The 121,896-nt window shown below is 44.9% G+C and overlaps 1 protein-coding gene across 2 annotated transcripts; it reads right to left on the bottom strand.

The window, feature by feature from the left end:
- Window positions 1-360: 360 nt before the first annotated feature.
- EXOSC9 (exosome component 9) lies at window positions 361-74,494 on the bottom strand. Of its 2 annotated transcripts, XM_073572005.1 has the most exons (12): window positions 74,230-74,494; window positions 59,789-59,883; window positions 58,940-59,059; window positions 32,235-32,337; window positions 25,168-25,305; window positions 23,864-23,946; window positions 23,267-23,399; window positions 20,175-20,263; window positions 19,931-20,077; window positions 19,622-19,800; window positions 6,960-7,029; window positions 361-550 (listed from the first exon to the last, which is right to left on the bottom strand). In XM_073572005.1, the coding sequence occupies exons 1-12, from the start codon at window positions 74,293-74,295 to the stop codon at window positions 472-474; spliced, it is 1,302 nt and encodes a 433-aa protein (XP_073428106.1). In that variant the 5' UTR covers window positions 74,296-74,494; the 3' UTR covers window positions 361-471. The 2 variants fall into 2 exon arrangements, with proteins under 2 accessions (XP_073428106.1, XP_073428107.1); XM_073572006.1 differs by lacking the exons at window positions 59,789-59,883; window positions 74,230-74,494 and adding an exon at window positions 39,188-39,368 and having other exon boundaries at window positions 58,940-59,060.
- Window positions 74,495-121,896: the final 47,402 nt, after the last annotated feature.

Genomic DNA, 121,896 nt, shown 5'->3' with positions numbered 1-121,896 from the left:
GTACCTGTCAGTGCTGCACTCACAGAGGCCTTTTACACCATGCTTTTGGCATGGTCTAACAGGCTTGCCATAGCTAGCTGACCTCGGGTTGCCATGGCAACGATCGGGCCCTGGTCATGAGGTAGTGGGAGCGCCAATCAAAAGGAGAGGGTTCCCCTCCCTCTCTTCTAAATGCTGCGATTGATATCGATCAAAGCATTTAGGGGGTTAAAATGGTCCTGTGCCTGCACGATAGCCATGATGTACACATGCGTCAAAGGTCGGGAACCCCTATCTAACGATGACCTCTGAGTACATCAAAGATCGTGAAGGGGATAGAGGTATCTCATTGTAATCCTGGGTGTGAGGAGAATTACTTAATTAAAAAATAATGTAAGTTTTATTTTCTAAAAAATGTTTACATTTACACATTTAAACCTTATTTGAACAAGAGGTCATTTTCTTCTGATCTATTCTCTTTAATGGTGAACCCTAAAGGGCAGATTTCTTTTTTTTCTTCTTACTGCTAGATTTTTTGCCTTGATCATTTTCTGATACTGTAGCTGGCAATCTAGAAGACAAAAACAAAACAAAAAAGTAATTACAATGCTAATTTTGTTTATATTTAATAATTTTAATGGATAAACTCAAGGACAGAAACACATGCACTTTATAATTCTGTAGCAAAATGGACACATATAAATGTATCCCAAAAGTGCTTGCACTGTCTCTGCAACATAACATATACCAATATGTGTACACACAATAAGTCCATAACCTCAAGCCTACATTCATGCAACATCCATGCAGTGTGATTCCCACGGACTTCTGCAATAGAGGAAATGAAGAAATTACTTTCTTCATCTCCTCTGTACCTGTGCTACGATTCTCTCATGCAAAAGGATCAGAGCACAGCACTGACATTCAGCTCATGATTGCAGCAGAGCTGGAGAAGTGTCATTATCAGATCACATCTGATGGCTCCTTATCTCCGTCCCATTATGCATGGTTCCTTATCCCCTATCCTTGTATGCACGGCTCCCCGTCCCTGTCATGGAATGCACGGCTCCCCGTCCCTGTCATGGTATGCACGGCTCCCCGTCCCTGTCATGGTATGCACGGCTCCCCGTCCCTGTCATGGTATGCACGGCTCCCCGTCCCTGTCATGGTATGCACGGCTCCCCGTCCCTGTCATGGTATGCACGGCTCCCCGTCCCTGTCATGGTATGCACGGCTCCCCGTCCCTGTCATGGTATGCACGGCTTCCAGTCTCAGCATGGCTTCTTATCCCCGTCCTTGTATGCATGGCTCCTTATCCCCTATCCTTGTATGCATGGCTTTCCATCCCTGTCCTTGTATGCAAAGGTCCTATAAAAAAAATTAACACATCCTCCTTGCCTTCCCTGAGCACCCTCGCTGCATCTCGTTTCGTGCCAGCAGCTCTTCCGGCCAAGCGATCACGTGTCCCGGCTCATTAAGGTAATGAATATTCACTCCACACCTATGGGAGTGGAGAGGTAAATATTTCATTACCTTAATGAGCGGGGGGACACGTGATTGCTCGGCCGGAAGAGCTGCTGGAACGGAACTAGATGCATGAAGAGCGCGCAGGGAAGGGAAGTAGGATGTGTGCTGGAAGCAGGCGGCTGCAGCTGTGACTCTGCGCGTTATAAGAGAAATGAACATTCACTGCCAGCGCAGTGAATATTCGTTTCTCTTTAGCAGCGGGCACAGGCTTTAGCTGCAGCTACTGTCTCCTGCCTCTGTGACCCGCTGCTCCACCGCTCCCGCCATCCTTCTGGGACAATGACTCGTGTATAAACCGAGGGTGGCCTTTTCAGTGCAAAAAATGTGCTAAAAAACTCAGCTTATACACAAGTATATACGGTAAATGAATAATCCCATATCCAACATCCTATCCCAAAATGTAGTAGGTGTAATAATAATATTAGCACATACCTCCAATTACAAATGTAGTTTCTGATTCGCTATGTCTTTTTCCTCATGTGCAGGCATTTCAGTACCTACGGTATACATGGTACGACCACTGATATAGTGACAGGCAGCTGATAGTGGTCATAACCATGGATATCTAAGTTCCTGCAATGCCTGCACATGAGGAAAGACATAGTGAATCAGAAAAACTATAGTACATTTCTAATTTGAGGTATTTGGTATTATTACACCTACTACATATTGGGATACAAATTTTGGAGACGCGAACACCCCTTTAAGGCCTGTTTCACACTTACGTTTTTCCTGTGCGTTGGCAGACGCTAAAATGGCGGATAACGGATCCGTGGGCGATGAAACACCAACGGGAGCCACCGGACCGTTGGTGCGCCGGGATCCGCCGAAATGTGAATTTTAAAGGAACCGCGCGTGGGAAAAAAAAAAAATGAATACAGGCGATGTAGCGGTATCCGGGAGCCGGCTTCTCGCGGGGATTAGAGGAGAGATCCCGCGGCGACTGGGCATTGGCACGGGAATTGGAGGAAGTCGCGGGGAGAGACCTGTCGCGGGAATTTGTGGAAGTCGAGGGGACAGATTGCGGGAATTGGAGGATGACGCGGGGAGAGAATATGTCGCGGGAAGAGATCCCGCGGGGACTGGGTGATGTCGCGAGGAGAGATGTCGTTGTCGGGTAATGTCACGGGAGATTTGTGGCCACGGTAAGGAGAGAGAGAGAGAGATTTTTTCCAGCAGCCGGACAGGATTTAGGGTTAAATATGTAGCAAAAGGCAAGACTGCGGATCCGGCAACAAAAAAAACGTTGCATTGTCCGTCCAGTGATGCCAGCGGACGCAACAATTTTGGTGGATCCGCAAAAATACGGATGCAACGGACGACCATCAGTCAAAATCCGACGATAATGCAAGTCAATGGGGAAAAAAACTGATCCGCCAAGAAAAATGGCGGATCCGTTTTTTTTTGCAAAACGGCGGATTTTGACTGATGGTGAAAAACGGATGTGTGAAACAGGCCTAAGCCTCAAGTTCAAACCGCAACATAAGAGTGTTGTCTGGCATTTTTTTTTTTTTAAAAACCATCAAGTTGGAAATGTGTGAGAATAATCAATACCCATCTAATCAATCCCTCACAGCAACAGCATTGTTACTGCAATGGTCTGAGATGGTTATGATGTTAAGTACGTTATTCACATGACCACAGCAGTCCATCATTGACCTCAGCAGTGATGCGTGAATTTATAGCAGATGACCAATGAGGGTAGAGATTGGCTGCAGTGGTCATGCAAATGATGGAAGGCATGTGAGCTCTGTAGGACCTGTGAAATGTACTATTTGAACAATGCGTGTATCGGTTGTTTCATTGGTCCTGTGAGCTCATCTAAGTAAATAAAGTTGGTGACGTATGAACTCGGCGAGTGGCCGGACACCTAAATGGAGGGGACCCGTACACAACTTATTACATTGAGACCTGAAACGCCACTGAGTGCAGCCAAAAGTGAAGGTGTTGGCAAAAGTCCAGTACAAAAGTATTTGCCCTTCATCCTCAGTTGAAACGAACAAGCAAAGAAAGAACTAATTTCCTTCACTCTAGTGTTGAACATAGACACCTCAGATGTCACTGTACTAATAAGCTGTGCGCGCAGTTTAGGTGTCCGGTCACTAAATTCATACTTCACTAGCTTGATTTATTTAGACAAGTTCACAACAGGTAGGGAAATGGAGTGACCTCACACAAAGAAGCAGCTGCATGAGTCTTTGCATGTGGAATCAGAATATTTGCTTGCCATAAGCGGTGTGTGTGTGAACATCAACTGCAGCATCTCTACATGGTTGGCCACAGCTAGTTACACAGTACACAAGCAGGGGCACATTTATAAGCTTTTTCTCAGCACGGCAGCATGTTTTTTGAAAACACAACAAATTGTGGAACTTTTTAATATTCTAAGATGTATTGATTAAAAATCATACCGTATAAACTCATCAGGAGGGCTTTAAACTAGAAGAGGGGATGGGAAGTAAAACAGCAGACAAGAACACGCAGCAGAAGGACAAACTAATCAAGGATACTAGATGTGGTAAAGAGGAACCAAGACAGGGTACTCAGAAGGAAGCTAAGAAAAATGAAGCAAAACTTCTTTCCTGCATGCTGACCAACGCAAGAAGCCTGACCAATAAGATCGAAGATCTGGAGTTGGTAATGTATGAGGAAAAATACGACATAGTAGGAATAACTGAGACATGGTTAGACGACAGCTATGACTGGGCGGCTAACTTGCAAGGATATGATTTGTTTAGGAGGGATCGTAAAAAAAGGAAAGGGGGTGGAGTCTGTCTATATATAAAGTCCACTTTAAAGCCCACACTAAGAGAAAATACACGAGAGGGAAATGAAGAGGTTACTAGTGCGGTACCACAGGGTTCTGTATTGGGTCCCCTACTATTTAATATATTTATTAATGATCTAGTGGATGGCTTGCACAGTAAAATATCAGTATTTGCAGATGATACAAAACTATGTAAGGTAGTTAACACAAAGGAGGACAGTTTCCAACTACAGACAGATTTGAGTAAATTGCAGAATTGGGATGAAAAATGGCAAATGAGGTTTAACACAGATAATGTAAGGTTATGTACATGGGAAGGAGAAACAGATGCTACAATTACTTACTAAATGGGAAACTGCTGGGGAAATCAGACATGGAAAAAGACTTAGGCATCTTAGTCAATAAGAAGCTAAATTGTAGTGCCCAGTGTCAGGCAGCTGCCACCAAAGCAAATAGGGTCATGGGATGCATTAGAAGAGGTCTGGGGACACGAGATGAAAACATAATTCTCCCTCTGTACAAATCACTCGTCAGACCACACTTGGAGTATTGTGTGCAATTTTGGACGCCGGTGCTCAAGAAAGACATTACTGAACTTGAAAGGGTTCAAAGGCGGGCTACTAAAATGATAAATGGAGTTGGTTCACTACAATACCCAGAAAGGTTATCAAAATTAGGTCTATTTACTCTAGAAAAGAGAAGACTTAGGGGAGACTTAATATATATATATATGTACAAGTATATCAGAGGGCAATACAGAGATCTTTCCAATGAACTGTTTGTACCAAGGACTGTGACAAGAACAAGGGGGCATTCTCTTCGTTTGGAGGAAAGACAATTTCTGCACCAGCATAGAAGAGGGTTCTTCACGGTAAGAGCAGTGAGGCTCTGGAATTCTCTTCCTGAAGAAGTGGTGATGGCCAACTCACTGAATGAATTTAAGAAAGAAATGGATGCTTTTCTTGTGAGTAACAGTATAGAAGGTTACGAATAACAAAATATTATAGGTAAATGGTTGACCCAGCTTAGGGGAAGGAATTTTTTTCCCTATGGAGAAAATTGGCTTCTACTCTGTGGGTTTTTTGCCTTCCCCAGGATCAACAATGCAGAACAGCTGCACTAAAAATAGGCTGAACTAGATGGATATAAGGTCTTCCTTCAGCCTTCAAAACTATGTTACAATGTGTATAAGCCGAGTTTTTCAGCCCTTTTTTGGCTGAAAATGACCCTCTCGGCTTATACACGAATCATACGCCAGAAAGCCGGTGGGGGAGGGGGTGCGGGGCAGCATAAGACATCATACTCACCCTCCTGGCGTCTGCATATCAGGCTCTGCTACATCTCGGTCCCGGTGTCTGCATCGCTCTTCCTGTGCGGTCACGTGACACCGCTCATTAAAGTCATGAATATGGACGCATCCCATAGGGGTGGAGAGCATATTCATTACTTAACCCCTTCACAACCCAGCCTATTTTGACCTTAATGACCTGGCCATTTTTTGCAATTCTGGCAAGTATCCCTTTATGAGGCGGCAGGAACCAGAGGGATGGCAGCCAGTGGACACCGCCCCTCCACATCTGATTGGAGGGATAGCGTCACATGGACGCTAGCTCCAATCAGATCTGGGAGCGGTGACACAGAGGTCACCTAGCTCTAGCCAATGGCCGATGATATTGCAGCATCGGCCATGGCTGGACTGTAATATTTCACCAAGTTTCATTGGTGAAATATTACAATTGCTCTGATTGGTTGTTGAAAGTGAAACAGCCAATCAGAGCGATCATAGCCCCGAGGGGGCAAAGCTACCCGCCGGAGTCCAGTACAGGTCCTTCTGTACCTGGGGGTCGGGTGACATTTCAGTGACCCCGGTCACCCGACCCGCAGGAACGCGATCTCGCCATGACGCCACATAGGCGTCACAGGTCGGATTGGCACAGACTTTCATGACACCCATGTAGCATCAGAGGTCGGGAAGGGGTTAATGAGTGGTGTACCATGTGACCACACAGGAAGACAAGAAGAGAGATGCAGAGGCCGGGACCGAGATGTAGCAGAGCCTGATATACAGACGGGTCCTCTGGCTGTGATGTTCAGGTGAGAGGGCGTGATGACATGATTAGTGCGCGCCCTCTGCCTGAACAGTCACTGCAGAGAGCCGGCGACGCTGAGGAGCAGCGGGCAGCGACGAGAGGTATGTAATTTATTTTTTTTAAATCGCAGCAGCAACATTATATGGGGCATAAATTAATATGGAGCATGCTATGGGGCCACCATTAACCTTTCTGCAGCATTATATGGGGCGTATTTTAATATGGAGCATCTTATGAGGCCACCATTAACCTTTCTGCAGCACTACATGGGGAATTTTACTTTTATTAGTATCTATTTTTATTTTTTACATTTTTCAGTAGCTGCTGCATTTCCCACTCTCCGCTTATACTCGAGTCAATACGTTTTCCCAATTTTTTGTGGCAAAATTAGGGGCCTCGGCTTATACTCGAGTGTATACAGTACTTTTTTTCCCCCCTCAAGGCACAACCCGTTTAATTTTAAAAGTAAAAAAAACAATTAGAAACCCCCCCCACACACAACTTTAGATTTTAATTATGACCAGCACTCAATTATTTTTTTCTCCTGAACTGCAAAAAAAAACAAAACATTTGTTGTGCAACACATAAAGCAGTACCTGGCTTTCACTTGAGACCCAGATTGTAGTATTATTACATCCTCTTCCTCACTGTCAGATAACATAATAGCTGGAATAAAGTATCAAACAAATTATAAATATATGTATATAGATAGTTTATATTTATAGAAACATACATGCAATATGTACACAATAAATGTATACAACTACAAACAATGTTGTCATCCATTGTCAAAGAGTGCTGGTTTCATCTCTCCATAGAACATTTTCTTACCATTCAGCATGGTTTATGTAACTTTAGGAAGTTCAGTCTTCACTCTTTAGAGGGTTTATCCACTACTCTTCTCAATCACTATGTTCCCCCAGCTATACTCACCTCCAGTACTGGTGACATTCCAATGGTGATGTCTCTAACTCTCCCAGGCTCGACTGACCTTGCCAAGTAACACAACCCCTGCAGCCAACCAGTAGCCACTTCACTTTCCCGTCCTTCGGAGAACTAAGACATCCAAAGAAAGTCAGATATGGCTGCTCTCTCACTTCCTCCAGATGTTTGAGAAGAGGAGAGTGAAGTGGTAGCTGAATTGCTGCAGGGCTTGCACAGAGGAGAATATAGCTGCTATTATTTTATAAGGGGGAACATACCGATTGAGAAGGGGTTATCAGAGTAGTGGAAAACCCCTTTCCTTCATTGGACGTAATATTCCGTCCATGTGCCCTGGGCCGTAATTGCCATGGACGGAATATTACGTCATAGCGATAAGTGGCGCCCACGTGGTGAGCGCCGCTTATCGCGGCCGGGTGTCAGCTAATTATCATAGCTGACACCCGGCACAATGTGTCAGGGGCGGTCACGGACCGCCCCCGACACGTTAACTCCTTGTACACCTTGTGTACCGGGGGTTAAAGGGAAGCATCGGCAGGGAGGGGGCTCCCTCCGTGCTTCCCTGAGCCCCCCACGGCAGCGCAATGTGCAGCGCTGCTGCAGGGGGCTCCTTTCCTGCAGGTCCCTGGATCCAATATGGCGGCGGGGACCTCCGGGGGCCTGCAGGAAGCTGGCTTCCTCACTGCCCGCAGAGCGCAGGCATGAGGAAGCCTGCAGCAGTGCCTGTGACAGTTCGCTGATCTGCGATCTGTCACGTGACAGTTATGTCCCCCCTGGGACATTGTAATAAAGAAAAAAAAAAAGTAAAACTAATTTTTTTTAAAAATCGCTAAATAAATTAAAAAAAAAAATATTCCCCAATAAATTCATTTTTTGGAAATAAAAAAAAAAAAAAAAAAAAAAAAAAACAACAATAAAGGTACACATATTTGGTATTGCCGCGTCCGTAACGACCCGCCCTATAAAACTGTCCCATTAGTTAACCCCTTAAGCGAACCCCTTAAAAAATAAAAATAAAAAACGAAGCAAAAAATAATGATTTATTATCATACCGCCGAACAAAAAGTGCAATAACACGCGATCAAAAAGATGCATAAAAATATCCATGGTACCGCTGAAAACGTCATCTTGTCCCGCAAAAAACGAGCCATCATACAGCATCATCAGCGAAAAAATAAAAAAGTTAAAGCTCGCAGAATAAAGCGATGTAAAAATATTTTTTATATAAAATTGTTTTCATTGCATAAAAGCACCAAAACACAAAAACGCGACATAAATGAGGTATCGCTGTAACCGTACCAACCAGAAGAATAAAGCCGCTTTATCAATTTTATCGCATGCGGAACGGCGTAAACGCACCACCCAAAAGAAATTCACGAAACGCTGGTTTTTGTAAATTCTGCGTCCCAAAAAACAAAATAAAAAGCGATCAAAAAATGTCACATGCCCGAACATGGTACCAATAAAAACGTCAACTCGTACCGCAAAAAATAAGACCTCACATGACTCGGTGGGTCCTTAGTTAGGGAAAAATAATAAAATTTAAAAAATCTATTTATTTCCATTTTCCCATTAGGGTTAGGGCTAGGGCTAGGGGTGATGGGGTTATGGTCGGAGTTAGAATTGGGGGTTTCCACTATTTGTGCACATCAGGTGCTCTCCAAACGCAACATGGCGTCTGATTTCAATTCCAGCCAATTCTGCGTTGAAAAAGTCAAATGGTGCTCCTTCCCTTCCAAGCTCTGCCATGCACCCAAACAGTGTTTTACCCCCTCATATGGGGTATCAGCCTACTCAGGACAATTTGCAAAACAATTTTTGGGGTCCTATATCTCCTGTTGCCCTTAGGAAAATAAAAAATTGGGGGCAAAAATATCATTTTTGTGGAAAAAAATGATTTTTTTATTTTCACGCCTGGGCATTATAAACTTTATAAATTTTTTAATTGTACCGCTGTACATTATAAACTTCTGTGAAACCCTTGTGGGTTCAAAGTTCTCACCACATATCTAGATAAGTTCCTTGGGGGGTATAGTTTCCAAAATGGGGTCACTTGTGGGGGGTTTCCACTGTTTAGGTACATCAGGGGCTCTCCAAACGTGACATGGTGTCCGATCTGAATTCCAGCCAATTTTGCATTGCAAAAGTCAAACGGCGCTCCTTCCCTTCTGACCTCTGCCATGCGCCGCAACAGTGGTTCCCCCCCACATATCAGGTATCAGCGTACTCAGGACAAATTGCACAATAATTTTTGCAGTCCTGTTACCCTTGGTAAAATAAAAAAAATTGAACCTGAAGTATTTTTTTTGTGAAAAAAAGTTAAATGTTCATTTTTTTTTTAAATATTCAAAAAATTCCTGTGAAGCACCTGAAGGGTTAATAAACTCCTTGAATGTGGTTTTGAGCACCTTAAGGGGTGCAGTTTTTAGAATGGTGTCACTTTTGGGTATTTTCTATCATATAGACCCTTCAAAGTGACTTCAAATGTGATGTGGTCCGTAAAAATGAAATGGTGTTGCAAAAATGAGAAATCGCTGGTCAACTTTTAACCCTTATAACTTCCTAACAAAAAAAAATTTTGGTTCCAAAATTTTGCTGATGTAAAGGAAACATGTGGGAAATGTTACCTATTAAGTTTTTTGTGTGCCATATCTCTGTGATTTAAGGGCATAAAAATTCAAAGTTGGAAAATTTCAAAATATTCAAAATTTTCGCCAAATTTCCATTTTTTTCACAAATAAACGCAAGGTATATGAATGAAATTTTACCACTAACATGAAGTACAATATGTCACAAGAAAACAATGTCAGAATCACCAGGATCCATGGAAGAGTTCCAGAGTTATGGCCTCATAAAAGGACAGTGGTCAGAATTGTAAAAATTGGCCCGGTCATGAACGTGCAAACCACCCTTGGGGGTGAAGGGGTTAAAAGAGGTCTAGATACACATGATGTCACAATCTATTTTTGGATCTGTGGCAGGTCTGGTTCTCAGATAAAAACTTTTTTCCTTGGCCCGGGAGTTAACGTGCAAACCACCCTTGTTAGTGAAAGGGGTTAAGCTGTGGGGTCCTCCTCAATCTTTGCTCACAGAGCTGTTTTGTTGAGCATATGCGATGTAAAGGGTTGAAACATCACTGTGGATGTCTCCACCTCAATCTGAAGTTCTTTGAATGCTGTACATGGCTTCTTTGTCATATTTCAAACTGATATTTGGGGGGGTTCTTGCTTTAATTTTCTTCTTTACAAAACATCCTATCTGGGCTGTGGAGTTGGAAAACAAAAAGTACTGAGTCTGACTCCTAAAATATATAATAAATTGGTACAGTAGTACAATGCAGTATGTGCTGAATATTTTTTTGTAAGAATTTGGGAAGGTTATGAAATGTCCTACAAATGTCTGTTCTGTTCCTGATCTAAGGATCTTAGCTTTTAGTCAAGAGGAATCTGTGCAGCATATATATATATATATATTTATAATATATATATAATTTTGCAGCATAATGTAGGGCCCAGTGTGAGAAAGCTGGGTCTCCCTCAGAGGTCATGGGTCTTCCAGCAGGACAGTGACCCAAAACACACTTCAAAAAGCACTAGAAAATGGTTTGAGAGAAAGCACTGGAGACTTCTAAGGTGGCCAGCAATGAGTCCAGACCTGAATCCCATAGAACACCTGTGGAGAGATCTAAAAATGGCAGTTTGGAGAAGGCACCCTTCAGCTTACTAGCGATCATTTAGTGACACACCAGCGATGCTTACCAGGTCGTATCGTTTTCGGGATCGCTGGTGCGTCGCTAAGTGTAACTGGACCCTTAGATTACACTCACCCAGGGGCGGTCGGGGTCCGATGGGTGTCGCGGTCCAATGCCTCCCATCTTCTAGCGATGACGTCTTCTTCTTTGCTTCCCGTTGCGGCTCCGACGCAGGCGTACTGCTCTGACCTGTTGAGGACAGAGCAGAGTACTGCAGTGCGCAGGCCCTCTCTGACCTGGTCCAGCGCATGCACACTGCAGTACTCTGCTCTGCCCTCAACAGGGCAGAGCAGTACACCTGTACCGGAGCTGCGACGGGAAGCAAAGAAGAGGACGTCACCACTAGAAGATGGGAAGCGCCGGACCCAGACCGCCCCTGGGTGAGTATAGTCTAGGGCCTGTCACACTAAGCGATATTGCTAGCAATATCGCTATAACGTCACTGGTTTTTGTGACGTTATAGCGATATTGCTAACGATATCGCTATGTCTGATACTTACCTCCGACCGCTACGCCGCTGGTTATCGTTGATCGCGCGAGAACGTCCTGGACCGTTTCTCGTCATGGGCTTCCTGCTGTGGAGACGAGCGACGCATGGACGCGGGCGGGTGGATGTCAGGATCGCCTCGTCTGACAGGTAATTAATGACCCCCAACCCCTGCGATGTCGCTGGTGAGATCTGCCTGTGTGGCAGCTCACTAGCAACCACTTAGCGATGCACCAGCGATCCTGACCGCGTCATATCGCTGGTGCATCGCTAAGTGTGACAGTACCTTTACTCGTTTTTCTTATCGTTCAGGTTTACATTGAGGGCTTATCTACAGCATTACAGAATGCTGTGACTAAGCCCCTGATGGCGGTGGCCGCACCTTATATGCAAAAAAAAAAATAGGTGACAGATTCCCTTTAAGACAAGTACTTCTTAAAGCACATCTAAACTTTCAATAAATTGTGCATATATCAATAGTCAAGTCTATGTTTTTTCTGTATGCTTCATGTTTTAGTTTGATTTTCTTTCCTCTGAGCTCATGTTTGGAGTGATTAGTTGATCTGATAGTCTTCATGTTATTAGCTCTGCTAGCAGTTTCAGTTTCTTTCTGGGGTATGATTCAGCACAAACTTGCTCCCTCCCTCCTCCCCTCTTCATAGACTGTGAAGAATTTTTCTCTTGAAGCTCATCAAGAGAATGCCAAGAGTGTGCAAAGCAGTAATCAAAGCAAAAGGTGGCTACTTTTGAAGAACCTAGAATATAAGACATATTTTCAGTTGTTTCACACTTTTTTGTTAATTATATAATTCCACATGTGTTAATTCATAGTTTTGATTCCTTCAGAGTGAATCTACAATTTTCATAGTCATGAAAATAAAATCTTTTTGAATGAGATGGTGTGTCCAAACTTTTGGTCTGTACTGTATTTTTTTATAGGACAAAACAATTTTGACAGCGAATTTATACAATTACAAAAAGCTTTAGAAGCTTCCTATGAAGTCAGCTGTATTTGAGCATTTCACATTAACTTAAGATAAAAAAAATATTGTGTGTGTCAGTGAATGACAGATTAAAACAAATGCTGTGTGCTCAAAATAAGTGCCTACTCAGGCAGTGATAAAAATCTTCCTATGAGAGCTTCCAATCTAAAAAGACATTTTCAACGCTTACACCCAGAAATTCTCAAAGCTGTGACTGAGAAACATCACGACACCAAGAAACCAGTGCCCAGCACTTCCCACCATGCAAAGGAGGAGGAAAGAGCATCTCAAGATATTTTGTGACAGTTACTGTAACAATGACAGCAGATACAGTTGTGGCCAAAAATATTGACACCCCTGCAATTCTGTCAGATAATACTCAGTTTCTTCGTGAAAATGATTGCAAACACAAATTCTTTGGTATTATTATCTTCAATTAATTTGTCTTAAATGAAAAAACACAAAAAAGAGAATGAAGCAAAACATTGCTCATTTCACACTAAACTCCAAAAATGGGCCAGACAAAAGTATTGGCACCCTCAGCCTAATACTTGGTTGCACAACCTTTAGCCAAAATAACTGCAACCAACCGCTTCCGGTAACCATCAATGAGTTTCTTACAATGCTCTGCTGGAATTTTAGACCATTCTTCTTTGGCAAACTGCTCCAGGTCCCTGATATTTGAAGGGTGCCTTCTCCAAACTGCCATTTTTAGATCTCTCCACAGGTGTTCTATGGGATTCAGGCTGGACTCATTGCTGGCCACCTTAGAAGTCTCCAGTGCTTTCTCTCAAACCATTTTCTAGTGCTTTTTGAAGTGTGTTTTGGGTCACTGTCCTGCTGGAAGACCCATGACCTCTGAGGGAGACCCAGCTTTCTCACACTGGGCCCTACATTATGCTGCAAAATTTGTTGGTAGTCTTCAGACTTCATATTGCCATGCACACGGTCAAGCAGTCCAGTGCCAGAGGCAGCAAAGCAACCCCAAAACATCAGGGAACCTCCGCCATGTTTGACTGTAGGGACCGTGTTCTTTTCTTTGAATGACTCTTTTTTTTCTCCTGTAAACTCTATGTTGATGCCTTTGCCCAAAAAGCTCTACTTTTGTCTCATCTGACCAGAGAACATTCTTCCAAAACCTTTTAGGCTTTTTCAGGTAAGTTTTGGCAAACTCCAACCTGGCTTTTTTATGTCTCGGGGTAAGAAGTGGGGTCTTCCTGGGTCTCCTACCATACAATCCCTTTTTATTCAGACGCCGACGGATAGTACGGGTTGACACTGTTGTACCCTTGGACTGCAGGGCAGCTTGAACTTGTCTGGATGTTAGTGGAGGTTCTTTATCCAACATCCGCACAATCTTGCGTTGAAATCTCTTGTCGATTTTTCTTTTCCGTCCACATCTAGGGAGGCTAGCCACAGTGCCATGGGCTTTAAACTTCTTGATGACACTGCGCACGGTAGACACAGGAACATTCAGGTCTTTGGAGATGGACTTGTAGCCTTGAGATTGATCATGCTTCCTCACAATTTGGTTTCTCAAGTCCTCTGACAGTTCTTTGGTCTTCTTTCTTTTCTCCATGCTCAATGTGGTACACACAAGGACACAGGACAGAGGTCGAGTCAACTTTAATCCATGTCAACTGGCTGCAAGCGTGATTTAGTTATTGCCAACACCTGTTAGGTGCCACAGGTAAGTTACAGGTGCTGTTAATTACACAAATTAGAGAAGCATCACATGATTTTTCAAACAGTGCCAATACTTTTGTCCACCCTCTTTTTTATGTTTGTTGTGGAATTATACCTAATTTGGCTTTAGGACAATTCTTTGTGTTTTTCATTTAAGACAAATTAAATGAAGATAATAATACCAAAGAATGTGTTTGCAATCATTTTCAGGAAGAAACTGAGTGTTATCTGACAGAATTGCAGGGGTGCCAATACTTTTGGCCACAACTGTACAGTAGGCTATAGAATTCTGAGGAGTGATACCTGTATGTCTCATATCAGATGCCGCCTTGCTGAGAAATCACCTTTTATCACTTTATATAAGATGACCTCTTCCAGGCTCTAGCAAGGATGGTGCCTGGAAGATAATCTCTGGAGGCAGAGTTATTTTACATGAAGAGGGAGTTACCAGTGTGATATGTCCTGGCTATTCTCCTGATCTCACTGCAGAGCGGTGTGTGATTATAACTGACACATTTGCAGGTTCCTCTGAGCTTCAGCTTCCAGCTCACAGGTAGACAGAGATGTAATATTGTTACAACACAGCAGATATGAGAGAGAAGCAAACAATGTGTTTCCAAGTAAACAAAGTTAATTTCTCCTGTTTTGTGTTGGTTACTTGTCTCACACCAATAACACCCATTTCATGCAAAATAATCTCTGGAGGCAGAGTTATCCAGGCAGCGTCCTCCCCATAGACTGGAAGAGGTCATTTATATCTATATACATAATTGCTTTAAATTGTCGGTCATCCACTTCCATCTGGATGTCCCCGAATCCCACAATCCACTGCACCGCAACGGAAGTACGCCGACCGCCATTTTGGTACACCCAAGTGATGCCGCTCAGATCCAGGACGCAGCTGCGATCCGGAACACAGCTGATATCCCGATGCCGCTCGGATCCAGGACGCAGCTGTGATCCCAGCTGGGGGGCCCCCCCCCGGCCGCCATATTGCCGGAGTCAATACAGAGGAAGCCGAGAGAGAGCCCAGGGGCTCTGGCCTGTCGCAAAATGTCGGCAGAGCCCCGGGATGGGAACCGGAGACACCGCTGGGCACGTGGAGACACGGCTAGGCACCCGGAGACACCCACAGCACCGCCTGACACCCGGAAACCCCTGCGGCCTACACCCGGTAAGGCATGTCCGCTTTGTAAGACGCACCCCCATTTTCCCCCCAAGATTGGGGGGAAAAAAGTGCGTCTTACAAAGCGGAAAATACGGTATTCTTTTGAAAACTGAAACCATCCGAAATGTGGTTTAGGTTAAGAAAATAAATTGGCATCAATGCAGAAATATTGATAATTTAATGGTCAGATTTTGGCAAAACAAAAGTTTTGTCGGCCACAGAAATTAATGTGATATTCAAACAAATAATTAACTTAAAATACAAATATACAGTATGTTACATAACATTGGTGAATGAAGTTGTGGTGCTATTAGAGTCATATTTAATATTTTTCCATGAGCTTGAAGGACTGCATCCATGCGGTTCAACAATGATTGATACAATTAATTAATGAAGTCATCAGGAATAGCAAAGAATGCAGTCTTACATGCCTCCTAGAGTTCATCTAGATTCTTTGGTTTTGTCTTCCAAGCTTCCTCTTTCATCCTACCCCAAACATGCTCAATGATGTTCATGTCTGGTGACTGGGCTGGCCAGTACTTGAGCACCTTGATCTTTTTTGCCTGGAGGAACTTTGTTGTAGAGATGGATGTGAGATGGAGCACCATCCTGCTGCAAAATTTGACCCCTTTTATGATTTGGAATAAAAGAGGTAGCTAATTCTTTGTGATATTTTAGGCTATTGATATTGCCTTCCACCTTGCAAATGTTTCGCACACCCCCATACTGAATGTAACCCCAGACCATGATCTTTCCACCACCAAATCTAACAGTTTTCTGGCTGTATTTTGGATCCATACAGGCTCCAGTAGGTCTCCTGCAGTATTTGCGATGGCTGTGGTGTAATTCTACTGAAGATTCATCAGAGAAATCCACCTTCTGCCACTTTTCCAGCGTCCATCTGTTTAGCAGGCTGTGGGACTTGCAAATGCCACACGGTTTTTTATTTGCCTTTTGTTTACTGCTGGCTTCTGGGCACTGATTCGACCATGGAGGCCATTTCGAGACAGAATCCTACAAACCTGTTCTAGTTGACACAGGGACTTGAGGTGGCCAGGCCTGTTGGAGCTCTGCTGCAGTGGAACAGGGGCTTGCTTTGGGTTTTCTAACCAACAAACGTTGCTCCTGAGCAGTTGTCTTGTGAGGTCTGCCGGACCTAGGCTTGTCAAACACATCTCCAGTCTCGTCGAAACTTTTTTTTTTTTTTTTAAATTCTTTGTACTTGACTCTGCAGTGGATCTGGTCTTCAGCCTCTTGATATTCCAGGCTTTGGTCAGAGGGTGGATTTTTGGCATGTTGTCAGAGCTCAAGTTGCAGCTCAAGTGAAGGTCTGGGGTGCTGGGTTTCTTTTTATACACACCCACTAATTAACCGATCATTTACTGAGCACAGGTGAGGATGTAAACTAGGATTGGGTGCATTATATGACCAGGCGACAAAACTTTTGTCTTGCCAAAATCTGACCATTCTGTTGTCCATTAAATGATCAGTATTTCTGCATTGATGCCAATTTATTTTCTTAACCTAAACCACATTTCGGAGGGTTCCAGCTTTCAAAAGAATAATTTATACAACCAATGGATGAATTTAATGTCAGGTTATAAGCTTTTATTTACATAACATGGATAAGCGACATAACTTATGTTCAGGGAGTGTATATCTCTGCTTAGTCGGAGATTTATGGTCCAGTGGGTGGGTCCTATCAGTGATTGACAGCCATCTCTATATGCACACTTATACAGAGATCGCTGTAAATCACTGATTGGACTGCCGTCTGGACCGAAAATCTCAGAAAACACAGAAGTATTAATGAATAAAACATAGATTAGACTGAATCTTTTCTCACAAAACAGTATCAATCTGCTCTGCTCCCCCTGCTCTGTAACATGGTGCTGGCAGATTGGATAGCATTGTCCTGGTGATAGGCTTGTCTATTATCAGAGCATGAAAAGTTAACATGTCATATTGGACGGTTTCTGACCTGCAGGCAGAACGTTACACAGCAGAAAGACGCTATACATTATTCTTCCTCTGCGATTTTCCATGCTTCCTACAGCTAGGACTACATGTATAACTTGGCAGGTTCCCTTTACTGGAGAGTGTATAATACTTATAAACATGCATATCAGTAATATGCAAATTCCCATCTGCTTGGTTTCCATCCATCTCCACCCTTACCTGGCCCTATGAAGCCAGAGATGTTAATCAAAGAAAAGAGTGGGTGAAGATGGATGGAAAACAAGCAGGTGGGAAGGTGTACTTAACCCCTTAGTGACAGAGCCATTTTGCAGCTTAATGACCAGGACAATTTTTAGAATTCTGACCACTGTCACTTTATGAGGCTATAACTCTGGAACGCTTTAATGGATCCCGCTGACTCGGACATTGTTTATTCCTGACATATTGTACTTCATGCTAGTGGTAAAATTTCTTCGATATAACTTGTGTTCATTTATGAAAAAAATGGAAATACGGCGAAAATTTTTAAAATTTTGTAATTTTCAAACTTTAACTTTTTATGCCCTTAAATCAGAAAGATAGGTCACACAAATTACTTAATAACATTTCCTACATGTCTACTTTACATTAGCACAATTTTGGAAACATTGTTTTTGTTACGAAGTTATTAGGATTAAAAGTTGACCAGCGATTTCTCATTTTTACAAAAAAAATTTACAAACTCATTTTTTTTTTTTTTTTTTTTTTAGGGACTACATCACATCTAAAGTCACTTTGAGCGGTGTACATGACAGAAAATACCCAAAAGTGACAACTTTCTCAAAGCTGGACCCCTCAAGGTCCTCAAAACCACATTCAAGAAGATAATTAACCCTTTACGTGTTTCATAGGAAAAAAAAGTTTTTTTGTTTTTTAACAAAAAATTTACTTCAGAACCTTTTTTTTTTATTTTCACAAGTGTTAAAAGAGAAATTGAACCACAAAATTTGTTGTGCAATTTCTCCTGAATACGTCGATACCTCAATATGTGGGGGTAAACCACTGTTTGGGCGCATGGCAGAACTCGGAAGGGAAGGAGCGCCGTTTGACTTTTTCAATGCAGAATTGGCTGGAATTGAGATCGGACACCATGTTGCGTTTGGAGAGCCCCTGATGTGCCTAAACAGTGGAACCCCCCCCAGAAGTGACACCATTTAGGAAACTAGACCCCTTAAGGAACTTATCTAGATGTGTGGTGTAGACCCCCAAAGTTGTTGTGCAATTTGCCCTGAGTACACTGATGCCCCATATGTGGGGGAAACCACTGTTTGGCCACACGGCACAGCTCAGAAGGGAGGGAGTACTGTTTGACTTTTTGAACGCAAAATTGGCAGGAATCAATGGTGGCGCCATGTCGCCCTTGGAGACCACCTGATGTGCCTAAACAATTGAAACCCCTCAATCCTAACTCCAACCCTAACCCCAACACACCCTTAACCCTAAATCCCAACCCTAAGGGTATGTTTCCACGCTGCATGCTGGCGGCGCTTTGGACGCAGAGGATACCCAGCTTCGCCCAAAGCGCTGCCGGCTTTTGTGCATGCGGCGATTCCAAATGTGTTTATTGAACCCATGTGGAATCACCGCATCCTATCCATAGACAGGGTTATTTATTTTGTGGAGATGGAGTGTCTCCGCAAGATAAATAGACATGCCACAGTCTAGAAAGATGCGCCGCATGTCCGTATTTTCGGGTGTGACACCCGCGTCCCTGCACGCATAGTGGAGACGGGATTTCATAAAATCCCCTCCACTATGCTATAACATCTGGATGCTGCGGATACCCTAACCATAACCCTAATCCCAACCCTAACCCTACTCCCAACCCTAACCGTAAGTCTAATCCCAACCGTAAGCCTAATCCTAACCCTAATCCCAACCGTAACTCTAACCCTAACTTTAGCCTAACTCACTTTTTCCCAATTGTAACCCTAATGGAAAAATGGAAATATATATTTTTTATTTTATTATTTTTCCCTAAAGTGGTGATAAAGCGGGGTTTTATTTATTTATTTTTATCACTGGGATAGGGTTTATCACAGTGATCAAAATGTACCTGAAATGAATGAATGGAATCAGCGTTGTGGTTTAAGTACCTTTAACTACCACCGTTAAAAAAGCATATAGGCGGTCGTTAAGGGGTTAAATAATTGGCCAGGCAGTTAAGCACAGAGCGGCGGGACGTAGTTTGAACTGTGTCCCTTTAAATGACTTTTCGCCCCTTTTCAATGACCCCACTTTACCTTCAGAGTTTTTCTTTGCAGGTTTTTCAATAATTTTATGGCTTTCTGGAAATTCTGAGGAAGTGTCAACATCATCTTCTTCCTCCTCATCTTCTGACTCCTCTATATCGCCCCATGCATTTCCAATGCCCTCTCCAATCTGGGCAGTACCAGCAGCCAACACCACAGGCTTTGTAACACTAATGAGAGCGGGTTAGGGAATTGTCACAGACTAAATGATTATTTTTGAAAAATTTGGTCCAAATCATTTGAATTTTTCTCGCAACTCATGTTTTCACTCATTTTAAAAACACACACAAAAAAGGATACACATCTGAAGGTGGCTCGGATCTAGAAATAATTTCCTCAGCTTTGCCTTCAACATCTGACGTATCCACTGGACTTTTTTCGATTTTTAAGGCAGTTATTTTTTGATTAGGCAAGGACTCTGCAAATCCAAATTTGCCTCCCTCCTTCCTATAAAAAAAAAAAAAAAAAAAAAAAAGTGTGGGGAGAACCATGATTTAAAACAAAGTTCACTTTCTCCATCAACTACATATTTAATATCACTGACCTGACTTTTTTGTCATTTTCCAGGGCTTTCTGGATTAGCTCGGTTATCTCAGCCACCTTTACACTTGCTACTTTACTGCACCTCAATACCTGGAGAGATAGTGGGGTACAGAACAATCACAAGCATTCAGCCATTTCTCATTAAAAAATTAAAAATCAATGTGAAGACTTACTCCTATTGGGAAGAAAAATACAGATGTTTGAGGACTGACAATGTAATGACTGATCCCCAAGCCAAAAACGGATAGAGAAAAGTGACCCTGCAAACTGCTAACATGTAAAGCACCTTATGTCTGCAACCCGCAGAGCAATATAATAACAGCATCAGTATCTGGCAGCAGAAAGAGTCAATCATTATCCAACTATTTCAGCTGTAGCTTAAAGGGAACCTGTCACCAGGATTGTGCACAGTATCCTACACACAGTGTCAGGTCGGCACCATTGTACTGAATAAAATGATACCTTTGTCATGAAATCCGTCTTGTGGTTGTTGTGTAATCTTTAGTTTCAGTTTTGTGTTAATGATAGGCTCGTGCCCCGGGACGGCCTGTAGGGGATTCTTCACGTGGTGCTTTGATTAGGTATTCATAATGTAGACTGCTGACAGGTAAGTCAACCCTCAGTGGGTAAAGCACCACTCACCCTCTCAAAATCCAAGTAGAAAGTAGAATAATACAAAGTATATCTATTATATAAAGCTCAGGTGTGTGTATGTCCGGGATTGGCATCTGCACCGTCGCAGCTACAGCCACAAAATTTGGCACAGTCACACGTCTGGACCCCGAGAGTGTCCTAAGCTATGTTGTGAGGCGAAATTTTAACCCTGCGCGTTCCAATTCACCAAACAATTTTGCCCCTATCTACATACTGGGGAAAAAGTGTGTGCGTATCAAGCCCCGACCCTCATTATGTCACAATGGTTGTCATGGCGAAGCTGATGTCATCATAGGTTGCAATCCCCGCCGCTCATTATGATGTCATAATGGTTGACTATGGGATGGAGGATGTGTGATGGGTATATGGGCACTGGACTATGGGTTGGAGGATATTTATGACGGGTATATGGGCACGGGACTATGGGATGGCGGATATGTATGATGGGTATATGGGCACGGGACTATGGGATGGAGGATATGTATGATGGGTATATGGGCATTGGACTATGAGATGAAGGATGTGTGATGGGTATATGGGCACTCGACTATGGGATGGCGAATATGTATGATGGGTATATGGGCATGGGACTATGGGATGGAGAATATGTATGATAGGTATATGGGCATGGGACTATGGAATGGAGGATATGTATGATGGGTATATGGGCATGGGCCTATGGGATCGTGGATATGTATGATGGGTATATGGGCATGGGACTATGGGATGGAGGATAATTATAATTTGCTATAACTAACCACAGTTAGTTACTATGCCCGGGCAGCGCCGGGCTCTTCAGCTAGTATTAAATAAAAATACACTAAAGAGACATCGAATGGAGAGTCCACATATGAGAGATGTACATCATAGGTAAAAAAAATTAGGTGTATATCACTTTAAGGGAACAAAAGGTACTGTATACCATGCTAACAACTGCTCTTACCCATTATCTCCACTTTAGGACACAGTGCATGCAGCCCCAACGCGCGTTTCACGTGGTTTCCTTGGGCATTTACCTCTTTAGCTTATTGTTTAATATATACTTTGTATTCTACTTTCTACTTGGATTTTGAAACAGTGAGTTGTGCTTTCTTCCTTTACATGGAGGCATGTACCCATAGGAAAACACTGATCTTACCTCTAGGTAACTCCCTGCTATATTCTGTTCCTCCCATCCACTAAAATAAAGGTGGACCCAGCATATTACAGCTGTGTATTCAACAAAAAAAGACTACTACTACTTTTTATCTTCTATGTTTAATATATTTTTGAATAAACTTTGATTTATTTTTTATGTTGGACTTTTTGTGCTCTATTTTTCGTGTTTTTTTTTATGGATTATGAGAGTGTCCCGAGCTATTATAGCTCCCTACAACACTAGGAATAAGGTGTAATGGACTAAAATTATGATACCTGTTCTAAAGATTGTGTCTATACATTTTCAGACTGCAGTGTTTAAACCTCTACCCCGTTGTGTGTGAAGTCACTTTCAGGCTGCATTTACATATTTGTGGCTACTTTATTTAACATGAGTATAAAACAGACCAGTTTTCTTCCATTTTCCCCTCTGTTTTTACGCTTATCCGTTTTAAAAACTGAAGCAGGTAGACCATCTTAACTTTAATGTGTCCTTTCACCCTTAACAATGGAACTGTGAAAACGGATTAAATACTGCAGTACACATTATGTCTTCATCTGTTTTTAACAAGTCACCATAGACTTTAATGGCAAAATCTAATCAATTTACACGATGGGCACTCTTTACATCTGTTTTGCCTCCTGATGAACCGCTGATGCGGGGAAATGCGTTGGGGTGACTCCACAAATGATAAGTGGCCACTTTTTTATCTTTTATATATGCCTCATCTCAAAGGCATTGCTTTCTAATATGGTGGACCTTGATGTCATGATGTGGTATTTCTTGTCTTATTTGTCTGGGATTTCTGCATAAGCTCTAGGGCACTCTTATTATTCATCTCTATACTATCAGCCATTGTTTTCATACCTGTGTTATCAGGGACTGACAGGGCAGCGAGGGACAGTCCTCGCTGAGTGGGGGCGCCAAAAAATCTGGATCCTTAGGGTGCCAACCTCCACGGATAGGAAAGTATCAGTTGAGTTTATTGTAGGGCCTTGCAGCATCTCAGATTAGGTCTATATTGTGGCATTTGCCATTTTTTCACTGGGAACGGGTGGTTTTTATTATTATATGAAATTAAAAGTTTTTTTTTATAGGGATTGTATGTTCACTTTCTGCTATTGATAATTCCTGGAATATTGAATTTTTGTGCAAAATCTAATCAGTGAAACAAATAGGACACATTGAGTAATTTTTAAAAAACGGATAAGTGAATTGATCCAGTGAAGCTCAACGTGTTCGCCGGACCACACAGGAACATGTATAGCCTTATAGTGGTGTATGAAAGAGACGGCAATCACCTGGTCTTTCAGCAGCATGATCCCTCCACTTGACTGTATAGTACAAATCTCTCTGTGCTTATTCATGGCAATAACCAGAAGACCATCCATGACACGCTCTTCACGTTCACTTGGGTCCACAAGCAAGAACGTTCTAAAAGGAAAGGTACAATACAATTACAGCAATATCAAACATACATAGGGTTGTTTTTTTCTCTTTTAATTCCAGAAGTTAAACAGGAGCTGGTATTCTTAGGCTCAGCAAGATACTGGGGTGCAATTGCAACTCACAGATAATGTACAGAATATTTTTTGAGGGGGATAATGATGTCACGATATTATGGTATGGATACACATATAAATGATTTGGTTGGTCTTTTCCACGGAACTAAAATAACTGGAATTCTGCATGTAAACTTTCCTTGAGGTATTCCACGAGTTTAGCCAAATTTGCGTAAAAAAACAAAAAAACAAACAAAAAACAAAACACAGAAAAAGCATACACATGATTTTCATTGTAAATTGAAAAAGAAGCACATGGTATTCTGACACTGTTGAGAAGAACCTATGGCATCAGGAAAAAACAGCATTAGACTATTCTAATAATATAATTCATACCCTTGCTGGAAGAAGGCAAAGCTGACACAAATAGGCATGTGGTGGATGCTAAGAGGAACAGGGTCTCTTTCTTCTGGAGAGTACTAATCAAAAGAAAGAATAAATAGGAATGATTAATACCAACAACAGATAGAAATAAACTAACCATTTGCAAATAAACTTTAACTGTTCTTCTAGTTACATAAAACTTAAAAAGGGAATTTGTCAGAAGGATCAACCCTCCTAAGCCATGGAAGCCGAATAAAATGATACCTTCATATCAGGGATCCGATGTCTTAGTCCAGAGAAATCCTATGTAAATGAGCTGTTCAGGGCTATGGACCGGACACTGATCTGCATGATTATCTGTCCCCAGAGATTATTTAAAACAAAAAAGAGGTCATCTCCAGTTTGAGGCATATAATTACTGACATGGATAGTCTGTTCTCCTAATCTCACTGCAAAGCTGTGTGTGATTATAATTAACACAGTAGAGCAGAGCTTAGCTGTTTCTCATTACAATCATCTGCAGCTCTCCTCTACTAGTGCTGTCAGTTCAGCTGTACTGCCCCCTCACTGGCTGTCTGTGAGATGGAAGCTGAAAAAATGTTAGTTATAATCAGATACATCACTGCAGAACAACTGACACCACTGTAAGAGGAGAAAAGCAGGTGTCTTTGTAATAAGGCAAAGCTCAGATCTGCTGTACTATGTTAGTTATAATCACATAGTTCTACAGTGAGATCAGGAGAGCAGACGGTTGGTCACTACATTTCTGACACTGGTATTGTCCCCTTTAATTTAAAATGAGCTCTGCAGGTAGACTCTCAGACAGATCGGTGTCCGGTCCATAGATCTCAACAGCTCATTTACACATTAACAAAAACAGGAATTTCTCTGGAATAAGACAACGGATCAAAGATATCAAGGCCTGCACGTCCATATAGATGTTTTATAGACTCAACTGACAGATTCCCGTTAACACAAACAATCAAGAAGGGAGAAACCTCCCTCAATCCATCGGCTCCTGTCAGATTATCCTCTCCGTGCTCAGTACTATGTGATCCAACAAGTGGATTTAGCACCTTTATTGGAGTCAGACCCCTATGCTCTGACCCCTAACTGATGAAAACTTCAGCAGTCAAGAACATTAAAAAAAAAACATTTCTGAAATAAATGACCAATATGAGCTATGTTTTGCTCTCTTGAAGTAGTAGAGCCTGTAGAATGCATTTTCTATTTTTATGTCTTCTGGTTCTCTATTTTATAGCAGCCAAACCACTTTGTAGTGTGCAGAAGAAATCAATACTGGGCAAAAGACATACCACTGTGACTTCTTCTCCTTGTACTGATACATCAGGCCTCCTGAAGTGACACAGAGCTGCCACTGCTGCGATACTCGCTGCATCCATTATGTTGCCTTCATGATTTAACAGATGCAGATCAACCCGAATCTGCCACACCTAATGTAAGAAATCATTAAACAGAATCTTAAATATATACATGCGGATAAGCTGCAGACATTTCTGCAACTCTCCAATTCTTCTGAATGTCACAGGATTTCATACTCTGCCAAAACAACCCCATTTAGATGAATGGAACAAATTTTCAGTTGCAGTAATTTGTGCAGAAAATCAGCCAAACAATAATATTCCATGCTCCTTAACCCCTTCACGACCCATGACGCCTACGTAGGAGTCATGAAAAGTCGTGCCCAAATGACCTATGACGCCAACGTAGGCGTCATGCTATAAATAGCCCCCCTGCGGGTCGGGTGACCGGGGTCACTGAAAGGTCACTCTACGGTTAATCCCAGGGGGCGTGGCTTAGCCCCCACGTGCCTACGATCGCTCTGATTGGCTGTTAAAAGTGAAACAGCCAATCAGAGCGATTTGTAATATTTCACCAATGAAGTTTGGTGATTATTACAATCCAGCCATGGCCGATGCTGCAATAGCATCGGACATGGCTGGACATCGACACCTGACCCCCCCCTCATTTTTCATTTTGATCACTGTGATATACTCTCACAGTGATCAAAATGAAAAAGAAAGTATATACACCCCCCTTTTATCATCCACATAGCCAGGCGCAAATAATAAAATAAAAAAATATATATATTTTTTCCATTTAGGGTTATAGATAGGGTTAGGGCTGGAATTAGGGTTAGGGCTGGAATTAGGGTTAGGCTTGTAGTTAGGGTTAGAGTTGGGATTAGGGGTGTGTTGGCGTTAGGGTTGTGGTTAGGGTTATTATTAGGGTTGGGTTAGGGGTGTGTTGGAGTTAGAATTGAGGGGTTTCCACTGTTTAGGCACATCACGGGGTCTCCGAACGCGACATGGCGCCACAATTTATTCCAGCCAATTTTGCGTTCAAAAATGTCAAACAGCACTCTCTCCATTTCGAGCCCCGACGTGTGCCCAAACAGTGGTTTACCCCCACATATGGAGTATCAGCGTACTCAGGAAAAATTGCACAACAACTTTGGGGGTCTAATTTCTCCTGTTACCCTTGGGAAAAAAAAAAATTGGTGGCTAAAAAAATGATTTTTGTGAAAAAAAATGATTTTTTTATTTTCATGGCTCTGAGTTATAAACTTCGGTGAAGCACTTGGGGGGTTCAAAGTGCTCATTACACATCTAGATAAGTTCCTTGGGGGGTCTAGTTTCCAAAATGGGGTCATTTGTGGGGGTTTCCACTGTTTAGGCACATCAGGGGCTCTGCAAACGTAACAGGATGCCCGCAGACCATTCGATCAAATCGGTATTTCAAAACGTCACTACTTCCCTTCCGAGCCCTGACGTGTGCCCAAACAGTGGTCCCTCCCCACATATTGGGTACCAGCGTACTCAGGACAAACTGGATAACAACTTTTGGGGTCTAATTTCTCCTGTTACTATTGTGAAAGTCAAAAATAGCGGGCTAAAAAATCATCAGCTCTGCGTTATACACTTCTGTAAAGCACCTGGGGGTTCAAAGTGCTCACTATGCATCTAGATAACTTCCTTAGGGGGTCTAGTTTCCAAAATGGGGTGATTTGTGGGGGAGCTCCAAAGTGTAGACAGACAGGGCCTCTCCAAACACGACATGGTGTCCGCTAACGATTGTAGCTAATTTTCCATTCAAAAAGTCAAGTGGCGCTCCTTCCCTTCTGAGCCCTGCGCCCAAACAGAGGTTCACCCCCACATATGGGGTGCCAGCGTACTTAGGACAAACTGAGCAGCAACTTTAGGGGTCCAATTTATCCTGTTAACCTTGTGAAAATAAAAAATAGTGGGCTAAAAAATCATTTTTGAGGAAAAAAAATGATTTTTTATTTTCATGGCTCTGTGTTTATAAACTTCTGTGAAGCACTTGGGGGTTCAAAGTGCTCACTACACATCTAGATAAGCTCCTTGGGGGGTCTAGTTTCCAAAATGGGGTCACTTGTGGGGGGTTTCTACTGTTTAGGCACATCAGGGGCTCTGCAAACGCAACATGATGCCCGCACAACATCCCATCAGTCTGCATTCCAAAATCGCGCTCTTTCCCTTCTGAGCTCTCCCATGCATCCAAACAGTGGTTTCCCTTGACATATGGGGTATCGGTGTACTCAGGACAAATTACACAACAACTTTTGTGGTCCAATTTCTCCTGTTAGCCTTGTGAAAATAAAAAATAGCAGGCTAAAAAAATCATTTTTGAGGAAAAATTATTTTTTTATTTTCACTGCTCTGCGTCAAACTTCTGTGAAGCACTTGGGGGTTCAAAGTGCTCACCACATATCTAGATAAGTTCCTTGGGTGGTCTAGTTTCCAAAATGGGGTCACTTGTGGGGGAGCTCCAATGTTTAGGTACACAGGGGCTCTCCAAACACGACATGGTGTCCACTAACGATTGGAGCTAATTTTCCATTCAAAAAGTCAAATGGTGCTCCTTCCCTTCGGGACCCTGCCGTGTGCCCAAACAGTGGTTTATGACCACATATGATGTATCGGTGCACTCAGGAGAAATTGCCCAACAAATTTTAGGATCCATTTTATCCCATTGCCCATGTGAAAATGAAAAAAACTGAGGCTAAAAAAAAATTTTTGTGAAAAAAAGTCCTTTTTTTTTTTTTTTTTTTTTTAACGGATCAATTTGTGAAGCACCTGGTGGTTCAAAGTGCTCACTATGCATCTAGATAAGTTCCTTGGAGGGTCTAGTTTCCAAAATAGGGTCACTTGTGGGGGAGCTCCAATGTTTAGGCGCACAGGGACTCTCCAAACGCGACATGGCAACCGCTAAATATTCCAGCATATTTTCCATTCAAAAAGTCAAATGGCGCTCCTTCCCTTCTGAGCCCTGCCGTGCGCCCAAACAGTGGTTTATGACCACATATGAGGTATCGGTGTACTCAGGAGAAATTGCCCAACAAATTTTAGGATCCATTTTATCCTGTTGCCCATGTGAAAATGAAAAAATTGATGCTAAAAGAAAATTTTTGTTGGAAAAATTAAAATGTTCATTTTTTTCTTCCACATTGCTTTAGTTGCTGTGAAGCACCTGAAGGGTTAATAATCTTCTTGAATGTAGTTTTGAGTAGCTTGAGGGGAGCAGTTTTTAGAATGGTGTCACTTTTGGGTATTTTCTGCCATATAGACCCCTCAAAGTGACTTCAAATGTGAGGTGGTCCCTAAAAAAATGGTTTTGTAAATTTTGTTGTAAAAATGAGAAATCGCTGGTCAACTTTTAACCCTTATAACTTCCCAACAAAAAAAATTTTTGTTTCCAAAATTGTGCTGATGTAGAGTAGACATGTGGAAAATGTTATTTATTAACTATTTTGTGTCACATAACTCTCTGGTTTAACGGAATAAAAATTCAAAATGTGAAGATTGCAAAATTTACAAAATTTTCGCCAAATTTCCATTTTTTTCACAAATAAATGCAAACATTATCGATTTAAGTTTACCACTAACATGAAGCCCAATATGTCAGGAAAAAATCTCAGAATCGCTAGGATCCGTTGAAGCGTTCCTGAGTTATTACCTCATAAAGGGACACTGGTCAATATTGCCAAAAATGGCCAGGTCATTAAGGTCAAAATAGGCTGGGTCATGAAGGGGTTAAAGAAGTCCTCCCATTACCTTTTAGTTTTTCTTTAGCTAAATCTGTGTATGTAGTGTACTGTCAATGTTTTATATACTCACATCCTGCAATCTTCTCAAGTATGTAGGGTCGCTCCACTCCTCTTCTGAGTGACAGCTCTTCTGGCTATCACTGCGCTCTGCGTGACCTGGAAGTAGCTTTTACAATGTAAGCCTATGGAGCGTCACAATGAGGCTACATAGATTTACATTGAAAAAGACTTCTGGCTTACACAGAGAGGTGGATACCGTAACTTTGAAGAGCGGTGACTTCACTCAAATGAGGAGCAGAATGGTGCTGAATACCATAGAAGATGGCTGTAGGCGAGTATATTATCACATACATACTACACTACACACACAGAAAATAAGTTACCGTAATTGGTATGCTTCTTTTAGTAGCAATGGAATAAGGGCGCATTACACTTTTAAAACCGCTTTTTTCTATCAAAGTTCTCCAAAATTGGAGATTTGTGCAAAGTTTCTGACAAATACAGAACTTTTTATGACACAGCACTGCTTGATCCACATGTTCCAAAATTTTCTTAACAACTCAGGTTAGTCTTTTGATGAGTAACCATCACTTTAATTTTTAGTTCATAAATCAATATAGTAAGCATGGAAATAAGAAACTTTGTAATATATCGTATCAGAGAGATTAACTTCATTCTCTGCCACAAATGATCAGTCATTATCAAAATTTTCAATTCTGAGGCTAAATCTGTAGTCATCGAGGACAGACTGTCCCATTACTGAGATAAGAGATGGCGGCTCCTACTGATAAGAGTCTATGTAGATGTGAGGAGCTGGAGGCAGAGAATGATGCAATTCAGATAAAACCTCTGAGGGATCCATTCTTTATAATGAGGCAGCAAAGTTACTCTGGACTCAGGGCCCCGTCACACATAGCGACTCACCAGCGATCCCGACAACGATATGAACTTGTCAGGATCGCTGGTGCATTGCTACATGATCGCTGCTGAGCTGCCAAACAGGCAGATCTCAGCAGCGATCAGGACAGCGACACGCGGGTAACAAGCGACGCACGTCGCTTAGAAACCCGATGTGTACGTTAGATACCAGCGGGTTGGTGCAGGTAGCTGGTAACCAAGGTACACATCAGGTTTCTAAGCGCTGCGCATCACTTAGAAACCCGATGTGAACCTTGGTTACCAGCTCCCTGCACCAGCGCGCTGGTATCTAACGTACACATCGGGTTTCTAAGTGCCGCGTGGCACTTAGAAACCCAATGTGTACCTTGGTTACCAGCCCCAGCTCGCTGGTCTCCCGCCTGTCACACGCAGCGATGCATGCTGGCCAGCGGGAGACCAGCAATCAAAAAAAAATGTCCAGGGCTTTCGGCAGCGATCAGCAATTCCTGGCAGGGGAGCCGGTCGCTGCTAAGTGTCACACACAGCGATCTCGCTGGTGAGATCGCTGTTGCGCCACAAAACTTGTGACTCAGCAGCAATCTCGCTAGCGAGATTGCTGTGTGTGACGGGGGCTTCAGCTTGGCCTCTGTTCAGGGGCGTCCTTTTCAGAAGTGCAGAAAACAGTGGCGGATCGTGCTTTTATGCACGCCTAAAAAGACAGTCACTGCTGGATCAAAGGCCATAGTGCCTCCATCTCCCTCATTATAAGGAATCTTCCGACGGGATTCGGTCTGAATCATTTTTTTCAGAGATTTACACGGAAACCACGGTGTAAGTGCTAAGCATAGAGCGCAGGATAAATGTGAGCTGATCCTTACTGTGTTCTTTGGGAGGCAAAATGAACATAAACATCAACCACAGGTCAAGAATTGGTTTTAATTTTTACGTCGTTCCTCGTGCGGTATTAGTGATTAGACAACTTTATTCTTCGGGTCGGTGTGATTACAGCGATACCAGATTTATATATTTTGTTAATGTTTGGCTCCTGTCACACACCAAGATGGGAGTTTGAGAGCTAGAATTTTCTCTATATTTCTGCCAAAAGCCATATGAAAGCTTGTTTTTTTGCAGGATAAGCTGACATTTCTATTGGCACCATTTTCAGGTACGTGACTTTTTATTTTGATTTTTAGGGAGGCAGAATTAACAAAAAACAGAAATTCAGGAATTTAATTTTAATTTTAGTTTCTATGCCTTCCGCGTGTGACATAACTGATAAGGCAGCTTTATTCCTCGGGTCAGGACGATTACAGCTATACCACATTTAATGTCTTATTTTTATGTTTTGCAGCTTTTACACAATAAAAACAATTTTATGAAAAAAAAAAATTATTTTTGCATCGCTTTATTCTGAGAGCTATAGCTTTTTTCTCCGCTGACGAAGCTGTATGGTGGCTTGTTTTTCGCGGGGCAAGATGAAGTTTTCAAAAATACCATTTTTATTTACATTCGAGTTTTTGGTAGAGTTTTATTCCACTTTTTGTTTGGAGGTATGATGAAAAAGCACCGTTGTTTTTAACACTTTTTTAAATTGAACAGCCTATACATTGGTATACACTGGCACAAATATATCTGCTGTAGGCTTACTAACTGAATCATTATACAATTATCCAAATTGAAAGCCAATTCAGTCTGCATCATTCCATAAAAATTAGGTCAGGTATTTTTAACTATACCATAGACTTCCAGCAATAAATCCAAGTTCAGACAAGCATATGCAAAATTGTCAGTATTTCATCCAGGAAAAAACAGACAATTTTTTTTTTTATATCTGTAATGTCATCTGTGTGCCATCAGTATGTTGGGTTTTTTACATTTTATATAACAATTTAAAACCTAATTATAGGCCAAACACAGTTTACCAAGGTAATAATTGCAATTGATCCTTGAAAAATGAGCAAGCTATGGTTAGTACACCATATGTGATCCTTAATTTGTGTACCCCTTCATTTATAATGTGCGACTCGAATCTGAAATACAAATCAAAGCAATGCAGGCTGCGATTCTTTTATAGGCAGACCATTCGTCAGCCTGTAGCAACATTCAACTACCACACTTACTTACATTGGACTGTGGGCTGTTGATTTGCTATCAATTTCTGCATACGGACACCGCACAAAACAATTACAAGTTCATACAAACAAGCCCTTATGGTGAGGCCCAGGCATCACCTTGGTCTGTCTAGTGAGGCCACAGAAGAAAAAGTTTGAGAAGCCCTACGTTTTACATTGGCTGCACTACCAAAGTACGAGCTTGCCAGGAAACTAGCACATAGAAAACAGATTTCCATTAACCAAAAAAAAAAGATCCAATACCAAGATTAACAAGTCGCTAGTTTATAAAGCCTCTCACCTTCTCTCCTGCTTGAACACAGAGAGATTCAGTGTCAATACATTTGGAATTCCTCAAGCACCTCTCCAGGAGTCTGTTCAGTTTAACCAGCAGCTCAGAGTGCCTACAATTCAGTAGACAAGCAGTCAGATAAAATACATATATGAAGGTTACATGGTTAATATGGTTGAAAAAATTATGCATCCATCATATTCAACTAAGGGATGGAGACTATAAGGGGAAGGGGTTTGGGGTATGGGCACAATTCATCAAGACAGGCATTATTCATGCCGTTCTTGATGAACAGACGAGCTGGATTCAGATGCTACTCTATGTGTTTCAGGAGCATAGGACGAGTGCCATACAACTGTGTGCCTTGCCACAAATCCCTACTGGAGTAGAATTTGTGGCATAGCAAGCGCCACTGCCGTTCGTCATGAAATTGTAGAGTGCTGGTCGCAACGCCTGATCCCAACTTTGCCTACTGTGTCAAAGCTGGGCAAAAATGGTGTGAAAACACCAAAAGTCGTATAATTTTTTAGTGAGCTTCTAGTTGTGCAAAAATGATGTGAATTTCCAAAGGTTTTTACGCCACAATTCTGTCGTAAAAGTTTTGATGAATCGAACTTTATGTACCACTATAGTGTGTGAGCCAGTCTGCCCTAACAGAGATTATCAGAAACTCTTTCCCTTCTGATCCCAATTGTCTTTCTACTGGACCAAACGTTCAGAAATAGGGATTTTTGTGTACTCACCGTAAAATCCTTTTCTCGGAGCCAATCATTGGGGGACACAGGACCATGGGGTGTTATGCTGCTTGCCACTAGGAGGACACTAAGTGAAACACAGAAAAGTTAACTCCTCCTCTGCAGTAGACACACGCCCACAGGCTGAGATTGAACCAGTTCGGTAACAAAGCAGTAGGAGTTCTTAAACAAATAACCATAAATTATGTCTAAACTAAGACGAAGCAATAAGCCAATAGGCTATCAGGGTGGGTGCTGTGTCCCCCAATGATTGGCTCGGAGAAAGGGATTTTACGGGGAGTACACAAAAATCCCTATTTCTCCAACGCCCCATTGGGGGACACAGGACCATGGAGCATCCTAAAGCAGTCCCTGGGTGGGGAGCAATACAACTGCTAATACCCCATCATGTACCACTGGCCTACAGATGTAGTCTTGCCGGTTGCAGCAAGCGCCTGCCAAGAGCTGCATCTGCTGTGACATGAAAACGTATGTGATAGAGTTTTCAAAAAGTATGCGAGATGGACCCAGTCGCAGTTTTGCAGCCTATTCTGCTGACGCCGATGTCGAATGGTCCAAGAGGTGTCTATTGACCGAGTAGAATACGCCGTAATCCCTACTGGGACAGGTGTGCCCTTGACACAGAAGGGGTCCTGAATAGCCGAGCGAATCCACTCGGCTAGTGTGGCGTCCTATGCCCTTCTGAAAACCCGAACAGACATCTGGCTTGCGCAGGGAAGATGTCCGCGAGATGTACCGTCTAAGAGCCCTAATCACATCCAGAGTGTGTAGAGCTCCCTCAATACGATGGACTGGTACTGGACAGAATGTAGGCAAAAACGATGTCCTCGTGAAGATGAAAAAGGAAACAACGTTGGCAGAAAAGATGGCGACGTCTTCAAAATTGTCTTGTCTTGCTGAAAAATCAGGAACGGATGTTGGCAGGATAGAACCGCCAACTCAGAGACTCGTCTGATTGAAGTAATTGCCACTAAGAGGAAACCACTTTCCAAAGGAATAAAAATTAGTGGCACATCCTGCAGTGGTTCGAAAGGGAGTTCCTATAGAACTCCGAGGACCAAGGTAAGGTCCTATAATTCCGACAGTCCTTTATAGGGAGGTGCCACATTGGAAACTAACTGAATGAATGGCTTCACCTGTAACCTGGTGGTAATCTTACATTGGAACAGAACTGACAAGGCTATAAATTGTCCTTTGAGCGAACTAAGTGCGAACAAACCGACTCCGATTCAAATTGCAGGAATTCCAAGATGGAAGGAATGGAGAACACCAGAGGAGATCATCTATGGGTGTTTGCTCCATGAAAAGGTGCAATGAGAACTGCGCATGGACGCGGGTCACCTAGGACTAAACATGGTGGAGATTTCTAAATGGGAGAACCCAGCTTGGGCTAAAAACTAGGATTCAATGGCCCCGCCAACAAAGACAGGGCCCCAGAGTTCAGGTGGTAACACTGCAAGAGTAGATCCATACGATTTAGAAGACACCAGGGAACATCGGCGACAAGTTGAAAAACTAGTTCAGCGTACCATGTCCAGCGTGGTTAGTCCAGCGCAACTAGGAACACTGGTATCTCCCTCTATTCCAATGGTCTTGATGACCTTTGGGAGTAAAGCAAGAGGGGAAAAAAAAGTACGGGAACCGAAACCACGGCAGAACCAGAGTGTCTGCTCCGATGGCGCATGGATCATGTGACAGGGCAATGCACTGGGGAACCTTGTTGTTTAGCCTTGAGGGCATGAGATCCCGAACCAGAGTCCTCCAGCGACGACAAATCTGCTGAAAGACTTCCGGATGAAGAGACCATCCTCCCAAGGCGAAGCCCTGGTGACTGAGAGGAAAAAAAAAGTTCAATTCACTACGCTCGGGATGTGAATCGCCAAGAATGGTTGGTGTCGGCCCAGCAGAGCACCTGACCCACTTCGTGTCTGGCCGACCAACTGCGGGTAACCTTTTGACGGATGATATACGCCATAGCTTTATCGGAGTGGATCCTGATGGGGTGACCTGCGAGGGGATGATGAAAGAACTCAGTAGGGGCTGATGGAGAGTCGCGACATTGGAAAGGACCAACGCCCTGTGTCGTGTGATGGCGAAAAAACTATACCCCTGTCAAGAGGACTGGCGTCTGTGGTCCCCTAACCACGCGCTGGGAGGAAGATTTTCCTGGGTTCAAAGAGGACCACAGCATCCACCACCTGAGGGTCTGCCTGACCCCCAGAGACAGAACCGATGGTCAAGATCGGGTTTCTGTCCCAGGCCAACCGTGGCGCATGCTGCAAAAGGCGGAAATGGAATTGTGCGAACGGGACCGCTTACATCGCCGCTACCGTTTACCCACGAATCCCCATGAAGAACCATATGGAGCGAGGAATCGGACGTAACAGAATAAGTGCTGCCTGTTGTAAGGCCAGGGCCTTTGCTGGAGGGAGAATAACCAATCCGCAGGAAGTGTCCTGGACTATTTCCAAGAAGGAAATCTGCTGAGTCGGTGACAGAGAAGACTTTTTAAGTCTATTTTTTCAGCCCAGGCGAGCGAGTGTATCCACCGTGGTACTTACGGACTCCTCACAGGCTGGAAGGGACGCCCCTTGATCAATAGGTCATCCGGATACAGAAGTACCACCACTCCCTGAGCGTGAGGAATGGCTGTGACAGCTGCCATGACCCTGGTGAGGAAGGGTAAAGCAACGAACAGGAAATGTTCCCCCGTGAACTACGAAGCGTAGGAAAACTGTTGATGGGGAGAAAAGATTGGGATGTGAAGATAAGCAGCCCTGTTGCCGATGGACGTTGGAAAACTCCCCTTTTTCCATGGAGGCGGCGGAGAAAATCCATTCTGAAGCGCCGTACCTTTGCAAAACATTTTAATAGCATTAGGCTTGGCAAACCGTGTTTAACAGCCTTAGGTCCATTATGGACCACTGTCGGGGAAGAGGAAGAAAACCTCTAGTTAGTATCCGGAGGACTCCAGCTCTCTGACCCACTCGTTGTGGGCGACCCAAGAGCCAGGCATGATGAAATGGATGTAAATGTCCGCCTAATTTGTCGGTGCCCCCGGATGTCGCAACAGGTCATTGTGTAGAGGATTTAAGGGCTCGGGCTCCCTTAAACCCAGACGTCCCTGGCTTCGATTTCTAGGCACGGCCAGGACTGTATGAGATCTGGGAACCTCTGTTCCCACGTGGGGACCGTCCTGTCCCAGAAAGGAAAGTTGCAGAAGACCAAAAAAAAAGGGGCTGTGCGGCCTTTGTTGAAAAAGGCATTTACTGTTCTCTCCGGTAGCGGCAGATATGCGACCCATCTGGTAAGGCAGAGAAGTTAACGATCACTTGGAAGCGGTATCTGCTTGCCAATCTTGGAGCCATACGGCTCACCCGATGGAGACTGCATTTGCAGCTACCTGTGGAGTGCAATTGGCCACCTCTAAAGAGGTGTTAACTACGAAGTCCCCGGCCTGATCTGACTAACGAGATTGGCTGCCTCTGGGGAAAGATCTGAGCAAGCAAGGTAGTCAATTTGACGGTGGATTTCTGACTGAGGAATCGTCAGATATGGGCATGGATGTAAGGTGAGGAGCACCGAAGGGGGCTGTAGCCAAATCATTCATTAGATCTTGACCAAAGGGCTATTTAGCCTCAATAGGCTTGTTAACCTGCGAATCTGGCCGGTCCCTAGTCTCTAGACAATGTCCTTAGACTCAGTATGAATGGCAACTACTTTGTGAACATGTGCCGTCTTGTTATAGGCCACTATGTGTTCCGGGACGGAAATATTTTTCCTCGTCCACCCTCAATGTGTTGTTGACCGACCCTATAAAAAGATCAAGTGTCTCGGGGTTGGTGGGATCTGAATCCCAGGACCCCAGTACTATAAGGCTGCAGTGCTAGCCACTGAGCCACCGTGCTGCCCCCTGGGTCAATGATATAGAAAGAACACCGTGAGCACAACTCAAGATGGTGCTAAGGTTAGGTTCCCAAACCGTTAAAGCAACAAATAAAAACCTAGCACTCAACTTAAAGGTATTTGTAAGGCGGTTTATTGTAGTACACGAAAAAAGACGTTTCGGTCAATGTGACCTTCTTCAGTTACGTGTGGTATATAGATTGTGTAGAGCTTATAGGCATCTATCAGAAAGGACGATGGTGCTTTAGGCATTGAGGAGAATGATCTCTCTAAGGTAATGAGCTTGTCAGTATATAGGAAAGGGGCAAACGTGCCTCAAGATGCGGTGTCCACCGGCCATCTCATCTTTAAGTTGAGTGCTAGGTTCATATTTGTTGCCCCCTGGGTCAATGACGTGTCAGCCTCGCATTCAGAGTCAGGAGAGGGAGAACGATGGATCTATCCATAGAACTTGCATACGCCGAAGCGTGAGCATGATCGGAGGACGCGTCATGTGTTTTTTTTTTGGAAAAAACCTGAGCGTCTCTTTACCGAGTACAATCCCTGCTGACGGACTGTCCCGACCGTTGGCAGAGCCCTCCACGGTTTCCTGACCTAAAAAGAATCCCCGGAGAAAGGGTATTGCTTCGGTCATGGAATCCATAGACCTTAACTGGTATGCAGACCACTTAGGGGGACTAGCCTCAGCGGAATCGGTGGCGGGCACCATTTGGCAGATTCTGTGTCACAATCCATGTATAATGCAATATTGTGAGCCCGGGACAAGGGTGTAGTAAAAAACAGTGTCTTTGTTAGCCTTTGTGGACCTGAGACATAATGTACCCATAGAGGCTGTAGGCAGAATGTTGCTACATATTGAAGAGGAAGTGTATAGCACTTGCCGAGAAGGGGTTAATGTCACCTGCTGAGGCGCAGTACAGGTTACCCAGGTCCTGTTCTTGTATCCCCAGGAGAGAAGGGTGCCTTCGCGATCCCTGCTCCAAACTTGCTGACTCCTTCCAGCGTTACTGCCAGTTAGTGCCATCTTCAGTCATCAGGGAGCAGACAGAGAAAAACATCATGGCCCCCCGAGAATAGGAGAGTGCTTCTCGTTCAGGACGAGAAGCGCCAGCAACGTGGGCCGGCACACTCGCAGTGAGCGGAGCAGAGTAACTGCGGCCTAGCCCGACTAGAAGCCGGGAGCTAAATTTCTGACGGCCGCCAGCGATGAGCGTCGGCTCAGGGGGGAACCGCGGCCGAACACCGGAACAAGCGCCGCTGGGCACCGGATCATCACTCCCTCTCCTCCCCAGGGACCAGGACCTAACTCTTGCACGGACATGTCGGCGCGGAGACCTGCCGTCTGCGATCAGCGCTCCCTGTAATACTCACGGAGGTGGTGCAGCACATCCGGAGCTGCGCTGTCCTTAAAGATATAGTCCTCAATCAATACTCCCTTTAGACAGGGGGATGGAGAGGTTGCCGACTGTACTGCATTCCACTCAGGGGGTCTGGTCCGTGAAGTAGTTGCAGCGCCATTACATGGGGCCTTGTTCGGTTATGTACTTGGCTCCGGGGACTTCTTGGAGATGTGGGGAAATCGGGACCAAGGAGGAACTGTTGCCCGTAAATGAGCCCAGGCATGACCCCTTCATCGCAGGAGAGGGTACGGGGAGGTATACTCTGCGTTTTCGCTTGTTGATGGTTCGGGGGAAATCGAACCCTAGAAAGGACCCGTTGCCCCCTTCACTCCGTTAGTTAAAAAATAAACAATTACAGAAAATTCAAAAGATAAAATAAAAACGTTGGGGTCTGAAGCCAGACCCAAGTGCCGCCTACAGACACTAAGCAAGAACTGGCTCAATCTCAGCCTGTGGGCGGGTGTATACTGCAGAGGAGGAGTTAACTTTTCTGTGTTTCACTTAGTGTCCTCCTAGTGGCAAGCAGCATAACACCCCATGGTCCTGTGTCCCCCAATGAGGCGTAGGAGAAAACAAATTAACACATGTATTATTTTCTTCTAACAAAAATTTTAGGTCTTTGTGAAACCATCAATGGTTCCCGATGTGACCAGCTCCTAAGGTAGACTACTATTAGTCATTATGGTAAACAAGGCCTGACTCCCCTGGATAATAAACCATTCTTTCTCCAAAAGAAGTGAGTGTGTCCCTGTTATACAAGGGCAAAACAGCTTTTGACCAAACTTTTTCTGTGGGCCATTTATGTACTTGTACAAATTAATCACGTCCTCCCTTAACATCTTTTCTCAAGGCTAAATAAATGTAATTCTTGTAAACTTCTCATAACAAAAATCCTACATGCCTCATATCGGTTCTGTGGCTCTTCTTTGTACCTTTTCCACCTCCATGACATCCTTTATATGAACTGGGCTCAGAACTGAAGAGCATATTCCAGATGAGATCACAATATTGCTTTGGAAAGTGGTAGTACATCCCTGTCCCGCGAGTTCATATCTCTTAGACCATGACAATATCCTGGGGACCTAAGAAGGCACTGCTTAACTTTGCATACTGTTACATAGTTCCTCATCAACAAGTACACCCAGTGAATTTCCTAGTTTTACACCCCCTAGAACATATGACGCACGGATTTTACACTTCTAAACAACTGAACCTCATGAGCCACTTGGATGCCCCAACACGCAGTCAGCTTGTATCTTATGAACGTATTCCATACACTGCATTTATCATTTGTATCACTAATCATTTCTGACATCAACGGCTCCCAGTCATTGTCCTAGTGTGCAACCTTCAACCTGGGAAAATTGGCCTTTTTAAAAATGTAATGGCCAATTAATTAAAACTGGAGTTACGCATGCCAGTCCTACGGGCTCGCTGGAGTACGATGCATCGAATTAAAAAAGTACAAATCACTCAATAAATTAGGCACTTATCTTAACTGTCCAAAAAAAGAAAAGAGAAGCCAGCGTTGCCAAGGTCAGAACGCATAACATAAAGTGCATTTGCACATAACATCTAACTGTATTCAAAATGAGATATTTAGCAAAAAAATTGATCAATTCAATTGAGCCACCCCGCCGTGCCAAGGCAATCTCATGTGGGGGGTCCTACTCTACGTTTTTAATAAACACTGTGCCATTACGGCCTCCTAGATACATTAAAAGCAAGACCACTTTGAATGCAATCCGTACCTGAGCATCTCTGGATCGCTCCCATGATGCCAGAAAAGGCAAGTGCGGATGAAGGCCAACCAGGTCTGAATACAGACGTGTCAGGTTTTAGCCTCCTTTTTTTGTACATTGGTATGTGGCTGACCACCACTGTTGCCGTGCGCGCTGGGTTGTGTTCGCCATTTTTTCTGTGTTCACTGTGATGGATCTAGGCTGCTGTGCACAAATACACAGCAGCCCCACCCTGCCCCAAGCTTTATATAATTGTGCACCTGTATCTGAACCTGCATTGCCCTTCATCTATGCTTGCTGGTTAGGCAATGTGTGGAGGCTAAAACCTGACACGTCTGTATTCAGACCTGGTTGGCCTTCATCCGCACTTGCCTTTTCTGGCATCATGGGAGCGATCCAGAAATGCTCAGGTACGGATTGCATTTAAAGTGGTCTTGCTTTTAATGTATCTAGGAGGCCGTAATGGCACAGTGTTTATTAAAAACGTAGAGTAGGACCCCCCACATGAGATTGCCTTGGCGCGGCGGGGTGGCTCAATTGAATTGATCAATTTTTTTGCTAAATATCTCATTTTGAATACAGTTAGATGTTATGTGCAAATGCACTTTATGTTATGCGTTCTGACCTTGGCAACGCTGTCTTCTCTTTTCTTTTTTTTATCTTAACTGTCGTGCGCCATAGCCAAAAATGTACTAAAGTGGAGTCAATTTTTGTCAATTTAAAGGGCGGCCATAACCTCACCTCGTCAATGCTATGCACATATTGGCGGAGATGACCGGGAATGCCGTGCAAATGTCAACAGTCGCAATATTTTTGGGCAATGTCCGAGTTACACAAATATACTGTGACTTAAGGTATTTTAGGACACAATTCTGATGTAAACACCTTCATGAATCAGCCGTTGAAAGGCTCAATTCAATTTGTTTATGCCATAAAAGTGGCATAAAAGCTTTGATAAATCGTCCCTCAAGTGTTTTTGCCCTTCCCACCTGAGGATGTTTTTCACAGTGTAAGCCAAAAAACATGTATATTTTGGTCACTGGTACAATGTTGTCCCAAACTCAAGCTGTGTATTGTTACAAATAACCAGATTAAAGCGCATCGTCATGTCGGGTCTGCCATCAACTGGCCCATAAAATTGCCTGGCAGAAAGCTGAGGAATTTTCTCCCCTTTGCAGTTGGAGCAGAACCATGACGGCAGTCACTATCTGGGCAGGTAAAATTCCCCATAATCACTAACGTAATATTGCGGGCAGCCAGCACCTTCTGATTATCCAATTCCTGTGATGTTGGGTGGAGAGAATGGGGTCTATACTTACACCAAAAAAAATTTTCTTTTTAGGTGTTACTGTCTCTTTGTAATTTAAACAGCATGCCATTTAAAGGGGTGGCAATTTTGTTTCTCTTTTCTAACAGGCAATGCAAAAAAGTCCAAAATAATATGAAAAAAATCTTTATTGGGGACACAACAGGTAAACAGCATGAACAAGCTAAAAAGTGACAAACAATGTCTGTAAAAATAGCGGTGGGGAATGACTCCAAAAATTATATTATAATCATATGTAGAAGCCTGTATACATGGCCAACACATGGATTATATAAAAGTACATACAGCAATGACCCAGATGCCCTGCACTAGGGTCCATACAGAACATAGCAAATGCATAGAGAAAATATAAGTAGATGATGACTAGCAGGCTGATACAGTTGTGGCCAAAAGTATTGACACCCCTGCAATTCTGTCAGATAATACTCAGTTTCTTCCTGAAAATGACTGCAATCACAAATTCTTTGGTATTATCATCTTCATTTAATTTGTCTTAAATGAAAAAACACAAAAGAGAATGAAGCAAAACGTTGATCATTTCACACAAAACTCCAAAAATAGGCCAGACAAAAGTATGGGCACCCTCAGCCTAGTACTTGGTTCCACAACCTTTAGCCAAAATAACTGCGACCAACCGCTTCCGGCAACCATAAATGTGCTTCTTACAATGCTCTGCTGGAATTTTAGACCATTCTTCTTTGGCAAACTGCTCCAGGTCCCTGATATTTGAAGGGTGCCTTCTCCAAACTGCCATTTTTAGATCTCTCCACAGGTGTTCTATGGGATTCAGGTCTGGACTCATTGCTGGCCACCTTAGAAGTCTCCAGTGCTTTCTCTCAAACCATTTTCTAGTGCTTTTTAAAGTGTTTTGGGTCATTGTCCTGCTGAAAGACCCATGACCTCTGAGGGAGACCCAGCTTTCTCACACTGGGCTCTACATTACGCTGCAAAATTTGTTGGTAGTCTTCAGACTTCATATTGCCATACACACGGTCAAGCAGTCCAGTGCCAGCAAAGCAACCCCAAAACATCAGGGAACCTCCGCCATGTTTGACTGTAGGGACCATGTTCTTTTCTTCGAATGCCTCTTTTTTTCTCCTGTAAACTCTATGTTGATGCCTTTGCCCAAAAAGCTCTACTTTTGTCTCATCTGACCAGAGAACATTCTTCCAAAACGTTTTAGGCTTTTCACGTAAGTTTCGGCAAACTCCAGCCTGGCTTTTTTATGTCTCGGGGTAAGAAGTGGGGTCTTCCTGGGTCTCCTACCATACAGTCCCTTTTCATTCAGACGCCGACGGATAGTACGGGTTGACACTGTTGTACCCTCGGACTGCAGGGCAGCTTGAACTTGTTTGGATGTTAGTCGAGGTTCTTTATCCAACATCCGCACAATCTTGCATTGAAATCTCTTGTCAATTTTTCTTTTCCGTCCACATCTAGGGAGGTTAGCCACAGTGCCATGGGCTTTAAACTTCTTGATGACACTGCGCACGGTAGACACAGGAACATTCAGGTCTTTGGAGATGGACTTGTAGCCTTGAGATTGCTCATGCTTCCTCACAATTTGGTTTCTCAAGTCCTCAGACAGTTCTTTGGTCATCTTTCTTTTCTCCATGCTCAATGTGGTACACACAAGGACACAGGACAGAGGTTGAGTCAACTTTAATCCTTGTCAACTGGCTGCAAGTGTGATTTAGTTATTGCTAACACCTGTTAGGTGCCACAGGTAAGTTACGGGTGCTGTTAATTACGCAAATTAGAGAAGCATCACATGATTTTTATCGAACAGTGCCAATACTTTTGTCCACCCTCTTTTTTGTGTTTGGTGTGGAATTATATCCAATTTGGCTTTAGGACAATTCTTTTTGTGTTTTTTCATTTAAGACAAATTAAATGAAGATAATACCAAAGAATTTGTGTTTGCAATCATTTTCAGGAAGAAACTGAGTATTATCTGACAGAATTGCAGGGGTGTCAATACTTTTGGCCACAACTGTATATAAATTGTGGTCTCATCTCAGCGTAAAGGACAAACAGACCTATTATCATAATAGATAAATGGACCCTATAGAAGCAGTGGCCAAGCAGGACCTGTACACATATTAGAAACAGGTGTTCAAAAGATGGCCATAGTTAATGCTGCAAAGGAGGGTCACATACCAGGATTGGAGGCTCCACACAGCCCACCGCTAACTCCAACGCGCGTTTCGGAACAATTCCTTCCTCAGGGGGCATCAGGTGTAAACCCCGTTATGACTATTTATAGCAGGCATGCAAAGAAATCATCCACTCAGCGCCGCGCCAAGGTCCTGGCCACCTATCAAATACCATCTCAGCAGCTGTTGCTGACACACAACGGGCCCCGTGAGGTAGTAGCGCAACAGCACGTAGCGGCCATATTGGATAAGGGTGAATGATAGAAACACATAGGAATTGTATGCCAATACACGATAAAAGAATCAAAAAAAATATAAGAAACAATGCCTGAGAGGTATCGCAGGATATAAACTGAATGCACTGCCAGAAATAGTCGGACGGGGGAACAAATGGCAAGATTTTTAAACTCTAAAATATATAGATTTAAAAAAAAAAAATCAAGATAGTAATTTAACCCCTTCACTACCGAGGGTGGTTTGCACGTTAACTCCCGGGCCAATTTTTACAATTCTGACCACTGTCCCTTTATGAGGTAATAACTCTGAAACGCTTCCATGGATCCCGGTGATTCTGACATTGTTTTCTCTTGACATATTGTACTTCATGTTAGTGGTAAAATTTAATTCATATAACTTGCGTTTATTTGTTAAAAAAACGGAAATTTGGCGGCAATTTTTAAAATTTCGCAATATTCAAAATTTGAATTTTTATGCCCTTAAATCACAGATATGGCACACAAAAAACTTGGTAAGTAACATTTCCCACATGTTTACTTTACATCAGCACAATTTTGGAACCAAAATTTTATTTTGTTAGGAAGTTATAAGGGTTAAAAATTGACCAGCGATTTCTCATTTTTGCAACACCATTTTATTTTTACGGACCACATCACATTTGAAGCCACTTTGCGGGGTGTATATGATAGAAAATACCCAAAAGTGACACCATTCTAAAAACTGCACCCCTTAAGGTGCTCAAAACCACATACAAGAAGTTTATTAACCCTTTAGGTGCGTCACAGGAATTTTTTTGAATATTTAAAAAAAAATGAACATCTAACTTTTTTTCATAAAAAAAATACTTCAGGTTCAATTTTTTTTATTTTACCAAGGGTAACAGGAGAAATTGAACTGCAAAAGTTATTGTGCAATTTGTCCTGAGTACGCAGATACCTAATATGTGGGGGGGAACGACTGTTTCGGCGCATGGCAGAGCTCAGAATGGAAGGAGCGCCGTTTGACTTTTTCAATGCAAAATTGGCTGGAATTCAGATTGGACGCCATGTCACGTTTGGAGAGTCCCTGATGTACCTAAACAGTGGAAACCCCCTACAAGTGACCCCATTTTGGAAACTAGACCCCCCAAGGAACTTATCTAGATATGTGGTCAGAACTTTGAACCCACAAGGGCTTTACAGAAGTTTATAACGTACAGCGGTACAATTAAAAAATCATATTTTTTCCACAAAAATGATCTTTTCACCCCAATTTTTATTTTCCCAAGGGTAACAGGACCCTAAAAGTTATTGTGCAATTTGTCCTGAGTACGCTGATACCCCACATGTGGGGGTAAACCACTATTTGGGCGCATGGCAGAGCTCGGAAGGGAAGCAGCGCCATTTGACGTTTTTGGCTGGAATTGAGATCGGACACGATGTCGCGTTTGGAAAACCCCTGATGTACCAAAACAGTGGAACCCCCCCACAAATGACACCATTTTGGAAACTAGACCCCCTAAGGAACTTATCTAGATGTGTGGGGAGCACTTTGACCCCCCCAGTGCTTCACAGAAGTTTATAACACCCGGGCGTGAAAATAAAAAATTCGTATTTTTTCCACAAACATGATCTTTTAATCACCATTTTTTTATTTTCCCAAGGGTACCAGGAGAAATTGGACCCCAAAAGTTGTTGTCCAATTTGTCCTGAGTATGCTGATATCCCATATGTGGGAGAAAACTACTGTATGGGCACACGTCGGGGCTCGGAAGGGAAGTAGTGACGTTTTGGAATGCAGACTTTGATGGAATGGTCTGCGGGTGTCATGTTGCCTTTGGAGAGCCCCTAATGTACCTAAACAGTGGAAACCCCCCACAAATGACACCATTTTGTATACTAGACCCCCCAAGGAACTTATCTAGATGTGTGGTGAGCACTTTGAACCCCCCAGTGCTTCACAGAAGTTTACAACGCCCGGGCGTGAAAATAAAAAAATTCGTATTTTTTCCACAAACATGATCTTTTAGTCACCATTTTTATATTTTCCCAAGGGTACCAGGAGAAATTGGACCCCAAAAGTTGTTGTCCAATTTGTCCTGAGTATGCTGATACCCCATATGTGGGAGAAAACTACTGCATGGGCACACGTTGGGGCTCGGAAGGGAAGTAGTGACGTTTTGGAATGCAGACTTTGATGGAATGGTCTGCGGGTGTCATGTTGCCTTTGGAGAGCCCCTAATGTACCTAAACAGTGGAAACCCCCCACAAATGACCCCATTTTGAAAACTAGACCCACTAAGGAACGTATCTAGATGTGAGGTGAGCACTTTGAACCCCCAAGGGCTTCACAGAAGTTTATAATGCCAGGGCATGAAAATAAAAAAATCGTATTTTTTCCACAAACATGATCAATTAGTCCCCAATTTTTTCATTTTCCCAAGGGTAACAGGAGAAATTGGACCCCAAAAGTTGTTGTCCAATTTGTCCTGAGTACGCTGACACCCTATATGTGGGAGAAAACTACTGTATGGACACACGTCGGGGCTCGGAAGGGAAGCAGTGACGTTTTGGAATGCAGACTTTGATGGAATGGTCTGCGGGTGTCATGTGCGTTTGGAGAGCCCCTGATGTACCTAAACTATTGAAACTCCCCACAAGTGACCCCATTTTGGACACTAGACCCCCCACGGAACTTATCTAGATGTGTGGTGAGCACTTTGAACCCCCAAGTGCTTCACAGAAGTTCATAACACTCGGACGTGAAAATAAAAAAATCATTTTTTTCCACAAAAATGATATTTTTGCCCCCAATTTTTTATTTTCCTAAGGGCAACAGGAGAAATTGGACCCCAAAAATTGTTTTGCAATTTGTCCTGAGTAGGCTGATACCCTACATGTGGGGGTAAAACACTGTTTGGGCGCATAGCAGAGCTTGGAAGGGAAGGAGCACCATTTGACTTTTTCAACTCAGAATTGGCTGGAATTGAGATCAGACGCCATGTTGCATTTGGAGAGCCCCCGATGTGCCCAAACAGTGGAAACCCCCAATGCTAACTCCAACCCGAACCCAAACACGCCCCTAACCCTACCCCAACACACCCCTAGCCCTAACCCTAATGGAAAAATGGAAATAAATACATTTTTTTAATTTTATTATTTTTCCCTAACTAAGGGGGTGATAACGGGGGGTTTGATTTACTATTTATGGCGGTTTTTATGTTTGGCGGCTGTCGCACGCTAAAAGACGCTTTTTATTGTAAAAAATAGTTTTTGCATCACCACATATTGAGAGCAATAATTTTTCCGTATTTTGACCCACCGAGTCATGTGAGGTCTTATTTTTTGCGGGACAAGTTGACGTTTTTATTGGTACCATTTTCGGGCACGTGAAATTTTTTGATCGCTTTTTATTCCGATTTTTGGGACGCAGAATGAACAAAAACCAGCGTTTCATGAATTTCTTTTGGGGGGGGGTGCGTTTACACCGTTCCGCGTGCGGTAAAATTGATAAAGCGGTTTTATTCTTCGGGTCAGTACGGTTACAGCGATACCTCATTTAGGTCGTTTTTTATGTTTTTGTCGGTTTTATGCAATGAAAACTACTTTATATAAAAAATAATTATTTTTGCATCGCTTTATTCAGCGAGCTATAACTTTTTTATTTTTTCGCTGATTATGCTGTGTGGCGGCTCGTTTTTTGCGGGACAAGATGACGTTTTCAGCGGTACCATGGCTATTTATATGTGTCTTTTTGATCGCGCGTTATTACACTTTTTGTTTGGCGGTATGATAAATCATTATTTTTTGCTTCGTTTTTTATTTTTTAAGGGGTTAGCTAAAGGGGTTAACTAATGGGACAGTTTTATAGGGCGGGTCGTTACGGACGCGGCGATACCTAATATGTGTACTTTTGTTTTTTATTTTATTATTATTTCCAAAAAATGGATTTATTGGGGGAATTTTTTTTTTTTTTTTCTAATTTATTTGGCCTTTTTCTTAAAATTATTTTTACACTTTTTTTTTTACTTTATTAAATAGTCCCAGGTGGGACATCACTGTCCTGTGACAGATCGCTGATCTGTCACATCACTGTGACAGATCAGCGATCTGACACAGGCACTGCAGAAGGCTTCCTCATGCCTGCGCTTTGCAGGCACTGAGGAAGCCAGCTTCCGCAGGCCCCCGAAGGCCCCCGTCGCCATCTTGGATTCGGGGGCCTGGAGGGAGTCCCCCGCAGCAGCGCTGCACATTGCGCTGCCGTGGGGGGCTCAGGGAAGCACGGAGGGAGCCCCCTCCCTGCCAATGCTTCCCTTTAACCCCCGGTACACCGCGATCGTGTTTGATCGCGGTGTGCAAGGGGTTAACGTGTCGGGGGCGGTCCGTGACCGCCCCTGACACATTGTGCCGGGTGTCAGCTGTGATAATCAGCTGACACCCGGCCGCGATCAGCGGCGCTCACCACGTGGGCGCCGCTGATCGCGCCGACGTACTATCCCGTCCCCGGTCATACGGGCCCGGGTACCGTGGATGGGATAGTACGTCGGATGGCAGGAAGGGGTTAAAAACGTAGAGTAGGACCCCCCACATGAGATTGCCTTGGCGCGGCGGGGTGGCTCAAATTGAATTGATCAATTTTTTTGCCAAATATCTCACTTTGAATACAGTTAGATATTATGTGCATATGCACTCTGTGCTGTGTGTTCTATCCTTAAGCGGCGCTGGCTCCTTTTTTTTATATATATATATATATATATATATATATATATATATATATATATATATGTGAATTTTTTACATCTTTGGTCAGTAATAAATCTCTTTTGCTTATATACAGTTATATATGACCTATATACATACACACATATATGTATGTATATTTAAATTACTATCTTGATTTTTTTTTTTTAAATATATATATTTTTGAGTTTTAAATGCAGTGCATTCAGTTTATATCCTGCGATACCTCTCAGGCATTGTTTCTTATATGCTTTGATTCTTTTATCATGTATTGGCATACAATTCCTAGGTGTTTCTATCATTCACCCTTATCCAATATGGCCGCTACGTGCTGTTGCGCTACTGCACATGCGCAGCTTCTGCCCTGCTTCCGCCTCTCACTTCCACCCGCAGTCTGTTGTCTGACCTCATGGGGCCCTGTTGTGTGTTAGCAACAGCTGCTGGGATGGTATTTGATAGGTGGGCGGGACTTTGGCGCAGCACTGAGTGGATGATTTCTTTGCATGCCTGCTATAGTCATAATGGGGTTTACACCTGACGCCCCCTGAGGAAGGAATTGTTCCGAAACGAACGTTGGGGTTAGCGGTGGGCTGTGTGGAGCCTTCAATCCTGGTATGTGACCCTCCTTTGCAGCATTAACTATGGCTATCTTTTGAACACTTGTTTGTAATATGTGTACAGGTCCTGCGTGGCCACTGCTTCTATAGGGTCCATTTACCTATTATGATAATACGTCTGTTTGTCCTTTATGCTGTGATGACTGGCGGTCTGGGTATTAGTTATACAGTCATCCGTTACCTAATGTTGGTTCATTTGACCACAATTTATATATCAGCCTGTTAGTCATCATCTACTTATATTTTCTCTATGCATTTGCTATGTTCTATATGGACCCTAGTGCAGGGGATCTGGGTCATTGCTGTATGTTCTTTATATAATCCATTTGTTGGCCATGTATACAGGCTTCTACATATGATTATGATATTGTAATTTTTGGAGTCATTCCCCGCCGCTATTTTTACAGACATTGTTTGTCACTTTTTAGCTTGTTCATGCTGTTTACCTGTTGTGTCCCCAATAAAGATTTTTTTCATATTATTTTGGACTTTTTTGCATTGCCTGTTGTTTGTGGTTGTTTTAGTTGATTTGCAGCGAGTCCTACACTGTCCTTAACCATAGCTGAACCAACAATGTATATTCATTATCCCGTATGATATAATTATGATTTTGTTTGGACTTCTCAACTTTTTGTGTTGTCAATTTGTTTCACAATTTGACTCTGCTGTGTCATGCACAGGTTCTTTGACCAACACCATGGACTTCCGAGCCAGGGAGAAATCCTGGCTCTCTCAAATGGACAAGGTTTTCGGCAATAACAAGGCTGATAAGCAGCAACCGAGTGATGTTGGATGGGATGAAAAATTCTCCACCATTAAACCCATGCTTGATAAACGTTCCAGATTGTGGTGGAATAGGGTGTTCCTTGAGAAGTATAAAAATAACAAAATGATACCCAGAGGACTCAGGGTAAGGTTATCCCATCTTTTCCGATTGATGATGTACTCTTCATTAATAAATGGGAAGAGGCGTGCAATGATTGTTCTTTCCTGTTGATGCAGCTCTTGATTGACTTTAATACTACTGCCATTAGTAATTTGGATGGTGTGATTGACACCGCACAGACAGAGTTACGCTTGGGCTGTCCAATAGACAAGATACAGAAATTTGAGTCTGATCTGGATAAGTCTACCGATATATTGGTAAAGAAAATTCAAGATACACAGGTCACTAAATATAACAGGGAAATAGGGACTATAAGTCCAAACGCGTCTATTTATGGAGAAAACATTCTCCCAATAATTCTAATCTTCGCAAGAACTCATCTACTTTTTCCATCTCATCTTTGAGTGGATGGTCTGATCTCTCCTTTGCATCTATAGCAACAACTGTGACGAATGAAAGCACAAGACATCGGGATCATTCCTACCATCCATACAAGCGTAATGCGGTATCTGCGACTGATAGCCGTGATAACAAGGTGATTAATTTAAGCCAATTTAGGCTCACTGATGTTGAGCTGCAGCTGCTCAGCAGGGGTCTCTCATTTTCACCTGCATCCAGTTTTAGGGCCCCGCTGTTGTGTTGTGACACAAGAGCGATCTCACCAGCGAGATCGCTGTGTGTGACAGCGATCAGCGACCGGCCCCCCTGCCGGTATCGCTGATCGCTGTAGGCAAGCCCAGGACTTTTCTTTGGTCGCTGGTCTCCCGCTGGCCACCACGCATCGCTGCGTGTGACAGGCGGGAGACCAGCGATCAGCTGGTAACTAACGTACACATCGGGTATCCAAGGGACGTGCGTCCCTTAGAAACCCGATGTGTACGCTAGTTACCAGCTCCCTGTATCAGCGCGCTGATAACTAACGAACACAGCGATGCCACGCGCTTGGCATCGCTGTGCTGATCACTGGTGAAGCTGTCTGTTTGACAGCTCACCAGCGATCACATAGCGACTTACCAGCGATCCTGACACGTTGATATCGTTGTCGGGATCGCTGGTGAGTCGTTATGTGTGACTGGGCCCTTAATCTATTTGATACTATTAAGGATTTGCACTTGTTTGCGAGGTCACTGTTGTTCAAAAGATACTTCTTTAATAATGACCTTCATTCTCTATTCCCTACAGAGAAAGAACAAGAGGCATTGAATGTCTTGGAGGAATTGGCATCTGAGAATATCTATGATGGAGGTAAGAGTCCTCCCTCGATCTGCCAGCGCTCTGGTAAGTTCCCTCCATTGTCATCCTGTGCCAATATAGACTTGTTCGTCCAGGTGGTTACAGAGGAATTGTATAAGATACCTAAATTCATCATCAATGATAATTTGACTAAGGATGAGAGATGCAGGTTGAGATTTCTTCAGGAGATGCTAGATATTATTATAAAACCAGCAGACAAGAGTGGTAACGTCGTCCTGTGGCCTGTCAATATGTATGAGAGAGAGGTGTTTCGACAACTTAACAATACTATTTGTTATAGGAAACTCAGTTATAACCCTCTCTCTGCATATTGTTCCCAATTGGATACCATTCTTAAAAGATCTCTACAGGATGGCGTTATCACCAAAGACTTGTCTAATGCTCTGGTAGTACCTGAACCAACAGTCTCAACCTTGTACCTCCTCCCCAAAATTCATAAGGATTCCTCTGTGCCACCTGGTAGACCAATTGTGTCTGGCAGAGGGAACTTCCTGGAAAACGTTAACAGGTGGATCAACTATCATTTACAACCCCTGGTGGCTAACCTCCCCTCTTTTCTTAGGGATACGAGTGATCTGCTGCGCAAGGTAGACAGGTTGTACCTCGAGGGGGATACTCTACTAGTTTCAGCAGATGTGGAGTCCCTCTAAACAAATTTAAGACACAGCGATGGTTTGAGAGCTGTGAGATACTTTCTTAATACATCTACATTGTTTATAGGTGTGAGGGACCTCCTGCTGGAACTACTGGAGTTCACCCTCGCACACAATTTTTTTGTGTTTAAGGGGTCCTTCTACCTACAGCTCCAGTGGACCGCAATGAGGGCGGCCTTTGCGGCCTCATATGCTAATCTCTTCCTGGGGCTGTGGAGAGGGACCTCTTTTTGTGAAATGAGGGGGTGTCGATGTGCCGTGTCCCCTTTTGGACGCGGTACATCGACGATATCTTCTTCGTCTGGCAGGGTAACCCTGTCGACCTTGAGCAGCTGATATCCTCGTTGAATAACAATGACCTCAACATCCATTTGACTTTTGTGCATGATATTAATTCCTTGGATTTCCTGGATGTTACCATCAGGAGGGACTCTGCTGGGTTGCTGCAGACTGACATCTTTAGGAAGTCAACTGCTACTAACTCGTTACTTCATGCATCATCTGGACATCCTGATCACATGATCAGAGCTGTCCCTGTGTGACAATTTTTACGGTTACGCCGTATTTGTTCCACGGACAGTGACCTATTTAGAGCAGCTGAATTTTGCCAGCATTTTCTGGCACGCGGCTACAGCCGTAGATCGATCAAGAGAGCATTCAACAGGGCTAAGCACGCATCTCGCCATGACCTCCTCTATAGTTCAAAAACCATCGGTTTCCAATAAAGATTCAACAGTGAGGTTTGTTACGACCTTTAACTCCAGGTCCAATAGGGTACGGGAGATCTTGCAAAAAGCATGGCCCATCCTTCGTGTTGATCCCATAATTGGGAAATTTATTACTGAGAGACCATCAACGTCTTTCAGACAAGCTAAAAATCTTAGGGACCATCTGGTCTTGAGCCACTTCTCTGGCCAGCAGCTATCCACATTCTTGGATAATTTCTCTGTTAGGTGTGGGTGCGTTCCGTGTGGCCACTGTGTCGCCTGCGCTAACGTGTTCCGCTGCGATATGTTTACGGATTCGGGTGGCAGCAAGACCTTTAAAATTAGACAACGTATCACCTGCACTACCAGATACATTGTCTATTATGCTACTTGGGTTAATTTATGTAGGTATGACTACACGTCAACTAGAAGTCAGAATAAGAGAACATGTTTTGGGTATTCAGGCGGCTGGCGACCAGACAGACGCAGCCACCCTTAAGACTATACCGCGCCATTTTAGAAATTTCCACAATAGTGATGCTACCCTTTGAAGGTGCGCGGCATCGATGCCTTGAAGATTAATATTTGTGGTGGCCAGCTGACCAAGAGATTGGCTAGACTCGAGGCCAGATGGATTTGGCAACTAAAGACTACACAACCGTATGGTCTCAATGAATGCCTCTCATTTGCTCCGTTTCTCTAACTTATCCACTGGTTGCTCTATATTGTGTGTGGCATCAATTCTGTTATTTTTTATCTTTTTTTACATTTTAATATTATGTACTTTATTCCAGTGACGACATTTTGAGTATTTTTGCCGATTACTGAATATGTGGTGAGATTCGTTAGTCCGGCATCTTCTTCTATCAAGAGTGGACGCACCAAGTGCCATTATTATAACTATACTGAAGCATCTACAAACCCCGTCTTTTTTGTGTGTGTGTATATATATATATATATATATATATATTTGCCTCTTACACAGTTATATATGACCTATCCACAGATTATATATATATATATATATATATATATATATATATATATATATATATATACACATACACTCACTGGCCCCTTTATTAGGTACACCATGCTAGTAAGGGGTTGGACCCCCTTTTGCCTTCAGAACTGCCTCAATTCTTCGTGGCAGAGATTCAACAAGGTGCTGGAAGCATTCCTCAGAGATTTTGGACCATATTGACATGATGGCATCACACAGTTGGCGCAGATTTGTCGGCTGCACATCCCTGATGCGAATCTCCCGTTCCACTACATCCCAAAGATGCTCTATTGGATTGAGATCTGGTGACTGAGGAGGCCATTTGAGTACAGTAAACTCATTGTCATGTTCAAGAAACCAATCTGAGATGATTCGAGCTTTATGACATGGTGCATTATCCTGCTGAAAGTAGCCATCAGATGTTGGGTACATTGTGGTCATAAAGGGATGGACATGGTCAGCAACAATACTCAGGTAGGCTGTGGCGTTGCAACGATGCTCAATTGGTACCAAGGGGCCCAAAGAGTGCCCAGAAAAAATTCCCCACACCATGACACCACCACCACCACCACCAGCCTGAACCGTTGATACAAGGCAGGATGGATCCATGCTTTCATGTTGTTTACGCCAAATTCTGACCCTACCATCCGAATGTCGCAGCAGAAATCGAGACTCATCAGACCAGGCAACGTTTTTCCAATCTTCTACTGTCCAATTTCGATGAGCTTGTGCAAATTGTAGCCTCAGTTTCCTGTTCTTAGCTGAGAGGAGTGGTACCCGGTGTGGTCTTCTGCTGCTGTAGCCCATCTGCCTCAAAGTTCGACGCACTGTGCGTTCAGAGATGCTCTTCTGCCTACCTTGGTTGTAACGGGTGGCAATTTGAGTCACTGTTGCCTTTCTATCAGCTCGAACCAGTCTGCCCATTCTCCTCTGACCTCTGGCATCAACATGGCATTTCCGGCCACAGAACTGCCGCTCACTGGATTTTTTTTCTTTTTCGGACCATTCTCTGTAAACCCTAGAGATGGTTGTGCGTGAAAATCCCAGTAGATCAGCAGTTTCTGAAATTCTCAGACCAGCCCTTCTGGCACCAACAATCATGCCACGTTCAAAGGCACTCAAATCACCTTTCTTCCCCATACTGATGCTCGGTTTGAACTGCAGGAGATTGTCTTGACCATGTCTACATGCCTAAATGCACTGAGTTGCCGCCATGTGATTGGCTGATTAGAAATTAAGTCTTAACACACAGTTGGACAGGTGTACCTAATAAAGTGGCCAGTGAGTGTATATATATATATATTCCAATCTTGATTTTTTTAAAATACATATATTTTTGGGTTTAAGAATCTTGCCATTTGTTCCCCCCGTCCGACTATTTCTGGCAGTCTCATTCAGTTTATACCCTGCGATACCCCTCAGGCCTTGTTTCTTATATGCTTTGATTCTTTTATCGTTATTGGTATACAATTCCTAGGTTTTTCTATCATTCACCCTTATCCAATATGGCCGCTACATGCTGTTGCGCTACTGCGCATGCGTGGCTTCTGCCCTGCTTACGCCTCCTTCACTTCCACCCGCAGTCTGTTGTCTGACCTCACGGGGGCCCGTTGTGTCAGCAACAGCTGCTGGGATGGTATTTGATAGGTGGGCGGGACCTTGGCACAGCACTGAGTGGATGATTTCTTTGCATGCCTGCTATAAATAGTCATAGTTACATAGTTATTAAGGTTGAAGGAAGACTTTAAGCCCATCTAGTTCAACCCATATTCTAACCTACATGCCCTAACATGTTGATCCAGAGGAAGGCAAAAAAAACCATGTGGCAAACAGTAAGCTTCACATTGGGGAAAAAAATTCCTTCCCGACTCCACATTCGGCAATCAGACTAGCTCCCTGGATCAACGCAATATTAAGGAAACTAGTGTATATACCCTGTAAGGCTGGTTTCACACTTGCGTTTTTTTCGCGGGATTTTAGCGCTAAAAAACGCATGCGTTTTTTTTTCCTATACTTTGCATGGGATGCGCTTATGTGCGCATACACACGCGTTTGTATGCGTTTTTGCGGTATGCGCTCGGGCGCACAAAATGCATCCTGTTGCATTTTTTGGGCGTCCGACTTGCCTCAAAAAAACGCATGCGCGCGCAATGCGTTTTTTTACAGCAAGACACCCATTATAAGTCTATGGGTGCGCATATGTGCGCATTGGCATGCTTATGTATGCGTTTTTTTGCACATGCGTTTTTTTTTTGTTAACCATGGAATTTAGGGGTTTGGGTTAGAGTTAGGGTTAGTTAAGGGGGTTTAGGGTCAGGGTTAGGGTTAGTTAGGGTTTAGGGTTTGGGTTAGGGTTAAGTATGTTTTGGTTAAGGGTTAGGGTCAGGGTTAGTAAAGTCATGGTTTGGTTTAGTGTGAGGGGCCACCTAATGTTTGGAAAAACGCAAATGCGGTAAAAACGCACTAAAAACGCATACAAACGCATAAAAACGCTGCGTTTTTTTCATGCATGCTCATAAAAATGCTTGAAAAAAACGCAGCAGTTGTATGCTTTTGTATGCGTTTTTTCAATGCTTTTTTTGCGGGAAAAACGCGCTGCAAAAAAAAGCAAGTGTGAAATTAGCCTAATATTATACTTTTCAAGAAAGGCATCCAGTCCCTTCTTAAATTTTAGTAGGGAATCACTCATTACAACAGCATATGGCAGAGAGTTCCATAGTCTCACTGCTCTTACAGTAAAGAATCTGTATCTGTGATTAGGCTTAAACCTTCTTTCCTCCAGACGTAGAGGATGCCCCCTTGTCCCCGTCACAGGTCTAAAGGTACTGTCACACTTAGCGATGCACCAGCGATCCCGACCAGCGATATGACGCGGTCAGGATCGCTGGTGCATCGCTAAGTGGTCGCTAGTGAGCTGCCACACAGGCAGATCTCACTAGCGACATCGCTGGGGACGGGGGTCGCTACTTACCTGTCACACCAGGCGATCCTGCGTCCTCCCGCCCGCATCCACACGTCGCTCGTCGTCACAGCAGGAAGCGCCGCAGGAAGCGCCCGACGAGAAACAGTCCAGCCTATTCTCGCGAGATCAGCGATAAGCTGCGGGGGAGCGGCTTGTAGGTAAGTATCACACAGCGATATCGCTAGCAATATCGCTATAACGTCACAAGTTATAGCGATATTGCTAGCGATATCTCTTAGTGTGACATGCCCTTAAGAGTAAAAAGATCATTAGAATGGTCTTTGTATTGTCCCCGCATATATTTATACATTGTAATAAGATCACCCCTAAGCCTTTGATTTTCCAAACTAAATAACCCCAAGTGTAATAACCTGTCTTGGTATTGCAGACCCCCCAGTTCCCTAATAACCTTGGTCGCTCTTCTCTGCACCCGCTCCAGTTCAGCTATGTCTTTCTTATACACCGGAGACCTGAACTGTACACAGTATTCTAAGTGTGATCGCACTAGTGACTTATATAGAGGTAAAATTATGTTCTCCTCATGAGCATTTATGCCTCTTTTAATGCATCCCATTATTTTATGTCTTTGCAGCAGCTGCCTGACACTGGCCACTAAATGTGAGTTTGTCGTCCACCCATACACCCAGGTCTTTTTCAGTGACAGTTTTGCCCAGTGTTTTACAATTAAGCACATAATTATACATCTTGTTCATTCTACCCAAGTGCATAACCTTACATTTATCCCCATTAAAGCTCATTTGCCATTTATCAGCCCAAGCTTCTAGTTTACATAAATCCTCCTGTAATATAAAATTGTCCTCCTCAGTATTGATTACCCATGCTATAAATAGTCATAACGGGGTTTACACCTGATGCCCCCTGAGGAAGGAATTGTTCCGAAACGCGCGTTGGGGCTAGCGGTGGGCTGTGTGGCGCCTCCAATCCTGGTATGTGACCCTCCTTTGCAGCATTAACTATGGCCATCTTTTGAACACTTGTTTGTAATATGTGTACATGTCCTGCGTGGCCACTGCTTCTATAGGGTCCATTTATCTATTATGATAATACGTCTGTTTGTCCTTTATGCTGTGATGACTGGCGGTCTGGGTATTAGTTATACAGTCATCCGTTACCTAATGTTGGTTCATTTGACCACAATTTATATATCAGCCTGTTAGTCATCATCTACTTATATTTTCTCTATGCATTTGCTATGTTCTATCTGGACCCTAGTGCAGGGGATCTGTGTCATTGCTGTATGTACTTTATATAATCCATTTGTTGGCCATGTATACAGGCTTCTACATATGATTATGATATTATAATTTTTGGAGTCATTCCCCACCGCTATTTTTACAGACATTGTTTGTCACTTTTTAGCTTGTTCATGCCGTTTACCTGTTGTGTCCCCAATAAAGATTTTTTCGTATTATTTTGGACTTTTTTGCATTGCCTGTTGTTTGTGGCTGTTTTACGCTTACTTGCTAGTGCAGCCTTCTTCACAGAGTGTAGCGCTCTCTGGGTCTCAAAATGGCTGATGATGAAGGTGGAAATAGCCAAACCTGTCCATCAGTCACCGCCAGGGTTTCACAGGAGGCTGAAGGACTGGTCTGGTCACATGCTCCTCCATCAGCAGCCATTCTTAGCACCAGAAACTGCGCAGTTTCAAAATGATGAAATTTAAAGGTCAAACCTTTTTTTTTTTTTTTTTTATTTGGGGGTGTCCGATCACTCCTCCAATATCAGAAAACATAGGAAAGAAAGATCGGAGTTTAACATTTTCTATTCTGACTGCAGACAAGCTGCCATCAGCGGTGTCTAGCAGCGTCTGTTTCTCTCTCCCCATCAACCACACATTTGCCTTACTGAACTGAGCACGTATGTGTTGGGGAGGGAATGACTATCCAATATTAAGACAACCAATTCATAGACCTGCTCCCAAAACTTCCTTTCCAAAGCTTTATCCTTCTTCAGGTACTTGTACAGAAAGCCCTACAGGGTGCCTTATGCCTATATCAGAGGGACACTCCAGGACTCTGGTGTCGATAGAGCGATCGTACACCGCATCCAGACCACTACAGGTGTCAGGTTCTAGCACTTTTCTGGAAACTGTACCCAGCATTTACACTGTCTACAAAGCACTAGCAGAAACAGTGTGATCAGGACAGTGTCGTGTGGCTGCATGTTTGCTGAATATTACGTCATGTACTGTCATTTTCCAAGCAATCTGCCTGTTGTGCACTGACAGAGGCGACCATCAACTAGAACTACAGAATGGAAATATATGGAACGCAACCAAAATGCTAGGCCAGGCAAGCGACTTTTGAAGACCAGGAAACATCATTCACTGCAATATTGAATGCAGCACAATAACATTTTACAATATTTTACCTTCCTGACTCAAATGCAGGTGAAGCCATAGATGAAAGCTCAAGATTGAAGAAAAGAATCCCTTCAGTAGGTCTGTTCATCTTAGGGGCAACAAGTTCACAAGACACTTGTCCAAGAACACTGAAAGAAAAGGACATATTCTATAATATAGAATACGATTAGTGATGAGCGAGTATACTCGTTGCTCGGGTTTTCCCAAGCATGCTGGGGTGACCTCCGAGTATTTTGGCGTGCTCGGAGATTTAGTTTCTGTCGACGCAGCTGCATCATTTACGGCTGCTTTACAGGCTGAATACATGTGAGAATTGCCTGTCTGTTAGGGAATCTCCACATGTATTCAGGCTGTCTAGCAGCCGCAAATCATGCAGCTGAGGTGACGAAAACTAAATCTCCGAGCATGCCAAAATACTCGGAAGACACCCGAGCATGCTAGGGAAACCGAGCAACGAGTACACTCGCTCATCACTAAATACGATGTATAATACGCCCACTCTGGACACATGCTGTCCATGTTAATATCAATAAATCCCAGAGACGCTCTTACATTTGTAAGGACATATAGAGATCTTCAGTTCTGCGTCAGAAGTGATTGGTGCCGATGACATATCGATCCCTCACGAGACATGGACACAATTAGCAAATGCATCATAATCGGATATGTGCACACTACCTGCCTATCACGTGCATGTCTCGGTAGGTATGTAGGGTTGTAAAGTGGTTGGAACCGCTCACTTCTGAGAGACATCAATGAATAATCCCAATAGTTGGACTAAGAATACTACACTGGTACAGCAAAGATTTTTTATTTTAATCCTAATCACATATAAACACGGTTTTAAGTGAATTTACCAGGTTTTTCCAAGCTCAACAATACAGCAGCCATATTCTGTTCCAAAAGTGATCTTAATATTTCTGTAATCGTAGGTTTGACGGCCATCAAGACGCTGCAGAAATTAAAAAAAAAATTAAAAATTAAAAAAGTGCTGCTGATCTAAAGAAAAAATATGCAGTGATCCATATAGTTACTTTACTATTGTTAATTTGGTTTATTTCAACATTTTCCTATGAAACTGCTTACACAGACGCACAAACCAAAGCAAAATCTGCACATGAGCCACACTGGCTTGTGAAAGTATTCACCCCCCTGGCATTTTTCAAGTTTTGCTACCTCATAATTCTCTGAGCTTTCCACACCTTGCCACTGGAAGTTTTGCCCATTCCTCAAGGCAAAACTACTCCAGCTCCTTCAGGTTAGAGGGTTTCCTCTAGTGAACAGCAATCTTCAAGACTGATCACAGATTCTCAGTTGGATTAAGGTCTGGATTTTGACTAGGCCACTCCAGATCATTTACACGTTTCCCATTACACCACTCGAGTGTTGCTTTAGCAGTATGCTTTTGGCCATTGTCTTGTTGGAAGGTGAACCTCCATCCCAGTCTCAAATCACTGACAGACTGAAACCGGTTTTGCTCATAAATATCCTTGTATTTCGCACCATCCATATACCCCTTGACTCAGACCATTTTCCCTGTCCCTGTGGCCGAAAAACATCCCCACAGCATGATGCAGACACCACCTTTCACAGTGGGGAGGGCATTCTTGCGGTGATGAGCTTTGTCGGTTCGTTGCCAGCCATAGGGTTTAGCTTAGTGGCCTAAAAGTTAAATTTTGGCCTCATCTGACCAGAGCACCTTGCTCCATACATTTGTTGAGTCTCCCACATGTCTTTTGGCAAACTCTAAACGTGCCTTACAACTTGTGTGTGTAAGTAAAGGCTTTTTCCTGCCCTCTCTTCTATAAAGATCACCTATATGGAGTGTGTGGCATATTGAGGTCGTATGGACAGATACTCTAATCTCTGGTTGGGAACTCTGCAGGGGGGTAAATACATTCTAAAGCCAATGTAATATTACGTGTCATAAGGTCAAGGACAAGCAGGTACATATTGCAACAAATGCTTGTTGGAGTTTTAACAAAGTCAGTGTCTTATCAGCAGGAGCTGTGTGTAACCACACCCCACCACTAATTGGGAGCTTTCTGCCTATGCACAGGGTACACAAAGCAGACAAGCAGTGTTGAGAGTAGGGTTATACACAGGGCTGTGGAGTCGGTAAGCCAAACCTGCGACTCCGACTCCTCAATTTCCCTTACACCGACTCCACGACTCCCACACACATTGCTTATATTTAAGTGAAAAATGTATTGTAGTACAATGTGAACATCAGACATTTAATCATTTCTATGATCCAATAATCAAGATATTTAGATAGAACATAATATCTATTTATTGGAATACAACTTTAGAACACAAAAAACTGTAATAAATTGTAAATATGTAATACGCTGTATAATATCGATTACATACATACGATACAGACCAAAGTTTGGACACCCCTTCTCATTCAAAGAGTTTTCTTTATTTTCATGACTATGAAAATTGTAGATTCACTCTAAAGGCATCAAAACTATGACTTAACACATGTGGAATTATATAATTAACAAAAAAGTGTGAAACAACTGAAAATATGTCTTATATTCTAGGTTCTTCAAAAGTAGCCACCTTTTGCTTTGATTACTGCTGTGCACACTCTTGGCATTCTCTTGATGAGCTTCAAGAGGTAGTCACTGGAAATGGTCTTCCAACAGTCTTGAAGGAGTTCCCAGAGATGCTTAGCACTTGTTGGCCCTTTTGCCTTCACTCTGCGGTCCAGCTCACCCCAAACCATCTCGATTGGGTTCAGGTCTGGTGACTGTGGAGGCCAGGTCATGTGGCGTAGCACCCCATCACTCTCATTCTTGGTCAAATAGCCCTTACACAGCCTGGAGGTGTGTTTGAGGTCATTGTCCTGTTGAAAAATAAATGATGGTCCAACTAAACGCAAACCGGATGGAATAGCATGCCGCTGCAAGATGCTGTGGTAGCCATGCTGGTTCAGTATGCCTTCAATTTTGAATAAATCCCCAACAGTGTCACCAGCAAAGCTTCCCCACACCATCACACCTCCTCCTCCATGCTTTACGGTGGGAACCAGGCATGTAGAATCCATCCGTTCACCTTTTCTGCGTCGCACAAAGACATGGTGGTTGGAACCAAAGATCTCAAATTTGGACTCATTAGACCAGTGGAAATCTGTGCTTTGGTCTGATGTCCATTCCTTGTGTTCTCTAGCCCAAACAAGTCTCTTCTGCTTGTTGCCTGTCCTTAGCAGTGGTTTCCTAGCAGCTATTTTACCATGAAGGCCTGCTGCACAAAGTCTCCTCTTAACAGTTGTTGTAGAGATGTGTCTGCTGCTAGAACTCTGTGTGGCATTGACCTGGTCTCTCATCTGAGCAGCTGTTAACCTGCGATTTCTGAGGCTGGAGACTCGGATGAACTTATCCTCCGCAGCAGAGGTGACTCTTGGGCTTCCTTTCCTGGGGTGGTCCTCATGTGAGCCAGTTTCTTTGTAGCGCTTGATGTTTTTTGCCACTGCACTTGGGGACACTTTCAAAGTTTTCCCAATTTTTCGAACTGACTGACCTTCATTTCTTAAAGTAATGATGGTCACTCGTTTTTCTTTACTCAGCTGCTTTTTTCTTGCCATAATACAAATTCTAACAGTCTATTCAGTAGGACTATCAGCTGTGTATCCACCAGACTTCTGCACAACACAACTGATGGTCCCAACCCCATTTATAAGGCAAGAAATCCCACTTATTAAACCTGACAGGCAGGGCTGTGGAGTCGGTAAGCCACAGTTGCGACTCCGACTCCTGGATTTTATCAGGCTCCGACTCCGACTCCTTCATAAATGGCCAATTCATAACAACAAATTTACTGTTGTAAAGTATTAAACATCGTGCTTATTCAGTTTCTCACCATCATATAAGTAATCAGACCACTTAGAGCAAAAACTACATTTATTAGAATACAATTAGAATATAGCAAATAACTTTTATAAACTTTTCTAAACTGTAAGTAAATATGCAATAAACACTTTTATGCAGTTAATAAGAAGAAATCTATAAATTTGTCCTCAGAAAAAGTATTGCCTCTGTCAGATCCTCCTTCATGGATGCCCTCAAATCTGATCTAATTATTTTGAGAGCAGAGAACAACCTCTCTACACTAACTTGTGTTGGTGGCAAAGCAGTAACCACTCGGGCAACATCTCTGACAATGTCAGGATACAGAGGAATCGCTTGTTGCACTGTTATTTTTGATGAACGGTCAAATTTCTCAATTTCTTTTAGTGCACATGAAAAATTCTGCTGAAATGTACTGGCTGTGTTCCTTGATGGGGATGACTCTTCTATGCGGGAACGCTTTGCACGGTCCTTGTGATCCAAATATTTTTCAAAATTAAATTCTTCATCAGTTGATGATGAGGGTGAAGATGTGGCAGGACGACCAAATTCTTCTTGTTCCTCCTGACTGTTCTGCAACCCTTTCATCCTTACTGCTATTTCAAACAGAGCTTCTTTTCCTTTACTTAGCTGTTGATCATCTAGAAGAATCCGATGCATCGGGTCTACATAAACAGCTGCCAAAAGAATGTTATTTTGTAATAGTAGCTCCTCTCTCCGTTTCATTGATGTAGCAATGCCACTTGCAATTAACCCTCCTCTTTGGGACAGGCGAAACATCAGGTTCTTCCACTCCTTTAAGAAAATACCTGGAGTTAAGTCCTCTGCTTGTAATTTTTTAGTCACTGTAAATGGGTGCTCTAGCAATTTTTCCAGCTCAGTCACCTGATTCCACTGACTTTCATTTAGCGTCAGTTGAGGGTTAGCCATGTCTACAAGAAAGGTTTTCAGTTCAACCAAGCGCTGAATCATTAAGTAAGTACTGCCCCATCGTGTGGCTTGATCAATAATTGCCCCTTTTCCAGCACGTCTCTTCAAAATTGAGTCAACTTTAGGGGTTCTGGCAACAGTAGCCAATTTTCTCACCTTGCCAATCAGTGCAGCAGCATGTCCTTCTTGCAGACTGTCTCTTATAGCCAGCTGTAGCGTATGCACAACACAGCGCATGTGATGAATGAAAGAACATATTGACACAGTTTCAACAAGATCATCTAAACTATCATGTTGCTGTTCATCTGAAGCAACTTCAGTTTGCTCCTCAGTTACAATACTGTGTTCCTCTATTTCAAACATTTCTGTGTCTGTGGACCCAGAATGTTCTTCTAGCTGCTGGTCACCATCATTACTCTCAATCATTAGCTTAATAGTACTTATCATATTTGAAGCATTGTCAGTTACGACAGAAAGAACTTGCTCTTTTTTAAGTTCATAGTCTTGCAGAACCTTTTCCACCAAGACCTGGAGAAACTCACTGGTGTGATGAGCTTTGGTGTCTTTTACTGCCAATGTCTTGGTAACTATTTCATTTTTGTCACAAACAAATCGGACATTGATGGCAAAATAGTTCACTCTGTGACGTGTGCAGGCATCCATTTTAAGAAACAGAAAGCGTCCCTTGAGAGTTTTTTTAAGTTCTTCCTTTTGTTTAAAAGCTTCTTTGATTACTAATTTTCTAATACTCTCTCTCTCCAGAGAAACACCAAGCTTGCGGGCCATTTCCCCATTCAGACACATAAAAGCTGGTCGTGAAAATAATGAAATAGGCACACTATCCTTTACAACAAGCTCTATGATCTGTTTTTTAAATGTATCTACTGTCATTGTCACAGTAACTTTGTCACTGACAAAATATCTTGCAACTGATGGCTGCAAAGTTCTCTGCTCCTTTGTTTGGCTGGAAGAGCTGGGCACTGGTTCATTGGTTTGGATGTAGTCTTTCTCATCCACTGCTTTCAGTACTTCTGGATGAAAGCGCTGTAAATGTCTCTTTAGATTAGAAGCTCTGGTAGGAGCATTTTTATCTTTGCCTGAATATGCACTCATCTTGGCTTCACAGCATTTGTTTTCGTCTGGATCATTTGTCATACACTGACAGACATAATGTTTTCTATCTTGAGTGATGGTGAAATGTTCAAATACAGCTGATTTAATGTGATGCTTCTTTGACATTCTCAGGTTTTTAATTCTGCATTCACAATCCAAATGACAATTGTTTTTCCTAAAAACAATTGTACAAAATTATTGCCAGGTCGTACAACTGATATAGTGGTCAGTAATACTGTTATTATTCCTCATGTACTCACAGTTAACTGATGCAAAGTTTGTTGAAAGGATAATACTTCTTACAGTCTTCCTCTTCTGAGTAGCAGGCAGCTGTGAGATGCTTGGAAGACGCACACCTAGTATGATCTAGTCTAGAGGAGGAGCTTTACTACTAAGAATTTGCAACACATTTTCACTTTCAGTTTCATACATTGTAAGTAGGGGGGTTGGGGCAGCATGAGGTTAACCAAGTATAAGATTAGATAAGGGCAGTGGAGAACAGTGACACACAAGAAGTAAGAAATGTCTATCTCCAGCAGAACTGCTTATCACTGTTGTTCATAGTTTGATAGAACATATATATTTGAGTAACATTTATAAAATTCATATGAAAGTTCAATTATGAAATATTAATACATTTTTTTTTTTAAAGCTGGAGTCGGAACATTTCTACCGACTCCAACCAAAACTAACTCCGACTCCACGACTCCGACTCCACAGCCCTGCTGACAGGGCACACCTGTGAAGTGAAAACCATTTCCGGTGACTACCTCTTGAAGCTCATCAAGAGAATGCCAAGAGTTCGCAAAGCAGAAATCAAAGCAAAAGGTGGCTACTTTGAAGAACCTAGAATATAAGACATACAGTATTTTCCGTTGTTTCACACTTTTTTGTTAATTATATAATTCCACATGTGTTAATTCATAGTTTTGATGCCTTCAGAGTGAATCTACAATTTTCATAGTCATGAAAATAAAGAAAACGCTTTGATCGAGGTGTGTCCAAGCTTTTGGTCTGTACTGTGTGTATATATATATATATATATATATATATATATATATACACATACACACACACATACACACACACACTATAACTTATCCCGGCTAAGATAAAGCCTAGATCCCCAGGCGACATTCACACTATGGGCGTAGCCAGGATCAAACCTGGGGGGGGGGGGCGCAGAATCTCATACTGTTCTGCAGAATTTCATACTGCACACCTCAGCTGCTGCAGAACCTCATACTTCACACCCCTACACTTGAAAATAAAGCCTGCACCTTAAGAAGATGTGGTGATAAATGCAGTCTATTTATTCCAACTATCAATTGATGTTGATGTGTTACTGAAGACGAGCAATGCCTGTCCTGGGCGTTCTTTTGGGCAGCTATGAGGTGTACCTGACTGGTGCTAAAAAAAAGGAGTGTTAGTCTGTGTGCTATCCGGCTTTCATTCTTTTTGGTACAGATATGATATGGATAGATAGCAAAAGCAGATTAGAAATCTGCTCTATTGAAAACATTAGCTATGAGCTCAAAAACCTTTCAGGTGATGCCGTTTTTTAAAAAGCTGATCTGCTTTTGCAACTGAAAAACGTATACTCAAAAAATGCAGGAAAAACGCTGTCTGTGAATGTAGCCTTAGATCAGGAATAGAACAGTCATTTATAGGACATTTCATAACTTTCCCAAATTCCTATGAAAAAATATTCAGCACATTCTGCATTGAACTACTGTACCCAATTTATTATATATTTTAGGAGTCGGAATCGGTCCATTCTATACCGACTCCAACTCCACCAAAATGAGCACCGACTCCACAGCCCTGGTTATACAGAGATCAGTATTCAGAGAACTGCTAGATTTGCAGCAAAGATGGATTTTTGGTTCTTACCATAAAATCTCTTTCTTGGAGCCTTCATTGGGGGACACAGAATACCATGGGTGTATGCTGCTGCTGCTGCTAGGAGGCTGACACTATGCAAAAACAAGAAAATTAGCTCCTCCCCGGCAGTATACACCCACCGACAGGCACCAAGCACCTCAGTTGGTGAAAAAGCAGTAGGAGAAGCAACGAGAAAAACTCGAACCATATGTACCAACCCAACAAGGGACTCTAAGACCCAACACGGTACAACTTAAACAGGGAGGGTGCTGTGTCCCCCAATGAAGGCTCCAAGAAAGATTTTACGGTAAGAACCAAAAATCCATCTTTCTTTATCGCCTTATTGGGGGACACAGAATACCATGGGACGTCCCAAAGCAGTCCCAAGGGTGGGAACAGCAAAAAGGAACGAAAGTAACTGAAAGGCTCAGGTCGGCCGGTGAGCCACCGCCGCCTGCAGAACCTTCCTACCAACCACAGCATCAGACGAGACCTGGGTATGAACCCTGTACAACCTCGTGAAGGTGTGCAAAGATGACCAGGTTGCAGCCTTGCAAATTTGCATGGCCGAGGCCTGGTGACGAGCAGCCCACGAAGCCGCCACAGCCCGGGTGGAATGAGCTCTTACTCCCGGAGGGGGCCGCTTTTCCTGAAGACGATACGCTTCCAGAATGGTAGAACGAATCCAGCGAGCGATCGTGGATTTGGAAGCCGGAAGGCCCTTCTGGCGACCTTCAGAGATGATCAGCAAGGAATCGGACAGACGAAAGGAAGAGGTCCTGGCAAGATAGACACGCAGGGCTCTAACTACGTCCAGTTTGTGGAGAGACTTCTCAAGAGGATGAGATGGAGCCGGACAAAAAGAAGGAAGGACGATATCCTCATTGATATGGAAAGCGGAAACCACCTTTGGAAGAAAAGAAGGAACGGGCCTGAGGACGGTTTTGTCCTGATGGAGAACGAGGTAAGGGGAACGACATGACAAGGCCGCCAATTCAGAAACTCTTCTGATGGAGGAAATGGCGATCAAAAAGGTGACCTTCCAAGAGAGAAGGGACAAAGGAATGTCCTGGAGAGGCTCGAACGGCGCCTTCTGGAGCGCGCTAAGGACGAGGTTGAGATCCCACGGGTCTATTGGCGAATGATGAGGGGGAGCCACGTGGGAAACCCCTTGTAGAAAGGTCTTGACCTGTGGTAGAGAAGCTAGCTCTCTTTGGAAGAGGATAGAGAGAGCGGAAACCTGGCCCTTGAGCGTACTGAGGGACAGACCCGCGTCTAACCCAGCTTGAAGAAACCCTAGGATAGACGGGATAGAAAAAGACATTGGGAAGACTCTTATCATCGCACCAACGAAAAAAGCCTTCCAGTACCTATAGTAAATGAGGGAAGAGGCTGGTTTCCTGGCTCTGATCATAGTTTGAATAACCTGACTGGACAGACCTGATTCCTTTAGAATTGCGGTCTCAATGGCCATGCCGTCAAACTCAGAGACTGAGAATTCTCGTGGTAAAGGGGGCCTTGCGAGAGAAGGTCTGGACGGTCCGGAAGCCTCCAGGGAACGTCCGCGAGCATGTTGACCAGTTCCGCGTACCAAGGCCGTCTTGGCCAATCTGGAGCGACTAGAATCACTGGTACGCCTTCCGATTTTATCTTTTTGACCACCCGAGGGATCAATGCCAGAGGCGGGAACAGATACGGAAGTTGAAACTGGGACCACGGAGTCACCAGTGCATCGCATGCGACGGCTAGAGGGTCCCTGGACCTGGCTACGAACTGCAGCACCTTGTGGTTCATCCGAGATGCCATGAGATCGACATCCGGGGTGCCCCAACGGTCGCATATCTGAGAGAAAACCGCAGGGTGCAGGGACCATTCGCCGGACGCTAGGCCCTGGCGACTCAGAAAGTCGGCTGCCCAATTTTCCACCCCTGGAATATGGACGGCGGAGATTGTCGGAACGTAACGTTCTGCCCAGCGGAATATCTTGGCCACTTCTGACATTACCTGTTTGCTGCGCGTGCCCCCCTGATGGTTTATGTACGCCACGGCCGTGGCATTGTCCGACTGAATACGGACCGGCTTGCCGGAGAGAAGGGGCTGCCAGTGAAGAAGGGCCAGGAAAATCGCCCTGATCTCCAAAAGATTGATTGGAATGAGAGACTCCTGTGGCTTCCAGCGGCCCTGGGCCGCTTTCTGATGGAACACGGCTCCCCATCCTAGAAGGCTCGCATCGGTAGTGATGATTTGCCATTGAGGCGGAAGGAAGGACCTCCCTTGGAGAACTGACGCTGGCCGTAGCCACCAAGTGAGAGACTGCCTCACTCTGAGAGGAAGCCGAATAGGACGGTCCAAGGACATCGTGGTCTTGTCCCAGGCTGAAAGCAGAGACAGCTGGAGAGGGCGAAGGTGATACTGCGCAAAGGGCACTGCCTCCATGGAGGCCACCATCTTCCCCAGGACCTTCATGCCGAACCGAATGGGAATGGGAGCAGGCCTCTTGAGAGTTCTGATGCCCTTGGACAGAGTTGTAAATTTTTCCTGTGGAAGAAAAACACGGGCTAGCTCCGTGTCGAATTCCATACCCAGAAAGGTCAGACGCTGGGTGGGGACCAGAATGGACTTCTCCTTGTTGACCAGCCAACCTAGGCGGCTGATAGTGTCCAGGGTTATCTGAAGGCTCCGGAGACAGTCCTGGCGAGACGAACCCTTGATCAAAAGATCGTCCAGATAAGGGATGATGAGGATCCCTCTGGAGCGAAGGATGGCCATGACAGTCGCCATCACCTTCGTGAAAACCCGGGGCGCTGAAGCCAGGCCGAAAGGAAGAGCTGTGAACTGAAAGTGGTCTCCCTGAAACGCAAATCGAAGGTACTTCTGATGTTGCACACATATTGGAATGTGCAGATAGGCATCCCGAATGTCCACCGAGCAGAGAAATTCCCCGGGCTCCATGGAAGCAATCACCGACCGAAGAGACTCCATCCTGAAATGAAGAATCTTCACGTGGCGATTGAGCAATTTGAGGTCCAGAATAGGACGAAGAGAGCCGTCTTTCTTCGGGACTACAAAGAGATTGGAGTAGAACCCGGAAAACCGTTCCTCTGAGGGAACGGGAACAATGACTCTGGCGGAAAGAAGGGAGGAAATGGCCTGCAGAAAACCCGGAATCTGGGCCCGCTGTCGCGGAGGCCGAGACCGGAAAAACCGTCTGTTCGGGAGTGAAGCAAATTCGATTTTGTAACCGGATGCGACGAGTTCTCTGACCCAAGCGTCGTCTACAACGGACAGCCAAGCATTCGCGAAAACGGAAAGTCTGCCGCCCACCCTGGAAGAAATTCCAGGTGGGGGTGATCCGTCACTTAGATGAAAATCTGCCGGAATTGGCTCCTGCAGATCTGGAATATTGTCCTCTAGATCTCCAGCGAGGAGCGGGTTTGTAGGAAGGTTTCCTCTGATCCCGCTCCCTGGTGGCAGGCGGCCGATCCTGTTGAGTGGCTCTCTCCGTGGCAGAGAAGGGACGAAAGGGCCTGAATGGTCGAAACCCCCTTCTGTTGAAGGGACGTTTTGGTCGAGACTGGGGGAGCGAAGTACTTTTACCTCCAGTGGCATCGGAAATTATCTGATCCAGCTTTGCTCCAAATAGCCTAGAGCCATGGAATGGCAGATTGGTAAGCGACTTTTTCGAAGTAGTGTCCGCATTCCATGACTTTAGCCAAAGGACTCGGCGTACAGCTACTATGTTGCTGTTAGCCCTTGCTACGCAGCCGGCCGCGTCCAAGGAGGCGGCCAAAAGGTATTTTCCCGCCTGGTTAATCTGATCTGCAAGATCTGCCAACTCGTCTTGAGGAGCTGACGCTAAGATGCCTCTGCGAAGAATTTTTGCCCTAGCGGAAATGACCTTCGCCACCCAGGCGGATGCGAAAATAGGGCAGAGAGAGGCGCCAGATGCCTCAAAGATAGACTTAGCCAGAGATTCAATCTGCCTGTCAGTAGGATCTTTGAGCGATGCCCAGTCTGGCAGAGAGAGCACCGTTTTAGAGGCTATCCGGGATACTGGAGGATCTACCTCTGGAGCCTTGGACCACTTTGAGAGCAGTTCTGCGTCAAAGGTGTACAGAACGTCCAAATACTTGCGGACTGAGAAACGTTGCTCAGGACGCTCCCAGTGTTTGGCTAAGGTAGTATCGAAATCGTTGTGATTGGGAAAGGTTCGGGACGGAGGTCTGGCTCGTCTAAGGAGAACCGAGCTTTCCTGAGCTGGAGCCTCATCCTGTTTAAGTTTTAGTGTTTGGAAGATAGCTGCAATAAGACTATCGACCATGTCCCGCGTTTTAGAAACGCTGTTCCCCTCTGAGCTAGCTTCCGAATGAGAATCATCGCCTGACTGAAGGCTGTCATCCGAGGAAGGAGAAGGAGGCCTGGGAGCGGAAGGGCCCTGCGAGCATGAGGACGAAGTGGACAGAGCCCGCTTCCTAGAAGTCCTTCCCTGTCTGTCTCTCTGAAGGTCGCGGTCAGGTGCGGACGACTCACCCCGAGAGGTGGTCGGGGCAGAGGTGGCTGAGGATAGCTGAGGTAATCGTTCTAAAACCTGGACCAGCGACTGTGATACTTTTGTCAAGTCAGAAACAGACTGTGACATTGTAACGGCCCACTCCGGGGGGGAGAGAGGAGGGAAGAGCGCCCTCCGCCCGGGACTCTGTGCGTTCCTGAGATGCTGACATATTGGAAGGACTGCAGGGGGGGCAGAATGGGGACGACTGACCCGATGCCCACTTCTTTTTACAGCGCGCACAGGCGTAATAGGTAGCGGTGGGCCTAAAGCAGAGATCCCCTGAAGGGTTGGGCATAAGTGAACTGCACTGAATGGCCGCAGAAAATAGGGAATAACTGCCGAGGAGAGCTAATCCCTGTCCCAGAGCCGAGCCTACCGAGATTCTGTGCGAGCAGCAGAAGAAACGCCAAAGTGTCCCCCAAGCAGCGCAGGAAGGAGTGATTCAGGCATCAGGAAATCCTTGTGCTGGGAGATGGGTGCGGAGCTTAGCGGCCGCGCCGCGATTGGTTAATAGCGACGGAGGGGGCATGGCCGAAGGGGGAGGCTGGCATATCAAAGAGAAAGAAGCCCTGAGATGGGCTAGAAAGGGCGCGCTGAAAAGAGCGCGCTCAGGAAGGGAGGAGGGAGAGCAGAGGAATTCCCCGCGCTGAGGGGGAAAGTGAAAGTGCCTCCTACCCTGACGGCGCCGCAGCCCCATGCCCGACATACCGCGCTAAGGATGCGATCTCCAGGTCCTGCTGCTAGTGACGCTGCGGTGAGTGAGGGGAACCCTGTAGAGTCCCTGGCTAGAGCAGGGAAAGTGAATGAGGGAAAGCTGCTGAGCGCGCGACAGGCTGAAAAGGGCGGGAGATTCAAATTTGTGGAACTGCCAACAAGGTTCCTTCTTCTCCCATGTCAATGGAGCTTATGCGGGGCTGGAGGGAACGTACAGGCACTTACCTGACGTCCCAGAAGAGGATGACCACAGGGGCCCACGGAGAAACGGCAGGCCGCTGGGAGGGGAAGAAGTCCTCTGTACCCGCATCCTGCAGAAGACGGCTTGAAACACCTGCGATCGCCGTCTTCCTCTCAGCCCTGTCCCGAGAGAGCGGTGAGGAGGGGGATTCAACAAGGACCAGCCACCTGTCCACAACCCTTATCACCGGAAGGTGATAGGGAAAAGTCCTACCTGCGGTACTGAGAGTTGCGATGTGGGTAACACCACACTGCTCGCTCAGCCGCATGATATGAGAAATCAGGGTGACAACTACACCCTGTTTCCCGATGGAAAATAACCTAAAAGACAAAAGAGGGAAAAATTAAAAAGTTCAAACTAAACCTGAAAGGAAAAATGCGGATCTGGGGAGATCCCGGTCCGCCTCCTACAGACACTAAGCACAAACTGAGGTGCTTGGTGCCTGTCGGTGGGTGTATACTGCCGGGGAGGAGCTAATTTTCTTGTTTTTGCATAGTGTCAGCCTCCTAGCAGCAGCAGCATACACCCATGGTATTCTGTGTCCCCCAATAAGGCGATAAAGAAAACTGATTTTACCAAAAATGCAATAAGTGACATCACAGAAATCAGGCTCTCAGCTCCTACATTATGCTGCTCTCATATTACATTGCCAAAACCTGGTGACAGATACCATTTAACAATTCATAAAGATTTTCTGGGTTACCCCCTTTCTCTAATACTTTAAGGCATTGTCTACTGTTGGACAACACCTTACTATTGGCTACAAAGTGCTGTGTAAAATAAACTATACTTCCTTTCCATAGTGCTGCCCACCTGTTCTCTCAGCCTGGAGTCCCTCACCAGGGTAGTGACATAATGTCATGTGACCACTGCAGGCTTCCTAATTCCATCCAAGGGGAAATACAGTGTTTCTCCAGCAGAAATGTGAAGCCTGCAGCCAATCAGTAGCCGCTGATTGGCTGCAGCAGTAAAATGACATTGCTTATCTCAATAGACTGGTGAGGGTTATATAATGCTAAGAGTGGGGATCTGTTTTTGCTTGGGAAGTAACAAGCAACCCACAAAGTGAAACACTGCTGGAGTCAGAGTCTCGGTCCGTGAATCATGCTGCTCTCAGATTAAATTGCAAAAAATGTGATGACAAATTCCCTGTAAGACGTTCCTCCATAATCCCAACAACAGAAGATGCTGATTTCTGACAACTGGAGTGGCTCATCTATGCCAGCAGCAGGAGTGACTTAGGCGTTATTGGATGATGTAGAACTGTGACAGTTTATTGATAGCGAAAGGTCAAAACAGGCCACATGTCAGCACCCGAGTCATGGACGAGGTAGACTGCAAGCTTTTTAGGAGTCATCTGGTACGGTTAGGAACAAATAAGGGCGAGATCAAACAGAGGGTCCAAACACCAAAGCACTGGGTTTTTATTAGGTGAATGATTCTGCAGCCACAAAGCCGACTGTAAGTGTGCTGTCATCGCTCCATGAAAACAAGGCGCTTTAGAGCTCCGCTCTCAGGACTAGGCGGTCTTACATGGGTGACGGGTCCCCTAACAATCGGCAAGTTACCCCTAAAAGTAAAACATAACGCCGGCATAGCAGCGATAGGCCTGTCAGCCTGGAATATTAGAGTAACATGCCTCCTAGTCCACAGCGCCAGGATACCGTTCTGTGCCGCGGCACACGGAGCGGCCCTGTGCTGTAACACGCTCAGGAACAGAAGGGGCTTCAGAACTCCCAGAGGCCATGACCCTGAGACTAAACCACATTCACTCTCACACAGCTGCTCTGTGATGGAAAGTAAGCAGAAGTCACATTTTCTGGAGAATGGAGGGGAATTATTCCCGCCTTTGTGCGAAAGATTTTCTTTGCAAAAAAAATAAAACCGTCTGCCCTGTGACCCGTATTCTCCTGAGTATGAGGAGATGATATATACACACACATGTATACACATATAAATGCACGGGCATATACAGTGTGTGCAGCGCCTTCTCTCCCTACAGACACGCACCTTCCTGTCCGTGATCGCCCGCAGCAGGAAGCTCCTCTCACAGTTGGACAGCGGGGTCTCCCTCATTGTCGCCTTCTGTCCCCGCAGTCACTAACCACACACGTGATAAATGCAGGCCCCAACTTCAACTCCAGCGTCCAAAACACACGTGAGGGGCAACTACGTCATCAGACCGCGCAGCCTCTGACTCTCTTCGCCGCATCTAATGACGTCAGACGTTAGCCGTCAACGTGAGGGGAATCAGCAGCTAGTGTATGCGCATGCGCTGTTAGGCTGATCGCTGGATGATGTGACAGTGCGGACTACGTAGCCATTTTGTTGTGGTCCTGGCGGAGGAGAGCTGTTCTGTGTAACGTGGGGTCGCGTTCTCGAGTTGTCTGCAGCCTTTTCATGGAGAAAGAGGTCTTCCCGAATGCTCAGTCCCTCCCTCTGTGGCTCCTGTGCCCTCTCTTCACTCAGTATTGCTCCTCGCCCTCCAAGAACTATGTGTCCTATTTGTCTTGTTGGTTACAATGCTGGAGTTTTTCATGTTTACATATTTGGGCCCATGTGACTTTCTCCCATTTTTTTACATTTCTAAAGCTAACTGAGCAAAAAACAGCAATTCTGCTATTTTTGTTATGTTATGTATCCCAAGGTGGGTGGCCTTGGGATGAAGGCTTGATTATGTGCTGATCAGCAGAGCTGATCTTTCGTGCCAGTGTATTAGGTAGAAGTCTTCAGGTAACTGGTGAACCAGCTACCTACAAATCCACCCAGGGGTGGGTTTAAGGACGCCATAGTAAAGTGTGTGTGAAGGACCTGTGATGAGGTCATAGCCATGTGACCCGGTGGGTGTGGCTACGGACCAGGTGGCCAGGGTATGTCACATAGAGTGAATGCTGGGACCCGGTTGGTCCGTTTGGAAGGTCTCGCTGGAGGATGTGTAAGCCTGCCTGTGTGCATAATGTCTGCACGTGTCTGAGAGTTCCCAGGGAGAGGGAATGGACGCCTGCAGCGTGGTGAAGCAACTATGAGGTAACCCGGACATGGGAGTGTTACTAAGAGACTGTATAGCCTGTTGGCTGGATGAAGCAAAGCCTGTGTGACCACAGGGATTACAGAGCAGTACTCTGTCATGGACGCTATGCTGTTTATATGAACTTTATGCTGCTGTGGGTTTATGATGCCTGAATAAACCGCATGGATTGTTATTGTTATATGGAAAACCCGTGCCGGACGTGATTATTTGGCTGCCAAGCAAGTTGTTCCCAACCTTGAATGACAGCGCTACCTTACAGCAATTAACTATTGATGTCTTTCTGGTAACTAAGACTGGTGGAAGTTCGGCTTCCGGTATCTGACCTGAACTTTTTAATAAGTTTGAGTACCAGAACGTCACCTGAACCCCAATGAAAATAATGGATTCCCGAACTGCAATGAAAAGAAAAAAAAAAGTGTACGAACGCCAACCATTTCTAGACGAGTTCGCCCAGCTTGACTGTTAACATAGCTGGATAATACATGAAAATATTCTCCAGTATCTGCTATATGCATATATGCCTTTGCTTTATGGTGAGACATGCCTCATCTTGATAAACATATAATTATATGTTATAATTATATTCTTTTTGTATGAACTTATCATTGCATCTTGGCAGCATTTGTGGCCCTATTTTCCTGGGATCTTTTCACTGAAGTAGCTGTTGTGCCCACTTGCTTTTGTTACCATTGATACATGTTCTCTCTTGATCTACCTTTTAATTGCAAAATATGTAAAAGTTGATATTTTATTAGTAGCATGGACTCTTGTTCTCTATTTTATATCTTATTGAGTTGCTACAAATACCGTATTTTTCGCTTTATAAGATGCACTTTTATGATTCCCACAATTAGGGGGAAAATGGGGGTGCATCTTATATACCAAAAAGGGTTCATACCAATGCTGCGGGCCTGGAGCTGGGGGTGTTGCAGTGGTGGTGCGGAGGTCCTGCGGTGTGCGGTGGTGATACGGCGGCGAGTGGTGGTCCTGCGTTGGTGGTATGGTGGCGAGCAGTGGTACGGCAGCGAGCGGTGGTCTTGCGGCGGTAGCATATGGTGGCCAGTATTCTTTGTTCAGCTTCTCACTCGGTGCAGGCGCAGATAGAGGAAAGCCAAGATCTCCATCCGTGCCTGCCTCTATGCGATATCTCCAGGAAAATGGCCTTAGATGCAGCGCAGGCGCAGATGCAGCTCTTGGCCCAGCCTTGATAATGTCACTGCTGGTCACTGATGCTGCGCTTGCAGCTGTTCAGTCATCAGTGGTTCTCATCTTGGCACCGTCCAGGTTGAAAACTGTTTCTCCCCCAGACATGGATTATGGCGTGGGACAGAACAAAGGACAGCTATGGTATTTTTTTTTTTTTTTTTGGTTTATTACAGGAGAATGAGGGCTTCGGTGGAATTAGGTGTTTAAATAAAAATGGAAAACTGTGTTTAGTCTTATTTCAAATAAAGGACTTTATTCTGGCTGTGCCTTTATTTATAGTGTCTTTTAGACATCTCTACATTTATAGGCTGTGGGCTTCATGTCACCTGACAATACAAAGGTGACATCAACCGCACAAATATGAACACCACTTATCACCGCTACAGGGCAAGTGGTAAGAGCCAGGCAAAGCACCAGAATTGGCGCATCTAATAGATGTGCCTTTTCTGGGCAGCTGCGGGCTGCTATTTTTAGGCTGGGGGGGCCTATATCAATGGCCCCTTACCACTCTGAGAATACCAGCCCCCAGCTGTGAGCTTTAGCATGGCTGGTTGTCAAAAATGGGGGAGGTCCCCATGCTGTTTATTAATTATGTAAATAATTAAAAATAAGGCGTGGGGACCCCTCTATTCTTGATAACCAACATTATTGAAGCTGACAGCTGAGGTTTGCAGCCCCCGGCTGTGAGTTTTGCCAGGCTGGTTATAGAAAATACGGGGGAACTCACACCGTGTTTTTCATTCATTTAGTTATATTGCTGGCGGCTGGTGAGGAATACTCCCATCATGCGCTCCTGCTGACACTGTTATTAGCGGCAACAGGTGTAGGTTGATGGGAGTAATAGTCTAAAAAGCCCCCACCTGCTGTAATTGTTCTGACTTGAATATAACTCTCATCATTCTCCTCTGCTTGCGCCTATCACTAGCAGAGCAGGGGAGAATGATGAGAGCCATCTTCAGCACCCGGCGCCGGGGAACAGCGCTTACTGTAGCACTTATTCCCCAGCGCGTCACATGGATGACATCCATATGTGTTCTCCGTGTGCTGGACGTTTTGCCTCCCATGCTGACGGTAAAAAACAGACATGTCTGTGTGAGGCACAATATCCATGGAAACACACTAACATGTGCACAGACTCATTCATTTGAATGGATCTATGTTTGTCAGTGTCTCCGGTACATGTGAAAACTGCCACCGCACGTACAGGAGACACGGATGTGTGAAAGAGGCCTAAAGCTGAGGAGGGAGAGAAGATTGATTCTCCTCTGCAGGAATGGATAGTGATTGGTGGAGGGAAGTGTTGCTGAGCTGCCTCCACCATTCACATATCTGTCCCTGCACACTATTTAATGTTGGAACTACAATACTCACAAGTCCGGAATCCTTTTAGGAAAGTTGAGCAAAAAACCCCGTCATCCTTCAGAATATACTGTATCAATGGGTATATTCTGAAGGATGATGGGGGTTCTAGCCATATTTAGTGGACACTGTAATGTAGTGTCCAAAGTGTTTATTGCAAATGTGATTACCACCTCCCTCATCTTTCAGAATACATCCATGTGTACAGTAAGTGGGTGTATTCCTTAGGATAAGGGTGTGGTAGTCACAATATACGGTACTGCAGGCACTCTACTGTAATTCACAGATCCCCCATAACAGCGTCATCCACAGATAATATTTTTGCATTTTATTAAAGGTTTTTGCACACTATTTGATTCAAAATATTTTTTTACTTGTTTTCCTCTCTAAAAAATAGGTGCGTCTTATAATCAGGTGCGCCTTATAAAGCAAAAAATACGGTATATGGGTACTATAAATTATTGATCAATATGTTAAACTGGAATATTTTAGAAGTTCTATATTAGGTGAATATAGCCCTATAGTGTAGATACATTTTATACACGGGCGTAACTATCGTGGTTGCAGGAGGGTGCGACCGGGCCCATGCTGTGGGGGTGCCAACCAATGCCAATTGGATGTGCTTTACACCTGCAGATTTTCTGAGTAATGCAATTCTATGGGAAAAATCCACACATAAAACTCAGCGTACCTACAAGAGAAATTGATGTTGCAGATTTCCAACATGCACCATAGGTCAGTTTATGCAGAGTAAAAAAAAAAAAGCATAGTGAGCATGACATTTCTAAAAATCCCATCCACTTTGCAGGAATTGTAAGACGCAAGATTTTTTTGTGAAAATACACAACATTGAAAGTTCACTAAAACTTAGCCATGAATTCCTCTGTAGTAATGATGCTGAGACAGTGCAGATTTCACCCCATGCATTGCAAACAGAGACGTTCAAGAGGAAAAACTAAGAGGCTGTGAAATTCGGATCTGTAACTTCGCTCAACTTCAACGTCAGGGGTGGATGAGAGTTCATAATGTGGTACTTTAATGTGCATCCAATTTTTATGTTTTGAAAATGCATGCGTATCTCACAATTTGGACATACCTTTAGGCCACATGCACAGTGTACACATTCAGTATTTGTAAACCAAAACCAGGAGTGGAACAGTCAGAGGAAAAGTAGAATAGAAAAACGTCACCCCACTTCTGGATTTATCACCCACTCCTGGTTTTGGCTTACAAATACTGATGTAAAAAACTCACCAAATACTGAACATGTGCACATGGTCTTATGCCTCATTCAGTTTTCCAAGCGTCTTCAGTATTTTTGGTCTGACTTTTATCAGTCTTTGGTCAGGTTTTTACTATCATTGCTATATCAGTGATTTTCACTGATGAAAAAATAAATTCCCAAGCTTCTCCTATGCATTACAATGTTAATCATAGACCTCACACGGATAACAATGTGCACTATCAGTCATTTTCACAGATCCTTAGACTTGAATGGTTAATTTTGATCGATGACTCGGATCAAAAACAGACATGTCTCGGGTTTTTTTGCGGCCTATTTGGTCTACAAAAAAACATTATGAACGTGTGAACATAGAATATAATGGGCATGCGCACTACTCATGAAAAATGGAGAGAACAAGTATAAGGCCGGGGTCACACTGTCGAGGAATACGGCCGAGTGAGAGGCGCTAAAAGCACGCATTACACACGGACCAATGATTCTCTATGGGGTCCCTCGCACCAGCCGTATATTTCTCATCCGTATTCTACGGTCCGTTCCAATCGCAGCATGCTGCGATTGTCAGCGTACTACGTCCGTAGTACGCCAATGCAAGTCTATGGGTGCGCAAAAAATACGGATTACACACGGACCACACATGTGACTTGCGAGAAATACGCACCAGGTGTCTTTTAGCAAAGCCGGCAATTCAGTGCGCTATACAGTAAACTCACACTGACAGCTTTAATAAAGAAACGAATGAATAGATATATACACATAGAATACACATATATATATATGCATTCTATGTGTCTATATCTATTATTTCGTTTCTGTTATAAACCCTGTCATAGGGCTCCATTATATGTCCATTTTGCAAGCCTGCGAGAAAATCTCGCCATACGGATGGCATACGGATGCAGACATGCGCAAAATACGTGACCACACCTTGCGGAATCGCTTCGCGGTAAAAACCGCAGCATGCTCATTAATTTTGCGGAATCGCGGCGATCCCGCACCCATAGGAATGCATTGTTACGCTTACTTCCCACATGTGGCTGTGCACACGATGCGGAAAGTAAGCAGAACATTTGCGGATGGTACCCATGGTCCGGAGGAGAGGAGACTGTCCTCCGGGCTTTGGGTACCATATCCCTGTAAAAAATAGAATTTAAAATAAAAAATATTGTTATTCTCACCTTCCGGCGTCCCGCGCAGCCTTCCCGCCTCTCTCCACGCTCTCGTTCCCAGTAATCCTTTGCGAAAATGCCCGCGATGGCGTCCGTTCTCGCGGGATCGCGAAGTCTCGCGGTCATTCGCGCGACATCATCGCGAATTACCGCGAGACATCGCGAACCCGCGAGAACGGACGTCATCGCGGGTATTTTCGCAAAGGATTACTGGGAACGGCTGCGCAGGACATCGGAAGGTAAGAATAACACCATTTTTTTTTTTTTTTTTACATTTTATCTTTTACTACTGATGCTGCATAGGCGGCCTCAGTAGTAAAAAGTTGGTCATACTGGTCAAACACTATGTTTGACCAGTGTGACCAACCTGTCAATCAGTTCTCCAAGCGATGCTACAGATCGCTTGGAAAACGCTAGCATTTTGCAAGCTAAATACGCTTGCAAAATGCTAGTTTTTCCGCGGGAAAATCGCGGGAATTTAAAATGCGATTTTCCTGCGGAATGGAATTCCGGAATTCTCGCGGTAATTTCCGCGAGAGTTCCGGTACGTGTGCACTTAGCCTTAAAGTTCAAAACAAGTTTCAATGTACAATGTAATAGAAATTTCATTACCAAAATTTAACTTTCAATAAGTTTAAAAATAATGCAACAATTTGTGAGATTGTTGTAACCTATTAATTATAATTTTAGGGTTTTACGTAAGATCATTGATTGATCCCACCACAATATGAGACAGTCTGAGAAAAATGTTGTATTAGATATGGAAATAAACTTTCCCCCAGCCGTCTTCTTACACGGCTGTGGTCATGTGCCAATAGAGGAAATGTTCTCCCATGTCGAGTGCAGGACTGAAAACGAATCTGCTAGGAGCTGGGATGGAGAGAATATACATGGCCTAACTGAACTGTAATAATAAGCTATATTATGCTACACACCAATTTTTATTGCAACACAAAAATTATTCTGTGTGGTTCTACAACAAGCACGTCATAAAAAATTAGAATCATAGAATCGTAGAGTTGGAAGGGACCTCCTGGGCCATCTGGTCCAACCCCCTGCTCAAAGCAGGATTCGCTAAATCATCCCAGTTAGATGTCTGTCCAGCCTCTGTTTGAAGACTTCCATTGAAGGAGAACTCACCACTTCTCGTGGCAGCCTGTTCCACTCATTGATTTTCTCTGGAATCATCTGGATGATTGAAGAAAAAAATGGAGTAATCGAGAGCAGCAGGAAATAATGAGTTATAAAACTGACCACTTTTGATTTGATGACAAATTATGGTCTTCTTTAATGTAATTATGGTTAGTTTATGTCCAGGTTTTATGTCCTAATATAGGCATTTTTGATTGGAATGGAATGATTTCAAGATATTAGACTACGTACAAACTTAAACTATGAATATTACTTTTCATCATATGTTATCAGTTCCAAGTATCTTCAGGCTACTTGGAAGTGATACACTAAGTGAATTGCAGTCTTTGTTGTTCACTTTCTGGGTGCATCTGTACTGGTCATGTTATGATCACGTTGCGCTAGGGCTTATTGTAGACACAGTACAGTTATCAGCGTGCAGGACATCATTCTATCCATTAGTAAGAACAATGAAGACTCCATTCAATGACTCAAGGCACTAAAGTCTTTATGAATTGATACATAAAGTATTTGTAAACATTGTAAAACTAATACATAAATAGTGTATATACACTCACTGGCCACTTTATTAGGTACACCATGCTAGTAAGGGGTTGGACCCCCTTTTGCCTTCAGAACTGCCTCAATTCTTCGTGGCAGAGATTCAACAAGGTGCTGGAAGCATTCCTCAGAGATTTTTGACCATATTGACATGATGGCATCACACAGTTGGCGCAGATTTGTCGGCTGCACATCCCTGATGCGAATCTCCCGTTCCACCACATCCCAAAGATGCTCTATTGGATTGAGATCTGGTGACTGAGGAGGCCATTTGAGTACAGTAAACTCATTGTCATGTTCAAGAAACCAATCTGAGATGATTCGAGCTTTATGACATGGCGCATTATCCTGCTGAAAGTAGCCATCAGATGTTGGGTACATTGTGGTCATAAAGGGATGGACATGGTCAGCAACAATACTCAGGTAGGCTGTGGCGTTGCAACGATGCTCAATTGGTACCAAGGGGCCCAAAGAGTGCCCAGAAAAAATTCCCCACACCATGACACCACCACCACCAGCCTGAACCGTTGATACAAGGCAGGATGGATCCATGCTTTCATGTTGTTTACGCCAAATTCTGACCCTACCATCCGAATGTCACAGCAGAAATCGAGACTCATCAGACCAGGCAACGTTTTTCCAATCTTCTACTGTCCAATTTCGATGAGCTTGTGCAAATTGTAGCCTCAGTTTCCTGTTCTTAGCTGAGAGGAGTGGTACCCAGTGTGGTCTTCTGCTGCTGTAGCCCATCTGCCTCAAAGTTCGACGCACTGTGCATTCAGAGATGCTCTTCTGCCTACCTTGGTTGTAACGGGTGGCAATTTGAGTCACTGTTGCCTTTCTATCAGCTCGAACCAGTCTGCCCATTCTCCTCTGACCTCTGGCATCAACATGGCATTTCCGGCCACAGAACTGCCGCTCACTGGATTTTTTTTCTTTTTCGGACCATTCTCTGTAAACCCTAGAGATGGTTGTGCGTGAAAATCCCAATAGATCAGCAGTTTCTGAAATTCTCAGACCAGCCCTTCTGGCACCAACAATCATGCCACGTTCAAAGGCACTCAAATCACCTTTCTTCCCCATACTGATGCTCGGTTTGAACTGCAGGAGATTGTCTTGACCATGTCTACATGCCTAAATGCACTGAGTTGCCGCCATGTGATTGGCTGATTAGAAATTAAGTCTTAACACACAGTTGGACAGGTGTACCTAATAAAGTGGCCAGTGAGTGTACATGCTTAAAGAGTTATCAACTTTCTCAAAACTGAAAAACTATGAGAACACAAATGGCACAGGCATGTCAAAGAGAACGGACATGTGAATGAGGCCTTAGACCTGGTTCAAAGGAGCAGATTCAAAATCATCCGTTCAGAAAAAAACTGACAATTTTTCATCCATATTGTCACACATATTCAATTCTAAATGTCAATATAGACCCTTTTAAGAGATTTATGGCAAGACTTGTTATAGGGTCAATATTGACTTTAGGATTGCTACATTCAATAGGTAGTGCTAGAGTTCTAGTCTTCCTCTCTTGAGCGGCTAATTGTGAAGCAGTATGAAATAGTATTTCTTGCAATCTTCTGGATCATTCTAGATACAGTTGTGCTCAAAAGTTTACCTACCCCGGCAGAATTTTTGCTTTCTTGGCCTTTTTTCAGAGAATATGAATGATAATACGAAAACTTTTTCTCCACTCATGGTTAATGGTTGATAGGAACACCATTCCTACTGTAAAGCACGGAGGTGGATCGCTGATGTTTTGGGGACGTGTGAGCTACAAAGACACAGGAAACTTGGTCAAAGTTGAAGGAAAGATGAATGCAGCACATTATCAGCAATACTGGAGGCAAATTTGCAATCATCAGCCTGGAAGCTGCACATGGGACGTACTTGGACATTCCAACATGACAACGATCTAAAACACAAGGCCATGTCGACCTGTCATTGGCTACAGCAGAACAAAGTGAAGGTTCTGGAATGGCCATCTCAGTCTCCTGACCTCAATATCATTGAGCCACTCTGGGGAGATCTCAAGCGCACAGTTCATGCTAGGCAGCCCAGGAATTTACAGGAACTGGATGCTTTTTGCCAAGAAGAGTGGGCAGCTATAGCATTGAGAAAATAAAGAACCTCACCCACAACTACCACAATAGACTTGAAGCTGTCATTGATGTTAGAGGGGGTAATACACGGTATTAAGAAATGGGGTATGTGAACTTTTGATCTGGGTCATTTGGATATTTTGGGTTGTCATTATGATTTTAAAAGAGAAAACACAGTAGTTTGACAATAAATGGCTTCACCCAACCACTAACCATGAGTGTAGAAAAAGTTTTGAAGTTATCATTCATATTCTCTGAAAAAAGCTAAGAAAGCAAAAATTCTGCCGGTGTATGTAAACTTTTGAGCACAACTGTAAGTCACTTACGAGTATAAACACACTCCTGTTCTTCATTATTATAAGTAGTAAATGGCATGTTCTGTGTAAAAGTTCATACAGAAGATTCTTTACATATTTCCTGCATTCAAGAGCTGATGGGATTCTTACACCTTATCTGTCATGCTCACCATGTCTGTCATGTCTGCCTTGTCTGTTTTGTCTCAAGAACCCCTGGAGCGGTGTGCACGCGCATCTCGTGTCTGCTATCTTGCATGTTCCCTAGAGCAGTGTGCACACTCACCTCATGTCTGTTGAGCTGCAGGATGCCTGCATTTCTGCTCTGCCTTCTGTGATGAACTCATCATGTCTAGAACCCCTGATCATGTGTCCTTCCTATACTCCAGCATAGGCTGGTTCTGCAATCATCTCTGCATATCTGGAACTCTGATCATGTGACCTGCCAAGGTTTCAGCACTGGTTCTGCAATCATCCCTGCATGTCTGGAATCCTGATCATGTGACTGCTCCCTGTGATCCTGGAGGATCTGAACTGGAAGTTCTCCGCTGGTCCTGACCCGGAAGTGGAGGTGCTATGCCCTATATCAGACCGCCCCTTCCTTTGCTCAGGGCCTGAGTATTGTGTTGCTTCCCTGCATGGCTGCTTGGTCTGCTGGGTCGCTCCCTCTATTCTGTGCCCTTGCGCTTTGCTCTCTCGTGCATCTCTGCACACGCTCCGTGCTCGTATTCCGTCTCTTTCTCATGCTTTGCCTCGTGTTGTCCTTCGTGCTTTGTTTGTCCTCGCTATGCTTCCTTGTTATGCTATGTTCTGTACCCTGTCCCTGACGTGTCTTTCTACACGTGCAGGCCACCGCTCTGTACCCTGTCCCTGACGTGTCTCTCTACACGTGCAGGCCTCCGCTCTGTACCCTGTCCCTGACGTGTCTCTCTACACGTGCAGGCCTCCGCTCTGTACCCTGTCCCTGACATGTCTCTCTACACGTGCAGGCCTCCGCTCTGTACTCTGTCTAGTCCCAAGGCTCTCCCTTGGCCCGGCTCTGGGCTTCGGCCTACGCTCTGCTGCTAGACTCTTTCCCTGTCCCTGGCATGTCTCTCCACATGCGCAGACCTCGTCTTGTACTTTGCCCCTGGCATGCCCTCTGCATGCGCAGGACTCTGTCTCTTACCCTATGCCTTGTTTCTGATGTTTCGTGCACCCTTGCACTTTTCGTACTAGGCTTTGCCGTGCTGTTTCGCACTTGTCTCTGACCTGTACCTTTGCCTAGCCCTGCCTTGTGGCTCCGTGCCCTCGTGCACGCGCCTGGTCACCCTGTGCCTGCCTGTTGTGCCTCAGCCTTGCCGCCTCTAGCCGTGCTCGCCTGTGTGCCTCAGCCGTGCCCGCCGTCCAGTGCTATAGTGGTTACCGGCTGTGTGAGCCGCAGCTGTGCCGCCTCTAAGTTGTGCCTGCCTGCCACCGTCGGTACCACCTGCCGGTGCCCCAGCCGTGGTTTCCGTGCTCCCTTGCACGCACGCTGGTTTTCGCACTGTGCCTTTTCGTGCTACTCTTGCACAAAGTCTTTTGCTTACTTTGCTCTGCTCTGAACCCTGTCTTGCCTGCCGGATTCCGTAACCTGCCGACCGCTGCCAGAGGTCCGGACCTAGATGACTGCGGCCTGATGTCCGGAGCTGATTTCCGCAGTCTGATTCCTGGACCCTGTCGGTCGATGCCAGCACCCGGATTCCGATGCCACCGTACCCTATCTTGGTCCCTGGCTTGTCCTCTGCACGCACAGGCCTCCGTCCTGTATCTCTCCCTGGCGTGTCTCTTCGCACGCGCAGGCCACCGTCCCTGTACCTGTCCCTGGCATGCCCCTTGGCATGCGCAGGCCTCCGTCCTGTGAACCTGACCCGGGCGTGTTCGTTGACACGCATCCTGTTTCTAACTTTGTCTTGTCTCCTTGCATGGAACCCTGGTTTGCTTACCGGATGTCCGGAACCTGCCGATTACCTTCAGAGCTACAGAACCTGATGTCCCGGTTGATCGTTGCCTGCTGTCCGGAGTCCGATGTCCTCGTGCCTCTGTCTACCATCTCCACGTACCATGCTTTGGACCTCGGCGTGCCCTTGCACGCACCTTGCTCTATGTACTCTGTGGGTTCACGTTTTGCACCTGTTATACCCTGAAGTGTTCCTCATGCCTTGGACCTCGACATGCCCTTGCACGCATCTTGCTTTATGTACTTTGTGTGTTCACGTTTTGCACCTGTTGTACCCAGAAGTGTTCCTTAATGAAGTTTCCTTGAACTAACGTCTTGTCTCGCCTTGTCTTGTTTCCCTGAGCCGGCCGTCTGGTCCAACTGCCGTGGTGGCTTACCCCCTTGGTCTTGCCCCTGACACTCCCTGTACTGTATAGGGGGTGGTTCCTCACTAGGTCAGCTCGCCCTAGGTGGGTGGGTGCCACGGCCCAGAGGGTCCACTCATTCAAGAACAACGACTCAGCGTAAGCTGACGCTCATCTCATTATCTACATTCCTCATCTTTGCCTCCTACTTGTTTCTTTCTCAAACTGCTAGATTTCATATATTTCGATTAAACTTTTTAATTTACCTGTTTTGAGTCCATTGTTTGCAGACTGATTATTTTGTTTACTTACCTGCAACAAATATTTATTACAAAAAAAATTGGCACATGCGAGCATAGAACAATTACTTATATCTCAAAAAGGAAGGCCAAAATTTGTGACACACCAGTAGAGTGCTAGAAACAGCCTAAATGTGAGTCAAAAACTTAACTTTTACTTATAAAAACAGTCGTACACATAGACAAAATGTATATAATAATCCTATAAGAGTAGTATTCCCAAGTATCGTAAATTCCCAGCAAAATTTTGTAGGCTTATTATAGAGAAGGATCAATCAATCATACTACATGGAGTGTTCTCACCCATTGATGTAAGTATAATACTCCATCATTCAGTGGTGAAAGACCTTAAAATTGTCCCCATTGGTCCTCTTGTGGTGCAAGAAAATTCTATGTTTGGGAAAGTGGAGAGACTTTCCTCCATAATGAACCAATATCTCACTAAAACTCTCATCGATCCACCTTAGTATATGAGGAAATTTCCATTTCCAAATTTCTCACAGATGGGTGAGAAGTTTCCATTTGGTATGTGTGACAGAGTCACTGACATAGTATGTGAAGGGAGACACGTGTCACTGCACATACTGCGGTCAGTGATATAAAACCAGAGTGTTTTTGCCTCCAGCACACTAAATACTGAGAGGGTTAATAGGAACCTATGGTATGGGCTGGTTTTAGAGTACCTTCATAAAGTGGGTGGGCGTATCTCCATATGCAGAGTCCTGTTTGATGTCATGGTCATGTGATCATCACATGAGTGTTAAATACCTGGCCTTGAGAATCAGTGGGTTTTTGTGTATTGGGAGAGCAAGAACTCCCACATAGCTCCTGGAGGAGCTTAAAGACTGTGTAGGGATAACTGCAGGTGAACCCTGCAGGGAAAGGACTCATAAGGACTGTGTTTTTTTGTTTGTTTTACCATTATGCCAGCAAGGCTCTGTTTTTTTTGCTGAACCCTGCAAAGGTTTATGTCATCCCCAATAAACCATCAGGTGATTCTCTACAGAACGGTTAAGGAGTCCTGTGTCTACCTGAGGAAGCAGCTAAGTGGATCAACCCCTTACACCTGGTGTTTTGGATGCGGGCAGCATTCCAGGAACACATACAGAGGCTGTAGACAACTGCATGTCCTGGGTGAAACCAGCTTTTCAGTAAGAGGTGTCCGGCAGCATGGAGGAACTTGTTAAACATCTCGTCCAAGTACAGCAGCAACATCAGCTCACTAGTCAACAGCAGCGAGCGGCACAGCAGGAGACGAATAAGCTGTTAGCACAGCAGCTTCAACACAGGCTGCAGCAGCAATAACGGCAGCAGCAGGAGGCGCTAACAAGGCAAATGGAGCTGTCATGGTTTGTCTGGCTCGGTTATTCTATGGTTAATTCCTGCAGCCTCACTCTGACCCTGGGTGGACTTTTTATAGCCTACATTTGGGAATTTCCCTTGTCAGTGATACTTTCGCTCTTGGCTGAGTGTTTGACTCCTGAGTGTGCTTGGTGTCGTGTGCTGGTTTGCTTGGTACCTTGGTTTTTTACTAGGTCTGATCTCTGGATACTGCTTGTTGGATTCTGTTTCTGTACCTTCTCTGTCCGTTTGGTATTGACCTCTGCCTGGCCCCAACTATCCATTCTGTCTAATCCCTTGGTACTGTCGTGCTGTCCCATGCTCTGACCCCGGCCTGATCTGGTTTACATCTATGCGCCTTGGTAGCTCTGTTCTGTAGTTACCTTTCTAGGAGTTTTCCTTGAGCTCCTAGCTCTCTGGGGCTTAGGCCACGCCCCCTGCAGTCAGGTGCTTCAGGTCCTATCTGACCTGAAGCAATCTCTCTTCAAGTCCTGTTCACTCCACGTTCCTGGGAGCCTGAGGCTGTCTTCAGTACCTGAAAACACATCAGGAGTAGGGATTTTTGGTTCTACAGCAGATGATTGAGCGAGATAGGCAGAAATTCCCCACACTTCAGCAGCGAGCTGCTCAACACGATCGGACAATTTCTTAGTCTCCATTAAAGAAAAAAATCCTCCTACGGCCCCCCCCCCAGAGAAAAAGAGGAAAAAATATATAAAGAAATTCTGACATTTTTTTTTTTTTTTTTACAATTCTTTCCTTCTTTTAGTACCCTAGAGTCTGCGGTTTGGCTGGTGATTCTGTTATGATTGGGTCATCGAGGAGGATGGCAGGAACAGGCTAAGCCACCAGAAAACCAGAGAGGTTGGTAACTAAGTGGATTGCAGACCCCTGATCTTATCCACGCAACTCTCAGTAGCCGTGGAGCGTTCCTACGATGGCCTAGACGCTTCGTCACAGCCGGAGTACTAAGTAAGCCTAAAGACAGAAAGATGAAATCTAAACTGCCTCGGAGCAGATCCCCAAAGGAATAGACAGCCCCCAAACATGTATTGTCGGTGAGAAAAGATGAGATACAAACACAGGCAGAGAACAGACTGAGCAAACGGTGGGGCTCAAGCTGTCTAGACAGGACAGGACAGAAAAGATACTGTCTGCAATCATGCACAAAACAGATTACATGCAAAGTATTAGCAAAAGAATTACTTAGCTGAACCATGCAGATCAGGCAGGGGACAAAAGAACTCCAAAAGCACACAGAGTAAATCACCAGCAACCTCCAAGAGCAGCCAGCTCAATTATATGCTCCCAGCCAACAATCCCAGGTTAGAAATTATTGTCGTCAGGTGGAGAACTTCCATCCACCTGTCCAGCTCCACTACTCTTAGTAACCACCAGAGGGAGCTTCGGCTCAGAACTTTGAGCAAGGGAATTCACAACAGACCCATCATCCCGGGAGATTGCATCGGCGAGTTTCACTTGCAACCCTTCCCGTGATATTATCACTGACCGCTAAGCTATTTCTGCTTCACGGCTGAGTTTGGGGCGTGGTTTGTGCAGAGGGTTATGGATCCCATACAGTCTTTGTCCGAACAGATGAAAAACTGAGTCAGATGTTTCAGGGTTTAACTGTAGAGCAGCAAACCCTTGCTCATTCACAGCGGCAGGGGGCTATGGCGAGTGATGTTGCGCTGGTGTCCCCAGAACCACCTGTTAAACTCCCTGACTAATTTTCTGGGAACAAAAAGGAGTTTAAGATTTTCAAGGAGGGTTGCAAACTCTTCTTCAGTTTGAGACCACGGGCCTCTGGGGATGAAAGTGGGTAGGGGTCATCATGTCCCTATTAAGGGGGAACCCAGCAGGATTGGGCATTTTCCCTTCCTCCCACTGCCCCTGAGAGAGTGTCCGTGAATGCATTCTTTGAGGCCCTCGGGCACATATACGATGAGCCTGACCGAGTGCGATTGGCAGAGGACATGGTGATGAGCATCTGTCAGGGGAAGCACTCAGCCGAGTGGTTTTGTACTGAGTTGCACCGCTGGGCCGCGGAGGTTTCTTGGGACAATGACGCCCTCCAAGGACTCTTTTGCAGAGCGGCTGCAGGATGTCCTGGCGTTACACCCCCCCACCAGACTCTCTCGAGTACGCTGTGACTCAGGCTGTCTGGATGGACCACTGGTTGCGGGCCAGGGGGGTGAAGCAGGTGGAGACTCCATTGTTCCCCAGTGGAAAAAAGACTTTCTGAGCCCATGGAAGTAGGTGCTCTCACCTTGAAGGAAAAGGAGAGAAAAAAACGGCGGGAAAAGCAGTTGTGCTTCTACTGTGTGAAGCTGGACATTGGAAGAAGGAGTGTCCTTCCTGCCTGTCCTCGACCCGGTTGGCGGGAAATGACTAGGTCTGGGTAGTTATCGGGGATACTACTCAGACCCTCAGGTACACTTTTCCTCGTTTTCTAAGGTGTTTCTTCACGTGGAACTGTTAGTGGATAGATATTCTTTTTTCTCTACAGCCTTTATGGACTGCGGGTCATCCATCAATCTGATTGACTCTCAATTGGTCACACGCTGCAAGATAGGGACAGCTAGGCTTAAGACTCTGGTCAAGGTGATGGCCATTGACTCCCCCCCCCTCACGAAAGAGGGTATGTCTGATTTGTTTTTGCTCAGAGTGGGCGCTGCTCACGAAGAAAAATTAAGTTGTTTAATTCTGGACAATCTGCCAGCAGGGTTGGTGTTGGGCATGCCCTGGTTACAACGCCATAACCCAGTTATTAATTGGAAAACGGGGGAAATTGTTCAATGGGGGTCTAATTGTTCTAAGTTATGTTATAAATCTTCACTGTTGGTTGAACCTGTCAAATCTGTGTCTGTGTCATCTGTCGAGTTGGAAGGTATTCCGGAGTACCTGAAAGACTTTGAAGATGTGTTCTCAAAAGCGAGGCAGAGCCGTTGCCGCCACATAGACCTTTTGACTGCGCCATCGAGTTAGTCCCGGGGGCTAAACTACCTAAAGCCCGTCTGTTTAATTTGTCTGGCCCTGAGCGCTTAGCTATGAAAGATTATATTGCGGAAAGTCTTTGCAAGGGACATATACGTCCCTCAGTCTCACCTGTGGTGGCGGGGTTCTTTTTTATGAAGAAAATAGATGGCGGTTTTTCGTTCCTGTCTTGACTTTCGTGAACTTAATAAGATAACAGTACGGAATACGTATCCCCTTCCATTGATTCCTGATTTATGTAACCAACCATCAGGGGCAAAATGGTTCTTCAAACTGGATCTTCGGGGGGCATATAATTTGATGAGTCCGGGAGGGGGACGAATGGAAAACTTGTCTGAGTTACAACGGGAGATTGAAGGGTCCCAGTCTCTGGCTCCTGCTGCCAAGCCAGGGGGTAAGTTGTTTGTCCCAGAGCAGATTTGGCTTAAACTCCTGCAGGAGTTCCATGAATCCAAGCTTAGGGCTCACCCTGGTATCTCAGCCACGCGCCTGGCGGTGGCTAAGATCTTTTGGTGGCCAACTCTAAGTTCTGGCATTAAAAGATTCATTTCTGGTTGTGGGGTCTGCGCTCGTTCTAAAAACTCACATAGCCGTCCAGCTGGGGAACTGACGCCATTAGCAGTTCCCGAAAGGCCATGGACTCACTTGTCTAGGGACAATACGGTGGTATGGGTAGTAGTGGACAGGTTTTCGAACCAGACTCATTTTGTACCCTTGTCCGCACTACCCTCAGCTGAGACTTTGTCCAGATTGTTTGTGCAGCATGTGATCCAGTTGCATGGGGTACCCCTGAATGTGGTGTCTGATCGTGGAGTGCAGTTTGCAGCAAAGTTTTGGCATGCTTTCTGTATGAAATTGGGGATTTCTCTGTCCTTTTTGTCTGCATACCATCCAGAGAGCAATGGTAAGAAGGAACGCACTAAGCAGTCTCTGGAACAGATCCTCAGATGTCTGACTTCTGTGAGACAGAATGACTGGTGTGATGTACTGTCATTGGCGGAATTCATCTTCAATAGTCGGGTGAGCCAAGCTGCCGGTATGTCTCCTTTCATGATCAATTATGGATTTATTCCACATTTCGGCGAGTTTTCTCGTTTGGATTCTGAGTGTCCCGGGGCGGAGGGGTCTGTTCAGCGATTAAAGAATACGTGGGCGGAGGTCCAGCAGAATATCTCCAAGTCTCAAGGGAGGTACAAGTTTTTCGCTGACAGGAAAAGAACCCCAGGTCCTATGTTTCGGGTTGGGGAGAAAGTTTGGCTCTCCATGCGAAACATTAAGTTGAAGGTCCAGTCAGCCAAGTTGGGCCCCAAGTTCATTGGCCCATACAAGATTGTGGAAAAGATCAATCCAGTGGCATATAGGTTGTCTTCCAGCCTCATTCAAAATCCCTAACGTCTTCCATAAATCCTTACTGAAACCTTTGAGGCAGTCCGGAGGGATTCCGAGTCCGCTGCTCCTCCTGTTTTGGTTGTGGGACACATGGAATATGAGATTGATCATATTGTGGATTCCAGGTTGGTGCGGCAGTCGGTACAGTACCTGGATCATTGGAAAGGGTATGGGCCGGAGGACAGGTCTGGGTGCTGGCCCGTTTAGTGCATGCAGATCACTTAGTTTGTGCATTTCATTCTAGGTATCCTGGTAAGCCTGCCAATGGACCCCGTTGAGAGGGGGGTACTGTCATGGTTTACCTGGCTCAGTCATTCTAGGGTTAATTCCTGTAGCCTCACTCTGACCCAGGGTGGACTTTTTATAGCCTCCATTTGGGAATTTCCCTTGTCAGTGATACTTTCGTCCTTGGCTGAGTGTTTGACCCCTGAGTGTGTTTGGTGCCATGTGCTGGTTTGCTTAGTACCTTCGTTTTTGACTCAGTCTGATCTCTGGATACTGCTTGTTGGATTCTGTTTCTGTACCTTCTCTGTCCGTTTGGTATTGACCTCTGCCTGGCCCCGACTATCCGTTCTGTCTAATCCCATGGTACTGTCATGCTATCCCGTGCTCTGACCCCAGCCTGATCTGGTTTACATCCCTGTCTATGCCCCTTGATAGCTCTGTTCTGTAGTTACCTTTCTAGGAGTTTTCCTTCAGCTCCTAGCTCTCTGGAGCTTAGGCCACACCCCCTGCAGTCAGGTGCTTCAGGTCCTATCTGGCCTGAAGCAATCTCTCTTCAAGTCTCGTTCACTCCGCGTTCCTGGGAGCCTGAGGCTGTCTTCAGGACCCGTCTTCCCGGGAGATTGCATCAGTGAGTTTCACTTGCAACCCTTCCCATGACAGGAGCTCCTCGCAGAGGCGATTAGTGTAAGGCCAGCAGTCTCCTCTGTCTCCAGGTGATGATGTACACGTCTGGAAAGCGGTAAGACGAGCCATACAGAAAATGACCCTGAGGGATGATCTTGAAGCCTTTTTGACTGTGTTCGAGCAGGTAGCGGAATGTGAGAGGCTACCACCAGAGCAGTGGGCAGAGGTGCTGGCCCCCTATTTGACTGGTGAACCCCAAAAGGTGTATTACCACCTAGCCCTCCATGATGCCAAAGAGTATGGCAAATTAAAAAACTAAATTCTGGCACGCTATGAGCTTGGGGTGGTAAAAGACTTGATTCATTCTGTCATACTGTCATACTGGGGCGGGATTTTCCTCTGTTTTGGAATTTGTGGCAAAAGGGGGCTTTACAGAGTGTCCTGGTAAAAAGCCAGGCCCCTCTGAAGACGTCTCCATCAAAATTAAAGATGGAGGGGTTTCCCCTATGTGTCCTTGCTGGGGATGAGGATGAGACGGTAACGGAGGAGCCTAGCTTTCCTGGTTTAGGAGTGCATGAAGAGAACTTTGGGACTGCACAACTTCGGGACCTCACATTAAGGGGGGATTTGAGAATGTGACTGTATGTAATGGGGTTGCTCAAGAACCGGGGGCGGACACCAGGTTTCCTCATTTTGCAGTACATGGGAGTTATTGTATCGGGTGATTAAACTGAGGGGAGATGAGATAGTGGAGCAGCTGTTAGTTCCAGGACCCTACCGGAGGCCCATTCACATGTTTTAGGTGGACATCTGGGGTGGAGAAAACTCAGGAGAGACTCTTACAGAGGTTCTATTGGCCAGGGCGTTACTGAGAGATCCTGAATTATTGTAAGTCCTGCCTCACCTATCAGATAAAAGCACCTCTCACTTCCAAGGCCCCTTAGTGCCCTTACTTGTGATAGAAATCCCCTTTGAGAGGATTGCTATAGATCTGGTAGGTCCCCTCATTAAATTAGCACACGGCCATTGGTACATCTTGCCCAGTAGTAGTGCCACTGAGGAACTACTCAGCAAAGAGTATAGCCCGAGAGCTTGTCCATATCCTTGCCAGGACCGGTTTGCCCAAAGAGATTTTGACTGACCAGGGGACCCGTTTATGAGCAAAGTGATTGCTGGAGCTGTGTATAGTGCTCCAGATCGCCCAGCTATGAACTTCCGCTTACCATCCGCAGACCGATGGGCTGGTGGAGGGCTTCAACAAGACCTTGAAGGCCATGCTCAAGAAGGTCATTGTGTGGCGCCCCTGAGGCTCAGTCACCACAGAGGTACTGCACCTTCTCCTAAGGTGTAGTGCCCCACCATCCAGGTAAGGTGGGAACTCCTTGCCACACTCCAACACCTGCATCCCACACACAGGATAGTTCAGCAGGGCCACATTGCAGCTTTAGGCTCGGGGTGTAGCAGAGCACCTTTCGTGAAACCCTGCTTCGTAACACGAGACGTGCTGGGAGGTGGGTGGAGTTAGTATAAAAAGAAGGGGAAAGATAGAATTAGAGTCAGTCCCTTAGGGGGACAGTCGGACAGTCTGAGGTCAGTCCCTTAGGGGTGAGTCTGACAGAAGGTCAGTCTGGGTTGAGTCCCAGAGGTCCCTGGAAGAAGGGATGGAGGAAGGAGTGCTGCAGCTGCCTCAGTGACCTGAGCCAGCTGGCACGGGAAAGGAAAGAGAAGGAGAGACGTAGAACTGTAACCTGCATTTCCATAAGAGAGAGGAAGACAAGCACGGAATGAAGTGGAGAGAGAACAGAGAGGAGGAGTGGGTTGGATAGGAACCCTGCCTATAGGTTCTCAGCGCAAGGCCGGGGCCCGGTCCCGAGGTTGTATGGACACTTATGGTTCTGCAGCAGACACTGGTGGAGTAGTTGGCTGTAAATGCACTACTCCCATCAAAGACTTGGGACACAACAGCAAACTGATAGAGAGCCGGGATTCAGGAGAAGGGAGTCCCCGAAGCAGGCTACAGCTGTCTGTCATAAAAGTGAGAGTTGTAAGGAACATCTGACAGGAGGAACTTCAGAGAACCACGGTACTGGAGCTCTTCATACTAAGAGGCGCAATAGAGGAGTCGTTCAGGAAGGCACATGTTGGCGGGGTGCTGGCGGGGAGAGTCCTATTTTGCCTGGAGGTTGGCTGGGCCTCTGTCCCGGAGGACATGGTACTGAAGCAGGCACCTGTGTGCACTACGAACTGTGAGTAAAGCTTTGAAACTGCAAGCTCTGGTGTCCTCCATTCATTCCTGCATCAGCACCGCTACATTTGGGTATCAACATCTACACCATCTGGTGCCCCTACTCCTCCATCGCACCTACACTGCCCTGGGGCTACAGCTCTACCTGTGGGGAGCTATACCATCTTTGCTGCATCACACCATCAGTCCCAGTGGATCTGCACGCAGCGTTGGCTTACCATCTTACTTGCCAAACACCACGGGTGGCGTCACAAACTTTTCATATAAACTACACTACAAACATCACCGCCATTGTTATTGGGCGCCCAGGGCCATGGACTGGGTCACCGCTGCTGTGACACATCCTCCTGACACCGGCCCGGTACCGACTACCCCACAGCCCTGGGAGAAGCCAGCGAGGGCGACCCAATTTTGGCATCACGAACAGGATGACGTGACCCGACACCATCGGGTTCTGTGTGCCTGATATTTGTTGAACTTTGACTTTTTGAAAATGTGCAGAAGACCTGATTTGATAGACTGTAAAATGGACATTAGAAATGGCCGCTGGCGCGGAGAATAAGGGCGTGAAGAGATAGGAGATCCTAAGAAAAGACCGCGAAGAGTATTGGGCCTGCCCTGCCTGAATTACTATGTGACAGATACATGGCCCACCCCCCCGAGGGGTTCGTATACTGGCTTGGTATGGAGGCGCTGGAAGAAGACGCCGCCCCCGGAAGGAGGGGCAGAAGAAGCAAGTGGCGGGAAAGGGGCCGAGGCAGGAAGAGGAACGCCAGAACGCCATCTTGGAGAGCAAGGGAAGGAGGCCTGCGGAGCGCGGGGAAGTGCGTACCCCCGGTGCCATGGCTGAAGGCTCCAGCCCTGACTCTGGAATGGACTGCCGGCAATTAGCCGAAGAAATTATTGAACAGACTACCCGTCTGCAGCTGAGGCAGGAGGCCTTGAAGAGGCTGAGACGGCAGCGCGCCCCGGAAGGGCCTACACCTGCGGTACCCCCTCCACCGGTATCCGCCGCAGTGGCACCGGACCTTTTCTGGGCAGACCTTGCGGAGCTTGGTGCCGCTGCCATGCCATCAGCGGCGCACTCTGTCCCGTCTTTACCGCTAATACCGGAGGAGTTGTGCACAGCCCAGGGAGCTGAAGCGGAGGGAGAGGAGCCCCCGTCTGTACCTGGCGCGGCTGCACAGGTCCCGCCAGCGACCCCTGCGGAACCGCAACCACCGTTGGCTCCACCGCCATCCCCGGTATCTCACCGGGCGGCGCTCGCTACCACCACCCCTGCAACGGAGCAGAGGCCGCGCCGCCGGGAACCCCCAGGTATATATCCCAGCCTTCCTAATGGGTTGATGGGGAGGAGGACCCTGCTTCTGGGGGTACGGTTGGAACCAGCGCGCCCGATCCAACATCTACAGGTCAGAGGGGAATCTGGATCGTTTTGGGACGGTGATTTTGGGATCTCTTCCCTGCCAAGTCCCCAGGCAGTTGCCTGTCAGCCGACAAACTGCAGAGACCCTAGGAGCTAGACCGCGCACCTGAGCAGCGGGACTATCCATCCCTGAGGAACAGTGGGTGGGGATAGACATGCATCATGGATTCCCTTCGCCCCAACTTCAAGGTCCTTTAACCGGAACCCGAAAACAGGACAAGGGTATCCCGTATGGTGGCAGTTCTAGTACCACGTCTGAAGATAGTTCCAGAACCCCAGGAGGGGACCACCATTAAAAGATTTTTCATTTTCAATCTTGTTGCCCAGGAGGGTTTGTTGCACCAGTTGTGCCTTTTTGCTCATTATGTTGCCTAGTTTTGATTGGCAGCGTTATTTTTGAAATGGAACTGAGGAGATCATAGACGCTGATTGATCCAAAACTTTATTGTAAATAGTTTGCACCTCTTTAGGTGCCCTTTCTTGGTTTTACATATAGAGACACTTTGCGAAGATGATGTTTTTGCATGGACACTTTTCGAAGAATGATGTCTACCTCAAAGGACACTGCAAGAGATCCCGGCTGGGAGCGGTGTCCAGCACTTACAAGAATCTTTAAAATGTTTTACTGAAAAAGTATTTGATAATGTGTTTTATGAGAATGTTGATAGTTGAGAAATAGCTTTTATATAGTGAGAATTAGGAATGTCAGATATGGAAGTGAGCAATGTGAATAAAGAATTGATAGAGACAGGTGACAGACCAGGTATTAGAGGTCAGTGTCTTGCGTCTAGTAGAATGAGAGAAAGGGGAGAGTAAATTGACAGAATAAGAGAAAAGTAATAAAGAAATGTGTTACAGAGAATTGCAATTTGAAAGTAAGAATTGCACTTAGAATTGAGAACTTGCACTGTTTAACATAGAATTTTAGATAGGATTGTTAGTAACGTTCAAGAAGAGTACCTCCTATATTAGGAAGCTTAGAATAAGAAAAGTTTATTATGCATTATAAAAATTTTGTATGTTTCTTTGCTGTATGCTTTGTTTTCTTGCAGCCCGTGGACATGCTGTGTTTAACCCCCCGTTGGGGGAGGTACTGCACCTTCTCCTAAGGTGTAGTGCCCCACCATCCAGGTAAGGTGGGAACTCCTTGCCACACTCCAACACCTGCATCCCACACACAGGATAGTTCTGCAGGGCCACATTGCAGCTTTAGGCTCGGGGCGTAGCAGAGCACCTTTCGTGGAACCCTGCTTCGTAACACGAGATGTGCTGGGAGGTGGGTGGAGTTAGTATAAAAAGAAGGGGAAAGATAGAATTAGAGTCAGTCCCTTAGGGGGACAGTCGGACAGTCTGAGGTCAGTCCCTTAGGGGTGAGTCTGACAGAAGGTCAGTCTGGGTTGAGTCCCAGAGGTCCCTGGAAGAAGGGATGGAGGAAGGAGTGCTGCAGCTGCCTCAGTGACCTGAGCCAGCTGGCACGGGAAAGGAAAGAGAAGGAGAGACGTAGAACTGTAACCTGCATTTCCATAAGAGAGAGGAAGACAAGCACGGAACGAAGTGGAGAGAGAACAGAGAGGAGGAGTGGGTTGGATAGGAACCCTGCCTATAGGTACTCAGCGCAAGGCCAGGGCCTCGTCCCAGAGGTTGTATGGACACTTATGGTTCTGCAGCAGACACCGGTGGAGTAGTTGGCTGTAAATGCACTACTCCCACCAAAGACTTGGGACACAACAGCAAACTGATAGAGAGCCGGGATTCAGGAGAAGGGAGTCCCTGAAGCAGGCTACAACTGTCTGTCATACAAGTGAGAGTTGTTAGGAACATCTGACAGGAGGAACTTCAGAGAACCACGGTACTGGAGCTCTTCATACTAAGAGGCGCAATAGAGGAGTCGTTCAGGAAGGCACATGTTGGCGGGGTGCAGGCGGGGAGAGTCCTATTTTGCCTGGAGGTTGGCTGGGCCTCTGCCCCGGAGGACACGGTACTGAAGCAGGCACCTGTGTGCACTACGAACTGTGAGTAAAGCTTTGAAACTGCAAGCTGTGGTGTCCTCCATTCATTCCCGCATCAGCACCGCTACATTTGGGTATCAACATCTACACCATCCGGTGCCCCTACTCCTCCATCGCACCTACACTGCCCTGGGGCTACAGCTCTACCTGTGGGGAGCTATACCATCTTTGCTGCATCACACCATCAGTCCCAGTGGATCTGCATGCAGTGTTGGCTTACCATCTTACTTGCCAAACACCACAGGTGGCGTCACAAACTTTTCATATAAACTACACTACAAACATCACCGCCATTGATATTGGGCGCCCAGAGCCACGGACCGGGTCACCGCTGCTGTGACACATCATCCCCCTGACACCGGCCCGGTACAGAGAACCCCACAGCCCTAGGTGAAGCCAGCGAGGGGGACCCAATTGAGAAGGAGAGTTGGAACTGGGACTATCTGCTCCCGTTCTTGCTTTTTTCTATCAGAGAAGTCCCACAGGCCTCCACTGGCTTCTCACAGTTTGAGCTTCGGTACGGCCGACATCCAAGAGAGCTAATGGACATCGCCAAGGAAATTTGGGAAGCCGAGGTCACATTGCACCGGAATGTCATTGAGTATGTCATCCAGCTGCAAGAAAGGATAACACATGTAATGCCTATCTTAAGGGAACATCTTCTCCAGGTACAGGAGGCCCAAGTGAGCATATACACCCAATCAGCGAGGCTAAAGCAATTCCAGCCTGGGCACTGCATGCTAGTACTTATCCCTATGGTGGAGAGCAAATTCATGGCAAAGTGGCAAGGCCCTTATGAGATAGTGGAAAAACTAGGGGACGTGAATTACAAGGTACAACAGCCCGGTCACAGGAAACCGCACCAGCTATACCATGTGAACCTACTCAAGCCTTGACAGGACTGTGAACCGCTGGAAGCTCCTTTCCTGGAGACCCGTTCCAAAGCCAAGATCGAGGAGGTTGTGATTGCTGAGAAGCTAACGCCGGCCTAGAAGTAACAATGTTGAAAACTGCTGCAGTGGAACGTGACCTGTTCTCGGAGTTGCCAGGGCACACACAGGTCATGGAACATGATGTGTTAACGGAACCGCATGTAACCATAATCCTAAAAAACTACAGAATCTTGAAGCACGCCGGGAGATAATCTATAAGGAGGTGAAGAGAATGCTGGACCTCAGGGTGATAGAGAAATCAAGATGTGGCTGGTCAAGTCCCATCGTCCTCGTACCGAAGCCCAATAGATATGACGGTTTTGTAACGACTAATGCAAGCTCAATGAGGTGTCGCGTTTTGACGCGTACCCGATGCCCCGCGTGGATGAACTAATTGAGTGACTGAGACCCGCAAGGTACATCACAACCCTTGACCTGACGAAGGAGTACTGGCAAATGACAGAAAAAACTGACGGCACATCTAGAACTGTTAGGAATCTGGGTTCTATGCTGCCTATGCGGGAATCCAGATTCTCACATTTGTCTCCAGAGGCTAAGTCCTTTTTTCCAACTTCTGAGCATGCCCACGGGACGAGCTCCCATTGGAGTTCAGGAGTCAGGTGTTCAGGTCCTGCTCCTGATTCCATTGGCTCAGCTCAGGGCTCTGGAGATTTCTGGCAGGTCCCGTACGCTATAAAAAGTGCGCATGGCCGCTATGCCATGCGCTAGTATTGTCATGCTGCTGCTGTATCTTTGGTATTGGATGCTTGGACTGGTGGATGACTTATTATGAAACCCTTTCCCTCTGATATTACGATTGTGTGAGTGATTGGGCAGCCTCCGAAGGCACTTTAATTATTTATTTTTTTTAGTGCCTTCCGCCACTCCTAACAAGAACTAGTCTGAATAGGTGCATACCAAAAAACAGCTTACATATCAAATAAGGATATGGTTGCACTCACTTGCATTAAAGCATATCAAATATGAAATATGTGAAATACGAATAGCATAATGGCTTTTGTAATCTAGAGAAAACATATGAGATAGTTAGCACAAAATTTGGCCAAAAGATGTGAGCCCATTCACCAATGTCATGGTGACCTCATTGAACGGGTCCCTATTCTAACTGCCTAGTGTGAACTAACCTCTGGCTAATAACATGGTAAAGCCTGTATTTATAGGAATATAGGAACCAAAATGTGATTGGATCTGGATGTAATTAAAATCACAGCTTGATGAAGGGCGGAGTGCTCAGTCAGAAAGTCCTATAAATACATAACTTTACTTATAATTTAGATTTCTCAAAATTTTTGCTTCAAATAAAAAAATGGTTGATTTTAAAACGGTATTCCAAAGTTAAATATTCATGTTATGCACCAGTTAGTGCAAGCACATATTCATACAGAGGAATATTGCTTCTACAGCTTAGAAGCTTGTTATAAATGTGATATTCAGACAATATGCAGTCCAATAATGGTTGCTGATTCGCTGCAGGACTCACGTGGCATAACAATGCTATGCAAACTGTGCTGAAAACATTGGAACGGCGCCAATGCGGAAGATCAGTATATGTTGATTTCACTGCATTCAAACAAGGAACGCTTGTTTACAAATCTGCCCTCACCTCTGCTAAATTGGTCTACTTCACAACCGTTGTATCTTCCTAATCTACAACCCCAAACAGTTATTCAACACTTTTAACACCCTCTTCCGCCCACCACTGCCCCATCCAACCTCCCTCATCTCTGCTGAGGACTTTGTCACATACTGTACTTCAAAAATAAGATTGACCAAACAAGGCAAGTTTTTATTGTTCAACCGCCACAACCCCTTTGTATACCAGGCCAATACCCTTCCCCCCATAACCTCCCTCTCCAACATCACTGAAGGGGAGTTTAATGGTCTCCTCTCCAAATCACACCTCACCACTTGTGCGCTTGATCCTATTCCATCTCCTCCCCAACCTCACCACCACACTTATCCCATCCCAAACCCATCTCTTCAATCACAAACTTCGCCTCCAAGACTTCCCCCGAATATCCCCCATACTCTAGAATTCTGTGCTCCAATACGTCCGATTATCCACCACATTCAGATCCTTCAGATGGAACTTGAAAACCTCTCTCTTCAATGACCCCACTGCCTCCTCAACCTCTACCGGAGCGTCGCCTCACCAACTCCGGAGCTGCCACAACCCCCCAACCTACTGTCTCCTTCCCACCTTCCTGTAGAATGTAAGCCCGCAAGGGAAGGGTCCTCTTTCTTCTGTTCCAGTCTACCATTGTTAGCTTGTTTACTGTTAGTTATATCTGTATTTTGTATGTAGGCTCTTATCATGTAAAGCACCATGGAATCAATGGTGCTATATAAATAAATAATAATAATAAATTCTAATGCTTACTAAAAGAAAATTTGTACTTTAATAGTGGTTGTGCAGTTAAAAGGGTTGTCCTAAGATAGTAAGTTATCCCCTACCCACGGGCAAGGGATAGCTTAGGAACCCCACTGATGACAAGAAAAGCCCCATCTTGATGGAGCAGAGGTTGAGCATGTGCACTTCCCTCCATCCGTAGCCTATGGGACAGCCGAAGGTATGCAAGTACAGTCCTCAAATATCTCTGGTTAATCTATAAAGCAGGAAAGGAGCAGAGGAGCACATGCTTGAACAATTGCAATTTATTGCTTCAATTACAGCAATACCACAGCAAAAAGATTTTTGGGTAAGTTCGTGGCAAGCGCACAGCATTGTGTCGTGATTTCAGGATATGCGTAGCAACAAACCAGTTGTTCATTGCGCTATGTGAATAGCCTCTGATGTAACATGTCCTTTATATTAATGGCCAGCATAGAACAGACATGCTTCATGGCATTACCCTCCTACACTAGTCACTTTTTCTTGCATTGTGCATATTGTATGCCCAAGGAGGTAGTTGTAATGTGTACAGCTTCATATCAAATTTACATTATTAGGGCACAGTCAGACGGCCGTATTACTCTCGTGAGGATCACATCACACTCTTTAGACTGGTCGTCACCTCTCCTGACCTGTAGGTGAACGCTGCATAGAGATGCATGCTGTCATGCTCAGGTTAGGAGAGCCAACAGACAGTCCGAGGATTTTGATGCAATCTTGGCGCAGTCTGGCTGTGCCCTTAATTTGTATTCATAGACATGTAAAGTGCTGCACAGCGGTAGTCGTGACTGAACTTCTGTCCTGTTTCGCTCCCAGTGTGCTGTACGGTGTGGGGTGCATCACACTCACTTGTAAGCTGCAGGCCTCCACTGCCTCCATCCCCAGGAGTCACCACCACACACAATTCAGGGGACAGTAAGTTCTTTGTAACCGTCAAACGTTTACTGTTCAAGTTCATCAGGTATACAGGTGGGATGGGGAAAATACAGAGGATGGGGCAATTGGAGATAAAAGGGATCTGATAGACAAACAAGCTATCCGGGACACTGAGAAATAGGATAAATCCACAAAACATCCCCAACCCACTAGACCCACACAGGTCATAATCTTATTTTCTAGGCAATTGACTGAACTGGACATGGGGGTATTGCGTAAGGGACTCTCATTTGCTCCAACTACAGACTTGGATCTTTTTGAAACTATTAAGGCCTTCAATTATTTGCTTGTAAATTAAAATGACAAAAATATCACATACGAGCAGATAAAAAAATGAGTTAGAGTAAGTCCATATCACCTCCACAAGGAGATTTGTCTTCTATTTACATCTTTATCCGTCTGGTAACAGAGGATCTTGAAAAATTGTCAGATGAAAAATAGGACAAAACAATCTAACTCATGAGGAGATGCTCAGTCTCTGTGGTTTGAAAAAGGACCACCACATTACAATTAAACCATCTGATAAAGGTGGAAATGTGGAGGTCCTAGATGCAGCAAACTGCCGTCTGATGTGTTTGAAGATTCTGAGTAACTCGGACTGCTACAAGGTCCTACATGGTAACCCGAAAGAGAAATATCTGGGAGAATTAAGTGCAATCTTGAAGGGTGAGCTTCAAGCTGGAATTCTGGACAAAAAGAAACACCCAGCCACTGCAACTATTTATTGCTTGCCCAAAATTCATAAAGACCTGACTCCTTTAAAAGGTAGAGACCCATTGTGTCAGGCATCAGCAACCTGACAGAGAGCTTAGGAATTTACCTTGACAGGGTGTTAAAACCCTTTGTCATAGCCCCGAATTCTTACACTCGTGACACAACAGACCTTCTCGCCAAGATCGAAGGGTTGGTTTTGGAACAGGATATGATTCTAGCAAGTATTGACGTAGAGGCACTTTATTCATCATACCAAGGGTCTTGAAACAGTAGATTTTTTCTAAGTAGTAGAGGTCGTCAGTGTCGAAGACACAATGAGTTCATCCTAGAGAGTCTGAACTTTCTATTGACAAAAAATGTTTTCTTGTTTGACACCAAGTACTTCCACCAGCTCAGGGGAACAGCAATGGGGAGCCCCTGTGTCCCTTCATATGCTAATTGGCTCCTGGGTTGGTGGGAGGAAATGGTGGTCTTTGATGAGGGAACCATCTAGGGAAGTGATGTCGTTGTGATATAGCTTAGATACATTGACAAAGTGTTCATCATCTGGTGTGGCTCTGAGGATAGGTCTTACCTTACCTTGACTGGGTCTTACCTTCACCATTGAGACCAGCAGCACTCATTTGTCCTTTTTAGACATTTTGACTGAAGAACACCATCCCCACTGTCAAGCATGGAGGTGGAAACATTATATTTTAGAGGTGTTTCTTTGCTAAGGGCACATGACTACTTCACCGCATCAATAGGAGAATGGATAAAGCCATGTACTGTAAAATCCTGAGTGACAACCTCCTTCCCTCTGCCAGGACATTAAAAATGGGTCGTGGCTGGCTCTTACAGGAAGACAGTGACCCATACAGCCAAGGCAACAAAGGAGTGGCTCAAAAAGAAGCACATTAAGGTCATGGAGTGGTCTAGCCAGTCTCCACACCTTAATCCCATAGAAAACTTAAGGAGGGAGTTAAAGCTCCGAGTTGTCAAGCAACAGCCTCAAAATATTAATGATTTAGATATGATCTGGAAAGAGGAGTGGACCAAAATTCCTCCTGACATGTGCATAAACCTCATCATCAACTACAAAAAACGTCTGACTGCTGTGCTTGCCAGCAAGGGTTTTGCCACCAAGTATGAAGTCTTTTTTTGTAAGAGGGGTCAAATACTTATTTCTCACTGCAAATGCAAATACATTTATATAATTTATACAATATGATTTCCTGGATTTTAATTTTTTAATCCAATAAATTTTTATTGAAATTTTCAAAGACAGAAATGATCTTACAGAAAAAAAAACAAAGATCATAATATAGACAGACAAAAATGCAAACAACAATAACAGACAATGAGACCGTAGGAAAAGGAAGGGGGGGGGGGTCCGGTAAGACTCAAGAAATCCTAATCCGATCCGATGTATAGACTAAGTACTAAACTTTATGGGAGATGCCAAGGGGTGGGAAACCCAACCCGCCCAGTTCTTCATTACCCTGTCTCTGACCCCTGCATCTAGTGAAAGAAAGTACTCATGATGAAATGTTGAGTTAAGTCTGACCACCAACTCCGCGAGGGTAGGCGGGAACGGGGCCTTCCATTTAGCAGCGAGGCTAATCATAGCAGCCATCAATATATTCGAGACCAAGGGTACGAATTCTAGGGGAAGTGTTTCGATCCCAATGTTTAGAACTGCCAGTTGAGGAGATAGAGGGAAATCAATACCCGTCACAGATTTAAGTAAGTTTGAGATAACTAACCAAAAGGGAGTCAAACTAGGACATTTCCACCACATGTCAGCTAAAGTACCTCTTCCTCCACACTGTCTCCAGCACAAAGGGGAGAAATTCTTTTCAAATTTAGATAAAGTAATCGGGGGATAGTACCATCTAAGATGAATCTTTTTTAGTGTCTCAAGGTGGTTGATACATTTAGATGCCCGCTGTATTGCTTTTATTCCCGCTCTCCACTCTTCATCCGAGGCATGAAAAGATAAATCCTCCTCCCAACGCGACATATAAGTTGGTCTTATAGGAAATAAAAGGTTATTACAAGCTTTATATATAGCAGATAAGCCCTTGTACTGATGAGGGTTGGATAGGAGAAATTTTTGAAAAGAAGAGGGGCATACAGGTAATAAGGGGAAGGAGAGGCGGTGTATTGATGATAATAAATGTTTCACTTGGAAGTGTTGGAAAACCGTTTTCTCTATACCAGAGAAGTTCGAGCATAATTTGGAAAAGGACGAGAAGGTACCCTCCCACAACATATCTCCCAGTGAGTGGATACCAGCCTTCATCCAGGGAAGGAGATCGATATAGGGTATGTGAAAGGACAGGGCCTTGATATTTATCAGGCTCGGCGGCAGTGAGATCCAATCCCCCACCACTCGCCTCCAACCTACAAGGGTGGCCTGCATTGTAATTAGCGGAGGGGAATAAGGCGTCGGCCGGAGCGATTCTGTCTCTAGTAGGCACCGTAATGAGGACCCTTCGACAACGCTCGATTCTATCTGTATCCAGCCCAAATTCTCAAGCGGGGTTGACCACCACTTTTTCACCGCTTCTAAAACAGCAGCCTTATAAAACCCGGCTATGTAAGGAACTCCCATGCCACCTTCCGTATATGGAAGATACATAATTTTACCCGCTACTCTAGGTTTTTTATTAGCCCAGATATATCGGTTAGTAATATTTTGGAGTTTAGTGAGGAATTTGGAAGGAATTACAATAGGGAGGGAACTAAAATAATAAAGAATTTTAGGGAGAAGAAACATTTTAAAGGCTTGGACGCGGGCTATCCACGAAAAACCCTGTAAAGGGTGTCTAGAAATTTCGGAATTTAGAGCTGAGACCAAGTTTCCCATGTTAGTTGAGGCGATATATTTTGAGCGGGTAAGGGTTATTCCTAAGTATGGAATTCCGTCATCCCGCCATGTAAAGGGGAGTTCTGTTTTCAGTCTCTCTTGAAGCGGCGAAGGGACTGCTATGGGAAAAATAAGAGACTTAGTCGCATTAAGTTTATAAAAGGAAATTGCTGAGAATAAGGACAGAGAAGTCATAACAGCCGGTAAAGATTTATGCAAGTCAGTACAAGTGATAATAATGTCATCTGCATATAAGCCAATCAAATGGTGGTGTGAACCTATATGATAACCTGAAATATTTTTGTTAGATCTTATGGACTCAGCCAGGGGTTCTATAGCCAAAGAAAATATAATCGGTGACAGGGGGCAACCCTGACGGGTTCCGTTAGTGATCTGGAAGGGGGAGGACAAAAAACCTGAAGATAGCACCCTAGCATTAGGGTTAGAGTATAACGACAGAATAGCCGACAATATTGGGCCATCAAATCCGAACTTTTTAAGGACAGAGCTAAGGTATCCCCAATGTACCCTGTCAAAAGCCTTCTCTGCGTCCAATGAGAGAAGCACACCGGGGACACCCATCTTTTCAGCCACGTCAATAACGTCAATCATACGTCTAGTGCCATCTCCAGCCCTCCTACCGGCCACAAAACCCACCTGGTCTGGATGAACCAGGGACGGGGTAATTACATTCAATCTAGATGCCAATAATTTAGAACAAATTTTTACATCACAGTTCAGTAATAATAATAATAATTTTTATTTACATAGCGCCAACATATTCCGCAGCACTTTACAATTAAGCGGGGACATGTACAGACAATAAATTCAATACAAGTTAAGACAATTCAAACAGTGACATTAGGAGTGAGGTCCCTGCTCGCAAGCTTACAATCTACAAGGAAATGGGGGGACACAGTAGGTGAGAAATGCTTGTTAATTCAGGTCTGGCAATTATAATAGGGATTTTCATATAAAGCTGCATGATCCGGTCATCAGCCCGTGTGTTTAAGTGCAATAGTCAAGTATCAAGTGCAGTTATCGTGCATGAAGGGTGTGGAGACAGATGAATAGTAGGGTGCAGATTCAGAATAATATTTGGAAGGAGGGAACAGGGCAAAGTTAGCTTGCTGAGTAGTTGATGTGGTAGGCTTGTTTGAAGAGATGGGTTTTCAAAGCGCGCTTGAATAGGTCAGGGCTAGGTATCAGTCTGATCGTCTGGGGAAGTGCATTCCAGAGAGCTGGAGCAGCACGAGAGAAGTCTTGGAGACGGAGGTGCGAGGTTCGGATTACGGGGGATGTTAGTCTTAGGTCATTTGTAGAACGGAGGGCATGTGTAGGGCGATAGACAGAGATGAGAGAGGAGATATAAGGCGGTGCAGAACAGTGGAGAGCTTTGTGGGTGAGAGAGATGAGTTTATACTGGACCCTGTAGCGAATAGGTAGCCAGTGTAATGACTGGCACAAGATGGAGGCATCGGTGAAGCGGCTGGACAGAAATATGACCCTGGCTGCCGCATTCAAGATGGATTGGAGAGGAGAAAGTTTGGTAAGAGGGAGACCGATCAGAAGAGAGTTGCAGTAGTCCAGACGAGAATGAATAAGAGCGACAGTAAGAGTCTTAGCAGTTTCAAAGGTGAGAAAAGGTCGGATTCTGGAGATGTTTTTAAGATGCAGGTGACAAGAGCGACTGAGTGATCGGATGTACGGAGTAAAGGAAAGTTCAGTGTCGAATATGACCCCAAGACAGCGGGCATGCTGCTTGGGAGTTATGGCTGAACCCTCCAGGGTTATTTCGATGTTAGGTAGAGTGAGGTTAGTAGAGGGGAGAAACACAAGAAGTTCAGTTTTAGAGAGATTTAGTTTCAGATAGAGGGAGGACATGATGCTAGAGACAGCAGACAGATAATCCTTGGTATTTTGAATTAGGGTAGGGGTGATGTCAGGGGAAGAAGTGTATAATTGGGTGTCATCAGCATAGAGATGATACTGGAACCCAAATCTGCTGATTGTTTGTCCAATAGGGGCAGTGTATAAAGAGAAGAGGAGGGGGCCTAGGACTGAGCCCTGCGGGACCCCCATAGTAAGGGGATGAGAAGAGGAAGAGGAGCCGGAAAAAGATACAGTGAAGGAGCGGTCAGAGAGGTAGGAGGAGAACCAGGAGAGGGCTGTGTCCTTGAGGCCTATAGAGCGGAGCATAGTGAGGAGGAGCTGGTGATCCACAGTGTCAAATGCGGCAGAGAGATCCAGGAGAATCAGCAGGGAGCAATGACCTTTCGATTTAGCTGTTATTAAATCATTAGAGACTTTAGTGAGGGCAGTTTCAGTAGAGTGTAAAGAGCGGAAACCAGATTGTAAGGGGTCGAGAAGAGAGTTATCCGAGAGATAGCGGATTAGACGGGAGTGGACCAGGCGTTCCAGGAGTTTAGAGATGAAGGGAAGGTTAGAGACAGGTCTGTAGTTAGCAGTGCAGTTCTGGTCCAGGGATGGCTTTTTAAGTAAAGGGGTTATGATGGCATGTTTAAATGAGGAGGGAAATATACCTGAAGAAAGAGAGAGGTTAAATATTTTAGTCAGGTGAGTGGTGACCTCTGGTGAGAGAGACTGCAGGAGCTGTGAAGGAATAGGGTCACTGTTGCAGGTTGTAGGCTGAGCAGAAGCGAGGAGCTTGGAAACTTCTCCTTCTGAAACAGGCTCAAAGATGTCTAGTGAGCTTGAGGTGCAGCAGGGAAGGGGATCCAGGCACTGAGGAGATAGGGCTGAGATATCCTGATGGATGTGGTTGATTTTTTCTAGGAAATAAGTGGAGATGGGACGATAATTTCCAGGGTCCTCTGTAGATTTACCTGGCTTGGGTATAGTGACAATGGTAGCCTGAAGGGAGATAGCAGAGACCGACCCAGACAGCGTCGGACTGGAACACCTTGGGCCCACCAGAGAAAATCATTCTTGGGGCCCACTATGTAGCTGCATAGAGTTAAATACCAGACCACCAATTATGCGGTAAAACACGCTAATATCCGGGTATAAGGTTGTACATGTCTTAATTATGTAGCAGGAGTTGGGGTAGCCCCCTCATAGAATATAAAGCAGCCCCCTCACATAGTATAATGCAGCCATCTCATAGAATATAATACTGCCCCCCTCATAGGGTATAATACTGCCCCCCTCATAGGGAATAATGCACCCCCTCATAGGGTATAATACTGCCCCCCTCATAGGGTATAATACTGCCCCCCTCATAGGGTATAATACTGCCCCCCTCATAGGGTATAATGCTGCCCCCTCATAGGGTATAATACTGCCCCCCTCATAGGGTATAATACTGCCCCCCTCATAGGGTATAATACTGCCCCCCTCATAGGGTATAATACTGCCCCCCTCATAGGGTATAATGCTGCCCCCTCATAGGGTATAATACTGCCCCCCTCATAGGGTATAATACTGCCCCCCTCATAGGGTATAATGCACCCCCTCATAGGGTATAATACTGCCCCCCTCATAGGGTTTAATACTGCCCCCCTCATAGGGAATAATGCTGCCCTCCTCATAGGGTATAATGCTGCCTCCTCATAGGGTATAATGCTGCCTCCTCATAGGGTATAATGCTGCCCCCTCATAGGGTATAATACTGCCCCCCCTCATAGGGAATAATGCACCCCCTCATAGGGTATAATGCTATATAGATATATAGATATAGAGTTAGATAGATATAGATAGAAAGATAGATGTAGAAATAGATAGATATAGAGATAGATAGTAGATAATGGATAGAAAATAGATAATGGATAGATATAGATAGAAAGATTCATAGAGATAGATAGAGATAGAGATAGATATAAAGATAGATATAGATAGATCGATAGGTAGATAGATATAGAGATAGATAGAAAATAGATAATGGATAGATAGATATAGAGATAGATAGAAAGATATAGAGATAGATAGATATATAGATAGAGATAGATAATAGATAGAGATATACAGATATAATAATAATAATAATAATAATATAGACATATATAGATAGATATATAGATAAATATATATAGATAGATGGCTATAAATAAAAATAGATATAGAGATATATATAGAGATAGATAGATAGATATAGAGATAATAGATATAGAGATAGATAGATATAGAGACAGATAGATATAGAAAGATAGATATAGAGATAGATATAGAGATAATAGCTAGATATAGAGATATGTATAGAGATAGATTGATATAGAGTTAGAAAGATAGAAAGATATAGAGAGAGATATAGAGATAGATAGATAGATGGATAGATAGATATAGATAATAGATAGATATAATAGATAGATATAGAGATAGATGGATAGATCAATAGATAGATAAAGAGAGAGAGATAGAGATAGATAGATAGATGAGATATAGAGATAGATATAGAGATATAGTGTTAGATAGAAAGATAGATATAGAGATATATAGATAGAGATAGATAGATATAGAGATAGATATGGATATAGAGATAACAGATAGATATAGAGATAACAGATAGATATAGAGATAGATAGATATAGAGATAATATATAGATAGCTATAGAGAGAGATATAGAGATAGATATAGAGAGAAACAGATATAGAGATAAATATAGAGATAGGTAGATAGATATAGAGATAATAGATAGATATAGAGATAGATAGATAGATAGATAGATAGATATAGATATAAAGATAGAGAGAGAGAGCGGTAGATAGAGAGAGAGATAGATATGGAGAGAGATAGATACAGAGATCGATAAATAGATAGAGAGATAGATATAGATAATAGATAGAGATAGATAGATAAAGATAGATAATAAATATAGAGATAACAGATAGATATAGAGATAGAGTAAGATAGAAAGATATAGAGATAGGTAGATATAGATAATAGAGATAGCTAGATAGATAGACATAATAGATAGATATAGATATAGAGATAGATAGAAAGATAGATATAGAGATAGATTTAGAGATAGAAAGATAGATATAGAGATAGCGCGATAGATAGATAGAGATAGATATAGATAATAGATAGAGATAAATAGATAGATAAAGATAGATAGATATAGAGATAGATATAGAGATAGAAAGATAGATAGATATACAGAGAGATAGATATAGAGATAGAGATAGATAGATATAGAGAGATATAGAGAGAAATAGATATAGCGATAATAGATATATATAGAGATAGATAGATAGATATAGAGAGAGATAGATACAGAGAAAAGATATAGAGATAAATAGATAGAGAAAGATAGATATACACTCACTGGCCACTTTATTAGGTACACCATGCTAGTAAGGGGTTGGACCCCCTTTTGCCTTCAGAACTGCCTCAATTCTTCGTGGCAGAGATTCAACAAGGTGCTGGAAGCATTCCTCAGAGATTTTGGACCATATTGACATGATGGCATCACACAGTTGGCGCAGATTTGTCGGCTGCACATCCCTGATGCGAATCTCCCGTTCCACCACATCCCAAAGATGCTCTATTGGATTGAGATCTGGTGACTGAGGAGGCCATTTGAGTACAGTGAACTCATTGTCATGTTCAAGAAACCAATCTGAGATGATTCGAGCTTTATGACATGGCGCATTATCCTGCTGAAAGTAGCCATCAGATGTTGGGTACATTGTGGTCATAAAGGGATGGACATGGTCAGCAACAATACTCAGGTAGGCTGTGGCATTGCAACGATGCTCAATTGGTACCAAGGGGCCCAAAGAGTGCCCAGAAAAAATTCCCCACACCATGACACCACCACCACCAGCCTGAACCGTTGATACAAGGCAGGATGGATCCATGCTTTCATGTTGTTTACGCCAAATTCTGACCCTACCATCCGAATGTCGCAGCAGAAATCGAGACTCATCAGACCAGGCAACGTTTTTCCAATCTTCTACTGTCCAATTTCGATGAGCTTGTGCAAATTGTAGCCTCAGTTTCCTGTTCTTAGCTGAGAGGAGTGGTACCCAGTGTGGTCTTCTGCTGCTGTAGCCCATCTGCCTCAAAGTTCGACGCACTGTGCGTTCAGAGATGCTCTTCTGCCTACCTTGGTTGTAACGGGTGGCAATTTGAGTCACTGTTGCCTTTCTATCAGCTCGAACCAGTCTGCCCATTCTCCTCTGACCTCTGGCATCAACATGGCATTTCCGGCCACAGAACTGCCGCTCACTGGATTTTTTTTCTTTTTCGGACCATTCTCTGTAAACCCTAGAGATGGTTGTGCGTGAAAATCCCAGTAGATCAGCAGTTTCTGAAATTCTCAGACCAGCCCTTCTGGCACCAACAATCATGCCACGTTCAAAGGCACTCAAATCACCTTTCTTCCCCATACTGATGCTCGGTTTGAACTGCAGGAGATTGTCTTGACCATGTCTACATGCCTAAATGCACTGAGTTGCCGCCATGTGATTGGCTGATTAGAAATTAAGTCTTAACACACAGTTGGACAGGTGTACCTAATAAAGTGGCCAGTGAGTGTATAGATATAGAGATAGAAAGATAGATATACAGAGAGATAGATATAGAGATAGATAGAGATATATAGATAGATAGCTATAGAGAGAGATATAGAGATAGATATAGAGAGAAATAGATATAGAGATAGATAGAGATAGATATATAGATATAAAGATAGATATAGAGATAGATATATAGAGATAGAGCGATAGATAGCGAGAGATATAGATATAGAGATAGATAGATACAGAGAAAAGATATAGAGATAGATAACGGATAGATAAATAGATAGGTATAGAGATAGATAGATATAGATATTAGATAGAGATATATATAGATAAAGATAGATAGATATAGATGGTAGCTAGATAGATAATAAATATAGAGATAATAGATATAGAGATAGAGTAAATAGATATAGAGATAGATAGATAGACATAATAGATAGATATAGAGAGATATATATAGAAAGATATAGAGATAGATAGATATAGAGATAGATGTAGAGATAGAAAGATAGATATAAAGATAGAGCGATAGATATAGATATAGAAATAGATAGATATAGATAATAGATAGAGATAAATATAGAGATAGATAGATATAGATAGAGATAGAAAGATAGATATAAGAGAGCTAGAGAGAGATATATATATAGAGATATAGATAGATAGATAGATAGATAGAGAGACAGACAGAGAGAGTGAGAGAGATATAAAAAACAAAACAAAACACAATACTCACCTCTCCTCCTCGCTCCCACGCTGATCCCGGCTTCAGTGTCAGGAGCTGTCCCATCTGCCAGACACACAGCGGGTGCGCGATGTAGTGACGTCATCGCGCACTGGCTGTGAGTCAGGAGCAGAGAGGACTGAGGGCGGCGCCGGCCCTGATGCAGAGCGGCTTACTGGGCTGGGGGCGGGGCCTCTGGGGGGTGGAGACCTGAAATGATATTCACTGCTTCGCAGTGAATATTCATTTCTCTTTAGTAGCGGGGACAGGGGCTCCTGCCTCCTGACACCCGCTGCTGCTCCGCTGGCAGGGGCCCCCATAGCAGCTGCATGGTGTGCGACACACCACTGGCTGGGGGCCCCTGGAGCAGCGGGGGCCCTAGGCAACTGCTGGCCCTGTATGCCAGCAGGTGCCAGGGCCCACCAGATGCCAGGGCCCACCGGAGAATCCTCCGGTTCTCCGGTGGGCCAGTCCGACGCTGGACCCAGACCTTTGCCACGAGGAGAAAGTACGGAGGAGGTATGGGGCAAGAACAGAAGAAAAACGTCTATAATAATCGTTAGGAAGTCCATCTGGACCTGGGGCGGAATGAAGTTTAGTAGTTTTTATAACCTGCTTTATTTCAGATAAAGAGAAAGGAGTGTTAAGGGCCTCAAGTTGGGTCTGCGACAATTTTGGGAGAGAGATGGAATCTAGATAGGTTTGGATATCTGTGATGGAAGCGGGGTGTTCACATCTCCCTCTAAGTTATATAATTTAGAATAAAATTGTGCAAATACCTCAGCTATAGCGATGGGGTTACGTATAAGGGTTCCGGAATGATCTCGCAAGGCCTCAATATGAGCTAACCTTTCCCTCTTTTTGATATGTTTAGCAAGTAATGAACCCGCTCTGTCCCCCATTGCATAAAAAGAAGTTTTCATTTTCCTCAAATACTTCTCATGCTGATCTAATAGAAAGGACCTGAGTTGTGAACGGGTTAAGGCCAGTTGTTTAGAGACCAAAGGGGACGGGTTAAGCTTGTTAATGCGTTCCAACCGTTGCAAATCAGCCACTAAGGTCACTCTAGTGTGCTCGCGCTCTCTTTTAAGTTGGGATGCTCTTTGTATAAAAAGGCCTCTAACAAAAGCCTTATGGGCTTTCCATATAGTTTCATCAGAAACTGACTGATTATCATTGATGGAGAAGTATTCCGCCAGCTGCGCCTCCACATCCGTCTCCACCTCCTGCCTAGTTAAAAGAGCAGGATTTAGTTTCCATTGCCAGGGAGTCCGTGGCCGAAACCCCACAGATATTTCCAAACTGACAGGAGCATGGTCTGACCAGGAGATTGTTCCCACCTCCGCCGAAACACATGCCGGGAGAGTTCCGCTGTCAACTAGGAAGTAGTCAATTCTGGAGTAGGAGCTGTGTCTATGGGAAAAGAAAGAGAAATCCCTCTCTGCAGCATGTAAGTATCTCCAGTAGAGTTGAGCAATACCAGCCGATACTTGAAAATATCGGATCGGAATGGATCGGCCGATCTTTAAAAAAAGTATCGGTATCGCCGATTCCGATACCGGGAACCAATGCAAGTCAATGGGGCCAAAATATCGGAATTAAAAAAAACCCTTTCTTTCCTTGTAGGTTAATTCTACATGAAGAAAAACTAGTGTTGAGCATTCCGATACCGCAAGTATCGGGTATCGGCCGATATTAGCGGTATCGGAATTCCGATACTTAATTCCGATACTTTTTTCATATCGGATTCCGGAATCGGAATCGGAATAGGAAGTTCCCATCATGCTATGAGCCTGCTTGCTTTGATTAAGCCAATGGGAATCCTCCGAAGTGTGGGCACATCCTGTTAGGCATGTAGGCATGTTAACTATTGGCATGGCTGTGATTGGCTGCCGAAATGATGTCATGATGCACTATAAAAGCCACCGCAGCCGCCATTTCTGGTCACTCTGCTGTGAATTCAGTTAGGGACAGGCTGCTGTAGAAGACTGTGAGGGACAGTTAGAAATAGCGATTCCACCAAACATCTAGTGCTTTACCCAGGCTACATAAACCACCACTGTAGCCTTCTTTGCCCTAGCAGCAGTGTTCACAGCTGTCTGCAAGGGCTGTGTGAGTGCAGCTCACGCTGTGGAGTGGGTCCTGCAGCCACGTCAGGCTGTAGGCCACCCAGTGTGATCACTGCTGCCTCATACATCTTTTATTTTTTGAGCTGCATTTTTTACATAATTTCAATCTAGTGTGCTTCCATCCGTATCCATATACGTTGGTTGCAAACACTAGTAGTAGACAGCGGAGCCTTTCTGCAGCCTTTCAGTGCTAGTGTCCACTTTGCTGCACTGTTCACGGCTGTCTGAGAGGTCTCTGACTGTGTGTGAGTGCAGCTCACGCTGAGTAGTGTGTCCTGCAGCTACGTCTGGCTGTAGGACGCTCAGCGTGCGTCAGTGCATCACACATATTTTTATTTGAGTGCAGCTCATTTTTTCTTCTATTAGTGTGCATCCATCCGTCTCCATCTACGGTGGTTGCAAACACTATAAAGGAGTACACAGCGGAGCCTTTCTGCAGCCTGTCAGTGCCAGTGCCCACTTAGCTGCACTGTTGACGGCTGTCTGAGAGGCCTCTGACTGTGTGTGAGTGCAGCTCACGCTGAGTAGAGTGTCCTGCAGCTACGTCTGGTTGTAGGACGCTCAACGTGCGTCACTGCCTCACACATATTTGTCTTTGAGTGCAGCTCATTTTTTCTTCTCCTATTAGTGTGCATCCATCCGTATCCATCAACATTGGTTGGTTGCAAACACTATATAGGAGTAGATAGAGGAGCCTTTTTTTCTGGCTTGTGCCCTGCCGGCGCAGCCAGATTAGTATTACCCAATTTTTTTGGAGCCTCATCTTTTGCATTGTAGGTTACCTGCCTGCATTGTAATAGCTCCAAAAAGTTGGTGATACTATCAGTTTCAATTCTTTGTTCACATACTTTGAGTTTGTTTCCAACAAAGAAACCACAAAAAAAGTTCACCAAACACTACATTTTGAACTTGTGTAGGCCACATCAGCTCCTATTAAAGTCTAGTCCACACACACACACACTTCATAAAATTAGTGTTTCTTGTACCTGTAACCAGCTGTTCAGGAATAAGCACACTAAGGCCCCCCTTTGTACTTTTTTGCCTATCTTAAGCAGTCTTGCAAGATGAAGAAGGCAGGGAGTAAGGCGCGTGGGCGTGGGCGTGGAGTTTCAGCAGGGAGAGGACGTGGGGATTCTGCAGGGAGAGGACGTGGGGATTCTACAGGTAGAGGACGTGGGGATTCTGGGCCTGCTGCGGGCACCAGTGGATCAGCATCCCCCAGTTTTAGCAGGCAACAGTCCTTTATGCGCAGCTTTGTAGGACCTCAACGTACCCCACTGCTGCGGGAGGAACAAATTGAAGCCGTTGTCGGATGGATGGCAGCTAACGCATCGACTTCAATTACTTCCGCATCCTCTCAGGGTCAGAGCACCGAAGAGCAACCATCTGTCTCTTCACCACCTGCCAAAGTGCCCAGGCAGTCAGAGAGACATGGACAGGAGCCATCACAGTCTCTACTTCTGTTCTCGGAATCTGTTGGCTTGGAAAGAGGGGGCCAGCCAAGCAGCATTCCTGAATGTGAAGAAGAGGGAGTATGCAGTGATGCGCAACTTCTTTGTCCCTCTGAATCTGAAGAGGCGAGTGGGCCAGTGCCTATGGTCAGCACACCTCAGTACGCATCAGATGATGACGAGACTCAGTTGCCACTTTCTGGTGCGTACGGTGCTGGCGAGACAACCCCGGAGAAGCAGCTGTTTGAAGAGGGGAGGGAAGATGATGAGGTCCTTGACCCATCATGGCGTGAGCAACAGGAAGGTGGTGGGAGCAGCTCGGAGGAAGAGATTCCCCTACCGGCCAAAACAGGAGGCAGAGGGAGGGGGAAGACTTGGTTGCCTGTACCCTCCACTTCGGCACCCGTTAGGAGCATTCCTCCTTCCAAAGGCAAACCGGGCGCTCACAAGAGTTGCAGTGCGTGGTCCTTTTTTGACACAGTTGCAGATGACATTTGCTTTGTCAAATGCAAGCTGTGTCATCAGAGAGTCAAAAGAGGGAGAAATGTCAGCAACCTCAATACCACAAATATGTGGAAACATGTGCGCACCAAGCACGAGTTGGAGTTGCAGAGACACCCTGAAGACGTAGGCCAACGTACAGCACCACCTACCACCTCTTCAGTTCGTGTTGGGCCCTCTTCCTCCAGCTCACACACTGCTGGTTCGGCTTCCTCACAGGATCGCCAAGGAAGAACCTCTGCCACTGTTGTCCGGAGACCCTGTCAGATTCCACCCATAGCAGCACGTTCCCATCCATCACAGCCATCGGTAGCACAGGCATGGGATAAAAGGCGCCCTTACTCGGCAAACCATCCCCGAGCACAGTCTCTGAATGCTGGCATTGCCAAACTTCTGGCAGTTGAAATGCTGTCATTCAGGCTGGTGGACACTGACACCTTCCGGGACTTAATGGCATTGGCAGTCCCCCAATACAACGTGCCCAGCCGCTTTTATTTCAGCAGGCGAGCCGTCCCTGCCCTGCAGAAACATGTTGAGGGCAAAATAAAACATGCGCTACTAAACGCCGTTAGTAGCAAGGTCCACCTGACCACCGATGCGTGGACCAGTAACCATGGACAGGGACGATACCTTTCCCTCACTGCCCACTGGGTCAATGTTGTGGAGCCGGGTACGGATCTGGAGAGTGGAGCTGTACGTGTTCTTCCAACGCCACGGATTGCAGGACTCCAGTCTGTACACATAGACTCCTCCTCCTACTCAAGTTCCTCAGAAACAGCAGAGCAGGAGCCTGTTACGACCGATATGAGCACAGCCGTGGCCAAACGTCAACAGGCTGTACTCAAATTAATTTCTTTGGGGAATCGAAGCCACACAGCGCAGGAGCTCTGGAATGCTATCAAGCTGGAGAGCGATGTGTGGTTTGGGCCAGCGAATCTCCAGCCGGGCTTGGTAGTGTGTGACAATGGCCGAAATCTGGTGGCAGCTCTTGGCCTAGGCAACCTCACACACATCCCATGTCTGGCACATGTTCTTAACTTGGTCGTGCAGAGCTTTCTGAGGGACTATCCGGATCTTGCTGCACTGTTGCACAAGGTCCGCATAGAGTGCGCTCACTTGCGACGTTCCAGCACGGCAAGATCGCGCCTCGCTGCTCTGCAGCGACGATTTGGCATTCCGGAACATCGCATCATATGTGACCTACCCACCCGTTGGAATTCAACGTTACATATGTTGGAGCGGTTGTGTGAGCAGCAGGCAGCAGTCATGGAGTACCAGCTGCATCAGGCGCAAACAAGTCGCACTGTGCGCCGTTCACACTTCAGCACCATTGAGTGGGCCTCTATGAAGGACATCTGCCTCGTTTTGCGTGCCTTCGATGAATCCACGCGGATGGCGAGTGCAGATGATGCACTAGTCAGCATGACTGTCCCCCTTATCTGCCTGCTTCAACAAACACTGCAAGCACTAAGGGATGAGGTTTCAGAAGAGGTGGAGGATGAGGAGTCCCAAATGCCATCTGCTTCTGGACAGTCTGCGCTACGTGTTTCCTCACAAAGGCCTAGGCAGGGGACACTTTGTGAGGAGGATGAGGAGGAGTCGATGGAGGAGGAAGACATCTCTCCAGAGGAGGGAGGTACACAAACCTCTACTCAGTATGTACAGCGAGGGTGGGGTGATGCAGAGCAGGCCGAGGTCACGCCTCAAACAGGGGACAGCGGTTCTTTGGCAGTTGGGAGTCTGCAGCACATGGTTGATTTCATGCTGCAGTGCCTGAGAAACGACCGCCGCATCGCCCACATTCTCGTCTCGGCTGATTATTGGGTGTACACCCTCCTAGATCCTCGCTACCGGGACAGCGTACAAAGGCTCATACCAACGTTGAACCGGGAGCGTAAAATGCGGGAGTACGAAGAGTCACTGGTGCAGTCCATAATGTTTTCCATTCCACCCGACAGCATTGTTGCTAGTGCTTTACAAAGCAGCTCTGTGCGTCGAGGCAGTGGAGGAAACTCTGCACAAAGAGGGAGCAGAGGCAGCGCCGCAGCACAAGGCAAGACCACTATGGCCCAAATGTGGCAAAGTTTTGTGTGTCCACCACAATTGTCTACACCATCAGCGACGCCTCGAGTCAGCAGGAGGCAACGCTTCCGTCAGATGGTGTCAGACTACATGTCTTGCCCTGTCGCTGTACTCCCAGATGGCTCTTCCCCCTTCAAGTTTTGGGTCTCTAAGCTGGATACATGGCCAGAGCTTAGCCAGTATGCATTGGAGGTGCTGGCTTGCCCTGCTGCCAGTGTATTATCGGAACGTGTCTTTAGTGCCGCAGGTGGTGTACTAACAGACCGTCGCACGCGACTATCTTCCGATAATGTTGACCGGCTGACTTTTCTGAAAATGAACAAGGCCTGGATCTCCAAAGACTTTGCCATTCCTCTTACAGACTAAATTAGTGGTTGGCAACTGTATCCAGGTCTGCTGGTGTGTTCATTTTTCTACCACCTGAACTATAATCCCTTTGCTTCAACACAGCCAGTTGTCGCTCAGATGTGTCGTCTGCACAGAGAAACACACTAGCTCCTGTGTTAGTGGGGTTCAGTAATGCTAGCTGATCCCCTGCTGTGTGGACGGCAAAGTCACCAGCTCTATCAACATTCAAACCACTACTGATTTTTAACCGTGCCCAACTTAGGTCTCTGGCTCCACTGTCTCTACTATTTCCCCTGACCTCCAACCCCGCCATCTACATCTCTGAAGTGGCGTCAGCACAATCTACACTTGTTCCTGTGTTCCTGTGGCTCAGTCCCATCAGTTTATCCCCTGATGTGTGTCCGGCAAGGTCTCCTGCTCTGTCCACATTCCCATAACCAGTAGTGGGAATGAGGACAGAGCTGGCGAACTTGCCGGACAAACATCAGGGGATCAACTGACGGGACTGAGCACCAGTAACACAGGAACAAGTGTAGATTGTGCTGACGCCACTTCAGAGATGTAGCTGGCGGGGTTGGAGGCCAGGGTAAATAGTAGAGACAGTGGAGCCAGAGGCCTAAGTGGAGCATGGTTAGAATCAGTAGTAGTACACAACCTCCATAAAAACCGCTGCCCATTGGCCTCTGCATGCGGCATGCGTAATCCTGGGCTCCAACAGCTTCAGTTGGTGTTCAGAAGTGTCGTCTCCACAGAGCCAAACACCTTCGTTAGAGTGTTAGTGGGGTTCAGCACTGCCAGCTGTTCCCCTGCTGTGGAGATGGCAAGTCTCCTGCTGCCTTCACCTGCCAAAATCCAGTAGGCCCCAGCCTGCTCCTCGCCTAATCCTGGGCTCCAACAGCGTCAGTTGGTGTTCAGAAGTGTCGTCTCCACAGAGCCAAACACCTTCGTTAGAGTGTTAGTGGGGTTCAGCACTGCCAGCTGTTCCCCTGCTGTGGAGATGGCAAGTCTCCTGCTGCCTTCACCTGCCAAAATCCAGTAGGCCCCAGCCTGCTCCTCGCCTAATCCTGGGCTCCAACAGCGTCAGTTGGTGTTCAGAAGTGTCGTCTCCACAGAGCCAAACACCTTCGTTAGAGTG

Source organism: Dendrobates tinctorius, unplaced genomic scaffold (genome assembly GCF_039654945.1).
Source record: "Dendrobates tinctorius isolate UK_male_01 unplaced genomic scaffold, ASM3965494v1 ptg000030l, whole genome shotgun sequence".
Taxonomy (NCBI): Eukaryota; Metazoa; Chordata; class Amphibia; order Anura; family Dendrobatidae; genus Dendrobates; species Dendrobates tinctorius.
This window is presented reverse-complemented; position numbering and strand designations above follow the sequence as displayed.

Bases quoted from the DNA above. Each gene is read 5' to 3' on its own strand.
- EXOSC9 (XM_073572005.1), bottom strand. From the start codon at position 74,295: ATGAGGGAGACCCCGCTGTCCAACTGTGAGAGGAGCTTCCTGCTGCGG. The intron at 20,078-20,174 runs GTCAGTGATATT...TTTTTTTTATAG, and splicing joins GAAAATGACAAAAAAGTCAG to GAAGGAGGGAGGCAAATTTG. The intron at 7,030-19,621 runs GTAAAGTGGGGT...ACTTTATTCCAG, and splicing joins TGCAAAGAAAAACTCTGAAG to CTATTATGTTATCTGACAGT.